The sequence below is a fragment of the Crotalus tigris genome, unplaced genomic scaffold (genome assembly GCF_016545835.1).
Source record: "Crotalus tigris isolate CLP2741 ecotype Arizona unplaced genomic scaffold, ASM1654583v1 scf7180000024338.4412243, whole genome shotgun sequence".
Taxonomy (NCBI): Eukaryota; Metazoa; Chordata; class Lepidosauria; order Squamata; family Viperidae; genus Crotalus; species Crotalus tigris.
The window spans coordinates 1864251-2008234 of record NW_024100508.1 but is presented as its reverse complement, the minus strand read 5'-3'; the positions used below and the strand labels follow the sequence as shown (position 1 = coordinate 2008234).

The 143984-nt window shown below is 42.4% G+C and overlaps 3 protein-coding genes across 7 annotated transcripts; 2 read left to right on the top strand and 1 right to left on the bottom strand.

Moving 5' to 3' along the window:
- Positions 1-4244: 4244 nt before the first annotated feature.
- LOC120300150 (transmembrane immune signaling adaptor TYROBP) lies at positions 4245-12331 on the top strand. Of its 2 annotated transcripts, none has more exons than XM_039325767.1 (5): positions 4245-4492; positions 6691-6711; positions 9000-9137; positions 10417-10448; positions 11213-12331. In XM_039325767.1, the coding sequence occupies exons 1-5, from the start codon at positions 4432-4434 to the stop codon at positions 11282-11284; spliced, it is 324 nt and encodes a 107-aa protein (XP_039181701.1). In that variant the 5' UTR covers positions 4245-4431; the 3' UTR covers positions 11285-12331. The 2 variants fall into 2 exon arrangements, with proteins under 2 accessions (XP_039181701.1, XP_039181702.1); XM_039325768.1 differs by having other exon boundaries at positions 4246-4492; positions 10420-10448.
- Positions 12332-64598: 52267 nt separating this feature from the next.
- NFKBID (NFKB inhibitor delta) lies at positions 64599-91317 on the top strand. Of its 2 annotated transcripts, none has more exons than XM_039325664.1 (12): positions 64599-64747; positions 78282-78373; positions 79028-79061; positions 82126-82424; positions 84158-84360; positions 85605-85710; positions 86481-86627; positions 87619-87670; positions 88451-88596; positions 88887-89003; positions 90247-90411; positions 90501-91317. In XM_039325664.1, the coding sequence occupies exons 1-12, from the start codon at positions 64726-64728 to the stop codon at positions 90564-90566; spliced, it is 1449 nt and encodes a 482-aa protein (XP_039181598.1). In that variant the 5' UTR covers positions 64599-64725; the 3' UTR covers positions 90567-91317. The 2 variants fall into 2 exon arrangements, with proteins under 2 accessions (XP_039181598.1, XP_039181597.1); XM_039325663.1 differs by having other exon boundaries at positions 84155-84360.
- Positions 91318-93642: 2325 nt separating this feature from the next.
- Positions 93643-136145, bottom strand: NPHS1 (NPHS1 adhesion molecule, nephrin). Of its 3 annotated transcripts, none has more exons than XM_039325776.1 (31): positions 135948-136145; positions 133928-134044; positions 133097-133300; positions 130843-130965; positions 128719-128850; positions 119133-119214; positions 118429-118532; positions 117763-117881; positions 115773-115944; positions 114825-114982; positions 114464-114605; positions 114231-114355; positions 112755-112841; positions 112020-112191; positions 111470-111599; positions 110120-110292; positions 109514-109654; positions 108071-108211; positions 107314-107429; positions 105121-105292; positions 104756-104912; positions 102341-102492; positions 102134-102245; positions 100443-100624; positions 98409-98465; positions 97629-97751; positions 97422-97446; positions 96722-96812; positions 94751-94811; positions 94520-94662; positions 93643-93989 (listed from the first exon to the last, which is right to left on the bottom strand). In XM_039325776.1, exons 2-31 carry the CDS (start codon positions 133986-133988, stop codon positions 93861-93863), a joined length of 3786 nt encoding a protein of 1261 aa, XP_039181710.1. In that variant the 5' UTR covers positions 133989-134044; positions 135948-136145; the 3' UTR covers positions 93643-93860. The 3 variants fall into 3 exon arrangements, with proteins under 3 accessions (XP_039181710.1, XP_039181709.1, XP_039181711.1); XM_039325775.1 differs by having other exon boundaries at positions 133928-134005; XM_039325777.1 differs by lacking the exon at positions 133928-134044.
- Positions 136146-143984: the final 7839 nt, after the last annotated feature.

Here is a 143984-nt window from a genome sequence, read left to right as displayed (position 1 = left end):
GTTTATGCAATGAGGCAGGATCCATAGTCTGTTTTGAAACAAATCCCTGGGGAAAAAAATTATAACCACACCACTTATGCATACAACTTCATCCTACCCATGGAGCTTTTGTGCAATCTTCTCCATGTTCATAACTACTTGTGTAAATGACTCAGGGCCCTTTTCTTTATGCATATTTTTACAGCATCACTTTGTATGAATATCCCTAAGGCAGTTTTTTAAACATTCATGTTCCTGATGTAAACTGTTTTTTTTAATGTATTGGTTTATTGGTTGCTGTTGTTTGCAGGCACACAACTTCCAAAAGCATTTTCAGATGTGTTTTTAATGGACCTTTGGCCCAAACAGCATTTAAAGTAAGCCAAATGAGACCCCACTTCCTTCTAGCCTTGAAAATGTTACTTAATCTGGTAACGAAATGTCTCCAAGCAGACAACCAAGTTTAGAGAGCACCAAGGTTTCCATCAAAGTCAGATGAGACTCAACATTGCAGCCTTAGACAAATATGTTGGTGCACACAATCCTCCTGTCTTTTCTGTCTCTAATACCCAGTGAGCTCTCGCAGAACCATCTATTCCAGCGGTTCCCAACCTTTTCTATACCCCGCACTCCTAGAACGCTTCTGATATATTCTCGCACCCCTTACAAAAGTTCGAAATAACAGCAGCGAATTATGCATATACACTATAATTTTGAAACTGCTAAACCCAAGTTTTTGCACTCCCTGGAATATTATCTTGCACCCCTAGGGGGTGCAAGCATCCCCGGTTGGGAACCCCTGATCTATTCAAATCCCTTTGCTTAGCTTCTATAAGACTCTCCTTGACCACTAGAGAGCACATTAAGCAAAATCCTACTGCAAAGTGAGACACTGCAATAAAACTCACATTTGATTATCTATTCTAAACTGTCTGGGGAATCCTGGGAGTTGAAGCCCACACCTCTTCAAGTTGCCAAGCAATATGGTTTATTTCATTCATTCATTCATTCATTCATCAATGTCATATAGCCACCCATCCTCCCTAAAGGGAACTCTTTGATGGCACTGCCTAAGGACCCAGCTGACTTCACATGTTACTACATCTGGGTTATAATAATTGGGAGGTCCACTAAATGGCAACAAAGAGATAAAGAAAAGGCCAACTGGTCATCTGGCAGGAGTCTGGATGTTTAAATCTCAGGTTACTACAGTAGTATCATCTTTATGTCCACTTTAGTTCAGGAGTGGCATGCTAAACTCAACTTTAACTGCTAAACTCCTTTAAACTCAACTTCACCACCTCATTCAAAACAATTCCACTGGATAAGACAAAGGGGTTATAAAATCCAAAAGAGACATTTAATCTAGTAGTTAAGGCATCAGGCTACAAACCAGGAAGGCATGAGTTTTAGGCACAAAGCCAGCTGGGTGACCTTGGGCCAGTCATTCTCTCTGAGCCTGAGGAAGAAGGCAATGGCAAACCACTTCTGAAAATCCTTGCCAAGAAAAGTCCAGGCTGTTGTCAGGAGTCAAGAGTGACTCAAGGGCACCAAAATATACAATATAATCCAGGAAAAATGGATTATTGACTTGACAAAAGTCTACGAGTGCATTTGAATGATTTTCTACAGGGTCACTTTGCAGGTTATCGCAACCCTTAAGGGGCAAAATGCCATCTGTGGCTTAAAGCAACTGGTTTCCACCTCTGAAACCAGTTTGGCTAGCTAATAAATCTCCTTGATTATTGAGCAAGGAAGTAAGAAAATCAGGGACTTCCCCAAATTGAGAAGACCACTCAAACATCTAGAGAATGGCTGCCTTGGCAATAGCAGAAGTGCACGCTGGGATCTGGATCTATGAAATAAAGCCTGGCAACACTTCTTGCTTCATAGTTTGAAGACGAGAGGCTTCTTTTAATTTTATCCACCTCCCAGCGATGAATGTTAGCAATGAGTAAACTTGTCCATTTGAATTTATTTCATTTTTTTCATTACTGCAAAGATGTCTGTATGTCATTGTAACTTCGAGAATGTCTTAACTTGTTTCTGTTGGGTTTTATGAATATTGAAGTAGAAAAGCAATATAGGAAATTAATATTATATGTAGGAACTGCAGCAAGATCACCGTATGTACAAAGACAGGAGAATAATGAAATACCCACAGTGGAAGATTAGATTATAAACTTTACAGAACTTGCAGAAATGGTGAAGCTAACCAGTTTAGTCAGGGGGAAAAACGATAAACACTTTTTCTGACAGACTAGAAACCTTATACACACTTTTTGCTGAAACAAGAAAAGACTGAATTGATGGTTTATAGATTTGGGGATTAAAAAGAATTAAACGGGGGGAATTTATAAAGTAAGATGAAGAAGTCCAGAGTCTCTTTGCAGAGTGAGATGAGCGGCATATAAATTTAATTGATTAATTGATAAATGAAAAGAGAAGGAGAGGAAAGAGTAAGATGGTCACTATTCAGTGGAAAGAAGGACAAAAATCATTTACTTTTTCTTATGTTTCCTTTGATTCTTCATATTTGCATTGTGTTTAAACATTCTAATAAATAAATAGAATGTTTGTCTTAACATTCACACTTCCCACATGTGAAGTTTTGCATGAATTCTGCCCAAGGTGCAGAGCTTTTGAAAACATCTTTCCCTAGTTTCATGTTTTAGGGTACATTAATTTTAGGCAGAATAGGAAGCATTCTTTTTTTTTTCATTCATACTTTCCAGACTCAAGTCCTTTAGTCCCACCGAGAAAACCTTTTCATATAAAAAGTGAATATGCATTTGCAACAGTAGCTCTTACCTTTTGAATGCACTTTTAATTGCTTGTTGTCTTGATGTTCTTAATTTGCCTAGGAACAACAAAAGTGGACAGAAGCTTTAATAAGTTATTTATTGAGCTGTTTTCCTGCTGCCTACCTTCCAACCCACCTTTAAAATACTTGTCTTCTTAATACTTTCCATAGCCCTTCCTTCCTTCCTTCCTTCCTTCCTTCCTTCCTTCCTTCCTTCCTTCCTTCCTTCTCCAGTTCTAATTCTAAACTAATCAAGGAGAGAGGCAACCTAGAACTAAGAAGAAATTTCCTGACAGAAAAATTAATCAGTGGAACAGCTTGCCTCCAGAAGTTGTGAATGCTGTAACACTGGAAGTTTTAAAGAAGAGATTGGACAACCATTTGTCTGAAATTGTACAGGGTTTTCTACCCTAGAAGAGGGTTGGACTAGAAGACCTCTAAGGTCCCTTCCAACTCTTCTATTCTATTCTATTCTATTCTATTCTATTCTATTCTATTCTATTCTATTCTATTCTATTCTATTCTACTATACTCTACTCTACTCCACTCCACTCCATTCGCTATTCTATTCTATTCTATTCTATTCTATTCTATTCTATTCTATTCTATTCTATTCTTATTAAGCAAGATTACTAATTCTTGCATTCTACCTTTGGCAACTGTGGTTATCAACTGGACCTCAATATACTATACTCTCCTTTCTATGTCCCCTTGGTTTGAAGAGCTTTTGTGCTAGGAACTCCAGGCATAATCCTTACAGAGGTTCCAACTATTAAGATTATGAGTCAAGCAAACCGATTCCTGCCTACTATATTGGACATCATTTCCTTCCAGCTTGGTTGGACTAGAAGACCTTCAAGGTCCTTTCCATCTCTGTTATTCTTAGTTCTATGTTCAAAGTGATCATTGGCAAGGGTTGTAGAAAATCAGAAATCAAAACACTGGGAAGGGGTGCTACGCTTATATCCGTCCTTTCATATCCATCTCTTTCCATTTCTGAGGTGAAAAATCGTCTAGGTTGCCCAACGGTAGGATAGGCAGCATATAAATGAGAGAGGGGGGGATAGATAGATAGATAGATAGATAGATAGATAGATAGATAGATAGATAGACAGACAGACAGACAGACAGACAGACAGCAGACAGACAGACAGACATCAGGGCATACTTTTATATTTCTATTATTTCTATGCCACTCAATTCCCAAAAGAGTCTGGGTGGCATACAATAACTCAGAAATGAAATCTGAAGAATTAAAAAGGAAAAACAAAAAAAAACAGAACTAAGCAAAAATCCCAAAGGGCAAAGGAGAAGAGGAAAAAACAAGGATAAACATACAGGCAACGTGACTGAAGCTGCTTCAAGTCAGAAGCAATGCTGTGATCTCGGCCTCTTCTTTTTAAGTTGGAGTTACTTCCGGAGGAGGGAGGGTGAGCAGGAGGGTTCGCGCTGACTTGATCCCACCGCAATGACAGCCTCTTCCCTTTTTTGAGGTTTCCTGCCTAGAGCTACTTCTTTTCCTGTTCTCTCACTCTTCAGACAGATGTCACCACTGCCCCTCTAGTCCCAACGCCTTGAGTCTTGGACCTTGATTCCCAACCAGAAAGTCTTCAGTGTCAACGGCATCCCCCAACTTGGGAACATCTAATATGGCTCAGTTAGGATTCCCAATCCTCCCCATTCTCCTGGGTTTGACCTGGCCTCAGTTGGGTGAGTTGGATCAACCATTTTTAGTCTCCTTCTCTATCTTGGCCTCCTTTGGATCTTGGGGTCCCATTTTTATCTCCTTTGACTTTCTGGTTTAAAAAGAATTCACCTTTTATTGACTACCCCTTGATGAATATAACATCTAGACATTTTCTCAGACTGTATTTTAAGAGGAAAAATGTGTTAAAGCACAAGGTCCTTCTCACTAGTCTTCTGGGGATGGTGGTGGCCTCCCAAAGCCACATCAGGAGATGGATTTAGGAATTCTTTCTTCCTCCTCCTCCTCCTCCTCCTCTTCTTCTTCTTCTTCTTCTTCTTCTTCTTCTTCTTCTTCTTCTTCTTCTTCTTCTTCTTCTTCTTCTTCTTCTTCTGTTGGCCCTTTTCTAGCTACAGCCTCTCAGATCATCTTTTTAAACCACAGTTTGTTATATCTCTGAAGGACTGATGGCTTCTCTAAAACCTATAATCTTATAGAACACTTTAAAAAACATTTTCAGGAAAAAGAAATATCTGAAAATGTTTTGGATGTCAAGACCAAGGAAATGCAACATGAGAATATGAATATAAAATGGTTTCTTGGGTCTGCTATTCTGTTCCGCTCTCAGTAGTGGACTTTGTATTCCTGTTCTATTATGTCAAAAATGTACAATCCTTCATATCTATTGCAAAGAATCTGATCTGGGGGAAAGGAGGGAAGGGCCAGCCCAGAAGTTGAGGCTTCTGCATGATATAATAGTCCTGTGATACATTCTCGGAGGAAATGCGTTATGGCTTATTTTGTATAACACTGCAGCTACAATCAGCTCAGCAAGTATAAATCCACCTCCCCTACATCTTTTATTTTAAACATTTAAAACACCATGTTTTTCTCTTACCCTTTCTCTTCTAAAACACGAGAGAACTGGGGGGAAGAGACATAAAATGGGAGATGGATACCCCCACCCCCAAGACATTCTACCCAGCGTCTTTGGGCCTGAAATATCACTGATGGCAGGGTGTTCCCTCACAAAATACCCGATTAAGCAATACCTGTATTTATACAACTGGCAAAGGTTGCATAATTTTAATCTTGGTTAAGTTTTTGCAGCCTAGTGTGCCATCCACTCACTTGGTCAATATATAACTCAACACATTGCGCAATCACAGAAAAGGTATTGATTTGGTAAGTGAGTTAATTATGCCGAGTGAAATGGAAGGTTTATACTAACAAGAGCAGCCAGCTCCAATGCTGATTGATGCAGCACAATCGACTCTCAACACTTCCAAAGGGAGTATTTCTTTTTCCCCTTCTTGAAAAAAAAACCTTGGAAAAATTAAACAATGTGGTCCTGCTCATTTTCACTAATGTAGAATCTTTACTTGGTTGACGTCTGTAGATTAAAGCAATGGGTAAAAGAAACAAAAATGAGCCAATTGTTTTTTGCCTCTCTGATGGCTTTACAAACCTAAAATTCACCCATAAATATTAACCCTCCATTATAGTCCCTCTCTGGATAATTGATGGTAGCAAAAAAATAATAATAATAGGCGGAGTGTGGCAGAATCTTTACTGACTAATAAATGGCAGATGCTTTCATGAGCTACAGTTCACGTCATCCAAGTAGCTAGATTGACGTAGGATTCAATTGGGGCGAAGTGGGAGCCATTGCTGAACTCACATAACATCCAAAAAATGAGACAATCTCAGAAGGCCTCCAACCCAATGATGTTTTAGCACATTACATTTGTTAATTGATTAGGTACTTGTAATTTATCTCACATGTAACTTCCATCTGCATAACCAGTGTGTCTCCCTTTCCTTTCTCCCAGCCTCACCACTGAAATCCTATATTGATCTAACTCACTGTTTTTCAGCCTTTAAGATGTGTGAACCTCAATTTCCAGAATTCCCCAGCTTGCTATATGTATAACATGCTGGCTGGGGAGTCCTGAGAGTTGAAACCCACACATCTTAAAGTTGCCGAGGTTGAGAAACACTAATCTAGTTTATGCATCAGATGAAGTGAGCTGCAACTCACAAAAACCGATGCCTTTGAATAAAATTTGCTTTCTGGTAGAAAAGGTGCTACAAGATGGCTGGAAGATCTGGAATCTTTTCCTATCAAAGTTGTCTCTGAGAGAAATGAATTGGGGAGGGGGCTTTTTAAAATGGTGCTGCAAACTAAATAACAGACATAGCCTCCACTTTATTTTTTCCACAGGAGCTGCTCAAGTTGCAAATGGTAAGAGCCATTTCACATCTCTGTTCATAAATAGTTGCCTAGCCTGTCAATGACGCAGAGTGAAAACAGGGAAGTGCCACAAAAATAAATGTGTCTTGGGAACACACTTTGCAAGTCTGGTGCCGTACAAAGGTTTTGAACTACGTGTCCCCTCCAAATGTTTGCTGCCTGGGAGTTTATTTATCAGACTTCTTTTTCATGGAGAAAAATCTATGTGGTCACTAGAAGTCAAACACTGACTTGATAGCACATAATAAATCAATCAGATTTATATCATACTGTTGTTTCAACAGCTGAAGATGGCATTGGCTGCTCTCATTTTTGACCCACAAGAGCAAATTTTGTGAAGTGGGTTGAGAGAGACAGAGGGAGGGAGGGAGGGAGGGAGGGAGGGAGGGAGAGAGAGGGGGGGTGCAAATCCTTGTGTAGCATTTGTCACGGCTTTACCATACTAGATCTGGAATTAAAATCCAGTCATATCCGTAAAGAATTATTTTGCAGAAAGATGATTTAGACAATGCAACTTGTCCTCTGGTATACAAATGCTGTTTAAAATTTTAGTGCTGCACCAATTTTTTCTCCACTTCTCTGCTGGAAAACTACTGATTTGTAATTAATATAGTCCGTAGGTATGCATTTCTTAAGTGTACACCCTATTCTCATGTAGATTTCTCTATAGCAGGGATGGCAAACCTTTTGGACTTAGCGTGTCAAAAAATTTGAAAATGCCTAACTTGATTCTGCTTGCATGTCACATACACACACACATACACTGTACAAAATAGAAACAATTCTCAACTCCGCAGACCTCAACTTCAACCCTAGTGCCAACATTGTCCCTCAGAAAGGCCACCTTGTGTCATTCTTCAAGGCATGTGAAATTTGGGGAATTGTATCTCCCTAATCTTCTTGAAGCAGCTCCAAAGAATGCTCTTCCACAGCCTCCAAAAACTGCACAAAAGCACACCCCATTCTCACGAGAGTTTTATAACTCTGGAAGGCTCAGAAGCTGCATGAGAACACACCTCATTCTCATACGGCCTTTGAAAATGGTGTGAGAAAGGGGTTGTGCTTTCAAGAAAAATTGTAGTCGAGGGTTGATGAATACCGGTGTGTCCCCCAAAACATTTTGGTGTGTCACCTTTGATATGCATATCATATCACTGTTCTAGTGACTTCTCCAGATTGTTGAACAAACCCAACATCTGCTTACTGTCAGCAATGGCATAGCATCTGGTGTTTTCCATCTAGTCTCCAAGTTCTGCATTCTATTGTAGTTATTTATAGATTCAGTCTGGTCCTTATTAAAGGCAGAATATGCAATTTGCAATTTCTTCATTCCTTGCTCTTAAACTGATAGGCCAATTGAAATGTATGGGTACAATGAAATTCACTCATTTTTGAATTTTTGCTGTGCTGCTGTCCTATTAATGGGGAAGCGTCCCTAATGATGAAACTCACATAGAAGAAAAATGCATTGTGTAGGGGAAAATAGCTTGCTGAAATGAAAACCTGAAAACCTGAAAAAGATAGCAAGATGTGGAGAATTGTGTACAAAGGTGCTTGTTTAACATGCAGCCAGTGTTATACTTTACCGATGCTTTATAATTCTATAAAAATGAAAGAATGCTCTCTCCTACATCCAATCTCTGGAATTATAAATAAAAATTACAAGCTGAAGGAAACAAGCTGAACTTTTAAAACTCCAATTTACCAATAGGCAAAGCAGCCGCAACTCGCTTTTCCTGTTTTTTGATTCCTGATCTTTGATTATAATAAATTAAAACTGAAAACTGTTTGTTCCCTGATCCAATTGTCTGTCCCTTTCCCCAAACCTGCTCCAACTATTCCAGGCTGCAAATGCAGGCAAAAAACAGAGTGAGTAGCAGGGCCTAACAGAAAATAGAAAATGTGAATATTGCTGCTAACTTTGCATCTGCCCTAAATTGGGGATGCTTCTGCAGAGAAAGTTACTTTGGCTTAATGGGAGGACCAGCCCAATGGAAGAGAATATCTGTAGCTGAGGAATGAACTATGGAATCCTTGGTGATTTCTGAGCTTGGTTGTTTGGCTGCAGACATTTCATTACCTGATTAGGTAACATCATCAGTGCACTAACAATGTTACCTGATCAGATAATAAAACATCTGCAAGCAAACAACTAAGCTCAGAGAACACTTAGGACTCCATGGTAGGACCAGATTCTAATTGCCAAGAAATTAGGACATGTGAAGCCCCATAAAGTATATCTCTATGCTTCTCACAATTCTATCCTTTTTAATCCCCAGATTGTGGTCATTGCTACAAGATTGATCCCGGCACCATTGCAGGAGTTGTGCTGGGAGATTTGTTCCTGACTTTGCTCATTGCTCTGGGAGTCTACTATGTGGTCAGCTGTATCTATAAACAGCAAGCCACCAGCAAAGGTGAGGAGGCAGATCCCATGTCCCCGGTGCACACTTTCCCCTTGGAAGAAATGTCAGTGCTTGATGGTGCATGGATCTAAGTGAAAGAGACGGGATGCCTGTGTGCCCACAGCAAATGGCTGTGTTGCTGAATGTGCACTTGGCAGAATAGATGGCATTTGATGGACTTGACCCTGACTGTTTAGCATACCATCTGTGCCAAGTACAATCTGCACACCCTCTCTAAGACAAGGTCATAGAACTGGCATTTTTCAAACTTGGCAACTTTAAGATGGGTGGACTTCAACTTCCAAAATTCCCCAGCTAGAGTGGCTGGGGGGGACTTCTAGGAGTCAGCTCACTCACCTTAAAGTTGCCAAGTTTGAAAAACACTATTCTAGATTGTAATGCAAGCCTGGTGCATTTGAAAAAAATGAAGAGCCTATGCTTTCTTTTTCTGATTTTTAGCAGACAAAAAGGAAGATAACAGGTTAAAAATCTTCTATATAGAGCAGTGGTTCTCAACCTTTTTAATGCCGTGACCCCCCACCGGTTGTAAGTTGAGGACTACTCAACTGGTGCAGCACCGTTTGCAGAATGGGACTTTTGGCGGGCTCAGCAGGGCAGAGACAGCCTGGACAATTCCTATTGGCTTTTGAAAGCTAATAGAATTAGACTCTATTCAAGAGAGTCTATTCTATTGGCTTTCAAAAGCCAATAGAATAAAAAGGAGTAGCACAGCTAAGGAAAAGGGGAAAAAAATGGCGGACTGCGTTGTTTGGCAACCCCCGTGAAATGGTCGTTCGACCCCAAATGGGGTCCCGACCCACAGGTTGAGAACCACTGATATAGAGAGGGCTATATCTGTAATCTATATTTGTATCTATATTTATTTATCTGTACTTCTCTCTCTCTCTGTGTCTATCTATCTATCTATCTATCTAACTATCTATCTAAAATATTATAAAAGAAGCATTAAAATGGAGGAAGGTAGTACAGGAACAAGCTAGAATTCTTCAGAAAATCACCTTTGTAAGGAAGTAAGTATATACAGAAATATGTGGTCATAAGAACCTCTTTTTATTTTTAAGCTCAAAGAAGGTCAGGTAACTTGGTCTGAAGATTCAAGTTGGGCAATCCTAGCTTGCAGCCGCAGCCTTTCAGTAAACCATTAACCACAGTTTCTGTGTCACATCCTTTCAGCATGAGAGAAAACAACCTCACTCCCTCCTCCTAACTCTCTTCAGATGGAATCTAAAAAATATCTTTCATATACTGATAGTCTTCTCTTTCTTCTTAGCAGACAAGGCTCAGCATGAATCTCCCTATGAGGTAAGTATAACATATAAGTACTATATTTACTTTTCTTCCTGAGGTCTTTCCTGTTGGGTGTAGAGTGACAGTTGCAGCTTTAGTACTAGTCTGGTAGGGGAAACAAGGAGAGGTTGACATCTAACATTGTATGCACACACACAATGTTGGCTTTACTATAAGAGGCCAGCTGCATTCACCCAGTTTGTGGGATAGCTTGTTGTGATACACCATCCATAATTTTGATAGGTTATTTTGAACAGAGCAGTTGTGCTTTGTCAAGCCAGGTTTAGAATTTAGTTGTGGGAACTGAGTCAGAGAGAGTACTATGTGATTTGTTGGGTTTTGACTTGACGTGAACCCAATCATGATGGTTTGTTAAATGTGTATCATTGATTCTCTGCTATCAAGTTGGTGTCAAGCAGGCATTCCCAATAAATAGGAATTTTATCATAAATTTGCTGGAAACTCTGAGAATTTAGTTCCGGTACCTGTCAATGTTACTAAGAAGGGGAATGCAGCTAATTCGTAAATAGGTCTTTTATCATCTCTTGGCTAAATAGAACTTTTATACATTCTCAAATAATCTATATTCTGAAGAGTATAGATTTTGGAGCAATATAACAGGAAAGTAAGTGGTTGAAGTTATACCTGATTTGCAGATTTCCTGAAGACATTTGGTCAGACTCAAAAGAAAATTTTGGACTAGTTACTAATTTATCAGAGCTTAAGGTTCTTTGGGAAAAGCCAATGATAATATATATATATATCCTCTTTCCCTGCAGGAACTTCAAGGGCAGCGAATGGATATATACAGTGACTTGAAAAATCCAGGTCCCCGAATTTCTTACAGATAACCTTCCTCCACTTCCTTGACCTTCCAACATTAAATAAGAAATTCCGAGATTGAAGTCATTTTCAGCAGATCAGCTCCACTACTGTGTGCAAGCTTTCCACTGTGAACTTCTACCTGATGACTTTCCCTATATAGTATCTTGCATTTCAATCAACATTTAGTCTATTTTCAAAGCTATTGTTGTCTCCCACTACCCCCCTATTTGCTATTGTTTTAATACATGGGTATCTAGGGTCGCTTGGGCAATGAAAGTGGCTTAGAAATTGAACAGATAAGTAAATTAAAATAGACACATTCAGGACAATATTACCTGAATCACCATCCGTTCTACTCATTGGTGGTCATACTGTTGAAAGAGTTCTTCAGGAAGTGTGAACTCACTGTTCTCCAAACAGAGACATTATTTCTGCCCAGAGTCGCCTTAAAGGGGAGATGAACGGCATAAAAAATTAATAAATAAATAATAAAAAAATTTCAAAGTAGACAGATTCTGGTATAGCAATCCAGGTCATGTGTCATCAGACGCACAGACCTAACTGAATCTGTGTTGCCCCCATAACCATATATACAAAAAAGGCTGCCTAGAAGATTATGGATATCTATTTATTAGATTTTTTTTTCATGGAGGTCCTCTCGGTACCCCCCCCCCTTTTTTTGTGCTCAAAAATAAAAGGTTCGAATTCAGACGCAGCTGCCTTTAAATCAATGGACATTACATGAATTGAAATTAATAGGGTCTTAAAACCTGATGAATTTGATTTCAATGAAGTTCATTCAATTCACTTCCAATCCAATAATTTGCACTATTTTTCAAGGTGTGGTCCTCTGGAAAGCCCATCTCAACCTTAAATGCATGGTAGTTATGGAAGATGTGTAAATTGCTTTTACTAGAGCTATTTGTTTATTAACTTCTTCTAGTAGACACTGAGTTTCAGGGAGAGGCATTTCCCATAACCTTCTTTTAATCAGAAAGCGCAGTGTTTCTCAACCTTGACAATTTTAAGGCATGTGGACTTCAACTCCCAGAATTCCACAGCCAGCATTGGAATTCTGAGAGTTGAAGTCCACATGCCTTAAAATTGTCAAGGTTGAGAAACACTGGGCTAAAGAGTCAACCTTGGACTGCCAGCATTGCAAGCAGTTGTTCTATCACTGTCTTCCAACTGGGGAAAGAGAACATCACTCTAAAACAACCTTTCCCACTTAGAGGACTGGCAGAGGGGGAGAGAGGGGGTTCCATGCGAGTGGTGGGCAAACACACACACACACACACACACACACACATACACACACACACACACAGAGAGAGAGAGAGAGAGAGAGAGAGATCCATTGCAGATCCATTGCAGCTAATCCAAAGCCTTAAAAAATATCTAAAGTGTGGATAGCAAATGGCATTTCAGAGTTTCTGCTGTAATACAGGCCATTCAGACTGTGATGAATTGGATCTGCAATCTGCCTGTCTTTAAGAATAACCTGCTTGGTCAGGATTTATATAATCCTTTATGAAAGAGTTTTTAGTCTTCTTACCAAACAAGCTGGGCAACCAGACAATACGATTCTACTAGTGCTGAGTTTAAGAAGCATGGTTGATCTCAAGGTGAAATCCATGACTCTTACTCTTAAGACAGAGTTTAAAAGAATCACTGATTTAAGAAAGTAGTAAGCCTCTGAATTTCTTGGCTGTGCAGCCACCTGGATGGCGTGTGTGTGCATGTGTGTGTGTGTGTGTGAATGTGATTTATGACTTTTTAAATTTGAGATAACTTTTTACAGTATACTTCATCTTTCATAAAGGAAGAGTTTAATTAATCTGGAGGCTGCTGTCTCCAATAATTTCACCCACCCAGTATGTTCCAGCAGAGTGGGTTTATTCTTTTTTCTCTCTGTTAAATGTTGTCGTTTTGTGAGATCAAGGAAGCATGACTTTTTTGTTGTGCCCCCCATTCATACCCCCCATTAAGACATGGCTGTCTCCTAGGCATGGATCTGAAATTTATTAATTGTCCAAGGCACCTGTTTTGTTTTGTTGATTTTGCTGTTTATTAGTTCATTTTAGTCTGGATTGTTCATCTGATTTAATGCTTTTGCTGCTTTTATGTTTATTTCTAGAGTCCATAGGAGTTGGGTGGGCAATACATTTAAATCAGAGTTTCTTAACCTTGGCAGCTTTCAGACATGTGGACTTCAACTTCCAGAATTCCTCAGGTAATTGCTGTCTGGGAAATTCTGGATGCTGATGTCCACATGTCTTAAGGTTGAGGACTGAGAAATCCTGATTTAAATTAATGAAAGAAGGAATAGATTTGTAATGAATATATAAATTTATAATAAGCAATTTTATTCTCTGTGTTGGAGAAAGTATAATGATTGTAAAGGTGAAATATCAGAACAATATAAATGATGTCTAATTTCTTAAATATTCAAAGTATGGGATATATAAGGCAGAAGAAAACCAACAAAAGTGTTACAGAATTCTTGTCGCTAAATTATTCTAATACCATTAGCATCTTTACCTACATACATGGCTCTCTGTTTACTTTTTTTTAAAAAATCCATTTGCTATTGTCTTGAGCTTTTATTCCCATGCTCATAATAATGTCTGCTTTGTATAAATTAAATTGGTGGGCTGTCTTCAAGATTTTTCTTTTCTTTTGTATCCATTTTTATATTTTACCCTTGATCCAGATTCTTTATAAATTGATTTTAATACTTTTTCTTTTTAAAGAGTTCTTGAATAAATACAGTACTCTTTTCAAAGTGGCTTTTATAGCATCCATTAATGGGATGATATTAAGAAGCATCTCAAATGTTCTGTTTTAGGTACTTGACGTTTCCATATATGCTCCCTGTATTTTTGTGTGCACATGATGCACTGCACCACAGACTAGCCAATTGCACGTGTGTGGTCTGCGCTCCGTCAATGGTTCAGTGATTTCCCAAATTTAAAACCTTTCCTTAAGTTTGTATACCTGTGTTCTGCAACACAGAAGGAACAAAAAAAAAGTTCTGTCTTCAGATACCCATCTCTCTGCAGCAAGCCAGGAGGAAGTAGCTTGCGGCTTTGCACTGTGTGTGGGGGGCTATGTTGCAAGGCCACTAATAAAAAAAAATGTGAGGATGTACCCAATCATTGCCCAATGCTGTAGTACAGATTGGTCCATTTTGTAATTAACTAGTTGGCTAAGGTCATGCAGATGGCACGTGGATTTCACTATGCTTTGCATTGCCATGCCCAGTTTTTGCCCGGGCCTGGTTGATGAATGACTGGATAACTGGACAGTGCAGATGTGAGAGCTGCTGTCCTTCACTCACACTTACCATATGCGTCGCTAAATGCCAGCCTGCCATAAGCCATGTGGGAAGATGAGGGGGAAACCAAAAGTGATCTTCGTACCATCTGGAGACATCCCATGGCAGCAGACCTGGAAATGGAATGTAACATCTATCCATCTACCCAACCATTGCAAGGATAGCTTCTTTGAATGTCACTGGACAATAGGAAGATAAGGGGGGGTGGAACAGAGAAGGGGAAGTTAATTAGGATTCCTAGATTCTTTGTGTGCAAACCTGTAGATCGGGTTTCACTACTCTAACCACTTGGCTTTTAGTAAAAGTAACCTTTTCGCTACAAATAGAGTCCAGACCCAATCTGGTCTTTCCTAGGAACCAGGCTGAACCCCTGATGGGGGAACTGATCTCGGATCTCTGGGGAGGGGCAAAGTTAATGCCAATAACCTAAGTGATTGTGATTAATAGTTCTCCCACTGCTACAGTGGCCTTGATTGAGCTCATGAAGGCTAGAAGAGATTTTAAGTTTGTACCCCAATTGAACTAGGGTTTTGAAGGTTGATTCCACAAGCCTATGGTGGGGTGAAATGCTGAAGTGAAAAAAATAACAGAATAACAGAGTTGGAAGGGACCTTGGAGGTCTTCTAGTCTAACCCCCTGCTCAGGCAGAAAACCCTATACCATTTCAGACAAATGGCTGTCCAATCTCTTCTTAAAGACTTCCAGTGTTGGAGCATTCACAGCTTTTGGAGGCAGGTTGTTCTACTGGTTAATTGTTCTGTCAGGAAATTTTCTCCTTAGTTCTAGGTTGCTTCTCTCATTGATTAGTTTCCATCCGTTGCTTCTTGTCCTGCCTTCAGGCGCTTTGGAGAATAGCTTGACTCCCTCTTCTTTGGGGCAGCCCCTTTGATGTGGAAGACTGCTATCATGTCACCCCTTGTCCTTCTCTTTGTTAGACTAGACATGCCCAATTCCTTCCAGCAGTCTTCATTTGTTTTAGCATCTAGTCTGCTGGTGATTGTCCCAAAGTCACCCAGCCAGCCTTCATCTCATCGTCTAAAACTCATCATCTCCTGGTAATTGTTGCAAAGTCACCCAGCTGGCTGTCATGCCTACGTTGGGACCAGTCACCAGGCCCAAAGTCATAATGTCCATTTGAAATCCAGCCAATCCACAGGTGGCACATTGAGCGGGTAACTGGCACAGTTGGTGCACATCTCAAGGTCTTCTCCGGCTTTCGTTTTTCTGATAAGGGAGACATATTCCTTTCTCAAGTGGATAGAGGTGGAAGAAGGAAAGCAGAAAGCAAAAGTTATCCCAGGCAAAAGCAAACATCTCCTCCTCCCCCCAGCAAAATGGCAGGCCCCCCAAAGCAAAGCACAAGAATATATACATAGAAGGGAGACAATAAGGGTTTGGGGACCTGACAATGGCGATGGTGAAAAGCAGCTAATTAGAAAGAATACAAGCACATAGCAAACAGCTGCCTAACTCCTGAATGCAGATTGGTCCGTTTTGTAATTAACAAGGTGGCTAAAATCATGCAGACGGCACATGAATTTCACTGCGGTTTGCATGCCCTGCCCATTTTTTATTTTTATTTTTTTTGTCCCTGCACAGTTGATGAATCTGATCTTTGCAAGGGAGGGGCAAAGTTATAGCCAATACCTTGAAGTGATCTTGATTAATAGTTTTTCCACTGCTGCATTGATCTTGATGGAGTTCACTAAGGCTAAAAGAAATGTCAAGCTTGTACCCAAAATGAACCGGGGTTCCAATAAAGGAAAATATTTATAGCTCAGGATTGAAATGGGGGGCCCTTGGTGCTCTCTGAGCTTGGTTGTTTTCCTGAAGACATTTCGTTACCCAAACTAGGTAACACCATCAGTGCTTGCACTGGGGTTTTGAGATGGATTAATTCCAGAAATGATGAAGAAATCTCTTCTGCAGACATAGTCCTGGGCACAATAGAGCCTGGTCACCAGTAAACCTGCTTAGAGTTTCTTAACTTTTTAATGTTTTTCCACACTGAAGGTCATTAGGAACCTGGCAATTAAATCACTGAATGTAGCCATGGTGCAAAATATCTGCATAATTGTTGAATGATCTCACAAGATCAGAGAGCTCCTGAAATGTCAGCTATTTCTTTACTTTTATTTTTCATTTTTCATTTAAGAAATCAAGCTGTGCCCTCTAGGAGACTCTCACAGGTGGAGTGGTCCTGTGTGGTAATCCTTAGTTTAGCATGAGATGGGAATCCAGCCATTCTCTTTACAGCAATCAGAGACATGGAGTTTTCTCTGTATTATAGCAAAGCAAATTTTATTGAATGAAAAAAAAACCCAGTGAAAAAATATACACAAATTATATCCAACAAAGGTAATAAAACTGTTATATCAAATTATAAATAGGAAACAAAGAAAATGAGGATCTCTTACATCAGGGACATCCAACCTTGGCAATTTTAAGACTTGTGGACTTTATCTTCCAGAATTCCTCAGCCAGCCATCTGGCTGGGGAATTCTGGGAGTTGAAGTCCACAAGTCCTAAAGTTGCCAAGGTTGAACACCCTTGTTTTAGATCAGCGGTTCTCAACCTGTGGGTCGCGACCCTTTTGGGGGTCGCACGAGCCTTTCACAGGGGTCACTTAAGACCATCGGAAAACACATATTTCCGATGGTTTTAGGCAGGGCTTGTCAACCGCCTTCTCTCCCTCCCCCCCCTCCGCTCCACCTCACTTGTTTGTGGAAAATATGCTGCTTGGCAGCAGTCTGCACGAACTCTACCAAATGAGCCCTGCAGGGGGCGCATGAAGAGCACAGGTGCAGAGCAAGGCCCCGCCCTCCCCAGAGACTCATTGTGCAGCAACCGGATTGACTTCTTCTCGTGCACGCAGGTCAGCGAAGGGGAGGCCGCTGCAGCACCCAACTCCGGCGCCCGTCAGTTGGCAACCCCCGAACTTGCACTTGTCAGACGGGAGGTCTGGCAATGGCTGCTGGTCTCCTTTGCCACCCCGCCCGTCCTCGACTCCTCCTCCGCCCGTTCATGTTGAGCCCGCCGGGGCTTGACAGGGAGAGAGAGAGGGAAGGAGGAAGGGACTCCTCCTCCTCGCCTAAGCTTCAAAGCACGATCGGCTTCCCAAGGGTGCCACAATACTCATGAAAGCAGGGGGGAGAAGCAAAGGGGGCGAGAACGCTCGTGGCGGGCTCGAAGGAGCACCTGTCAGCATTGGTGATGAGAAATTCCCCACAAACCCAGAGAAGGGGTGGAGAAAAGGAGCCCCCTTTGGGAGGAAACTGCCACCTTCTTCTCCTTGGCTTTACACTCTTCTGCTCCTTGGCAGCCGGGCTGTCAAGCCTCTGCTGGCTGGAACTTCCTTTCCTTCCCTCCCTTTTGGTCTCTTCTTCCTTCTTTCCCTCTCCCATTGTCCCTTCCTTCCTTCCTTCCTTCCTTCCTTCCTTCCTTTGCCTCCCTTTTTGTCCCTCCTTCCCTCCCTCTTTCCCCTTGTCCCTTCTGTCCTTCCTTCCTTCCCTCTTGTCCAGGATCGGGGTGAACCTCTACAGCTGATCTGCACTTCTGCAGAGCAGCCAAGAAGCAGGTCAGCTGTAGCAGCTCTCCTTGGCTCCTGCCCAGCAAACTTGCTCGAGCTTTGCTAGAAAACATGCTGCTTGCTAATTTAGCAGAAGCGCAAATCAGCTGTAGCCCTGCGCTAATCCTGGGGCTTCTGCTAATTAGCAAGCGGCATGTTTTCTGGTGAAGCTGAGCAAGTGAGCTGGACGGAGCTCTACTCTGCCTCTGGCAGCCTGTCCCCATCCCCTTGTCCCTTCCTGGGCATGGAGGGGGGGGAGAAAGGAAGGGACGAAGATGGAGGGAAGTAAGGGACAATGAGAGAGGGAAGGAAGGAAGAAACAATGGAAGGGAGGGAAGGAAGGAAGGGACAAAGAAGGAAGGAAGGAAGGAAGGAAGGAAGGAAGGAAGGAAGGAAGGAAGGAAGGAAGGAAGGAAGGAACTAAGAGGGAAGGGAAGGAAAGGAAAGAAAGAAGGAAGGGACAATGGGAAAGAGGAAGGGAAGGAGGAAGAAACTAAGGGAAGTGAAGGAAAGGAAGGAAAGAAGGAAGGAAGGGACAATGGGAGAGAGGGAGGGAAGGAGGAAGAGACTAAGAAGGAGGTGAAGGAAAGGAAGGAAAGAAGGAAGGGACAATGGGAGAGAGGGAGGGAAGGAGGAAGAGACTAAGGGAGGTGAAGGAAAGGAAGGAAAGAAGGAAGAAATGGACAATGGGAGAGGGAGGGAAGGAGGAAGAGACTAAGAGGGAGGTGAAAGAAAGTGAGAAAAGAAGGAAGGAAGGGACAAGGGGAAAGAAGGGAGGGAAGGAAGGCAGGCACCCACCCTAGTCCCATCCCAGAGACCCACAGATTCCCCCCCACAGGCACTCTGCAACCTGAGTGATCAGCTGGCCACTCCCCCTGGCCATTGATCACGTCACCCTGGGACACTGTGAACGTCATAAGAATGAATCAGTTGTCAAGCATCCGAATGTAAATCACATGACCCTGGGGATGCTGCAACAATCATAAGTGTGAAAAATGATCATAATTCACTTTTTCAGTGCTGTTTTAACTTCAAACAGTCACTAAGCGAATTTTTGTAAGTCGAGGACTACCTATAATTTCCCATTTTTTTCCCTTTTTTTTTGCTGGGGTGTCAAGTTTTTGATATCCCCCGGCCAGCATTAGAAAGGTTGAGAACCACTGTTTTAGACTTAGGGCAGGGGTCCCCAATCCCCAGTCCGTGGACCGGTACCAGTCCATAGCACGGCAGCATCCGGTCCACACAAACAAGCAAAGCCCCATCCATGGGATGCAGGCAGCACAGAAAAACACGCCTCTCTCCGTGGAACCAGTCCCTGGTGCCCAAACGGTTGGGGGCCTCTGGCTTAGAGGACCCGTTCTAAGTTCCCTTCTATGCTAAAATGCAGCAAGGGATTACTCAGAAATAGATGTCTATGGAGATTCTCAGTCATCCAAATCATGGTTGTCCCAAAGGTGCTTTTCCAAACGGCAACTTGACTTTCTTGATTTTTTTTCTTTGAAAACTCGCTTCTCACCCAAGAAGGAGGGGCTGCCACCAGGAAGACGAGGTCAGGTTGTTCACCAGTGCACCAGAGGGAAGGACAAGAAACAATGGTTGGAAACTGATCAAAGATAGAAGCAACCTGGAATTAAGGAGAAACCTCCTGACAGTGAGGACAATCAACCAGTGGAAGAGCTTGCCACCAGAAATCATGGGCGCTCCATCACTGGAGATTTTCAAGAAGAGACTGGACAATCACCTGTCTGAGATGGTATAGGTTCTCCTGCTTGAGCAGGGGGCTGGACTAGAAGACCTCCAAGGTCCCTTCCTGCTCCATTCTGTTCTATTCTCTATTCTATTCTAAGGATTCCCCACTAGTCAGTTAGAACTAAATCTTGGATGAGAAGTTAAATGTTTGCAAAGAAAAAAGAAGAAATTGCAGTTGCCTTTTAGAAAAGCACCTTTTGGATGACTCAGAAGTAGGCTTTTTCAGTGGTAACTCCCTGATTTAGAAATTATATCCCAACTGATATGCCACTAGCATCCTTACTGTCTGCCCTGTGCCAAATAAAGACGGGCATTGGAGCTGGGGGGGGGTAATAAATTTAAATCAGGGTTTCTCAGCTTTGGAACTTTAAGACACCAGGGCTTAAAGACTTTATTTCTCCCAATGGGCTCATTCCTCTGTGCTTTTTTTGTTTTTACGGGGTTCTTTCTTATGTATTTTGTTGCTCATTGTATTTTGCATATTTTAAACAATGGAATAATGAATGCTTTGATCCACTTTTTAAAGCAACCCTTTGCGGGGGGGGGGGTCTGAATCAGGTGTAAACCGCTTCAGAAAGAAAATGCATTTCAAAAAGAAGGCAAAGCAATTAAGACGGAATCTTCCAGAGGCTTGCTAACATCAGCTGTTCCTTGGCTGACCGTGTTCCATTCTGCGGTTGAACATGCACACCAGTGGCCAAGGACATATGCCATAAGACCGATGTCTTTCACAAGATGGGTCAATGGATTTCTAGCTCAGCAGCTGCACTAAAAAACTGGAGGGCATTTGTGCAAGATTTCACCTGGGACTGGGTGGTGAACAGTTTCTCCTTCATGAAAATGCTTGCCTCATCCTACCACTGTGTTCTCTGGGGTTCCTTCCTTCCTTCCTCTTGAAATCAGATACCGTGGGCCTTGCAACTAGTTTTTTTGCAATTTTGGACAGTTCTGAGAAATGGTTTTTGCCAATTGAGTGGCTATTTGTTTTGGGTTTTTTTCTCTGCAAAAAGCATACAAGACAAGGAAATAGTCAGGAGCTCCTGACCACCATCTTTGTTTTCTTCTGCCTCTGCCCATTGCCCAGAGGAGAATGGGAAAGATCAAAGGGAACATGGTGCATGGAGTGAATCACACCAGTGAGGACAGTCACACTAACTTATAAAAATCCTGAAGGGTTGTGGGGCTGCACCAAAGCCAATGATCGTGTGAAAAGGTCTTAGAGTAAATTTCCCTGATTTGCTAAATGAGGCTTCAATATTTCATGCAACTGCAGCAAACTCCTTTAACTGTATAAACCATAGTTAAATTGGCAAATCTATAAGCAGAGCTATAGACAACTTTAGAATACAGTAACAGAGTTGGAAGGGACCTTGGAGGTCTTCTAGTCTAATCCCCTGCTTAGGCAGGAAACCCTACACCATTTCAGACAAATGGTTGTCCAGTCTCTTCTTAAAACTTCCAGTGTTGGAGCATCCACAATTTCTGGAGGCAGGTTGTTCCACTGATTAATTGTTCTTACTGTCAGGAAATTTCTCTTTAGTTCTAGGTTGCTTCTCTCCTTGATTAGTTTTCATCCATTGCTTCTGGTCCTGCCTTCAGGTGCTTTGGAGAATAGCTTGACTTCCTCTTCTTTGTGGCAGCCCGAGATATTGGAAGACTGCTGTAAGGACCCACCCCACTTTGCATCTTAAGAAGACAGAACTCTTGGAATAATTCTTCCAACAGGAATCCTTTATTAAGAAGAAGTGGTTGCAGGCGTGCTAGACAGGACTTGGGGTCCAAGCCCTCCCATTCAAGGTTTTAAGGGGTTCCCCAGTAGTCCCACCCAATCAACCCCCCTTCCAGTGATAGTTTCAGGTATCACAATTCCACCCCCTTTTTTCTTTCTTCCGTCTGGATGGAGACTTCAGATAAACTACATGAAAGGCAAATACCCTTCTTTGTTATGGTAAGGTTCTTTGGTGCTAACGCTTTGAGGTTACAATAAACACACATTCAGCATTCAGCTCCTTAGAAGTGTACTGAAGGAAGTGAGGGCCATAAAGCCCCTTTGTTCTCCCCCTTCTCTCCCTCTTATGGCAGAATCCAGAGAAGGCAGAATTGGGAGTTTCTATATTTGATAATTAAAGATGAAATATAATTGGATTCTGACATCCGGCCCCTCTTAAAAATAAGAGAGATCCACCTGAAAGAAAACAAAACAAGTATAAAATTTAGTCAGGCTTGTTAGGATACTCTGTGTGAAACTTCTTCAATAGCTTCGGGGCTCTGACATGACGTTTATGGACCCACTCGTTTTGTGAGGGAGGGAGGTGTTTCCAGGCAACTAGGTACTGAGTTGCTCCATGATATCTCCTAGAATCAAGGATTTCCTTTATTTCGAAGTGTTGTTCACCCTCCACCATGAGTGGAGGTGGTGGGGGGGGATTTTTGGCCGTAGAGGTGACTGATGCTCTCTTTTCAGCAAGCTGCAATGAAAAATTGGGTGTATTTGCCTGAGATTTTTGGGTAATTCTAATTCTACTGTTACTGGATTTATGATTCTTTTAATTGGAAAAGGTCCTATATATTTTGGTCCAAGTTTTTTACAGGGCTGTAGGGACTTTAGGTATTTTGTAGATAAGTACACCATTTCTCCTATAATGAATGGTGTAGGCTCAACCTTTTTTTTATCGGCTTGTGCTTTGTATGCCTGCCTAGCTTCATCTAGTGCTTTTCTAACTATTGGCCAGGTGTTTTGTAAATTTTTCATCCATTCTTTCAGTGAAGGGATCGTTGGTTCGTTTGGGGTTAACTCTGGCATGGGGTTGAAACTTTGACCGGTGGCTACTTGAAAAGGAGTGTAACCTGTGCTGGAGTGGACTGCATTATTGTAGGCAACTTCTGCAAAAGGGAGTAAGTCTGCATACTCGGTTGGCTGGAAACTAAGAAAACATCTTAAATATTGCTTAAGTACGGAGTTCATTTTTTCAGCCCCCCCCCCATTTCCTTGTGGGTGGTGGCTAGATGTCAGTCCCTGAGTGGTTCCTAAGAGGGACAAAAATTCCTTCCAAAATGCAGACGTAAATTGCACCCCCCGTCAGAGATGATGCGTTGGGGTGCCCCATGCAATCTGTAAATGTGCTGGATGAAAAGTTTTGCTAAGGCTTTTGCAGTGGGAATCTTTTGGCAAGGGATAAAGTGCACCTGTTTGGAAAACAAGTCCGTGACCGTCCAGACCACAGTATTCCCATTGCTTTCTGGCAATTCCACTATAAAATCCATGGCTATTTCTCTCCAGGGGGCTGAGGGACTTGCCACTGTTTGCAATAGTCCTGGCAATTTCCCTTGCAACCTCTTTGCCGTGGCACATTTTGGACAACTGGCTACATAACTTTCTATGTCCTTTTTCATGGATGGCCACCAAAATTGTCGTTTAATTAAATGTAAAGTTTTTACAAATCCAAAATGCCCTGCTGATTTTGTGTCATGGCAAAGCTGCATGAAAGTGACTCTTTGAGTTGTTGGTATATATAATTTTTCCCCTACCCAAGGCAACCCGTCTTTCATTGTGCACACATTTTTGTTTTTCTGGAACCATTCATCTATTTCCAAACTTTTTCTGAATTCAATTCCAGTTTGGCTGTCCAGTTGTGGTTTAATTTGGCTTGGGTTCTTGTGGTTACTGGTGCTGCCAGTTGTGACTCTGCCATTATTGGTCTAGAGTCTGTGGTTCGTGCACTGTTATATTGGGGCATGCGAGATAGTGCATCTGCCAGGAAGTTCTTTCTTCCTGGTAAATGTTTGAGCTTAAATTGGAACGGGTGAAAATGCTGGGACCAGCGGGCTTGTTTGGGATTGAGTTTCCTGGAAGTTTTCAGGGCTTCTAAATTTTTGTGATCATCCACACCTGGAAGGGGATTTTGTTGCCTTCCAGGAACTGTCGCCACGTGAGTAATGCCCAATGTATCCCATAAGCCTCCTTCTCCCATACGGGCCAGCGCTGTTCTGTTTCCGTGAGTTTCTTGGATGTATATGCACAGGGTTGCAATACTGCATCATCATTTTCTTGTAATAGCACAGCCCCCACTGCCACATCACTTGCATCTGCCTGTATTACGAAGGGCTTGTCCATGTCTGGGTGTCTTAGTACTGGTTCGGCAGAAAAAAGTCTCTTTAGTCTCTCAAACGCTGCTTGGCACTCCATTGTCCATGTTAGTGGCTGGCTAGGTTTTACTGAGGATGCTCCCTTCGTTTTTAGCAAGTTAGTGAGGGGCAAGGCTATCTGGGCAAATGAGGGGATGAATTGGCGGTAAAAGTTTGCAAAACCCAGGAAGCTTTGTAGTTGCTTTCTTGTGCGGGGTGGTGCCCAATTTAATACTGCTTTGACTTTCTCTGGGTCCATTTCAATGCCCTGGGGGGATATGCGATAACCTAGGTAGTCTATCCTTTCCTGGTGGAATTCGCATTTTGAGAGTTTGGCATATAGGTGGGCGGCTCGCAGCTTCTTTAAAACCGCTCTGACAAGGTTGACGTGTTCATCTTTTGTTTCAGTAAAGATAAGAATGTCGTCCAAGTAAACAAGGACCCCCTTAAACAGGTGCTCCCTTAGAACGTCATTGATTAATTGCATAAAGACTGCAGGGCCCCCTTGTAATCCAAATGGCAAGACTTTGAATTGATAGCACCCCATGGGCAGTTAAATGCAGTCTTCCATTCGTCCCCTTCCTTAATTCTCACGCGATAGTAAGCTTCCCTTAGTTCTAGTTTAGAAAAAATTTTCCCTTTCGATAGGTGTGACAGCATGTCTTTCATGAGGGGCAGAGGGTATAGGTTGCTTTCACTGATTGTATTCAGGGCCCTATAATCCACGCATCAGCGTAAAGAGCCATCCTTCTTCTCTCTAAAAAGGACCGGGGCAGCCACTTTAGGCTTGGCTGGCTCAATGAAACCTCTCTCTAGGTTTTTTTTTATAAATCTTTCCATTTCCTCCTTCTCCTTTGGGCTCATGGAGTATAATCTGGGCTTCGGGAGTTTTGCCCCAGGCTTGAATTCAATGGCACAGTCTGTGGGTCGGGGGGGGGAGCTCATTCGCCCTCTCCTCACTGAAACTTCAGCAAGGTCTCTATATTCCTCTGGTATTTCTGTTAATCTTTTTTCCTCTCCTATGGATGCTTTTTCTATTCTTGATTCTGGTAGCCTCCCTTGGGGTTTTAAGTCCATAGGGTCCCCCTTCGGGAATTTGATTTCTGTCGTCCTCCAATTTACCCAGGGGTTCCATTTTTTCAACCATTCCATCCCTAGAATCATTGGGCATTCCATACCTGGGGTCACCACAAACATTATGTCCTCTTCATGTTTGCCCAGGGAGAGGTGTATTGGTAGAGTGGCTAGGGTAGCTGGCACCCCCCCTGCTATGGATCCATCTAACTGGCCAAATGAGATTGGTTGTTCCAGTCTCCTCGATGGGATGCCCAGATGACCCACTAGTGTTGGGCTAATGAGGCAGCGGGTGCAGCCAGAGTCTATTAAGGCTTTCACCTTCACAGCTTCGGGCATGGGGGGGATTAATATAGTCACTGTTTTGAAGATGGGTGTGATGTGTCCACTTACCAGGGGTTCGCCCTCCGAGCTGTCATCTGAGGCATCCACCGGCCCTGTGGTGTAGGCTGGAGTTCTTTCCCCTTGGTGAGCAGAGGTGGGGGGTTCTGCAATTTCCATCATTCTCATGGCCGTTTCTTTTGGCTTAGCTGAAGACTTTCCGGGTTTGTTGATTGGGGATCTGTCTGGGTTGTGCTGGGGGGCCTTTGAGCGGCATTCTACAGCTCGATGCCCTTCTCTTCCGCACTTGAAACACCCCATTTGCTTCTTGGCTGTAGCCGATGATTTCACCGGTTCGTGCGTCAGCTCAGGTGGGGGGCAGCTCCATTGTTTTCCTCGGCGGTGCCTCTTCAATATGTCGATCTCTGCTTCCTCTGCCAAGATGTACCATTCCTCAAGTCGATGTGGGTCCCCTCGGGGCAGGCAAGCGTCATATAGATCATAGTTTAGTCCGTCTTTGAAACGGCTAAGGAGGATGTCTTCTGGCCAATTCAGTTTGCTGGCAATGGCCCGGAATTTTTGTGTATATTCAGCCACCAGGCATTTGCCTTGCCTCATCGTTTTTATCCTTTCACGGGCTTTGCGATCAGCCAGGGGGTCTTCAAATCGTCTTCTCAAAGAGGACATGAAACGGTTGAAGTTACTGAGTTCTGGGGCATTGGAGTCATGCAAGTTCACCACCCAATCTGCAGCCGGTCCATCCAGGGCAGATTGCACGATCCGGATGCGGGCTTTGTCGCTGGGAATGTCCTGCCCGTATTCCTCCATGTAGCTGAGGACTTGGGTTAGGAAAAACCCCAAGCGTGTTGGCTCCCCTTTGAATTTCACCTCCAACAGTGGACGTCTTGGAATGGATTGTCCAATAATGGACGATTATAATTATAATTATAATTATAATGAAATATAATTGGATTCTGACAACTGCTATCATGTCCCCCCTCGTCCTTCTCTTCATTAAACTAGACATCCCCAATTCCTGCAACTGTTCTTCATATGTTTTAACCTCCAGTCCCCTAATCATCTGTGTTGCTCTTTTTTGCACTTTTTTTTCTCTCAATTGCATACAAAAACCAGACCATTTCATCTCTTATTACAGCCAGCCCAAAATTTGCTCAGCAAGATGTTAAGTGAATTTTGGCCAATTTTACGTCCTTTCCAACCATAGTTTTTCAGTGAATCACTGCAGTTGCCAAGTTAGTAAGACAGTTTATTGACTTATTATACAGTTTATTAAAGACACTTTATTGTGTCCTGAAGCTGCAATATTGCCACATTTCCGGTGTCATTTTGAAATGCAGTGTCATTGGTTCTGCCCTACTTGCAAAAAGCTCAGCCTGCAATAGGCACATGAGATGAGTCAGGAAGACCAACTGATTTTCAATTTTCTTCTTTTTCTAAAGTTGCCATTCTTTCTCTTACAACAACATCAACCTCTGATAAGAATAAAAGAAAGGCAGTTATCCAGTTCAACTGTTGAGAGAGAGAGAGAGAGAGAGAGAGAGAGAGAGAGAGAGAGAGAGAGAGAGAGAGAGGGAGAGAGGGAGAGAGGGAGAGAGAGAGAGAGAGAGAGATGTAAATGTCTACTGGCTACGTTCTATAGCTAATCTTCCTTTTATTTTTCTGCTGAACTCAGCAGTCAGTTAAACGAATTCCATTACTTAATATTCAGTCTGTTTTAAGATCATGTTTGATTCAAAATTTGCTTTATATTTCCCACTGAAAACTGAAGGGGAGGCTGGACCATTTTAGATAAAATGGGTCAGAGCAGTGGGTTCTGCTTTCTTAAGCATTCATGAGCACACCACAATTTTTGTTATGAAAGCAGGATGTCGGTGGCTCATAGAAACTCAAGGCTACTCAGAAATATTTGGGGATCTCAAACAAGTCAGAACTTTTCCTCCATCTGACCTTCTTCCATTAGGTAGATGCATCTATCACTCCTATGAAGAAGCAACATCATTTCCCCCTGCAGTTTGAATGTCATAGAAAGAATGTCACGTGACTGTAAAGTTATAAATCTAGCAACTATATTCACAAATTGGCACAGCCAACTGCAAAGAACTTTAACTGAACATTGATTATTCATTTATTACTTGTATCCTGCCTTTATGATTTTTGCAAATAATTGAAGGCGCAATTAATGTATCCAAAGGTGCTTTTTTTTTTCAAAGGGCAACTGGACTTTGCTTTTCTCTTAAGACGTTTCACTTCTCATCCAAGAAGCTTCTTCAGTTACTGAAAAAAAGCACCTTTGGGACAATCATGACCTGGATAACTGAGAATCCCCATAGACAATTGATATCCAAACATATCCAGCACACTTTCTGCCTCCTATTGTCCCTACAACACCAAAACTGTGAGGTGAGTTGGACTAAGCGGTTCTCAACCTGTGGATCGCAACCCTTTTGGGGTCGCACAAGCCTTTCACAGGGGTCGCCTAAGACCATCGGAAAACACATATTTCTGATGGTCTTAGGCAGGGCTTGTCAACCGCCTTCTCTCCTTCCCCACCCTCCGCTCCACCTCACTTGTTTGTGGAAAATATGCTGCTTGGCAGCAGTCTGCACGAACTCTACCAAATGTGCCCTGCAAGGGGCGCATGAAGAGCGCAGGCGCAGAGCAAGGCCCCGCCCTCCCCAGAGACTCATTGTGCAGCAACCGGATTGACTTCTTCTCATGCACGCAGGTCAGCGAAGGGGAGGCCGCCTCAGCATCCAACTCCTGCACCGTCAGCTGGCAACCACTGAACTTGCGCTTGTCAGCCAGGAGGCCTGGCGATGGCTGCCAGTCTCCTTTGCCACCCTGCCCATCCTCGACTCCTCCTCCGCCCATTCATGTCGAGCCTGCTGGGGCTTGACAGTGAGAGAGGGAGGGAAGGAGTAAGGGACTCCTCCTATCCTAAGCTTCAAAGCACGATCGGCTTCCCAAGGGCGCCACAATCCTCACGAAAGTGGGGGGGGAAGCCAAGGGGGTGAGAAAGCTCGTGGCGGGCTTGAAGGATCAACTGTTAGCGTTGGTGATGAGAAATTCCCCACAAACCCAGAGAAGGGGTAGAGAAAAGGAGCCCCCTTTGGGAGGAAACCGCCACCTTCTTCTCCTTGGCTTTGCACTCTTCTGTTCCTCAGCAGCCGGGCCGCCAAGCCTCTGCTGGCTGGAACTTCCTTTCCTTCCCTCCCTCTTGGTCTCTTCCTCCTTCCCTCCCTCTCCCATTGTCCTTCCTTCCTTCCTTCCATCCTTCCTTCGCCTCCCTCTTTGTTCCTCCTTCCCTCCCTCTTTCCCCTTGTCCCTTCCATCTTTCCTTCCTTCTCTCTTGTCCAGGATCAAGGTGAACCTCTACAGCTGATCCGTGCTTCTGCAGAGCAGCCAAGAAGCAGGTCAGCTATAGCAGCTCTCCTTGGCTCCTGCCCAGCAAACTTGCTCGAGCTTTATTAGAAAACATGCCGCTTGCTAATTTAGCAGAAGCGCGAAGCAGCTGTAGCCCGGCGCTGATCCTGGGGCTTCTGCTAACTTAGCAAAGGGCATGTTTGCTGGTGAAGCTGAGCAAGTGAGCTGGGCAGAGCTCTCCTCTGCCTCTGGCAGCCTGTCCCCCTCCCCTTGTCCCTTCCTGGGCACAGGGGGTGGGGAGAAGGAAGGGACGAAGAATGAGGGAAGTAAGGGACAATGAGAGAGGGAAGGAAGGAAGGAACGAACAATGGAAGGGAGGGAAGGAAGGAAGGAAGGAAGGAAGGAAGGAAGGAAGGAAGGAAGGAAGGAAGGGACTAAGAGGGAGGGGGAGGAAAGAAAAGAAAGAAGGAAGGGACAATGGGAAAGAGGAAGAGAAGAAGGAAGAGACTAAGGGAGGTGAAGGAAAGGAAGGAAAGAAGGAAGGAAGGGACAATGGGAGAGAGGGAGGGAAGGAGGAAGAGACTAAGAAGGAGATGAAGGAAAGGAAGGAAAGAAGGAAGGAGGGGACAATGGGAAAGAGGAAGGGAAGGAGGAAGAGACTAAGAAGGAGGTGAAGGAAAGGAAGGAAAGAAGGGACAATGGGAAAGAGGGAGGGAAGGAGGAAGACACAAAGAAGGAGATGAAGGAAAGGAAGGAAAGAAGGAAGGGACTGTGGGAAACAGGGAGGGAAGGCAGAAGAGACTAAGGGAGGTGAAGGAAAGGAAGAAAAAAGGAAAGAAGGGACAATGGGAGAGGGAGGGAAGGAGAAAGAGACTAAGAGGGAAGTGAAGGAAAGGGAGAAAAGAAGGAAGTAAGGGACAAGGGGAGAGAAGGGAGGGAAGGAAGGCAGGCACCCACCCTAGTCCCATCCCAGAGACCCACAGATTCCCCCCCCCACAGGCACTCTGCAACCTGAGTGATCAGCTGGCCACGCCCTCTGGCCATTGATCACGTGACCCTGGGACACTGTGAACGTCATAAGTATGAATCAGTTGTCAAGCATCCGAATGTAAATCACATGACCCTAGGGGTGCTGCAACAATCATAAGTGTGAAAACTGATCATAATACACTTTTTCAGTGCTGTTGTAACTTCAGACAGTCACTAAGCGAATTGTTGTAAGTCGAGGACTACCTATACTTTCCCATTTTTTTCCTCTTTTTTTTTTGGTCAAGTTTTTGATACCCCCCCGGCCAGCTGGATGGGGGGTTGGGGGTCACCACAACACGAGGAACTGTATTAAAGGGTCACGGCATTATGAAGGTTGAGAACCACTGGACTAAGTGATCAGGACTGGCCCAAAGCCACCCAGCTGGGTTCATGCCTAAACTGGCTCTCCGGTTATTTCTCTGGAACCACACTAATAGAGTCTATCAGTATTAGAACAATATAATCTGCAATTTAGCTGCATTGCTGCAAAAGGTTTAGCATAAGTGTGATTATGAATTGGTTAATAATGAACATGCATGCAAGCACTAGGGTGGATTATAAATTGTTGCTGTTGTTGTTGTTGTTAGTTGCGAAGTCATGTCCACCCCATCGCGACCCCATGGACAACGTTCCTCCAGGCCTTCCTGTCCTCTACCATCTTCTGTAGTCCATTTAAGCTCACGCCTCCTGCTTCAGGGACTCCATCCAGCCACCTCATTCTCTGTCGTCCCCTTCTTCTCTTGCCCTCAATCTTTCCCAGCATTAGGCCCTTCTCCAGTGAGTCCTTCCTTCTCATTAGGTGGCCAAAGTACTTGAGTTTCAATTTCAGGATTTGGCCTTCTAAAGAGTAGTCAGGGTTTATCTCCTCTGGGACTGATTGGTTAATAATGAACATGCATGCAAGCACTAGGGTGGGTTATAAATTAGAGCCTCTTTATGATTTGCTGCATTATGCAATCTCATAAAACGGGATTGTATGAGAAAAGAAACAGTAAAGCTAAAGATTAAAAAGCCTAGCTGGGCCCCTGGGGGGAGAGAGATTCAGTGACTCTCTAAGGTATAGACAAGCAATGTGCAACCTTAGATGCCATGTGCAACTTTAATGAGGCCTTAATCTCATTTAAAAAGTTCATTGTGAATGATCAATACTCACTACTAAAAGCAATACACGTTTTTCCTGGAAATCTGACCTATAGGGAGGAAGAAGAAGATAGAAAATCAGGTAGAGAGAGTCTGGATGGGTGGATCTATCTCCACCAAGGATATCTGTAAGTGGATCAAAAAAAAAAAAAATCAAGATGGCTGCTGCAATGGCACCACTGAAGCTCTGCTTTTTTTTAACATAGGTCAACGTAGGTCAGAACTAAAGAAGCTTCTTGATTGAGAAGCTAAATGTTTTCAAAGAAACAAAAAAAAAATCCAGTTGCCTTTTGAAAAAAGCATCTTTGGGACATAGGTCGACCCCCTTTAAAAAGCAGTGATGTGGTGGATCAGTGTTTCTCAACCTTGACAATTTTAAGGCATGTGGACTTCAACTCCCAGAATTCCACAGCCAGCATTGCTGGCTATGGAATTCTGGGAGTTGAAGTCCACATGCCTTAAAATTGTCAAGGTTGAGAAACACTGTGGTGGATGATATTCTGGAGTCCCAGGAGGGAGGGGCTGCTTGCCAGAAGGCAAAGAAGCAGAGGAACCTGGAATGCCTGGTAGGTGGGATGAAGGCAAAGATGGACCCTCCCTCACAGAGTATATCTATAGTTATGCAGATCATTGTTTAGTCTGGCAAGGCTCTGTCTGTAGGTGAAGAACAAAAAAATAAAGAAACTAAACAGAAGTAATTCCACATATCATGTCGTTCTCAGTTTATGGGGTACGACACATAGGTTTTTCATCACATGCTTGAGGAAAGTATCCTGACTATTTGTTTCCCCACTGCAGATGCCCCAGACACCTCTCTTCCTCTGGCCCTATTGAAAGGGTATAGGGCAGGGGTAGACAACCTTGGCCCTTTTATGACTCGTGACTTCAACTCCCAGAATTCCTGAGCCAGCGTGGCTCAGTTTGGAAACCTCTCCCTTTCCCCTCAGCATGGCTGGCTCAGGAATTCTGGGAGTTGAAGTCCACGAGTCATAAAAGAGCCAAGGTTGCCTACCCCTGGTATAGCGGATGGCCTTGGAGGACAGGAGGAATAACTATTTCCAAGAGCCGATTTGGTCTAGTAGTGAAGGCACCAGCCTAGAAAACGGGAAACTGTGAGTCCCATCCTAGCCATGAAAGCCAACTGGATGACATTGGGCCAGTCAATCTCTCTCAACCCAACCCACCTCACAGGATTGTTGTAGCAGGAGGAAGGTGTCCTGAAAATATTTGCCAGCTTGAGTTATTTATAAAAAATAATAAAGTGGGGTACAAATAAATAAAATTTTAAAAAACCAGCTGCTATCATTGCAGTGATCAGATAAGAAGGGCCTAAGCCCAGACCAAGAAAGCAACTTGAGAAAATACCTGATATAAGCCCCTCCCTAGTTCACACAAAGAGAGGGAGAAGGGAAGCACATTCAGCCTTGCAAAGTTCTGCTACTAGAGCCATTCCAGTAAAAATAGTCCTGACCTCTATGGCATTCCTTTCTTAGTCTGGACTACCATTTAGGACTGACCTTTTTTCAGCCCTTCCCATCAAGCACAGGACTCGCCCCAGATTATCCTCGACAGAACATTGACTTTGGAAAGTAAAGGAAACCCTTCTAACATTCCCATATGGAAAAAAACTTTTAATTATAATTCACTGGTTGTCATCTGTGCAAAGACCCAAGGCAACAAAATCATAGGCTGCGGATTTAGAACTGAATGATTGCGATGCGAAAGGTGGGGGGAAAGGAGGAGGGACAAAAAAAAATGCACGGATCATTCATGATTGCACAAGTAATTGGAATGGATACCCAAAAGACAACTTAAGAGAGGAAGTCAAGTCCTACACAGATGTGGCAATGGTACCTACCCTTAGCTCCAAGGTTCTTCTAACTCAATTCTCCCCCTGCTGGAGTTAAAGGGAAGGGCAAATGCGGTTGGTTCTTTCCTCTTAAATATTTCTGCACTACTCCTCCATTAGAAAAAAGTCATGGAAACGTTATCACAGATCCAATAAAAGAGAGCCTTTTGTTTAAACAGCCTGCCTTAACAAAATGTGACCATCTTTAATACAGCTTTTTTTCCGTTGGGGTTAGAGCAGGGATAGATAGCCTTGACAATGAGGGGCATAAACAATAATGTATACTGTTATCATGTATATTATTCAGTGATAAGAGCAACAAAGATGATTAGGGGGCTGGAGGAGAAACATATAAAGAACGGTTGCAGGAACTGAGCATGTCCAGTCTTATGTAGAGAAGGACTAGGGGTAACATGGTAGCAATCTGCCAATATCTGAGGGGCTGCCACAGAGAAGAGGGGGTCAACCTATTTTCCGAAGCACTGAGGGCGGGATAAGAAGCAATGGATGGAAATTAATCAAGGAGAGAACCAACCTGGAACTAAGAGATTTCCTGACAGTGAGAGATTTATTCAGTGAACAGCTTCTCTCCAGAAGTTGTGGATGCTCCATCATTGGAGATTTTAAAGAAGAGATTAGATTTGTCTGAAATTGTATAGGATCTCCTGCTTGAGCAGGAATAGAAGAGGTCCCTTCCAACTCTGTTACTCTAACTATAACTCAACCTTCCAGTCTTTTGGCTGGGCACACGATCAGGAGAGAACTAATTTTTTTCCATCTCCCTTTTATTTTTTAGGCTTCTAAGAAGAACAACAAGGGAGGGCATTTGGCCATTATGCAACCAAATTTTGAAAGTGTTATCAACCTGCATGCAGGGTGATGCTTTAGATATTTTAATGGGAGGTGGGGTTGTGGGTTGTCTGCCCTGGGACTATCTGTATCCAAAGTTCTGCTTTCGTTGCAAAACAAGAGTGTCACTATTCACACATGACTTACAACAATCTGGCCTTTGTATGGGCTACCCGTGCTTTGCCCTGAAAGTAGCTTTTATTTTATTACAGATAATTAACATTTCCATGGCCCTCTATTCTCAATGTTCAGAGCAGTATATGCAGGGGGGGAAAAACCAGGCTATTAAAATCAGGATGCTAATAATATATAATGGCACTGATCAACAGGGATAGAAATCAAATTTTAATACCTCCCCAAAACCAGAGCTTTACCAGAGATCACCTTTTTCTTGCTAGTGAAAAGAGATTGGAGAAGAGTGAGTACTTATCGACAAAGGCAATGTGCTTCAAATAAAAGTCCGGGAGACATCAGTGAGACAATGTGCTATGGCATCTCTGTGCATAGAGCTCTTCCAGAGATGGAAGCGTGAGGACCTGTTGTGAATCACTTTTTTTTAGTGCCATTGTAGCATTGAACAGTTGCTAAACAAATCGTTGTAAGTTGAGGGCTAATTGTAAGCAGTCTTGAAGATACCAGGCCCTTGGCTTTAAAGGTGATAACCAACACACTGAATTGCCCCACAGTTGGTACTTACTGTACATTGTGAACCTAACTGCACCCTTATTGTTGATTGGGCTGAGCAATACAGTTATATTCTATACAGAGAGCTAGGCTAGGAGATCTGAAAAGCCAGTGAACTTCAACTGATTTAGAGAAGCATTTTTTTATTAACCAAATTGATACAGGTCAGGCTTCTCTTCTCACAGGCTAGACAGGACCCTATGAAACAAGTATACAGTATACAAATATCCAGGAACTTCTGATGAGTAATTTTTACTGTAGAAAGTCTAAGATGCCATTACAGCAAACATCCATCTATTCCTATGTATTTAATTCAAGATACAGAGTTCAGAGTTCAGATCTATATGCCATATGGAGGATGCAGCAAGCCATATGGTCCTTTCTTTGGGGCAGAATTTCCATCTGTTGCTTGATTTGATATACACATATTTAGCAATAAAGTAAGAATTCCCACAGCCCATTTTCCCAGAATCCTCCCTTAGACCTTTTCTGTCTAACCCAGTGGTTCTCAACCTGTGGGTCGGGACCCCATTTGGGGTCGAACGGCCATTTCACGGGGGTCGCCAAACAAGGCTGTCCACCATTTTTTCCCCCTGTTCTTTGGCCATGCCCCTGGCACCCAGTGATGTATAAGTGGTTGGGGGTCACCACAACATGGGGAACTGTATTATGGGGTCGCGGCATTAGAAAAGTTGAGAACCACTGGTCTAACCTAAAACTAAGGATAAATTTCCTAACAGTTAGAACAATCAGTGAAACAACTTGCCTCCAGAAGTTGTGAGTGCTCCAACACTGGAGGTTTTTAAGAAGACATTGGACAAACATTTGTCGGAAATGGTATTAGGGTTTCCTGCCTCGTTGGAAGGGACCTGCTTGGACTAGAAGACCTCCCAAGGTCCCTTCCAACTCTATCAATTATGTTTCCCTCCCAAGCAACATCCAGGGGCCCCATTTTAAAATGGAAATCACACTTTCTAACTACCCAGATCCTTCAATCCTCTCCAGTTCAGAAACAGAGATGAAAATGTCCCATTGTTCAGATCTCAAAATAGCCAATTCCAAATCTTCCAGAAGTGATTTATAGATATAGATTTTGTGTGGACAAGTATAATGAAATATAGAACTCGTTTATACAAAGTACAGCAAGTTAAAAAGAATGATATCTTTCTTATCTAAGAAATTAACATATAAGTACTTGAATAATATTTACATTAGATACATATATAGATATACAATTTTAACAGTTCATTATTGTAACAGTATATTATACTTTTTCTTTTTTCCTCTTCTATATTTTTTTCATTTTTAAGACACTTCTTATGTTTTGTCTTGTTTTCCTTTGTTTGTACATATAGGAAGTATTTGCAATAGTTCATTTAGTGACCGTTCAAAATTACAGCAGCACTGAAAAAAGTGATTTATGATTGTTTTTCACACTGATGACCATTGCAGCATCCCCAGGGCTACGCGATCAAAATTCAGACGCTTGGCAACTGGCTCATATTTATGATGGTCACAGCCTCCCAGGGTCACGTGATCCCCTTTTGCGGCCTTCTGATAAGCAAAGTCAGTGGGGAAACCAGATTCACTTTACAACCGTGTTACCAGCTTAAAACCTGCAGTGATTTACTGAACACCTGTGGCAAGAAAGTTCATAAAACTCACTTAACAAATGTCTGGCTTTGAGCTCAGTTGCGACGGTAAGTTGAGGGCTACCTGTATTTGTATTACAATTATCTTTGTGTTTTGCTTCGTTGTTTCTCCTTTTTCTGCTATTATTTTAATAAAGGCAATAAAAAAAATAAATTAAAAAGAAAGAAAAAAAGAAGCAATGCTGTTCCAAAGGCCAAATCAGTATTGAAGGTTTAATGGCCAGCCGGATCTGTAATCTAATGAGAGGTCACCTCCTCTCTGGCTTTGGAATTCCCTGATGGGCGGTTCTGTCAAGAGAAAAGAAGGCAAAAAGGGGAAGAAAATGTCCTGCTAGAGAATTTGCAAACTATTTCCGAGGGGCAAGGCGAGCCAGAGATTTAGAAGACTCAGAGACTTTGCTGTAGAGGCAATTGCAGATTTCATCCTCGATCCTGGGGACCGGTTTCGGATTTCCTGATATTTAATTCTGCAGAAGCACAGATCTGATCGTATCCGATGCAGCTCCAACCGGAAGGGTTATTATTTCTGTACTCCAATCATGTTCACATAATTCCTTGGTTCATCTGTCGAGAGAAGGAAGGGTGGTTAATTAGGTTTGATAGGGCTTTTTTATTTTTAATATTCTGCCTTTAATTAGAAAAAAACACCTCGATGCAAAGGACAGTGTCGTAATGGCCTGCACTTAAATGAATTGAAAATAATTTTGAACAAAACAACAGGGTTGGCATTTTCTCACCAAAGAACACGTAACTGTATGATAGGCAGGGGTTAGAGTTTAGGAGAGGAATTATAATAAAAACTTGCAAGCTCGTTCATATTTGCGGTAAAAGCAATAGCTGCTAGGCCAATTTCACAGATAGAGAGTTAAGGTCAGGGGTTCTGGAAATGCCCACATATGCTCCCTGAATATGCAATGAAAGGAAGAACATTTTCAATGGGACAAAATAATGTTCACATAGTGGCTACAATGCCACCGAAGGATCGCCCTTTTCCCCATGTACCTAAAAAGAGGTGGGGCTTCTATCAGGTGACCACAGCCAACATCTTGATCTCCCTTGAACACTCCTGACTTTAGACCTGCTGTTAGTAACTGGGATAATTAGGATATGACTTGCCGTATCACACTTTATGTGAATTAAGTTAGAATTAAGAATTTATGTGCCACTAGAACAGGGGTAGGCAACCTTGGCTCTTTTATGACTCGTGGACTTCAACTCCCAGAGCATGGCTGGCTCAGGAATTCTGGGAGATGAAGTCCACGAGTCATAAAAGAGCCAAGATTGCCTACCCCTGCACTAGAATATAAACTGAGAGAAATCCCACTCCTTACTAGCACTGAGGACGTTACCTAGTTTGAGTAATGAAACATCTGCAAGAAAACAACGAAGCTCAGAGGACACCAAGGACCCCTCATTTATGTGACTTATCAAATAATGGGTGTTCTTTAAGATCACTGAGAAGAGGAGATGTTGTGACTTATAACCTTACATATTGGGTGGGCACCAGGTTGAGGAAGGCTGGGTTAGGCAGACAGAAATAGTACTTGAGTCCAGTTGGCCATTCTCCCCAGTCCTTCTTCTTCATTTCCCTTTTTGATGGCCCCATAAGATTCTAAAGTATGGTTCACTTACCCTTTTTCTTCTTCTTCTTCTCCAACCCCTTTCGGTGGATGCAGCAATAAACAGGGAGGAGGAGGAGGAGGGTAAGAAGAAGATCTCCAGCTGCAATCCCAATCATGATGCCTGTATTAATATGGTAACAGCCTCCATAATTCCCTGAATAAGAGAAGTAAGGGCAGTTGGTCTCCTCAGTTTGATACAAGTATGAAATATAGAGAGGGCACCTTTCTATCATTACTTGTCAAAGGGACGGGGGCAGTGGTGGGATTCAAATAGGTGAACAACCGGTTCTCTGTGTGGATGCCGCTTCCGGAAGTCCATTCTGGGTCTGGGCAGAATAATAAATAATAATAAATTAGCTACTGGTTCTGCCGAAGTGGTATGAACTGGCTGAATCCCACCACTGGACAGGGCCCTTCAGTACGGGATGTGCAACCTAGGGCAGTGATGGTGAACCTTTTAGAGACCGAGTGCCCAAACTGCAATCCAAAACCCACTTATGTATCATTGGGTGCTGGGTGGGCGTGGCCATTGGGTAGGTGTGGCTGTGGTGGTCATGGCAGACTGGGTGGGTGTGGCCAAGGTGGGCGTGGTCACCTCGATGTTGCTTATGGGGAGGGACACCTGTGGGGGCCAGGCAGGGTTGGGGGAGATCCAGGAGGTCTCTGGCAGGTGGGGTGGTGGGCAGGAGGCTCGTTCTGCTGGATGAGGCGAGGCAGGGTGGTGGTACCATTGTCACAGGGCAAGGTGAGGCCGGGGCAGCTACTGCCTGACACCATCGGCCCCTGCACACAGAGGCTAGAGAGCGCATGGGTGCTGGGATGCATCCGGCCATATGGGACCTCAGTGAGTTAGTGGGCGGCTGGCTGAAGAAGGATAGTTGCCATCTCCAGGGCATGGCGCGCGTGCCATAGGTTTGCCACCACTGACCTAGGGCTAATTCCACGTGACCTGCCATTATTACAACACAATTTTGCAGAATATCAGTCCAGGTCTCTATTCCTTTCCTGCGTCACTCTGCTTGGAACAGAGAGTAGAATGCATCTAAAGAAAATCCATACCCTGATCCATATTCAGTTTTAGTTCAGATAGCAGCTTGGTTCATCCCTCAGAATACATTCAATTGCTGAATTGATCTGAATCCCTGATGTGATCCTATCTGACAATATGAATCAGTTTCCAAAATTTTGCAAACCTGAAAAAGTTCTTCCAATTTGGAGGCTTCTGATCTGATCACTGGGTTCAGAAAGTGAAACTGATTAAATTTGAAACTCTAAACTGAAGCTTTACACTGCCTCTCGCGGATGGGTTTTTAAATGTATATCCCCACACTTCTAGTAGATCAGCTTTCTCCCTCTAGAGGCCTCTACATTGTAATTCCAGAATTTCTAACTAACTGGATAGATAAATGCTGACTTAGATTAGGATCTCTTAAGAGTAGCAATGAGAAAAAAAGTTTGCTTACTCCTGGGCCGATATATTACCTAAGAATAATTTTTAAAGGCTTTTTTTCTGTAGAAAGGAACCTGCAGATATTCATATTTCAACTTCCTCCACCCTGAAAAAAGCCATTTTGTCAAACATACTATAAATATTTTCTAACCTTTGTTTTGATGACTACCAAGCCTGAAAGAAATGTAAAACACACTGGCTATCAGCAAAGCAATAGAAAGAGCTATGAGAAAAAGATGGGAGAAAGTTGAGGAGATCTTAAAGCTAGAGAGCATAATGCAGTCTTCCAAAGATAAAACTGAGATTAAGGAGGCATACATCAACAGGTGTGTAAACAACTAGAAGAAAATAACAAAATGGAAAGAACAAGACATTTATTTAGGACAATTAGAGAAATCATAGGAATGTTTCAACCTCCTATCAATGTCACAAGGAGCAAGCTTGCAAAGAATTTATTTTGTCTAAGGCAGGGCTTTTCAACCAGTGGTACCGGTACCACCTGTGGTACATTGGCAGCTGGCAGGTGGTACGCAACCATCCTCGAAAAGTGGTAGCGGGGGAGGGGAATGAGCTGAACCAGTGGCAGCACCGCACAAGCCTGAGCGAGTGATGGCTGGAGCTGCAGGGCTGTCAGGGCTCAGCGGAAGCACCAGGATCAGCGCTTCTTCAGGACTGTCAGAGCTCAGTGGAAGCACCAGGATCAGCGCCAGGTTCCAGCTGGAGCTCGGTGCTGATCCTGGTGCTTCTGCTGAGCCCTGAAGAAGCACCAATCAGCTGGAAATCAGCACTGATCCTGGTGCTTCTGCTGAGCTGAGCCCAGAAGAAGCGCCGATCAGCTGGAATGTTGCAGCATCTCCTGGGTCCTGTGATTTACATTCAGATGCTTGGCAACTGATTCATATTTATGATGGTCACAGTGTCCCAGGGTCATGTGAAGTGACCAAAACCTGCTGCAACCACTCATCCGACGGGGGGAATAAAAACCAAACACCCCCCCACCCCGTTACCAATCCTCAACAGAAATGCTCACAACAATGAAAACCTCGGACAGGAGGAAGAGCACCGCCGGGCAGGCAGGCAGGTGTCTTGCTAGACTGAGGCTTGGGAGCACTTTTTTCAGTGCCATTGTAACTTCTAAGAGTCACTAAGCGAACTGTTCTAAGTCGAGGACTACCTCTACTTTATAATTTTTTTCCTTTTTTTGTCATCAAGTTTTTGACCCCTTGCTAGGCGACTGGTGGTACTCGGATATTGCCATATCCTAAAAGTGGTACAATGGATGAAAAGGTTAAAAAGCTCTGGTCTAAGGCATTGTGAGAACTACAAAATAAGAGCTGGGCTCCCAGCTCAGAATCTCTTCCGTTGCACTGTGAATCAATATACACACACACGGACCATGTCAACAAAGAATAAAACAACAAAATACCTCAGAAAAGAAGTGGGAAAGTGCAGCCCCCACTGCTAACGGTTTTGTCCATTTCACCTCCCCCTGAAGAATATTCAGTAAAAGGTCCTGCTCCCAATTTCACCAACCATTAACAAGTCCGAGACTTCCGGAGTTTAGTTTAGCTCAAACAAAAGGAACGCTTGGGAATGCAGCATTTACGTTTAGAGCAGGCTACACAGAAGCTTCCCTTGAAGTTGACTATTCATTTTATAGGAAACTTCAGATGTTGCTTAGGCATCCAGTGGGAGTAACATTTCTACAACTGCTGCAGTTACAGCTACAGTCCTGAGATGTGGATCCCAATATCTGGTCACACCCTATATATCATAGTCTAAGGTTCTCCTTTTTAACCTCACAAACTTCTCTGGGCTACTCGGGAACTTTAGAAAGCCAAAGAAACTCCTGAGCTGAGGTTTCAGCAAGCAAGCAACTTTTATTTTGATCAAAATAAAGGGGTGTCCTCCTCCCCTTTCGTGGCTGCTTAAAAGGGATGAAGGCACACACAAAAAAGATTTCTTCCACTTCCTATAACCCTTCAGAACAAAGAGGCTCAAGTCTCAATATCAGGAGCAAGAAGGTACAGAAAAACAAATTCCAAGGCTACATCACTCCAGGCTAGCTCACCTTCCCCCTCCCTATTTCCTGGATTATTGAATTTCATTTTGCTCCTTTTATGTAAGCAATCACCTGTATTTAGAGTTTGAGACATTTGTTTTTATGTAAATAATTTCCCAGTATAAGACACCTACAAAGCTGCTTACACATGAACAAAGTTATATATAAAATGATTACAAAGTATCACTACCAACATCAATATAAAGTGGTTATAAAATAATACTACTAATATCAAGCTGAAGCATAATAAAACCATAAACACAATAAAATCCCTTCAATAGCTATGTGAAGGTGGCCAATGTACTAATCCATTCACCTTTAGCAGCGAACATGTGGCCGGGTTCATTCATGGTGGTAAGCGGGAGCGTTCTCAGGTTATGCAATGCCAGGACCCTCTAAAGTCATTAATGGATTTGTGTGGGTCCGCGCCTCCAAATAGATAAAATTATCAGGCTGCCCTGAGACAGGATTTCTGTTCTGCCTGGACAAACAACCACAGCTTATCCAGGCAAACCGGAGTGTGCTTTGGCACCAAACTTAGTCATGCAAGCCAGGTCCCCATGCTCAATACTGGATCCACATCATCACTTGCTTCCATGGAGGCTACAGAAGATGTGGTGTGGAGCACTTTTGTCAGCTTGCTTTCTATAACTGGGCATTTCCAATAGCCAAGCCTATCCTGGCAAATATTTTCCATATGTACCCATCAGGCCCAAAAGCTTATAAATCCTTGACATGAGGCTTAGCCTGCCATGCAAAGCCATCCAATTGAAGATAATTCAACAAAATACAGTTGAAATAACATTTAATTTTTAACTGAAAAGGGGTCCCATCCAGAACTGGAATGAGCCATTTCATTGGTTTTATATATCTCTATCTCTATCTCATCTTTATCTTTATCAGCTATCTATCTATCTATCTAATCTCTCTCTCTCTCTCTCTCTCTCTCTCTATATATATATATATATATATATATATATATATATATATGTATGTATGTATGTATGTATGTATGTATGTATGTATGTATGTATTGTTTTGCTCGCAAGCTTGACTGAATCTTGCTGCGAATTTAAATATTTGAAAATGAAAACGAAAGCTGGCACACTTGTAAAATCCAAAGACTCATTGTGCAGAGTGATAAATGACCCTGGAATATTTGCTTAAATGCAAATCAGAATGACTCTTCCCAATTCTGAAGTGTAGACACAAATACGTATTTGCCTTACGTGTTACTGAGTGGAAAAATACATAGGTTTTGGAGAGTAAATTCAGAAATAAATGGGGCTGTTTCGTATGCATGGTTAAACAGGCAGATATTTCAATACTCATGAATCATTTGCTAAAAAAAATCATTTTTAAAAAAACAATCAGTGCAATTTGCATGCCTCACCTGGTCCCTCAGCAACAGTGAATCCTGCAAAGAAAGGAAACAACAGCTCAGTTACAAACAGGCTCTAAAAGTCTGCATAAAAAAATCCGTTTTCTTCTATCTGGTTCCCTTGCAATATTTCCGGCTGCATGACTGGAGAGGCTACGAGTGATGAGAATTGTAGTCCAACCTACCATAGTTGGAGGGGAAAGGTTAGAGGGTTGAAATCTCTGAAGTTAGTAAGTTTGCATTTGGGGAAGTGGTATCATGGGGGACCCCCCCCAAGTTGAAGTCAACTAATTGAATCAGCACACTCTCTGCTGTTGGGTGTTAACTCTAGACTTCCCGCTGCGCTGCATTTTGTAATATATAACGTAAGTGATGATTAGAAAATAGAAAAAAACAAACTTTTTCAAAAGCAAAAATAATTTTAGGAGTGCATATTTTAGAAGAGTCATTATTGGAGAGCAACTTCACTTAAAAAATGATATTATAATTTTGGTTTAAAGATGCCCAAAAATATTGAAGTGCTTCTTTTTTAAAAAAAACAAACAAACCATAAAGTGAATATAGGAACTGAATGAAATAGAGTTATAAATGGACACATGCCAAGGTGTTAAGCAATGCTCTGAAACACACACGTGGTTTTACAACAAAAATCATTTAGAAATTCACATTTATTACAAATTGCGATATAATCTCTAGGAGTCCGAATTCTCATGATGGATTCTCCCCCTCTCAAAAAAAGCCACTATTGTGCAACCCTCCCAATGTGTTGGGCAGACTTCTCAAGCTATGTAAAATTTTGCCCTGAGAATTCTGGGAGAATTCTGTGAATTGCTAAAAGTGTGAGGTCGGTGCCATATTGTAAGTGACTATCAGTTTTTTTAATGCTTTCAATAAAAGGACAACTGAGCATCAGGGTGGCCTAGTGGAGAAAACACTCGCCTCCCGTTTGGAAGGTTGAGAGTTCAATCCTAAGCAGATATTTCTCTCCTAGGAGGCAAAGAAAAAAACATCTGCTGCAAACTCCATGTGGCATCAGGAAAAGCATCCAGCCGGTAAATGCTCAGTTCCATCCAGTCATCCCCAACTCTACCTGGAATTAAGGGATAAAGGTCATAAAAAAACAGAGGACAAACTAAGATAGTCCAGACGGTGCCATGTAATAAAACAGCATATCTATTTCTCAAAAGATGGCAGCATTTGGACAACATTATGTCCAAAATCTAAGCAAAGTACATCTTTGTACTTGGAAAGGAGACTACCAGGAGATCTAAGGGCTATAAAAGGATAGAGGGCAGATGGAATGGCCTCGTAGAACAGGAGGAAAAGCTGCTATCAGGGCAATGGTCAGATATGAATGGTCTGAGCCAAAGGTCAAGAAAGTAACTTTAGAAAGCACCTCAGATAGGTCCCTCCTTAATTTACACAAGGACAGAGTAGAAGCAAAACATTTAAATTTGCAAGATTCTGTTACTAATGTTGTTCCAATAAAAGTAAGGCTGACTTTTAGGGCATTACTTTCTTAGTCTGATCAACCTGGCAAAACTAACAAAACTGGGTAGGCAGTGGTAAATCATGTCCATATTACGAGCAAAACACAACAACTCTACATGGATTAACTATGAAGTCTTAACAACCAGCTAAATGGCGGCACCTCAACACATTTGGCTGACCTTGAAAATAGCTAAGTGAAGGCTGAGTGGTTAGTCCTTGGGTGGAAACCTGTTAGCTCTTCAAGGTAGTCCAGACAGAAAGCACAACCATGAATATTAGCACTACCTTTATTGTAAAGGTAAAGTAATCCCTGAGGATTTTACTCCAATAGTTGTTGCTGACTACAGGGGGCAGTACTCATCTCCATTTCACTGACCATTAAGCCAGTGGTGTCTGAAGAGATTTCCATGGTCATGTGGCTAGTATGACCTCATGGAGCGCTGTTACCTTCCCACTGAAGTGGTACCTATTTATCTACTCACATTCGCGTGCTTTCAAAATGCTAAGTTGGCAGGAGCTGGAGCGAAGATGGGAGCTCACTCTGTGATGCTCGGTTCTCAAACCTGGGCTGCCAGCTTTTCCAGATGACACGCCCTGCGTCTTAACCACTGAGCCACCACACCATCCCCATCTTTATTGTAAAGATACATTAATGAAATCTTGCTAGCCTTTTTACTCTCTGGAAAACTAGGGAGGGTCCCTTCTGAAAAGCTCTCACACCCTCCCTCCATCTGTGGGCTGAGACATCTTTTGCAGGACAGTAATCTAATCTGCAGACTTCCATCTTGTCCCCCAAGGCTATTCCCACCTACCATCACTTAGTCAGGCTTAAGTTAGATTGGAAAATTAAAAAAATAAATCCCAGAAAAGGTTATTCCGAACCCAATTTCATGCAGTATTTAAGAGAAACAAATGGATGCATCCATGCAGTCACCAAGAGTTCAGCTTGACTTGCCCATTTTTATTGCCATTTGATGAACGGGAAAGCTTTAATGTGAATTACGGAGATGAGGGCTTACGGCTGAAAAGGCATGAAATAAGAGAAGGAGTTACCTGTGTCTCTATTGAACTTTGTTAAGACTTGGGGGGGTTGTGGTTATAGTATACACCCCTGCAGATACGTTCATACTACTAGTTCCTCTTGCACGCCTCCCACAGCTTTTCCTGCCCCTTAACACATGCACTTGGCTGCCAGCATTTTCGGTTCCTCTGAGCCTCATTCAAGCCCTCTCATGTTCTGGAGAAAACAGAAAACTTTCTGTCCTCTGAAATAACAGAAGACTCCCTCCCCTCCCTTCTCCCTCTTCTTTCAAGCTACATCAGGGGTTTGCACAAGTTGTGCCCACAATCACATCAATAATCACTGCCATATAGAATAGCATGCCAGAGAGTTCAGAGGGTGTTTGCATTCATTGGCTGGAGAAAATTAGCAGTAATTAGGAGCAAAGGAATTAAGAGTAAGTGAAATACTCAGAAAAGGGCCAATCAGGTTTTGAATACCCACTTACTCCCTCATGTAAAGCCCATCTGGGCACCATGATCTGGCCAGGCTTCCTCTGCTGAGCCTCCCACACTAGGTTGGCACTTGGATAAATGAGGAAGCATTATGGGGGTCCCCGAAGACCACACAAAATGCAATTATCAATAATACTTCCAGATTACAGAGAGCTAAAGGGGAGAAAGAGACATGAAGAAAGCTGAAAGAACAACAAATTGGTTGGGGTCAGCTCAGAAGATAATGGTCCACCTGGGATTTGCTAACCCAGATGATGTGTGAACTTGAAGTCCCAGGATTCCCCAGCTAGTGTGGCTATTACTACAAATTTTGCAAGGTGATATCTACACATCTGGGGAGCGCCAAGTGGAAAGCTGACTTAGGCAATTATAAAATTGATCATTCGAGATCTTAGAATGCATGACTTTGTTCAGAATGGAATGGAATGGAACAGAACAGAACAGAACAGAACAGAACAGAACAGAACAGAACAGAACAGAATAGAATAGAATAGAATAGAATAGAATAGAATAGAATAGAATAGAGCTGGAAGGGACCTTGGAGGTCTTCTAGTCCAACTCCCTGCTCAGGCAGGAAACCCTATACCATTTCAGACAAATGGCTATCCAATCTCTTCTTAAAAATCTCCAGTGTTGGAGCACCCACAACTTCTGGAGGCAAGCTGTTCCACTGATTAATTGTTCTAACTGTCAGGAAATTTCTCCTTACTTCTAGGTTGCTTTTCTCCTTGACTGGTTTCCATCCATTGTTTCTTGTCCTGCCTTCAGGTGCTTTGGAGAACACGTTGACCTCTTCTTGTTTGTGGCAGCCCCTTAGATATTGGAACAAATCTCCTATTTTCCTTTACTGAATTGTGATCCTCCGCCTAGAAACACTTTCCTGATGGTGCCACATCACAAGCAATACAAGGGAGGGTTGAGATTTAAGCAAGTGGATTTTCTTATGCTTTCAGCTACCTCACCTCTGAGATCCCAGGTAAACGTACTGATTAAGCAACTTCTCCTTCATCTCACCAATATCCTAAATAGATGGGAAGCAGCCCTTTGCTCAACATCAGAGCTAATTCTTTTGCTGAATATTGATATATTACATTAAATACACAAGAATTAACAGCTCAGAATTATATTGAGAAGTTAATAACGTACATAAATAGAAGCATGCATACATTTATTAGGTTGACCATATCCCAGGCATCTGCAGTAATGTTTCAAAGGAGCATATGGCTGAAGATTATTCTGTCTTTTATCATTCCAGATTATAACAAAAATGCTCATTTTGAAGACAGGTTGGTTATACTAGCATCAAAAGCAGCTCTCTTACGTTACACCAAACCAGATTGTACTCATTACTCAAAGGGGTCCTATTGAAAAGATATAAATTGTTCTATGATTAGCAGCAGGAAGACATAAAATAATATCAGTAATTCTGGGTGATTGCTGGAAGCTCAGCATTTATAATCATGGCCACCACAATGGATACACTGAATTGATAATTCCTCAATGTTGTGGTGTTCAGGCCACCATATGAAGCCAAGTGTTCTGAAATTATGGGTGAAGACCCCTCAAATGGTCATGACCAAATTCAAGGGGGGAGACAATTTTATTATTATTATTATTCAAAAAAGAATGGATCAGTTTCGCACAGGCAGAATGAGAACACTATCAAAACTGCCTCCTCCCTTTGTCTTTCAAAGTCCCAGCGGACATTTGTGATAGTGAAACATTTCTGATACAGATAAAAAATATGATTAATAGGCAGTGGTTATATTTAGCTTTTGCCTGAACAGAATCCAAGGGAAAGGATTTGTTTTATTTATGAAGGGTCACACAAATTCATTTATCATTTTAGGGGACTGATGTTCTGCATGGAAACATACAATGGTTGGGTTATTTTGTAGGTACATAGTCTGTGATGATGTGAACATGGCCATTATCTGGAAGAAGCATTAACAATTCTGTATCAGTGAAGACATATATACCCAGGGAATTACACAACTAATCACAACATGTGATCTTCATATGGAGATCAACATATGACTTGGACTAACCTCATTATAGCACTCTAAATAGATTTCCACTGAATCTTCTTTGGCATAAAAGTTAGCTTCACAACCACACACTTCAGCTAGTTACTACTGAGCCCATGCGTTGGGTTTGCACAAATCATAGCCCTTATACATTCAACACAATCCCACATAAGAGCTAACCAAGCTTGGTATATTATGTTTGCAACTGATCTGGTTCAGCACTTTGTGTAAATACAGGGACTGTAACCAACAAAGGGTTGGAAAGGAACTGACCAAAGGAAACAGCATTACTACAGCAAGTAGAATTTAGCCTCCATCGACTAGACAGACCAATCTCTAAAGCACTAATTAAACTCTTTTCAGATTTTATTCCCCCAGAGCCTCCTAATTCATTGGATGTGATTCCCAGAATTTGCTAGACTACATTCTATGATCGACAACTGGTTTCAATATTAGGCATAAGTGATGAGATTTATAGTCCACCATTTGGAGACTCAATGTGGAGAGCCAGTGCAGAGCAGCTTGTGATCCAGTATGAAAGATTTGAAATAAAAAGATACAGCTAAACGAAGAGCTGCTACCCCAGTTAAATGAGTCCCTCAATTTCACATTATGTGCTAGAGGCTGACACTGGGGAACCAATCCTTCCACCCCACCCCTCAAATAAAGTCCATGAAAGAGGATTCTATAATACCTTCCCTCCAATCTGGAGGGAGAGACATTGGAAATACAAGTCCACCATTGTCTGGAAAGGGTGAAAGTGGTTCCAACTCATCTAGAAGACCCCTCTTCTATAGTCATGTGGGTGGCACCCTAGACCAAAGAGAAAGCCATTTGGTCTGGTGGAAAAGACACCAGGCTAGAAACCAGGAGTTTGTGCGTTTTAGTCCCACCTTAGGCATGAAAGCCAGTTGGGTGACCTTGGGCCAATCACATGAGACTGTGAGTTTTAATCCCACCTTAGGCATGAAAGCCAGTTGGGTGATCTTGGGCCAATCACCAGGAGACTGTGAGTTGTAGTCCCACCTTAGGCATGAAAGCCAGTTGGGTGATTTTGGACCAGTCATTCTCTCTGAGCTAAAACTACCTAACGAGTTATTGTCATAGAGACAATAGAAGGAGGAAGGAATATTAGCTGTTTGCTGCCTTGAGGTATCTATAAAAATAATAAATCTAAAAATCTAAATCTAGAACATCAGAATCCCCAGATTTATTCACCAGCTCTTGAGAAAACCTCTAAAAAATACACTTACCAGTTAAGAGGCAGAATATGGACACAGCAAAACTCCACATGGTTTTTCCCTAGCCAGGCTTCTCAACTAAGAACTTTCAAAAGCCTGCTTCCTCCGACTCCCTCAGCAGGATGTGAGGTGGTATCTGGAGTCATATGTCGTAGTCTCTGGACCAAATTGAGAAGGTTAGACTCTGAAGCATATCCCGTTGACTTCCCCAAAACCCTGAAACTTTAGTTCCTCCTAGTTTCCATGAATTTGAACGGTAGTGCCCAAAGATGAGTGTCTACTCTACAATAAACTTAGAAAACATTGCAAAGAGGGCGGTGCTCCCACTGGGGCCCACCATCTCAGGGCCTGTGTTTTTCACTGCAGCTAGATTTGCACACATCAGCAAGTTGTGGTATTTTTTCTGTGCTGCAAAGCAGTTTGCCTTCTGCTTTGTGAGTTTTTTAAGTTGGTGGAGAAGGCAAAGAAGCAAGGCAAGCTGATTTTATTTCTGCTCAACTGGCAGCTCTTCCTGTGAATAAAGAAGATGTATTAGTAGTCCAGGATTGTCTTGGATAACTGCACCATCTTATGCTATAGGGCAGAACTAAAGTTTTGGTCCAGAGATTCTAAACTAAGGATTTCTTTTTCAAAGTATCTGTAATGAGATCTGGAGCTGGTATAATTAAGAGCAGCCACTCCCGGGCCAGATACGACATGTAGTTCACTGGTTAGAAAAAAAACAAACCAGAAATTCAAACAGTCCAGTAACATAAACTGTAAAAGAGTCACAATCAATAAGCATGCAAAAGAGGGTGAACAAATTTATCTCAGCAGACCCTCTGGAGTGCTGCTCACACATTACCCATGAAATGGTTCACAGAAGTTGGAGTAAACAGGCAAAGTTTATTGTTCATGCCAACTTGAAACTTCAATTAAACTGACCAGCTCCAGACAGATAGACCACACTTAGAATACAGCATCCAATTTTGGCCACCATATTTTAAAATAGATGTTGAGACTCTGGAAAGAATGCAGAAAAGAGTCTAGTGCAGCGGTTCTCAACCTGTGGGTTGTGACCCTTTTGGGGGTCGCATGAGCCTTTCACAGGGGTCGCCTAAGACCATCGGAAAACACATATTTCCGATGGTTTTAGGCAGGGCTTGTCAACCGCCTTCTCTCCCTCCCCCCCCTCCACTCCACCTCACTTGTTTATGGAAAATATGCTGCTTGGCAGCAGTCTGCACGAACTCTACCAAAGGTGCCCTGCATGGGGTGCATGAAGAGCGCAGGCGCAGAGCAAGGCCCCGCCCTCCCCAGAGACTCATTGTGCAGCAACCGGATTGACTTCTTCTCCTGCATGCAGGTCAGCGAAGGGGAGGCCGCCGCAGCACCTAACTCCTACGCCCATCAGCTGACAACCCCTGAACTTGCGCTTGTCAGCCGGGAGGTCTGGCGACGGCCGCCGATCTCCTTTGCCACCCCGCCCGTCCTCGACTCCTCCTCCACCATTCAGGTTGAGCCCGCTGGGGCTTGACAGGGAGAGAGGGAGGGAAGGAGGAAGGGACTCCTCCTCCTCTCCTAAGCTTCAAAGCACGATCGGCTTCCCAAGGGCGCCACAATCTTCACGAAAGTGGGGGTAAGAAGCAAAGGGGGCAAGAAAGCTCGCAGCGGACTCGAAGGAGCACCTGTCAGCGTTGGTGATGAGAAATTCCCCACAAACCCAGGGAAGGGATGGAGAAAAGGAGCCCCCTTTGGGAAGAAACCACCACCTTCTTCTCCTTGGCTTTGCGCTCTTCTGTTCCTTGGCAGCTGAGCTGCCAAGCCTCTGCTGGCTGGAACTTCCTTTCCTTCCCTCCCTATTGGTCTCTTCCTCCTTCCCTCCCTCTCCCATTGTCCCTTCCTTCCTTCCTTCCTTTGCCTCCCTCTTTGTCCCTCCTTCCCTCCCTCTCTCCCCTTGTCCCTTCCTTCCTTCCTTCGCCTCCCTCTTTGTCCCTCCTTCCCTCCCTCTCTCCCCTTGTCCCTTCCTTCCTTTCTTCCTTCGCCTCCCTCTTTGTCCCTCCTTCCCTCCCTCTTTCCCCTTGTCCCTTCCATCCTTCCTTCCTTCCCTCTTGTCCAGGATTGGGGCGAACCTCTACAGCTGATCCGCACTTCTGCAGAGCAGCCAAGAAGCAGGTCAGCTGTAGCAGCTCTCCTTGGCTCCTACCCAGCAAACTTGCTCGAGCTTTGCTAGAAAACATGCTGCTTGCTAATTTAGCAGAAGCACGAATCAGCTGTAGCCCGGCGCTGATCCTGGGGCTTCTGCTAACTTAGCAAGTGGCATGTTTTCTGGTGAAGCTGAGCAAGTGAGCTGGGCGGAGCTCTCCTCTGCCTCTGGCAGCCTGTCCCCCTCCCCTTGTCCCTTCCTGGGCATGGAGGGGGGGAGGAAGGAAGAGACAAAGAGGGAGGGAAGTAAGGGACAATGAGAGAGGGAAGGAAGGAAGGAACAATAGAAGGGAGGAAAGGAAGGAAGGGACAAAGAGGGAAGGAAGGAAGGAAGGAAGGAAGGAAGGAAGGAAGGAAGGAAGGAAGGAAGGAACGGAGGGAGGGAGGGAGTGAGGGAGGGACTAAGAGGAAGAAGGAAAGGAACGAAAGAAGGAAGGGACAATGGGAAAGAGGAAGGGAAGGAGGAAGAGACTAAGGGAGGTGAAGGAAAGGAAGGAAAGAAGGAAGGGACAATGGGAAAGAGGGAGGGAAGGAGGAAGAGACTAAGGGAGGTGAAAGAAAGGGAGAAAAGAAGGAAGGAAGGGACAAGGGGAGAGAAGGGAGGGAAGGCAGACAGGCACCCACCCCAGTCCCATCCCAGAGATCCACAGATTTCCCCCCCACACACACACACAGGCACTCTGCAACCTGAGTGATCAGCTGGCCACACCCCCATTCATCACGTGACCCTGGGACACTGTGAATGTCATAAGTATGAATCAGTTGTCAAGCATCTGAATGTAAATCACATGACCCTGGGGATGCTGTAACAATCATAAGTGTGAAAAATGATCATAATTCACTTTTTCAGTTCTGTTGTAACTTAAACAGTCACTAAGTGAATTGTTGTAAGTCGAGGACTACCTATACGTTCCCTTTTTTTCTTCTTTCTTTTGGTCAAGTTTTTGATACCCCAGCCAGCTGGATGGGGGGTTGGGGGTCACCACAACATGAGGAACTGTATTAAAGGGTCACGGCATTAGGAAGGTTGAGAACCACTGGTCTAATGAAGAGAAGGACAAGGGGGGGACATGAGAGCAGTGTTCCAATGTCTGAGGGGCTGCCACAAAGATGAGGGGGTCAAGCTATTCTCCAAAGCACCAGAAGGCAGGACAAGAAGCAATGGGTGGAAACTAATCAAGAAGAGAAGCAACCTTAAGGAGAAATTAAGGAGAAATTTCCTGATGAGAACAATTAACCAGTGGAATGGCTTGCCCCATCACTGGAGGCTTTCAAGAAGAGACTGGGCAGCCATTTATCTGAAATGGTATAGGGTTTCCTGCTTAAGCAGGGGGTTGGACTAGAAGACCTCCATGGTCCCTTCCAACTCTGCTATTCTGTTATTCATCTCATTTTAAACCCAAGCAAGCTACCTTAGAGTAGATACAAACTAAAGGAGCTTTCTGGGCCAATTTACAACGTGGAAGTTATGTCCATTGGATTGTAGCTCTTTTGGTTCAAGGCACCAGTGAGAAGGATTTGTTCATTTCTCTGCTTCAAAGAATCTGGAGGCCAGGAAAGTCCACTCTGATGATCCATTCTACACCCAGACCAAGATTCACTGGAAAAAAAAGAAGAATCATTTCTTCTCCGAATTTGGGAGGTCAGTGAAAGAAAAAAATGACTAGCAAGTTTCTGTTTCCAAATTGAATAGCCCGTTCCTGCTTTCATGTTCCCTCTGCCCAACCTCTTTGCAACACTTCGGTGACTGTGCAACCCTTCCTACATTTGACATTGCGTCATTCCCCTCCACCCCCACCTCCTGCTCTGTGCCCCCACAATCACAATGTGAGAGACCACCAGATGCACTCACCACTCCCATTTCCTATTCATCTCACCACTGACACATCACTTCCCTCTGTTTTCGGCACGCACTATAATTATCCTTCGTATAAAATTTGGCTGATCTAGTTAGGGGCCAGTCACTCCATCCAAATCTGTTTGCACAGCAGGCAATGACAATCCAGGGCACTTTGCTGTGTGAGGCAGAGACAAACTCTACCGCTGTTCCTCCTTACAAAAAGGCTTGCTCTTCTAAGGCTAATCACATTTTCTCAGAACTAAGTTAAGCAATCTCACCCTTATCTGGCCTATAAAAATGCATCACTGGAATAATGAAATACTTCCCATTCGCTGTGCTCTCATCATATTCATCCTTCACTGCATGAGATAACATCTCATCCTGCCTCACAGTATGGACAGCCATTAAAAAGGCTGAGTCTGTCCAATTGGCCATTGTTAAAACCACCATATAGAGGAGAATCAGAGCCAGTGTGAACAGTCAGAGCCACACAGCCCAGATGGAACCAGTAGCCAACTCAGATTTCCAAAACTGTGTAGAAGTTAGCACTACTCTCTGTTTGGGTTTTCTGCAAATACCTCAGGGCATACATATGCAGAGACAATTATGGTTAATTAAAATGGCATGAAGCTCACAATTCCCCGGCATATATATTCAGTGCTGTTTTCCACCCTTGCCAAGAGAGAACGCTGTGGCAGGAGTCTTCTTCAACCAACGGTGGTCCTCAATATTTTGAACGTGGCCACCAGAGATCTCCCACAGTTGTTACCAAATTGAAATGTCGAATGTGACAGTGGAGAAAAATTCTTCAGGGCACGACCAGAGAAGGATCAGGTTTATATATTTAATTTCAATTAACTGCCAACATTATTAAAATGAAACTGATCCAAGTCTAGCGTTTGTCCTTGTCTCGCTCACTACTTTTTTGGAGGGCAGGTTTTCTCTGGCCCTCTTTGCCAAGGCCAAACATGGCTCTCAGCCCAGAAAAAAAAAAATTGTGCATCCATGTTCTAGAGAAATCCATCAGGAATCCAAGAATATTGTTTGGAAGAGCTGTGCAGGCTGTCTACCATCTGTCTCAATGAGGTATTTTGCTCTGGCAGACGTGTCTTCTCCCTCTCACCAAGAAATGAATCTAATCTACTTCAACTGGATGCTCAACTTTTCACTAGCACAGGATTTCCCAACCTTGGCCACTAGAAGATATGTGGACTTCAACTCCCAGAATTACCAGACAGTCCTGGGGAACTGAGTTGCAGTCCACATATCTTCCAGTGGCCAAGGTTGGGAAATCCTGTGCTATCAGAAATTTCTGGGAGTTGAAGTCCACATATTTTCCAGTTGCCAAAGTTGGGAAATTCTGTACTATCAGAAGCGTCTGGGAGTTAAAGTCCACATATCTTCCAGTGGCCAACGTTGGGAAATCCTGTGCTATCAAAAAGCTTCTGTGCAGGCTTTGTTTGATCCAAAAGCCATTATTCACAAGTGAAGAGGCTACTTCCGTTCACAAAGAGCCTTTCCCCCTCTGAACCTCACCATAACACAGACAGGCCTTGGCAACCACTTACCTCAGTTATGTTTCCAGATTGCCTCCATCTCACCCCTCATCTTTAATTGTGTCATGAGATCTCGTTGGATGATGAAGGTGCTGACCTAAAAACCTGGAGATTATGAATTCTAATCTTCACATAGGTATGAAAGTTGGCTGGGGGACTTTGGACCAGCCAGTTTCCCTCAGCCCAATCCACTGCACAGGGGAAAAAACAGGGAGCTGGAGCACTATGTACAATGCTTTGAGTTGTACAAAATAAATCTTATAATAAAGAAGCTCAGATACGGTCCTTTAACAGCAACCCATGTCCTGTTTGCAAGGCCTACTATGTCAGTGATGATTTTTAGAATACTGCCCCTAGTCCTTGCTAGGCAGCTGGACTGAGTCAACAACTAAGGGATCCTTACTAGCAGATATTTCCATAGAAGCTTCTAAAGAAATTCACTAGATTCTACTTCATTGCAATCAGAGACAATTAAGGCAGTGGGGAGTCTATAATAAATCAAGAGGGTGAGTCAACCCAAAGTTCCATTTCATTTTTTGCATGTGACACAGAATATATGCTTTTCTTCATATGGGATTAGGACAATTTCTAGAGGGAAATTTTCTAATTAAAGACATGGGGCTTTTATTGTAAAAAAAAAAAAAAAGAAGAAGAAGAAGAAGAAAAGAAATAGAAAAGCAACCAGTCATGTTAAAATTGGAGCCGGAGATTTAGGAGATGGGGAAATTAGGGGGAAGGGAAGAAAACAATTTAGGAGAAAGGAAGAAAAACTCTGGAATAGAGCAGAGAAAAATATAAAAAGACAACCTCAAACTCTTTATGTATTACAAGTTTCATGGCATGTTTTTCATGATCAGAATCTTTTGGTGACAAACTGCACATGTGTTCATACGTGCCTCTATGCATGGGAAAGATGGCACAGTATTTACATCTCCTTGGGACCTAAAGGTTTGTACGTGTGGTAGTTCTAAAGAATATTTTCATTTAAAGGTCATGAAAGACAGTGGTAAACTCGCAGATGGTTATGTAGAATCCAAAATGGTTCAAGAAAACAAGAGTGATTAATTCACCACAGCTGTCACAGGGGATTGTTCTGTCTTTCTTGATATGATAATGCAACACTTCAGAAGTTACTTTCCCTCGTGCAAAATAACGGGTAGGAAAAGTCCCAGCTTTCCAAGAAATGGAGAAGGCAAGTCCTTTTTTCTTTAGCACACGCTCAACAGCATGATGAATTCTTAATACATTAATCGCAAGTTTTAGAAATGGTGTGAGTAGCACTTTCTAGTCTCTAAGGCAGACTTTCTTAACCTCAGCAATGATAAGCTGTGTGGACCAACTCCCAGAATTCCCCAGCCGCTATGGCTGGAGAATTCTGGGAATTGAAGTCCACATACTTTAAAGTTGCTGAGGTCAACAAACACTGCCCCAAGAGGTTTCAATCTACATGTTTACATAGAAAAGCTAATTGTGTTTGGGGATAAGGATACTCACTGGAGGATCAAACATTTTCCCTGTCCTTGAATGTTAGATGTAACAAACCACACCTAACCATAAGTTGTTGTTGTTTTTTTAAGACTGGCTTGGATCTACAGACCAAAATATTTCCCCTTTGTTTGAGTCCTATATTTCCCTGGTTCTAAAGAAACTTTGTACATTTGTGACATTTTGCTCAGCTTTAATATAGGCATCTACCTTGCAGAGATGAGACAAAGGAAAGGAACTAAAAAAGGGAAATTAATGAGCGTGAAACACAATGGCTTAGGTCACTGGTTTCTTAGTAAACGCGGATGCCCACTTGTAAATTTGAATATATACCTTCACCCAGCCCAGTTGTTATTGCCAGGCAGGGGGAAAAAAGTCCAAATGATATTGTTTATTAGAAATTAAAAGCAGAGCATGCTTTCACTGTAGCATTGAATGTGTCATCACTTTAATCAATTCTATATGTATTCATAGGAATACCACAAAGACAAATCCTTCATTTTCCTCCTCTACAAGTCCTCAGTTCATTTGCTGAAAGCATTTCCTTTATTTCAAAGGAGCAAAGAGCCCTAGAGAAACAACCAGTGCTTTTTTTTTCTAAAAAAAAAAAAAAAAAGGTGCCAGAACTCACACATGTCATACAACCCGCTTTGCCTACCCTACAAGGTTCCATCCCAAAAAGATGCCGGAACTCCGTTCTGGGCATTCTATGAGAAAAAAAACCCTGGAAACAACTGTATGCAGACAGAGTGTGTTCTTTTGTACACTACATAGTGAGTGAGGAGGTGGATACATGGTATGGCTAGGTGAAAGCTCATTACAGCAGCGTTGGTCACAAACTGCAAGGATCTGCATTGGGACCACCAAAGCAAGCATATGTCATATTGGGATTGAACTGCCTTCCCTCAACAGAAGGGGAAGGAATACAACACCACCTATCTCCTGTCTACAACGCAATTCTTTCATCATCTCCTGTAGGAGATGACCAAGCTGAGTCTAAGGGAGGGGTCAAATGCATCATCAGTCATGAGTCCCTTCGCGCCCACAAGAGATCCATGTCCAGCCCACCTTGAATTCCTTCTACTCTTACCTACTGCCAATTTGCTTGGCCATTAGTAGTTCAGATTCTTTTGTACAATGCTTAAGTTTGCCATAAATCTTTATGCCCATTTGAACTGCCTGGATCTCTTGATTTCCCTGGTGCTTGACAATTCCAGATCCATTTGCACTCTGATTCAGGTGGCCCTGCGGGCACAGATACAACCCCAAGTGGCCTCCACCATTCCAGTCAAAACTGATGAAGCTTCTTGGATGTGAAGCAACATGCTTTCTTCCTCAAGGAAAAAAACATTGTCCAGTTGCCTTTTGAAAAAGCACCTTCGAGACATATAAGCTGTAGTATTTGCAGGAGTATGTTAACATGCATGTATCACTACATACACACACACACACACACACACACACACACACACCAGATACCCGTGGCCTGTTTTTCAATGTAAATCCTCCCTCTACTCGTCAGTAGCCTTCGAGGCTTCTCAGGGCAGCTTCGGAAGACTAGACCAGCCTTTCTCCATCCTTTGAGCCTGGAGCAACCCTTTAAATGTTTTTCAGGCCCTGGGGAACCCCTGCATAGTCACATTCAAATATAGGTCAGAAGTTACAAGATTATTATATTCGCTTCACCTGTAGACCTGTAAACATGCATTAACAACAGTGTTCTTAAACTAAAAGTAAAGAATGAGACTTTCTCTTTTCTCCTGCCTCCTTTCCCCAATAAACCCTTGTGTGGGTGGTTCCTGCTGCCACTGGTACCCGGGCCAGGCCAGCCTTGTATCTCCTGAGATGGAGTCCCCCAGGCTGCTACTTCTGCAGAAAGGTGGGCAGTGCCAGCAAGGAAAGGCTTGGCACAAGGATCCCAGCAGCTTCTTTCTCTCTCTCATGCCTGCTCCCTCACCATCTGCTACTCCTCCTTCCTCTCCGCCTCACTCTTCAGCTCGTGCTTCGGCCACTCCCTGCTTGCACATGCTTGACAGTGAGATGGCAGCATGCATTGTCTTCCTTTTATCTATAAGAAAAGATACTATCTTCTTCTGTATCTAGAATAGAATAATATTCTATATTATTATCTTCTATATTCTATAATTGGAAGGGACCTTGGGGGTCTTCTAGTCCAACCCCCTGTTCAAACAGGAAACCCTACACCATTTCAGACAAATGATTATCCAATCTCTTGTTAAAAACTTCCAGTTGTTGGAGCACCCACAACTTCTGGAGGCAAGTTGTTCCACTGTTGCTTTGCACATACACTGAGAGCTTCTGCACTGGAGGCCTATTCCTTATGTGTCTAATCACACTTGGCCAAATAAAGTATTCTGAACCTGATATAAATTTGATAAATAGTAATAATGCACACACACAATCTTCACTCCCGCCCAGGGTCTGTGCATGTTCCAGCAGGCCAACCCATCGCTGGAGTTTGGAGGGCTTTTGTTTGATCTCTGAGCTTCCAAAAACAAATCATGGTCTCCCAGATAACTCCTCGTGATCTCTCATGAAACTGTAATTGAGAAACCCTGGTACAAGTAGTCCTCAGTTTACAACAGTTCATTTAGTGACCGTTCCAGGTTACAACAGCCCTGAAAAAGGGGGAATGATGACCCTTTTTCACACTTATGGCCATTGCAGCACCCCCATGGTCACGTGATTAAAATTCGGACGCTGGGCAACTGGTTCATATTTATGACGGTTGTAATCTCCCGGGGGTCATGTGATCACATTTTATGTCCTTCTGACAAACAAAGTCGATGGGGAAGTCAGATGCATTTAGTTAGCTGTTGTAACGCAACAACTGCAGTGCTTCATTTAACAACTGTGGCAAAAAAGGTTGTAAAATGGGGCAAAACTCTCTCAACAATGTCTTGCTGAACAACAGAAATTTTGGGCTCAGTTGTGGCCGTACGTTGAGGACTACGTGTGCTATCGTACAGGGTAACGGAAGGCAGCCATGCCAGCATCCATAACATCTTTCCACGCCTTCCAGCAGTGATGCTCAGAAGCACCCCCAAGAGAAATCCCAAAGAAACTTTCAAACACGCTGAGAGTAAAGCAGAAAAACAGAAGCCTCTTTGAAATACTGCAGAGAAGAATCTGGCAGAACATTAATATCTACTGATTTGGAACTGTGTTAGAAGTTCACATCCATGTCCACAGGGTGGCAGTATTGAGCATTGCTTTATTCTTTGGGGGTTTTGGTTTTGGCTTTTTTTCTTAAAGTCAAGCAGGTCCTTGCTATTTTTTGTGGCCTAAGCTAAGCAGGGTCAGGCCCAGTTAAAACTTAGATGGGAGACTGAGGAAATTACTAATGTGATGTAAATTCATTTCCACACTGAGAGCTGGTAGCGGGGAAAGTGCTGCGCTAGAAACTGGGAGATTCCAAGTTCTAGTCCTCCCATAAGCACAGATACTTTGAGCCAACCTCTCTCTCTCTCTCTCTTCCTCTCTCTCTCTTTTTCTCTCTCTCTTTCTCTCTCTCTTTCTCTCTCTCCTCTCTCTCTCTCTCTCTCTCTCTCTTTCTTTCTTTCTCTTTTTCTCTCTCTCCCCCCTTCTGCCTCTCCCCCTTCCTCCCCAACCCACCTCATAGGGTTATCATTGTGGGGAAAATAGGAGGAGAAAAGAGTATTAGATACATTTGCTGCCTTGAGTTATTTATAAACAATAAAGGCAGGATTTAAAAAAAAACAAATACTGTAAATAAACGTTTTTGCCCCCTTATGGGCATGGGTCTGTCAGCTCCCGCTAACTTCACTGAGTGCCAACTTCAAGACTGTGCTTTGTAGAATTTATTCATTGTGACTGCCCCCAGAATATTCCTGCAGTCTTTTTTGTTTTTTTTAATGACTGCTTTTTTCAGTCTCCAGTTGTGACATTTGCTAAGCTGTTCTCTAGGGCAGATAAAAGAGAACGCTGTTCCTTGTGAGAAGCAACGCATTAGAAAGCCTTAAAAACATTTTTGGTGGACCTTCATATGTTGCAAAGGTGAATGCTGGATTAAGCAAAGCTTTCATTTCCACAGAAGCCATTAATACAACGATGGCAGCTTTTATCTCCACCCGGTTGACCTTAAAATGCTAACTGGATTTCAAGATCTGCCAGATTTCAAGATTTGCCATTTAGTTTTCCAATCACTTGGGAAAATATTCAATGCAAGGGGAAAAAATATACATACAGGTAGTCCTCAACTTATGACCACAATTAAGCCCAAAATTTCTGTTGCTAAGTGAGACAGTTGCTAAGCAAATTTTACCCCATTTTATGACCTTTCTTGCCACAGTTGTTAAGTGAATCACTGAAGTTGTTAAGTTAGTCACATGCTTCTTAAGTGAATCTGGCTTCCCATTGACTTTGCTTGTCAGAAGGTCACAAAAGGGGATCACTTGACCCCGGGACATTGAAACCGTCATAAATATGAGTCAGTTGCCAAGTGTCAGAATTTGGATCACGTGACCAGGGGGATGCTGCATCGGTCATAAGGGTGAGAAAAGGACATCAGTCATTTTTTTCAGTGCTGTTGCAACTTTGAACAGTCACTAAATGCGCTGTTGTAAGACATGGACGGCCTGTACACTGCCAATTTGATGTTTTTATTGTTGGAAGAAATATTTCCCATTCAACACAATTTTACCTACCAGGTATATTTCTGAGTGAGAGGGATCCCAAAATCTTTCTTAGTAGGATCCAGGCTATATCTGTGGGCAGGAAGTCTCTGAGAAAAAAGTTCTTCAAAACCTGCCCACATCTTCAAACAAAGATCTTCAGAAAAAAGCCCCCCACCATCAGTATTTAATCTTCATGCACCACACAATGGTAGTGCTCACCACGGTAGAAATGTTTAGGTATTCTTCAAAAAGAATAGGTTAAAGATAGGTTAATAAACAAACCGATCCACAGAGAAATAAGAATATGAAATATTCGCTAATCAAAAGAACACCGACAATTATTACTGAATTATTACATCTGCAATTTACTGATGTACCATGAACTGTAAACACATTTTTTGCAAGGGTTCCCTAAGATTTGAAAACTATTTCAAGGGTTCCTTCAGGATAAAAATAATGAGAAAAGTTGGAAGATTTTGCACATTGCAATGAACAAGGATATACATTCAATTTGCAGCTACTAAGATTGTTGGCCGAGCAGGTACAAAGATAGCCATGGAAATGATTGAAGCCTGGGAAACAGGCCCCTTGTCAGTCAACAGGATTTGACTGATTTGCCACCAGCTTATCAGGTGCTTAGGAGCTGAGGGCTTGGGAGCACAAGGAAACACCAGCCAATCACCGGCCATCAACACACCAGTCAACCAATAGGAAGACACACATAAGTACAATTCACAGAACAGCCCAAAGCACATATTCCAGTAGAGAGAAGTTCCCTGAGACGGGCTCCAGCATGAGTCCAAAAGCTCGGAAGACTAAATCTCTGGTCCCGGTAACCGACTCAGATTCTTGCAAAGTTGGAAGATCTCAGCTCAAACTGCTAATGGAATTCTGCTCCTGCTAACTCTTTCATTGGGCCATTTGCTGTGATGTAGTTCTTTGAGCCTTATAGCTATCTTTTCTTAAGCCCAGAGAGGCTCAGATCCTGTTCTTCTCCACTTGCTTTTACCTCCAGATCATCCACAACAGGTGGCTGAGATTCTTTAGCCTCCCTTAGGTCCTCATCTTGGAGTCACAATTTCTTCCTCCCTTCTCTTCCTCCTCATTAGAGGACTTTGGGAGGCTTTCCTAATATTGTCCAGTCATAAGCATCCATTCAGCGGAAGTTGAATATTCCCAAGGATGTTGGCCACCCTCCCAGTGAGGTCTTTGTCAGGTCCAGAGGTGCTCCCACAAATAAATAAGGGTACCAAAATTTTGTCAGGGCTACAAAGCCCCAGGTAGATTGGCAGAGGACAGCAAATATCACTTAACCTTCCCCAATGCACATCTAAACTTTTACAGCTCAGCTCTTGCAGCCTAAAATAAGATTAGAGTGGTTCGAACTGTAATTCATCGGTTCCATTAGGAGTAACATTAAATGGTACGGAATAGTTGGAAACGTCTGTGTTTCATTTGTTCTTGATGTTCTGTTTCCTGAGAAGAAAAGCCATTTCATAAAAACAGCTCTAGGTTTCTAGCTGATATCTCTGCTCAAGAGGAGGAAATAAATATTATTAAAATGAAATACATTAGGCTGGGTTTCTACCACATGCCAGGCTAGGCTAAAACGGGGTTGAGGGATTTATTATTCGAGTGTGTTCTGATATTTCAGCCATCATCAAAGCATGACTAAACTAAGACCTTCTGATAAGCCATCACAGGTTCTCTTTGTTGAGATTACATGCTGTACGAGCTCAACAAATGTCTTTTGTCAACCCTTTCATGAATCCATCTATAGACTTTACACTTAGTCAAAATATCTGCCAACCGATTTAGTCCCAGACTATTAAGGAATACAGACGTTCAAAAAGAGAGCCTAGAGTTAATTTAGCAAGAGTTGCTTTGTGTCCTATAACTTTGCTCGGGTTTGTTCTCCTTGTTGCCCCAAAGGCAGCTTCACATCCAGGAGCAGAAAGTTTGCTAAAAGGTCACGGGTTAATTTGTTAGATCTCTTTTCCTCCAGGAGATCAGAGAAATGTACACAATACCCCCTTGTCTACTTTTTCCCCAGGGTAATCACTTCAGGAGCTATGAGAGATAAACAGCCAACTTTCATAGCTGAGGTTGGACTTGAACCTTAGTCTCCCCAGTCATAATCTAACAAATTAACCAGGATCCCATATGCTGCGTGGGAAGTAACACCCCCCCCCCGAGAAAGAAATATTATTGGGAATATTAAAAGGCAGAATATTATATTTCCCCAAAGGATCTTAAAGGCAGAACCCTCTCCCCAAGTCTCTCTGCCCCAAACAAAAACCAGGTCTGCAGAAATGCAGATGTGATAATCTTGTCAGAAAGATTAGAGTCAGAAGGCTGGGATTAGAAAGACAAAGATCCCTAGAATCAACAATCCCTCACACCAAAAAAAATCCAACAGTCATCAGCCACAACCCCAGGGAAGCAGGATATGATTTTTGGGACATAATAGGATTAACCCACCACCATCAGAATACCAGAAAGGCACACTCAGACTCAGGTCAAAGTTCATGTCACAGGAACAACTCCCAAAAAAAGTCCAAGAAGGTATAAAAAACCACTCTGCTCCATCTGGTCAGTCTTTTCCAGAGCCATTTTTCTGTCTGGCTCTCTTCAATAAACTGCAACCTTCTTTCTAAAGCAGTCTCCGTGTTTGTTTATTCCCAGCTTGGACTGGACCCCGATGAAGATTTTTCTTTCAACTGCTGTTTTTGAATTGCTTCTCCATAGGCATTCTTTTTATAAGCACAGGTAGTCCTCAACGTATGACCACAACTGAGCCCAAAATTTCCATTGTTGAGTTGTTAAGTGAGTTTTGCCCCATTTTACGACCTTTCTTGCCATAATTATTAAGTCAGTTGCTGCAGTTGCTAAGTTAGTTGTTAAGTGAATCTGGGTTCCCCATTGATGTGGCTTGCCAGAAGGTTGCAAAAGTTGATCCTATGCAACTGTCATAAATATGAGCCAGTTGCCAAGCATCTGAATTTTGATCATGTGACCAGTGAGATACTGCAATGGTCATAAGTATGAAAAATGAGCATAGGTCACTTTTTACAGTGCTGTTGTAACTTTGAATGATTACTAAAGTTGAGGATTACCTGTACTCTAACCATAAAGAATTAGGTCTAGACTCTAGTGAGTCTCCCAGCCATTCTTAATATAAGAAAAGGCTGTAGGACCCAGCCATTGTTTTAGCATAAGGTATTATTCCCACCATTCTTTTTTTACTCATTTATGGAACAGCAAAGAAGCTGACTGAATACTCCAAGACAACCTTTGGTTTATTTTCCCCACTGTGGAAGAAAGTTTCACAGCTGTTGAAGTAGAACAAGGCTCAGAACGGCTTGTCCATGCAAACAAAATATCCAACTGGACCATTTGGAAAGGAGTCTAAAGCGACTCCCCAGTTTATTTCCTCCCAGGAGGAAAAAGATGGGAAAGCTGTTGAGCGGGAAAATGGTTTAAAATCTCCTGTGCTTGTGAACAAAATATCCAACAAAGACATTTGGAAGAGAAGAATCCCATGAGACCCTAAGTTTATTTTCCCCACAGGAGAAAAAAAAGTTTGAAAACTGTTAAGTTAGAAGATGGTTGAAGATCTCTGTGCATTGGGAAATATTTAATAGAGCAATTTGGAAGCAAGAGAGACACTCTGGCATAGCATCCTTACAAGGAGAAGCAGATCTCCTGCTTTAATCATGATTTATCACTGCTACTACTTCTGCCTCCACCCAGTGTCCTCCAGTTACGTTATGACTAATCGCATCACCTCCAACCAGTAGAATCCATACCGGTGAGATTCTTCTCAGAATACAAACCTTGACTTTACTCACCTCAAAACTACAAACTGAAATGAAGCAACTTGTTTTGAAATTCTGGAAGCTGGACTTTTAATTCCCCACCGACCCATGCACAGTATTGCATCTGTGCCAAAGATGCTTTGGTGATTCACCTGCTCTGCAGTCTACGGTTCCAAGTAGCTGATTAGTAGTGGGAGGGGCATGGGTCTTCCCAAAGGGTTGTACAAGTACTTCCTCTCTCTGGTATAAACGACCGCTCGGCTTCCTCCTGATAAAATTCAAGCGTGCTTTTGTCAGAACAGCACACTGACTTAAGACGCCGTGGAGGAAGGTGGCGGAGAACAGCAACAACTCTGGTGCCCCACGAGGGCTAGAGATGGGAATGAGATTTCAGAAAGGTAGGCAAAAGATGTTGGTTTTCCCCAAAATGCCTTGCTGGATTCGTATGCAACTGTTGGCTGTCCTAAGAGATGGAAATGTCTGGTTCTCCATTAGAATGGAGCAGAGAAAGAATTCAGTCTCTTTCTGAGCTGCAGCTAAAGTTCTCTCTGTAGTTATGTAGTTGTTTTGTTTTATTTCCTGGTGGTGTTTCTGTCTGGGTGCAGCTGCAATACAAACAGATTTGTCTAGCATCAGCCAAGAGTCCTTTTAGCTCAACTTTAGGCCTGTTTGTAGAAGAAAAAGTCATTATCATGAGCATTTGGTTTGAATCACTAGTGCAGTGTTTTTCAAACTTGGCAACTTTAAGATGTGCAGACTTCGATTCCCAAAATTCCCCAAGCAATATGCTGGCTGGAGAATTCTGGGAGTTGAAGTCCTCTCTAAAGTTGCCAGGTTTGAAAAACATTGCACTAGTGGATCCTGGTCTACAGGCAGATTACAAGAAGTCTCCCACGGAATGCTTTCACAAAATTGTGATGGAGAGCAGAGAAGAGAGTTGCTAAACATACATCTTGGTCAAATGCCTTTGGGGTTTTATATGATATTCCAATTTTATTTTTCCTAAAGCAACTCCTGGCCTCCAAAGACAGGTCTAAAGGAATTTCATCCAAGGCTGAAATATCTTTTTAATGGATTCAGTCCTCTGCCTTTAATATCAGCCTATCAAATATTAATCATCTGGTGAAAAGGGGTTTTTTTCCACTCTCTCTGACCTGGAGATAGTGAAATTCTACCGCACAGTGTCAAACATATATAATAATCTGGAGCCAAGCCCATTCTGTTCCAGTTGGATTTACTTATCCATAAGTGCATTGAACGTTGCAGTTTGAATAGGCTAACCTCCTGCAAATGAGAATTTTGTTTAAGATCAAAACAGCGGGCCAAAAAATATACGCTGGCAATAGAGTTCTCCAATCTGCAGAGAGGTTCATTGATTTTTGCTTTGGGCAACAGGAACGTGGATTTTTTTTTTCTCCACTGCCAGCTGTTGCTTAGCTTGGATTCTAGTCATCTGCACGCCTCCCAACCTGCACTCATCCCAATGCCCATCATTAATTGCTGTGCCCAGTGCACTTGTCAGCCCCAAAGGAACAAAGAAATAATTTTGGAACCACAGCCCACTGCTCTCCAGAAATCAGAAGGAGAAATTGTTATTTAGATCCAGGCTCTTTTTTTTTTAATGTCATGCTGCTACAGAATTTTTTTAAATGCCCTGAGAGAACACTTCTATGCTCAAAAATGTAAATGCTCTCATAAGTGCACAATCTAAGTGATCATTGCCTAAAATGATTAGTTGGTCATAGCTGCCCAGTTTTTGATTGGAACCTGAAGCAAAGCAATTGTCCTGCCAGGCTCAGATTAGGATGAATCATATTTATGTGCTTATTGTTGTTTCCCGTCCATCTTAAAACAGAAATTATTAATTTATCCCCTTCTTTTCCTAGTGCCTCTGCAGAGCTCATGTAGGGAGGGGGACACTTCATTTGTCTCAGTAGAAGTCAGGAAATTGAGCAAATTGACTTTTCTTTTGGTTAGTAATAACCGGTCTCCATATCTCACCCCTTGGTTCCTAACGCTAGAATTAAACTATGTGCTGTTGGCAGACTGGAAAACACTGCCTCGCCTCGCCTCCGGGAATCTGCGTATAAGTGTTGCTAGTAGGGTCAGAAAAGACCCTCGCTGCCACAGGAGCATTTCCCCTTTTATTTCTTGATCAGTTGGCAACTGTTAGGACAGGACGAGATACAGAAAAAGGACCCGCGAACCTGGAGGGGGGGGGAGAGAGAAAAGGGGAGGTGAAAGCAGAGGTGGTCCCGAGGTTCATTCAAAGGTGCTTTTTCAAAGACAACTGGACTATTTTTCCCCCCTTGGAAAAAGAAAAAAACTTTTTGAAACCTTTTTTTTTTTTTTTCCCTTTTGAAAAAGTACCTCTGAGACAACCGCGATCTGGATGACTGAGAACCTCCATAGACCTAGGGGGAACCAGTGATCGGGAAGGGCTGGGGGGCAGAGGGAGAGAGTTATCCTTATCCCACCCCCATCCCTCCCCACCTACCCCCCAAGATCCTAACTCTGGCGAGGTCCAAAGTTTGGCAACCGCCGGGCTGCTGCCTCTACCCTCAAGCAAGGAAATATCCGAGGGGGTTTCCCACTGACGCGTCGCTGGGGATTCCATGCTACGCGCGGCGTGGGCGGGCCACGCTTGGTCTGGCTCGCGTCTCAGAGGGCTGTCGGGGGTGGAGGGGGAGCGCATGTGCACCCTCCGTGTCGGACGAGAGGCCAAGGCACCGGGCCAACCGGCGTTTCCCTGGCGGTCGTGCTTTGCTGGCTAAGCGGAATCCCCATCAACCCCACCCCACGGCTTGCCCAGGAATGCCCCGAGTTGCTCTTAGGGGCAACCCTGCATCTCCGGGGACTCTTGTCGCGGCCCACGCGAGGGGCTTTGCAGTGCGGCTTGCGGACAGCCGGCCGGTGATTTCCGTGGGATTCCTGAATTGGGGGGTTGGGAGGGGAAGGGGGGGAAGCACCAGGCGCTTACTGCAAACTACGGTTGGTTTTATAAGACTCGGCTAACTTACCCCCTCCGCCAGCTGGGATTTTACGTCCTGAGCTCAGCTTTTCTTATCCTTCTTAAGTAACTGAATCCTCTTTTAGGAGATCTAATGTGATGTGCTGCGGTTCGCAGTCTGCCTTCTCCTCTCCACCATCCCCAGGAAGATGAATACACTTGCGGGGCTCTTTTGTGAAATCTGCTCAAGGGCGGAGACGCTTCTCCACTTCTACTTCCAGAAGCGTTCATAAAATACTGGAAGTAGCGCATCTCTGATGGGATGGTCCCTATGACAGCTGTGATTTCTATTGATACAGTGTCTTAGGACAGGGGTCCCCAACCCCTGGTCTGTGGACCGGTACCGGGCTGTGGCATGCCAGCAACCGGGCCACACATCCGCGGGATGCAGGCAGCACACAAAACCACCACCACCCTCCGATCTATGGAAAAACCTCTCTCCATGGAACCAGTCCCTGGTGTCCAAAAAGTTGGGGACCTCTATCTTAGGAGATCCGCTTTGATCTCCTCCAGAAGTATGAAACTGGAGAAAGGTTCATTCTTGGCTGATAAAGCCAAGGGCCTGTCGAGCTGAGCAAAAGAGGTTCTTCTTGATTCAATCAAGTGGATTGTCGATTACTGCACAGAACCAGATAGTCCTCGGCTTATGACCATAATTGGGAGCAGAAGATCCCTTGTCAAGCATGGCGGTTGCTAAGTGAGTCGTGCCCCATTTTGCAACCTGTCTTGCCATGGTTGTTAAGTGAACCACACAGTTGTTAAGTGAAACCAGCTTCCCCCATTGACTTTGCTTGTCGGAAGCCGGCTGAGAAGGTCACAAATGGTGATCACATAACCCTGAGATACCACAACCGTTGTAAATACATTCCTTTGGCCAAGTGCCTGGATTTGGATCACCTGGTGGTGTGGATGCTGCAGAGGTCATAAGTACAAAGAGCAGCCATAAGTCACTTTTTTCAGTTCTGTTGTAACTTCAAATGGCCACTAAACAAATGGTTGTAAGTCAAGAACTATCTATAGCTCACTTAGCTACTGTGTCTCTGAACAAGGAGCCATCCCTGTTATTTAGGAAAAATGTTCTAACCTGTCTTTCCACGGGCATCAAAGCACCCTCTGTAAAATTATAAGTGAGCCTTTTTTTAAATAAAATATATATCTATAATTGACTGATTATCTAGAGTGCCTTAGAGGATAATGCCTCAGGCTCTACCCATGGAAAGTGTGGTCCAGCACTTGAAAAGATCACAGAGATGGCTGCTTTTCATCCCAGGCAGCAAAGCTCATCAGTTAAATTAGTGTCCCAAGAGGGATGAAAAAAATTGTGATTTTGTAACCCTTTATTTGTCCCTTGACTTTACTAAGCAAAAAAAAAATGCAAAGAAAATTAAAGGACATTGGAAATAAGCCTTTAGGCTATGTTCTCAACCTTGGCAGTTCAAATATGTGTGGACTTCAGCTCCCAAAATTCCCCAGCCAGCATATGCGGGATGTCCTTTAATATGCTGCTGGGGAATTCTGGGACTTGAAGTCCATACCTCTTCAAGTGGCCACGGTTGAAAAGCACTGCTTTAAGGAGTCTTAAAATGATCTGGTCTTTTAGGAGCCGCAGGACTGCTTTATTTTTACTTACCATCATGACATTTACAGCGCTAAAAAGTCCCTCTGGCTTCTGCAGCTGAGCTCTTTCAGTCAGAAAGGCTTTAACCCCCTGCTGAAAACAGAACCAAATAAATGTCTTTCGGATGCAGCCGTCTCCCTCCAGGTGTCTTCCTGGTGAATTGGACTACCATCCCCATCATTCTCAGCTAGCAGGGCCAGGGGTCCCCCCTCCCCTCCCCTTCCCAATTTAGAATTCCAACAGACCAGATTCCTAAGATCCCTGAGGAACACTTAGCTTTTGCACAGAGTCAGACATTGGAGCCTGGGCACGGCTTGAAGGATGCCTTGTAAGAATGATAAAAATCATTGAATTGTGGTTGAAATTTTCCCCTCGCAAGAAAAAAAAGGGGGTGAAACAAATCCAATGATGCAAGAAAGGGCAGGTAGTCCTCGACTTAACGGCCACAATGGAGACCAACATTTCTGTTGCTAAGCGAAACGTTTGTTAAGTAAATTTTCCCCCATTTTACGATCTTTCTTGCCACAGTTGTTAAGTGAATCCCTGCAATTGTTAAGTGAGTAACATGGTTGTTAAGTGAATCTGGCTTCCCCATTGACTTGGCTTGCCAGAAGGTCATAAAAGGGGATCACATAACTCTGGGATCCTGCAACCGTCATAAATGTGAGTCAGTTGCCAAACGTCTGAATTTTGACCATATGACCATGGGGATGCTGTGGAAAATGATCATAACTTTAAACAGTCACTAAATGAATTGGTGTAAGTCGAGGACTACCTGTAAAGCACCAACTAAGGCTTTCCTAGAACCCTGGATCCATAAGGCTGGGTCTGCAGAACACTTGCCGTTCCTTCCATGTTCATCCTCACCTGTATGAAATATTCCTGAGCATCTGTCCCCACCTTTCCAATCCATCTCCTTCATGACTCCAAATTCCAGTATCACAGCAGAACACGTTAGCGAAAAAGAATGATGGCCCTCCACACCCAGCATGATTTACAGCAAGTTATTACCGGGAATGTAACTCTAGCTCAGATGTCACTTTGATTTCTTGCCATTTGGCTATTTGTTTATCCCTCAACGGCTCCCAGCTTGCAGCCATCTCCAGAAAGGGGTAAGATGCAGCCTAGGATGTAGGAAGGATGGGGCCTTGCAAAAAAAAAAAAAAAACATGGATTAAAGAAATGTGGGGGGGTAAACATGTTGATCTGCAGGTTGGAGGACCCTAATGCTGAAATCCTTCTGCAAGGATGATTTTCTGCTTGCAAGGAGGATAAAATGTTCTCCTTGCCCAACAGTTTGTTTTATACAGACAAGAGAAAATCCCAAAGGGCAGCGCTTCTCAACCTTGACAACTTGATGAGGTGATGGACTTCAATTCCCAGAAGCAAAGCTGGCTGAGGAATTCTGGGAGTTGAAGTCCACACGTCCTCAAGTTTCCAAGGTTGAGAAATACTACAAAAGGGTATTCCTTCAACTGCAGTTTGAAGCGGTTTTAACATTTGTTTCTATATTATGCCTATGTTTGTGAGTACAAGTAATCCTTGACTTGCAACCACAATTGAGCCCAAAATGTACATTGCTAAGTGAGACATTTAAGTAAATTTGCCCCATTTTATGACCTTTCTTGCCAGACTTGTTAAGCAAATTGCTGTAGTTGTTAAGTTAGTAACACGGTTGTTAAATGAATCTGGCTTCCCCATGGACTTTTGCCTATCAGAAAGTCGCAAAAGGGGATCACATGACCCTGCTGGATGCTGCTACTGTCATAAATATGAGTCAATTGCCAAGCATCTGAATTTTGATTGCATGACCCTGGGGATGCTGCTGTGATTGTTACGTGTGAAAAACAGTCATATCGCTTTTTTCAATGCCGTTGTAATTTTGAGAGGTTGTAAAACAAGAACGGTTGTAAAACAAGGACTACCTGTAATGTCATTTTCTAGGTAATAGTTCTGGGTTGTATGCCAGCTTCTTGGCTTTTTAAGGGAACTAGGAGCATACCAAAGAAATGAAACGCCTAATGAAACCTGTTGCATTCTTCTGTGTTGGTAGGTTAGGGGTGTGTGTGTGTGTGTGTGTGTGTGTAGGGGAGATATACTGTGTCTTCTCTGTGTGAAATTTGCAGACAGGTTTAGTGAAAAGGGAGACACTGTCAAGGATGTGAAAGTTACAGCTGTGTAGAGAGGCACATGTCTTAAGACGCTGATGGCTAAGTGATTATTAGATGCCTGTTCATCCAGGCTTGCTTTCACACTAATAATGATCAAGGGGGATTTTACTGCAAGTTGCTCCCTCCCCAAGGTCATATGGTGTATACCGTCTTATGAGCAAATCTAATTATGATCAAAGTTTGTTGGCTTGCAAACACCAGGAGTGGCTCTCTAAGATTTCAAGCAAACATTGCAGAAACTGTGCCTGAAAATATTGCCCATTCTGATAGGTGAAGCCTCAGTGCCCCAGGAAGATGCCAAGGGGAGGGGGATGTTATTCTAAGGATTTTTTTTTTGTAGACCTGGTCAGGAAACAGACATCACAAGGACTCCAGGAATTCTGGGAAATAATAGGAGAACCTTGAAAGCCTGTCAGTGTTTCTTCATCTTATACCAAAGAACATCAAAGCAAGACTATTTTGAGTGTCTTTCTCATGCTTTCCACTTTCCCAGAACCAGGTTCTTGTTTCACTTCCCTTAGGAATTCTTCTCTTCCAAAGTTATCTCTACATTCCCTTCTCCTTCTCCTTCTCCTTCTCCTCCTCCTCCTCCTCCTCCTCCTCCTTCTCCTGTCAAAGCATGGGGGAATATAGCAGCACTGCCTCTTTTTATTGCCACTTCATCCTTTTCTGCTTGTCTGTCTATTCATTTATAACATTTACAGTTGTTGTTTCTCTTGCTCCCCCCTTCTCTCTCCCTGCTATCCCAACCAATTTCTTCTTCCCTGCCCTTTGAGCAGCTAAGGATGGAAAGATCCCAGTTGCCATTGGGCCTGGCTTTGCATTTAAACCAAAGGACGCATGCGCTGTTGAGGCCACAGGTCGTCATGGGATGGATATAAGAGTCAGACCTCCAATATAGATTAAACCTGGAAAGCAAAGACATGCAAGCTAATACTTTTATTGGAAGGCTATAGTAATAGAATATCACACGTCTGAATGTCTTTCCCCCCCCTCCCTTTAATTTCTAAAGTTGGTCATATCTGAGACACTTTTTAACAGAATAACAGAGTTGGAAGGGACCTTAGAGGTCTTCTAGTCCAACCCCCTGCTCAAGCAGGAAATCCTATACCATTTCAGACAAATGGTTATCCAATCACTTCTTAAAAACCTCCAGTGTTGGAGCACTCACAACTTCTGGAGGCAAGTCGTTCCACTGATAGATTGTTCTAACAGTCAGGAAATTTTCCATAATTCTAGGTCTTTTTTATATTGTGATCAAAACTGAATGCAAGTTGGGGGTCAGCTACTACCCTGGCTTCCTTCTCATTTTTGCTTTTTGAAATGAAGGAAACAAAACAAAGAGCCTTAGTTCCTTAGTTCTAGGTTGTTTCTCTCCTTGATTAGTTTCCATCTTGTCCTGCCTTCAGGCACCTTGGAAAATAGATTGACCCCCTCATCTTTGTGGCAGCCCCTTAAACATTTCTGCTCTGGACTCCTATTTCTTTGATCTGACCATTGTCTTGCTTGGGGCACTACTTTCTGCTCCTCAAGGTTATTCCTTCTGCCCATTACATCAAGCCCCTTGCTAGTATGGGGACCTGGCTGAGTAGGTGCTACTCTTTCCTTCTGCTTGACACCCGCTTGGCTCTTGAAATGACTTACATAACACATGCAGTCGGAAATAACCTGAACTTGTGGCTTCGGAAATGTTTGTTTTAGTGGAGAGATAAGCCTGACGGCTGAACGTCTCTCTTCCACCTCACTTCCTCCAGACGCTGTCATGTCTTCCATCACGGAAGCAATGCCCTGGCTGCCGGGTTATTTAGCTAAGGCAGCCAGGCAACCACAGCATTGCCCTGTGAGCTGGTTCGCTATTCTTGATCTGCCCTCCTTTCCCTATTCGTGCCCCGGTCTGCTTTTAGGAAAAATAAAGAGGGAGGGGGGATTGTTATCACCTGCTTTGGAAAGCATCTTTTTTTTGTGCTGAGATGGAACATTACAGAGGATGAGACTAAAGGCAACCATGATTCATGAGCAGAACGAAGAGTAAGGTGATTTTTCTTCTCTGCCAACAGAATTGAACTCTGACAAAGGCAGGGAAAAATCTGAACTGGGGGTGGGGGTGGGAGGATAAATGCTGGTTCAAGACTTTTCGTGGCTTTTACGACTTGATCCAAGATGTCTTCTGAAGGGTGCTGCTCTACCCATTCTTAGCCTGGCCATTTGCATGATGGATCCAGGGCTCTTCAGAAAGACCTGATAAGATCATGTTTAGAGGAGATACCTAGGGGCTTTTGGAGAAGGTGAACCTTCCAGATGCAGAATCAGGTGCGGGTCTGAGAAACTGAAACCAGCTGTTTTTGTCAGTGTGTGCAAGGGCCTCAAAGAGGCATCCATCAACAGTTTCGAGGGGGAATGGATTGCTTGGGGCTGAGATACCCAGCCTGTTCTTGTAGATATGTCTTGGAGTTCCCCACCATTTCTTTTCTGCTGCTTTAATTGTCATTAAAGCTCACATTTTAAAGATACCATCAATTGCCATAAACAGGCAGACAAACTCCCAAGACAAGTCAAACCCTAATCTTGGGACAGTAGGAAACGATGAAGTGAAGAAACTGGATGTAGAAGGATCTCCTCTTGAAATAGTAAAAGAGGTTTACAACTCCTATCAGCTCAAAGGCCACACCAGGCTTTGCACATCAAATAAAGGGCCACCCCCCCTCCCCAAAGTGGGTGGTACCAGGGTTTCAGGGTTTCTGGGAGTGTTGAAGGTGTTTCAAATTATGCTGTAAGGCATTGCAAGAACGCAAGATCGAAAGCAACTGCTTGACCGCTTAAGAATCTCAAAACTCCAGAAATGCAAACGAAAGGACTGTAAGGTTTGTGCCTGTCTACATTTTGGGAGGAGGCTTTGAGAATTGCTAGAAAGCGCACCTGCAGGTGATCCATTGTGGCCTGTAAGCCATGGACTTTGCACCCTACACTAAAATCTATTATTCACTCCCTTCAAAATATGGTAAGTCAGTCCTGCTCATTCAGAAGTACTCCTCCTGTTGACTTGTCACCCTAAATCAGTGTTTTTCAAACGTGGCAGCTTTAAAATGTGTGGACTTCAACTCCCAGAATTCCCCAGCCAGCAGTGTTTCAAAAGCACTATCCTAAATCTTTTCCCTCTATCCGAAGTACACATTTTGAGGTCCTGCATCTCTGGTAAACCTAAGAGATGCCCCCAGCTGCCAGACTGCAGTTTATCATGGGACACCAGAGGGCAATGATAAAATCATAAAGATGGAATTAATAATGGAGAAATTAGGATTTAATATGGAATGAACAGTTAAGCGCACAGAGATAAATTTAATATCATCATTACTAGATCCGATTCATTTAATATACTTTCAAATTAGTTGTGCATAAAATCCCACTGTCTTTTTTCTTTCTTTCTTTCTTTGCCCTGGTTCTGTCCACTACTCTGAATGCAATTCCAAGATTGGCACCCAAATACCAAATACAAGGAGTCCTCAACCTGCAACAATTCGTTTAGTGACCGTTCAAAGTTACAATGGCACTGAAAAAAAGGGACTTATCCCTGTTTTTCATATTTATCACCATTGCAGCATCCCACTGCTCATGTGATCAAAATTAGGATGTTTAGCAACTGGCATGTACTCGTGACGGTTTCACATGATCCCCTTTTGCACCCTTCTGACAAGCCAAGTCAATGGAGAGGCCAGATTCACTGAGCAACCATTGTGTTTCTAACTTAACAACTACAACAATTCACTTAACAATTGTGGCAACAAAAGTCGTAAAATGGGGGAAAATTCACTTAACAACTATGTTGCTTAGGAATGAAAATTTTGTGGCCTCGATGGTGGTCATAAGTCATCCAAAAAGAATAAAAAATAAACATAAATAAAAATAATAAATACCTAAATTAAAAGGAAAACTGACAGCAGAAAAGAAAAACTGAAAGGGCAAATTCGATGGACCACTAGGTCTTTTTCGGCTGTCAGTTTTCTCTGCTTGTATGACTACAAGCTAAGCTAAGAGATTGCTTAGCTTGACCAAAATAGCCACACTTGGAATACAGCATCCGGTTTTGGTCACCACAGTATAAAAAAGTTGTTGAGACTCTAGAAAGAGTGAAGAGAAGAGTAATAAAGATAATTCGGGGACTGGAGGCTAAAACATACAAAGAACGGTTGCAAGAATTGGGTATGTCTAGTTTAATGAAAAGAAGGAGTAGGGGTGACATAATAGCAATGTTCCAATATCTAAGTGACTGCCACAAAGAAAGGGGGGGTCAACCTGTTTTCCAAAGCACCGGAAGGCAGTAGAAGAAGCAAGGGATGAAAACTAATCAAGAAGAGAGCCAACCTAAGAACTAAGGAGAAATTTCCTGACTGTTAGAACAATCTATCAGTGGAACAACTTGCCTCCAGAAGTTGTGGATGCTCCAACACTGGAGGCTTTTAAGAAGAGATTGGACAGCCATTTGTCTGAAATGGTGTAGGGTTTCCTGCCTGGGTAGGGGGTTGGACTAGAAGACCTCCAAGGTCCCTTCCAACTTTGTTATTCTGTTAGCTAAAGCCCATCCTTGATGCTGCCTCTGACAGAAGAGAGTGAAGAAGCCAAATAACCATTACCTCTTTTCCTGTTAACTGTATCTTCTCTCCATATGGATCCAAACTCCCTCTAGAAAGTGCTGTTTGCAAAGTGAGACATAGGAAAAATGTTCTTTGCACAGCAAAGAAGCACCCAAGAGCACCAGTATCAACTTTCTTGAAACGCAATTAGCAGTTCAGACAAGCCAAGAAGGAATTAAACTTCTAATATCTCAGGTTCTGCCTGGGCAAACAAACACATCTATGTTAATTCCCTTAATGTCATTAACCTCAAATGGAGCTGAGTTCTATATCCGGTAGGATTGCCCCTTCGTGTTCTCTCCTTTTGGAGAAACATGGTGTGCATGGCAATATTAAGTGGGGTGTAAGAAATGGGCAGCATATGAAACATTCAAACACTATTTGGAAGGAGAATCACCGGCTATACATATGGATTACAAAGTGGTTGGGGCAATTAAAATCATATTGCTATCATTTGATGGCTAATGGAAAAGACAAAAAAAATCCCAAAATTATTTTCATGCTTCATTGACTATATTAAGACTTTTGATTGTGTACAACACCACAGTGAATGGTGTATAGCCCTGGAAAACATGGGAGTATCAGGCTATCTAATCTGTCTATTGAAGAATTGGTACGATGAACCAGGAAGGAATAGTTAGAACAGAATATTGGAACAATTAAATGGTTCTAAATTGGGAATGGAGCACATCTAACATTGTACATGGTCACGCTGCTTGTTTTTACTAATCTGCAGAATATATCATGAGAAAGGTTGGAATAAAAGCAATCGGAACAGAATTAAAATTGCTAGGAGCGACCTCGGCAGCCTCAAACCTGCTGATGATACCATTTTTCAAGGGCTGGAAGCACGGAAGTCTTAAAGCATCTTTTGCTGAAGGCTTAAACACATAGAATGATTCAGACGATTTTAAAGATTAACATTCAATTGAAACCATAACTTTTCCTCCTGGGATCAAAACAGCTAGAAAAGAGATGTGGAATACTGTTTTTAAATGTGATACCTGCAAGCAAGATTATGGCACGCACAAAGATGGAAACAATTTGGCAATAGCTGCAAGAGAGGAATGGTTGGCGAGGATGACAGAACTTGCTGAAATGGCTACATTGACTGGTTTGATTAGCGAAAAGATAACTTTTATCAGCGATTGAAAACCCCTTATGGGCAGTTTGTGTAAGAAAGAAAAAATGTGATCTCGCAATTTATAATTTTGATGATTAGACAGGATACATTATAGATGAGATTATAGATTATAGAAAGAAGAACGCTATGATGTAACTTTAGAGAGAGGTTAAAACATGATTCTACCTATAACTACTGTGAAGAAGATTGCAAGCCTCTTTTTTATATTTTTTTACTTTTTCTCAAATTTTCTTCTACATTTTTCTCTCTGTAACCTTAGCTTTTCTTTTATTTCACCCTTTCTCTTTATTCTTTTTCATTCTATTTCAGTTCGTATTAGTTCTTATAGGGTTGTTAAAATTTTCAATAAAAGTAATGGTTAAGGCGCTACAACTGAGTCACTACAGTTGTTAAGTTAGTAACAAGGTTATTAAGTGAATCTGGCTTCCCCTTTGACTTGGCTTGTCAAAAGGTGATCGCATGGCCCCCCGGGACACGGCAACCGTCATAAGCATGAGTCAGTTGCCAAGCTTCCGAATGGAGATGCTGCAACGATCATAAGTGTGAAAAAATGGTCATAAGCCACTTTTTCAGTGCCATTGTAACTTCAAACAGTCACTAAATGAATAGTTGTAAGTCGAGTTGTACCACTGTGAAGAGAAGCTTCTTTTCCAAACTTCTTGAAGAGCGAAGAAGAGTATCAAGCCTTTCCACGTGTTCGTTTGTAGGTCTGAGCTGAAGAAGCTTCTTGGATGAGAAGCGAAATGTCTTCAAAGAAAAAACAAGAAAGTCCAGTTGCCTCTTGAAAAGGCATCTTTGGGACAGTGACCGGGATGACTGAGAATCTCCACAGACGTTTGTTTGTAGGAAAACTTCACCCTAAGACAGCGGTTCTCAACGTTTGTGTGACGGCGTCCCCCATCACACAAACGTTATGCGCATCCGTGGCGTGGCACACATGCGCGGTGCCCCCCATGCGCGGCGCGCATGCGCGGCGCCGCCCCTGGAGGGGAGAAAATGGCGGATCGCCGCCTTTGGCGACCCCTGAAAAATGGTCGATCGACCCCAAATGGGGTCGCGACCCATAGGTTGAGAACCGCTGCCCTAAGATTACTCCCAAACAGATAGACTCAATGGTGGGATTCAAATATGCGAACAACCGGCTCTCTGTGTGGATGCTGCTTCTAGAAGTCCATTCTGGGCCTAGGTAACAAAAAATCAGCTACCGGTTCTGCCAAAGTGGTACAAACCGGCTGAATCCCACCACTAGATAGACTGATATTGGAGCAGTTGCCCAGAAGACTATATATCTCAAGGGAAGATTATGGATGATCCCCACCCACACCCCACTTCTAATACCCCGATTCTCTGTCTACTTACAGGCTGCAAAGGGCCACCACCTCAGACTGTGCGGAAGTTACTGGAGCAACGACGACAACAACAAGCTGCCCTAAACCACAGCACTGGACCCCTGGTGAGTCACCTGCTGAATAGAGCTGAACACCCTTATACATGTAGAGAGCCAAACACTTCTCTGCAGCACAACGTGGTTTGAAGGTTGAATCATGGCAGCTGGTTGGATTTTGATTCAGCCTTCAGACAACCTTGCCTGCCAACTCATCTTGGCCAACTCACCACAGGACAAGAGTAACATTAATATCGAAGAAATAGTGGAATAGAATCATTAAAGAAAGGATGCCAAGGGAGGGACAAAATGAAATATGAATGACAAAAATTAAAATAATGTTTAATTCTTTTAAATAATTCAATTGAATTGTTGAATTGTCCCACAGCAAGTTGTCCTATGGCAAATTGTCCCATGGGGAGTTGGCTGTGGCAAGTTGGTTGTAGTAAATTGTCCATGGCAAGTTGGCCATGGCAAGTTGGCCATGGAAGTTGGCCACGGTGAGTTGTCCCATTCCTCCTTCAGACACCTTTGCCTGAGAGTCTTCACCGACACAACTCAAGTTTCTTTCCAGGTTCTTGGTGGAATCAGTGAACTATCTGGGCCTTCCTTCTTCTTGTTCCTCCAATGCATTTGATCAGAGATGGTTGATCCAACCTGGTCTTATTGCCTTTCTCAGATTCATTACTTTCTCTCTCTTTCTTTTTTCTATTCCCATTTCAGATCCCTCCAGGAGCTTTAGAAGCCAGCTGGCCAGGTGAGTAGACTCAGACATCTGGGAATGTAATTGCTTTATCTCTGTCACAAATGCTCTTGTGAATTTAGCTTTCCATCAGCTTTTCTAAAGATGGTACCCTCCAGCTGGCATCTTACAACTCCAGCAATTCTAATGGAGCAGAGATTTTCCAGTGCATCTGGAGGTGAACAGATTATGGAAAGCATTTGAGGTACTTAAGGCTTTCCACTTAAATTGCAGCAAGAATCATTTGTTTTGGGCTTAGGTCACTTAATAAACTTCCAAGCAGTTTCAGATTTAATTCATTATCCATCTCTTATCTCTCAGTCTCAATCTATTTAATCTATCTAATCAATTTCCTGGTTCTTAACTGTTACAGAATTATTGCCCAATTCTCAAAATTGCATTGTCGCTACAGGTAATCCTCAGCTTACAGCCATTTGTTCAGTGACCATTCAAAGTTACAGTGGCACTAAAAAAAAGTGACTTATGACTGGTTTTTCACACTTATGACTGTTGCAGCATCCCCATGGTCAGGGGTAGGCAACCTTGGCTCTTTTATGATTCGTAGACTTCAACTCCCAAAATTCCTGAGCCAGCTTCGACTTCAATTCCCAGAATTCGAGGAGTTGAAGTCCACTAGTCATAAAAGAGCCAAGGTTGCCTACCCCTGACCATGGTCATTTGATCTAAATAGGGGAGCTTGGCAACTAGCAAGGATTTATGACAGTTGCACTGTCCCAGGGCCTTATGATCCCTTTTTGTGACCTTCCCAGCTAGCTTTCTACAAGCAAAGTCAATGAGGGAAGCCAGATTCGCATAATAACTGCACGATTCACTTAACAACGGCAGTGATTTGCTTAACAATTGTGGCAGAAAGGCCATAAAATGGGGCAAAACCCACTTAGCCACAGAAATTGGGGGGCTCAATTGTGGTTTGAGTCAAGGACTACCTGTTCTTTCCCCTGTTTAAAAAAATACATTCTTGAAATATATTCCAAGTCAGTCTTGTTTTTTTGTCCACTTTAGGACAATATGGTAAGGTTAGGATATTCTTTCAGCAAGGCTTGCTGGACTTGGACACTTTCCAGCTTGGGTGTCCTTCAACTACCCGAATTTTCAGTAATCCAATGCTACCTAGTTTGGTAGAGTGTTTAAGGTGTCTATGGAATTCTCAGTCATCCAGGTCATGCTTGCCCCAAATGCCTCTTGAAAAAGCATGGGACAACCATGACCTGGATGACGGAGAATCTCCATAGACATTTAGCTATGCACTGGGATGAACACCCTTCGAATGGTGCAGGAGTATGAATGGATTTCCAGAAAACATTTAAGGAACCATTTGTGCTTCTGAGATGCAGACAACACAAACTCATCCCCAACAGCCTGCACCTATCTTCAGTGAAGGGACACAGGGCAGAAAACATCCTGCAGCCAAGAAGGCTCCACACACAGCACTGCTCAGGTGACCCCAGGACACAGATAAACCTCCAGGTGGCCTCAACAACTTTCTAAAAATGCAAATGACCAGCTGTCTGCAAGTAATATAAATCCTTCCATTTCCCACCATCCAGTCAGAGCAGAAGAAGCTTCTTGGCTGAGAAGTGAAACGTCTTCAAAGAAAAACAAGAAAGTCCAGTTGCCTCCTAAAAAAGGACCTTTGGGAGTGGTTAAGTTGCTGGGCTAAAAACCAGGGGAATTCTAACTCTACTTTAGGCATAAAAGATTCGCAGGGATCATGGGCAGAGGTAGAGAATGGAGGATAAAAGAAGAATATTTGTAGCTCACGGTTGAAATGAGGGGTCCTTGATCCTCTCTGAGTTTGGCTGTTTTTGTGTTGCTAGCCCTGATAATGTTATCTTGTTTGGGTAATGAAACACCTGCAAGAAAACAACCAAACTCAGAGAGGACTGAGGACCAAGTTCTGCCCTCTTAAGATCTGGTTAGACTGTTAAGGGCCCTAGGCAGATGTAGCCACGTCTAACTTCAAAAGTGAAGATGGAAGCTTTGCTAGGGGGGATTTTTTCAGTTGGAAGACAATACCAAGATTGTCTCTGGTGGTTACCACACTTCTGAATGTTAAACTAATTATCCTTTATTGGAGAAAGCTATCTCAGCCTCATGTTTGTGAATCCTGCGCTGTCTATCACATGCACTAAGGTCATTGGCCAAACTGACATCTTCGATCAAAGAAAAAACATTAAGTCTAATGCTGACTGGAAAACCCTTATAGACCTTGTGCATGAAACAGAACAAAAATGCACTTTTGATATATGGTTTTGATGATTAAAAAATAGATTATAGAAAAAGTGAAAGCCGTGCTATAACCATCAAGTAAGAAGTTAATTTCTACTTATAACTGCTGTAAAAGAAAATCAGAAGTTATACTTTTTTTCTTGCACTTCTGGCTTTGTTTTTCCTTCCTTCTTTTCTTCCTTCTAAATATTAGTTTCTATTAGTTTTTATATTTTTATAAATAGGGATTAAATAAAATACATACATACATACATACATACATACATACATACATACATACATACATACATATAAAAATACAGGGATTATCCTGTATTACTCATTTACAGGGCAAGATTTATTATTCAAATAGGTTTATTATTCAAAATTTCGTTAGGTCTTTACTTGAGATTATTGATTAACTATCATGTATTTACTAGCATTTCCTTCAAGGGTACAAATTGACTCAAAGAGGTTTTTCTCTATCGCATTTTTACCTTGCCACAGCCCTGTAAGGTAGACTTAGGACTTTATCTATGTAGGTATGTATTTAAATTCTATAGCTGCCCATCTTAGTCAAAGACTCTGGGCGGCTAACAATTCAAAAAATATATTACAATTAAAAATACTGAAAACAACAATGACACTAAAAATGTCCAGATTAAATATACACAGGAGAAAGATACTTAGCCAGCTAGCCAAGTATGATCATTTTTCACACTGAGACAGTTGCAGCAGGTTACTGATGTCATAAATGTAGACCTGAGTACAGTGCTCTGAGCATTTTCTGCTTCTCGGAAGAAATCAACTTTATTCACTGATTGGAACGTTCCCAAATCTCTTTTTTTAGAGCCCCATGGAACAATAGAAAAGGGGGTTCCTGCTCTAGGACAGACTGCAGCTCCTCAGTATCCAGTTGCTGCCTTTGCTGCCTGGCAAACCGATGCCTCCAGCCATGGAGCTTTCTCTTCAGATTTTCACTACCCATGTGTGGACCCTGGCAACGATTTCCATCTCCAGCCTCAGGGGAGCCAGTATGATGTGATGAGCCCCTGCCCTCCCTTGGAAACCAATATTTATGGAACAGTGGGCCCTGGAGGTCCCGAGGAAGGGTATACTTCCAAGATAACATCAGCAGTAAATTATGAGGTGAGATGAGCAGAGATGGAAGTGGGATAGAATGAACTCCCTGGGGTATTTAGCAGTGGATCCATACTACTGTCTCAAGCTGGCTGATAAAAGCCACTTGCTTCTCAAAAGGGAATCCTGAGAATTGCATGCAGATCTTCAAAGCATGCCAGGAGCCTCTCCAAAGTGCAATTCACATCTTTTCTTTGGAAAAGACAATGAGAAAGCAGTATGTTATTTTAAAAAAAATGCCTAGATGTATTTTCAAAGTAGATGAGTCTGGGCTCACTTTCCCTATCCAGGTGCTATCCAGATGAGTTGAACTACTGTACGTAGGAAAAAGTATGGTGCTGGTTTGGACAAGTAAAATCGAGCAAATCATCCATTCCTTTTCCTCAATACCTACCCGGGAACTTGAGAGAGAAAAAAATAAACTCTATGGAATCAGTCATAAAATATTTAGAAGGCAAAGGCAGGCTGATAAGACTAGAAGATACATTGAGAGAACAAAGAGGCATTCCATGAAGATAGCAGTTCCAGAAAATACTAGCAGCAGGCATAGGATCTGGTATCTAAGGCCAGTTTAAGACAAGACCCATGATGGTAACTGGGTGTAGGACAACTCACTGCAGCCGACTTGCCCTGGCCAACTCAATTTGCCATGGCCAACTTGGGACTTGTCACAGGACAATTCAATGCAGGATAACTCAAGAGAGGGACAAATAATTGGAGAGGGCCTTGGTCTTGCTTTAGGTTCAAGGTTCAAATCTAAAACAAGACAAAACCCACTGTAATTCACTTGTCCCTGTCTTGAGTTATCCCACGTTGAATTATACCATAGCGAGTTGGCTGCAGCAAATTGTCCCATTCCGACTGTAACTCTACAGAAAGCAACTTCATGGAACCCTTTCTCAATATACCACTGCTCTGGTGGCTCCACCCCATCATTCCATAGAAACCACCCCATTGCCTAACCCCACTGGCATAGAGGATGTTGCTATAGTAGTCATAGCTCAATGATGTCCAGTTACTTTGCTGTATCCAAGCAGAGACGTACTCTAATTTGCATTACTATATAGAAGAGTTGCATCTTCACCCACTTTAGCCTCAGATGCTTTCAGTACCATAATAAACAATTTGTGCTTCCATACAAGATAGTGCCTGGGTCACATTACTGAAGAGCTCTTTGGAGAAATTTCACCTATAGCTACAACTATAAGCACAATTGTTTCTTACAATGAGCATGAGTGATGGGAGATTGCATCCTTATTACATGTATTACATGTAGCTATTTTGTGTGGAGGATCTCAATAACCTTGGTGCATCATTTGATAAAGACGGAACGGTTATCAGAGATCATGGGCAGAAGAAGAGAAGGGAGAACCACCCATCTGAAGAGCCAGTTTGGCATCGTAGTTAAGGTGCTGGCCTACAAACCAGGGGCCTGTGAGTTCTAATCCTGCAGGATCCAATCTGCAGAATCCAATCTAGGTCTAATCTAGAGAGATAGGCTCCAGCACGAGTCCAAAAGCTTGGAAGACCAAACCTCTGGTCCTGGTGACTAACCCAGATTGGATCCTGCAACATTATCCTGGGACATATATATTTGCCCTCGTTTGTGAGTTATAATCCTGCCTTAGGCATAAAAGGTTAGAGAGGATCATGGGCAGAGATAGAGAAGGGAGAACCACCGATCTTTAGATCAGCTTCACTCCAATACCTGTTTACCTTTTTTTTTAATTTCCACCCAGAAGGTTGCCACTGAAGCTGTCCATCTTTATCCAAGCTCAGCGAACTCCTGGCTGGGACAGGAACAAAACAATGCTTCTTTCCTCCTCCCTGGGAGTTATGCAGACTTATCTGTGGATGTAGATCCAGGGGAACTGACTCAAGCTCGGGCACAGATCCAGAATATAGATCTATCTCACCTTTTACAGCAGGATGAAGATGGCGACACGTAAGTGTACAACTGGGGCACCATCCCACTGAGAAAGTCATTCCGTGTTTTTGTTTGGGATGGTCATGGGAAAAGATGAAAAAAAGGAAAGATTTTGGAAAGCAGATAACAAGCAGGCTACATAGGAACCAACTGGGAAAGGGACTGGGATCTGTTGCCAGCCTGGTGCTTTTCAGTTAGGTGAGGCCTGTAATTTCCAGCTTGGAAAAAACAAAGACCATACCAGCTAGAAATGCCAAGTGTTACACAGTTGTATCACATCTGGAATGCATCACACTGGGAAAATATCCATGGTTGCAGCATAAAACAGGATTAAACGGTGGCAGCTGTGTCATTTTCTTGCCACTTAGAGTGAATCAGATAGGAAAAATACATGGCAATTGGGTGGTCAATAAAGTATTGGCAAAAAAACAAAAGCAACCAGTAGGTTTACAGTTTGTATAGTTACATGTTAAATCTTTGTAGATGTCTTTGTGATAATTCCTTTGCATAGGTATGCATACCTCTTAGCTAATCCCTAACAGTGGATCATCATATCCCTCACGCTATTCCATTCCATGTACACGATGTTATACTCACACAGAAAAGACAAAAGTCAGTATTTCTCAATCATGACAACTTCAAGATGGGTAGACGTCATGCTCTGTGGGGAATTCTGGGAGTTGAAGGCCGCCCATCTTCAAGTTGTCACGGTTAAGAAACACTGGCATAAGGAGCAGCAAAACTGTGTCAGTTAATGACATGAGAGAACAAAGAAAAAGTTAGATAGCTAAATCTAATTATTCCATTCATTATAATCTATAGCTTTCTATCTTTGCAAATCATCCTTGCTTCCCTTACCTTTGGATACTGCTATATATGTTGCACAAGGAACTGATTATGATACTATAAATAAAAATGTAGTAGATAACTTACTGTACCTGAGAAAGCTATGATAAGGTAAGCAATGTCCTCGCCTGCAGAGTTGGCTTTATGAATTCAAGAGTGATCTTGTTTTTCCTTTCTACGATTCTTTATCTGGAAAGAGACTGAAACTTGGCAACCTTTCAAAATTCAAATGATAAAATAAGAGATGCAGCCAGAGAGTTTGCAAATGAGAGAATACAAGATGCTAGTTGTAAACTCACAAAACTTTCTGAAGTCAGAATACTTTAAAAAAAAAATGAGATGAGGATATTGGCATGGGAAGTGGCTATCCAAAAAGTATGGTAGACATTTGATCATTCTGCCCCTTTCTTTTCCAGGTTGCTCCATCTCTTTGTTGCTCAAGGACTCCGCCCATTGTCCTATGCTGCAGCTGAAATGCTCCGAGATTGTGGACAGTTGGATGTCAAAGAACACAGGGGGAAGGTAAGTTCACTCTATGACAAGGGTCTCCAAACATAGCAACTTTAAGACTTGTGGACTTCAACTTCCATGGCTGGCTGGGTAATCTGGCAGTTGAAGTCCACAAATCTTAAAGTTGCCAAGTTTAGAAACCTCTGGTCCATGAATTAGCTGGAAGTTCTCTCTCTGCACAGATATTGCTAAAGGTATCTTGGGCTGTTGTTTCTTGAAAGAAGTCTCTTCCCATCATCCCTGTGGCTTATCTTGCATGATCTGCTGTTCCATGTTAGACTGGAATGGGAAAGCATCAGCAACTGTCCTTCAAGAATCTGAGATTGCAATGTAAAAAAAATGCCACTGGGAAGCTACATGCAAACATTAGAGTTGTATATATATATATTCTTACAATATTCATAGTTTTGGATCTAGGATAGGCAGATCAGGCAGATCTAGGATAGGCAGATGGGGGGAGTTGATTTGATGGGGATCTAGGGGGAACTGAATTTGGGGAGTTGAAAACACTGAGATAGACTGATACTGGGGCTACGAAAACTTATGTTGGCGCATCATTCCTTCCATCCATTTCTACCCCTATAATGAGCTGCCATTTGGGTGACTGCCTTATATGGATCACCTGTTTAGGCCGTGCCCTCAAGTTTAGTTTCAGTTCAATTGTTTATGGAGATTCTCAGCCATCCAGGTCATGGTTGCCCCAAAGGTGCTTTTTCTTTGAAAATGTTTCACTTCTCATCCAAGAAGCTTCTTCAGTTCAATTTTTTTTTCTTTCTGCCCAGACTCCATTATTAGTGGCGGCTGCAGCCAATCAATCTAAGATCGTGAAGGACCTGGTTTTGCTGGGAGCAGATGTCAATGCCATGGACCAAAAGGGGCAGACAGTGCTGCATCTTGGCGCCACCTATGGGCTGCCCAGTGTCATTGAGGTGAGACTGGCCTATTTTCTCCATTAAAATAGCCTTGTGCAAAGTAGGCACAATACCTCTTTAGTGGGGACAAAACTACCTGTCTCAATGCTCCAAGCAAAGCATCAGAGAAGCACTGAAGAGGTATTAATCTGCTAATCCACCTGCTTCACTTTGAGACATGTAGTTTGGGGATATGCCTGGAAAGGCACTGATAAGCCAGCAAAAGAGATGCAGTAGCCTTCAAATTATGACAATTTCCATTGTTAAGCAAGGTGGTTGTTAAGTGGGTCATGCCCAGTTGTACAACCTTTTTTACCATGGTTGTTAAGCAAATCCATTGCCATTGTTAAGTGAATGATTGGCCGTTAAGCTAATCCAGCCTCCTCTGTTGAGTTTGCTTGTTGGAAACCAGCTGGGAAAGCCACAATGGCAATCACATGATCCTGGGGCATTGCAACCATAAATATATGTTGATTACCAAGCTCTTAAATTTGGATCATGTGACTCTGTGGATGCTGCAATGGTCATAAGTGCGAGGACTGGTCATAAGTCATTTTTTTCAGCGCTGTTATGACTTCTGCTCGCTATACAAATAGCTATAAGTCAAGGACTACCTGTAAACTGGCAGGGTGGTTCTAATCTGGATAGTAAAACTACCACCCTGCTTGACTTTGTGTATCTGTTTTGACACGGTGATTGGGTTGAATCTCTTTCCAAGTAAGTCATCCCATCAAAGCTTTGCCTAGCAGTGTTTCTCAAACTTGACAATTTTAAGGCATGTGGACTTCAACTCCCAGAATTCCACAGCCAGCATTGGCTGTCCACATGCCTTAAAATTGTCAAGGTTGAGAAACACTGGCCCTAGCACAACCTCCAGGACCTCCTGATATACTGGACCTATATTTCCTAGATATCCTGAGCCAGCATGGAAAATCTCATGACTCAAACGAATCTTTTCCAAAACACACATCGGCTTTATTATTTCCCCCACCTCCGGCTTCTTTTCCAGGCTGTCATGATGACTGGTGCTCTTGTCAATGTGGAAGCCAGAAATTTTGAAGGTAAGTGTCAGGTTCTTTGGCAACTGCCTGAACCAAAAGTGATTTTTTTTCCAAGTATGATTCATACTATTTTTTTCCTTTAGCAAGATTCATTGAGAAGAAGTCAGGGTTACAAAACTTCCAGCCACTGAACCACTTCATGTTTAGAGCCATTTTTTCCTCCTTGGATGGTAGGGCAGAGAGCTTTCTGATTTTCCTTCTAACAGTCTTCTTCTGATCTAGTGAGGATGCAGCTCTCTTCACTGATAATATAGAAGCTTGCAGTTGGCTGTCTACATAATGGCTTCCGGAATTCGTAGCTCTCTGGGAACCAACCATTACATCAAGATGATAAAAGCTTCTGATTTTTCTCAAAACATATTTCTCAAAAAGTATGTTTAAGAGCCATGTTTGTGTAGTGGTTAAGAAAACAGGATACAAACCAGCAGAACATGCATTCTAGTTCCACCTTAGGTATGAAAGCCAGCTGGGTGACCTTGGGCCAATAATCAGGAGATTGTGAGTTCTAGTGCCCTCTTAGGCATGGAAACTAGCTAGGGGACTTTAGGCCAATGACCCAGGAGACTGTGAGTTGTAGTTCTGCCTTAGTTACATGACCTTGAGCCAGAGCCCCTCTCCCAGCACTAGGAAGAAGACAGTGGCAAACCTCTTCCAAAATCTTGCCAAGAAAACTGCAGGGACTAGGTGTCAATCAACATATCAGGAGTCAACACTCACTCAAAGACACACACACAAAATGCAGGAGTGCTGTCTGATTCCTTTTCTGCGGTATTTGTACAGGTCTCACTCCTTTGCACTGTGCCGTCGTTGCTCACAATGCTGCCTTCCAGATACAAAACATGGAGCCCTCATCCCAACATCACTTGCAGAACTTACTGCTCTGTATTCAGCGGCTTTTGCAACTTGGAGCTGATTACAAGAGCCAGGTAAGTGGGCAGGCTGTATCAAGGGTTCATGTCATGTCGAGGTAGGATTCCTGACTCTCCAGGAAGAGTGTCTTGTCTGGCTGTATTAGCACCACCAGGGAGGTGGGAAGGCAAAACATCCAGGCTCTCCATCAGAAGGTGGACATCAGTGCAACAGATTTGACTTTTCCCATTTGGAAGTAATACACAGTGCCATCTAAACAAAGAACCCACTTAGACCACACTGGAGAATTACCTAAACTCACCACTGCCTGGATGTCTGATCTTTGTTTTCCCTTTACTTTGGTTAGGAGTTGAAGAGCAGTAAAACCATCCTGCATTTGGCTGTTCAGGCTGCAAACCTGCCTTTGGTCCAGTTCCTCCTCAAACTACCTGGACAAGAACGTCAGAACTTTGTAAACATTAAGGTATGCGACTAGGAGTTCCCCATTCCCCCATGAGCTGTGGTGGCACAGTGGCTAGAATGCAGTACTGCAGGCTAATTCTGCCAGCTGCCAGCAGTTCGGCAGTTTGATCCTGATGGGGCTCAAGGTTGGCTCAGCCTTCCATCCTTCCGAGGTCAGTAAAATGAGGACCCAGATTGTTGGGGACAATGTGTTGACTGCGTAAACCATTTAGAGAGGGCTGCAAAGCACTGTGAAGCGGTATATAAGTCTAAGGGCTATTGCTATTCACAAGCATTGCCCCCGGGGCTGGGCACAGAGAAAGTGGTGTGCATTTTCTGACAGCTTCCAACCTGTGCCTTGGACTACAGGAAGCCCTCAATTTACAGCCACAACCGGGGCCAGAATTTCTGCCACTGAGCAAGGCAGTGTGTTCAGTGAGTTGCATCCAACTTTATAACCTTTTCTGCCATGGTTGTTAAATAAATCATGTAGTTATTAAACAAATCTGGCTTCTCTCATTAACTTTTCTTGTTGGAAGCTGGCTGGGGAGGTCACAAATGGCGATCATGCATGACCCCGGGATACTGTAACCCTTGTAAACACATGCCGGTTGCAAAGCAGCCGAACGTTCATCATGGGACCATCGGGATGCTGTGACAATCATAAGTGCAAGGACCAGTTGCAAATCCCTTTTTTTCAGTGCCCTTGTAACTTTGAATGGATGCTAAACTTTGCACATTGAGGACTGCCCTTGCTTACCGTTAGCACATGTCAATGCTGCAGATCTTGGAAGCAGCAAGTAAAGAATATCTGGAAGGCATTTGATTTGGGGGGGAAATCCACAGAGGAAGAGGGAGCGAAGGAGAGAGAGTGCATGACTGCTGAGGCATGGTGTCTGGGACAAGGTACTTCTCCTTTTAAAACCATTTGCCTGCTCAGCTGCAAGGGGGAGGAAAGCCTGTAACAACATGTGGTGCAGAAGTCAAACAGATGAGAACTGTGTGGGTGGCTTGGCAATCATATTGGAGATGCATGAATGAATTTCTCATCTTGCTGTACCTTAAGAGCCATAATTTTGTATATGGAATTGAGACCGGGATGGGAGTCTTTCCACCTAAAGAAGGTGTGGTATGCAGGTTCAGCATCATCACCCAAGCCTCTTGGCATATGCCTTTCCAGTGTTTGCCTTGCCTGATCTGCCTCTCTTGATCAGGAGATGATAAGCTGAGTACTGCCTTAGGATCAAGGGCTTTTCTATCCTCAGGCCCATGGCAACACAGCTCTGCACATGGCTGCAGGTCTACATGACCATCCTTATCAAGAGCAGATTGTCCGCCTCTTACTAGACCACTGGGCCGATCCCAGTGCCCGGAACCCAGAGAACGAGCAGCCAGTTCACCTATTGACTTCAGGACCAGCAGCCGAGCAGGTGAGTTGGGCTTTTGAATGATCCAGGTAGGGCAAAAGTTCGAAGAGCAATGTGCAGCTTTGACAAACTCTTTTGTCTTTACTCTCTAGCTGCGTCTTTTGCTACGAAGCCGTCGCTCAGGCCCTGGGTTGGTCTATCCTCCATCCTTCACCTGACAGCCATCCTGGATAGACCAGCCTTTCTCTTTCTCCACCTTGAAGAGTGAGGAAGCATGAACGTCTTTGTTTCTTTCTTCTCCTTTCTATTCTCCCCACCCCAATGGAATCTGTTGTCTTCTGCTTGCTATATTTAATTAAGTTATTGGATAAGGATTAGGACACCAAACTGAACCTTGAAGCTTTACACAAAAAAGCATCTTCACTTAGTAGATGCTGGTGCCATGGGTCAGTTGCAGAGATGACCCACTGTAACCATGAACCATTGATGGAGAAGCTGAGTTTATCTCTGCCATCATCATCGCTTCTACCACAGGCTGGTGGCATCCCAGATGCAAACCCACACCACATAATCCCACGAGGTTCCATATCATCAGTGAGAGTGATGATCTGAGCATGAGTCCATCTTCTCCAACCTGGCATCCTCTAGGTCATTCCAGGTTGGAATCCATCACTGAAGGAAAAGTTGATTTGAATTTTTGCATCCAGCTACCTCCCTCATTTGGTCCTCTTGACATTCCGTATAATTAGGAACCCTCCATATTCCTTATCCACTCCACTTTAATCATTTCTGTGAAATGGATTTTAACTTGAACCATATTGGTTCGTAGAACACTTGAATCTTTATTATTGTTATTATTCCTGAATCATATTGGTTTGTTGAACCTCTGAAGTTTTTTTTTTTTTACTTGAACCACATTGGTTCATTGATTACTTGGATCATATAGCAGGGGCCCAGCTTCAACCATCACTTAAGGCAGGGGTCTTCAAACTTGGCCCTTTTATGACTTGTGGACTTCAACTCCCAGAATTCCTCAGCCAGGCACGCTGGCTGAGGAATTCTGGGAGTTGAAGTCCACAAGTCGTAAAAGGGCCAAGTTTGTAGACCCCTGGCTTAAGGCAAAACCAACAATGCAATTCTATATACGAGTACTCGAAGGGGGGGGGGAATCCCCATTGTGTTCAACTGGCCTTACCCCTGAATAGTAGATGTAAGATAGAATCTATTTTAGACTAACCCCATTGAATCCTGTCAACAACGGACCCCTAAGAGGGGTTTCGTGGGGTTTCTTAAGAATTACTCAAACATGTCACCCTCTAAATGACTACTGCGAAAAGTCTTTTCACCACATCGGTGTTTGCAGAATGTGCTACCAAATGCATTTCATTCAAAATGAAATTGGGATTCAGTCCAGAGTCATGTAACGTGGAGAATCCAAGGAAGCATTATTTGGTGAGCAGGTTTGGGACTTCTAATAGAAAGTCTTGGCAAGCCCAGCAAATTGAAATTCCCAGGATTTCTCCCAGGATGGGGATATCATCGTTATTAAGTTGGTGTTAATGACAAGTTAGCCTTTTAAGGCAAAAAATTCCTCTTAGAGAGGAAAGTGCTGGCCCTGCTATTAATTATGCCTCAAATTAGCCAGAGGCGAGCAAAGGCAGTTTGCACTACCATCCTTGGTAAAGAGCATCCTAAGGCAGGGGTCCCCAACCTTGGCAACTTTAAGACCTGTGGACTTCAGCCATGCTGGCTGGGGAATTCTGGGAGTTGAAGTCCACAGGTCTTAAAGTTGCCACGGTTGGGGACCCCTGTCCTAAGGTCTCTCAAGGAAGATGGGTGTGTTCAGAACTGCCAGGATATCTTTCCATGTTATTTTTTATTGTGATTATGATTTAGGCTTTGGCCTGCATTGCACCCTCTCACAGCATCTGTGTCCAGACAGCTGTAGCCAGATCTCTGGCTTGCTTTAAAACCCTACATGGGCCAAAGAAGCAGTCTTGAGCTCTTCTCCGAGACTACGTTAACTTCCTTCCATTTCGGAAAGCTGTACCTCCACAAAGTGGGAGAACCATTCCCCTTTTTCCTTTGTACCCTTCTCCAAGCCCCAGCTCCCTTCCTGTTCTCCAAGTATCTGGTAGGAATTACAAGTATGTCCTCGACTTATCATCATTCACTTAGCGACCATTTAAGGTTACAACGGCACTGAAGAAGCATCTGAATTTTGATCACAGGATCATGGGGATGCTGCAGAGGTCGTAACTATGAAAACGTTGTAACTTGGCCGTTGTAACTTGGAACGGTCACTAAACGAACTGCTATAAGTCAACAACTACCTGTGTTTGGAAACATACAATGCTTGGTTAGTTTTTACCTAGGGTTAGTTCTTTATACCTAAAATGTACCGTAGAAACCCGGCTCAATGCAAACCCACAATGTGGGTCCATTTAGTAGCCAGCTTAAGTCTGCTGTGTGACCATCATCCACAAACGCAAATGAGACCAGGGATTTTCACCCATAGGCCTCCGACAGAGGGGGAGGGCAAGGGATGAAATGCTGTTGTATTGCCAACTCTGCCCTTAGAGGGGATCCCACGAGGCAGGTTTCAAGATGCCTGCTTCATCATTTTAACCATGGTTAGGAACAGATGAGTCAATGCTTTCCCCCTGGTCTGTTTGGGGTCTGCTATGCTCACATGCATCCCTCTGCGTTCGACATGATGAAACCTTGCAAGGATAGATGACCAGAGGAAAGATGGAGCAGGCTTTACAACAGAGCATATACTATTGGAGCAGAAGTGTAATAAACCTTTTTTTTTAACACTCTTCATGTGACTCTGGTTCCTGGTATCCTTTCCATCCCCAGTGAGCCATGTGTGGTCTGCCTTCGGCTTATTTATATTTTATGGATTTCTTGCATTTTGAACCTAGCTTTTTAGCCAAAAGACACTCCCAAGCAGCTGAGTGGTAGAAAACTCCTTGCTCGGAGGTTTAGCTACAAAAGACAACACACACAAGCGAAGCAAGAGGAAGGTTGGGGAGGGTTGGGGAGTGGAGGGGGGGACCGCAAGCCTAGGTAGCAATTCTTAAAGTTACGTTTTTATTAAACCCAACTGAGATTAAAACAGTTCAATTAGCCAGGCAAAATAACAGCTGGGGAGAGCCGAAGGCATCGGATTCCGATAGGGAAAAAGGAGAATGCTTACTCTTGGCTGTTTTGCCAAACATTCCACACTTGATTTGTAAGGATCCGACCACTGGGTCAGCAGTCAAAACAAAGCTGTCACATTATCCTTTGTAGGTTGAGTACACCATTTTTTTTATTTTTTGCACCCTCAGCAATTGTGTGTTGCTAATCCAGGCTTACTTATATTGTGTGAGCCCATCCAAAGACTGCACACCTGGATTTGGTTTCTCCACAATGTTATGGAATATAGCATAAAATGAAGTTGCTGAGAGTTACCAGGAGACAACACAATCTTAGATGGTGGGTCAGAGAAATACAAAGCAGGTTACTTAGACTAGTTCCCCTTGTTGCTCAAAAGGCAGCTCTGTATCCAGGGGCAGATAGTTTGCCACAGAGTCATAGATCTGTGCTGTCTTTGTGGAGGCAGCTGGCCATCTTCCAATCCCTTGGTAGACATGCTAAACACAAGGAATAAGATCTGGTAAGACTTCATGTCATTTTTAAAGTATTAAGATAGAGCAGGGGTCTTCAAACTTGGCCCTTTTATGACTTGTGGACTTCAACTCCCAGAATTCCTCAGCCAGGCATGCTGGCTGAGGAATTCTGGGAGTTGACGTCCACAAGTCATAAAAGGGTCAAGTCTGAAGACCTCTGAGATAGAGAATGGGATGGGATGGGATGGAATAAATAGAATAGAACAACAGAACAGAACAGAATAGTTGGAAGGGACCTTGGAGGTCTTCTAGTCCAACTTCCTGCTCAGGCAGGAAACCTTATACCATTTCAGACAGACTGGTTGTCCAGTCTCTTCTTAAAAACTTCCAGTGTTGGAGCATTCACAATTTCTGGAGGCAGGTTGTTCCACTGATTAAATACTTCCATTAAAGTATCCATCAACAAAACTTCCTTGATAAAGCAACCTACTGTACTTTTGATCGGCAACACCACAGGACTGTCTGAGAAATCACCTCCCTCTCCAGCTACTCACTGCATATTCATTGATCCATGGTTCATAGTTGGCATTCCATTCATCATAGAGTGGTCCCATTTCCTCCAATCTCCTAGGACCTCCTACCTCCTCATATTCATGGAGTTCTTGAGAGCCAATCCAAGGAAGTGAGATGTTGGGATCTGCAAAGAAAACCAACGTTCTCCTTCAGGCCACAGGAATTAGGACTGCAACGGAGAGGAGGGGGGAAATATATCAGCTCCTACATACCTGTAACACTAGTATCTGTGGTGGCTGTGGAGAGAGTGGCTGATTTCTTGGTAGAACTACCCTGGAGAGAGAGCCAACCAACTATGTCAGGAGCAAGGAAAACAAATTTGGTCTTGAAGACCATTCAAAAACTACCCCAGTCCAGAATGTGGCAATATGAGCAGTAATGGAGAAGTGTCCCTATGCCTATGTAATATCGTATATGATCTACACTGATTACCAGTCAGCTTCTGGATGCAATTTAATACACTAGTTATTATTTATAAAGTCTTATATAGCACCGGGATTAGCTTTTTGAGGACCAGTCATCTCTTTTAGTACTAGCATACTGCATGCATTCTGACAGTTTGTTCTGGATCCTGTTGATTAAGCAGTATTATCTAAGGACCCAGGAGGTGAGCCTTCTCCATCACTGCTTCTACTCTTTGGAACAGCATTCCCTCCCAGGGACATTTACAACCCCCATCTTTAAGCAATCTTTTAAAAACATTTTTCCCCAGGCCTTGCATGGGCCTCCTATTCATGGTATCCATCCATCCATCCATCCATCGTGTGTACATCTAAGTCTGCCCACCATCTCTTCCAGGAGAGTTTAATTACAATTTCCAGCCCTTCACCTTCTGCTGGAGAAGCTTTTTTTTTTCTAACATGGATTGACAAATAAAATCCTTTCAAATAGGCTGATTCCCTCAAAATGTCAGGATTATGCTTTCTGTTTTTGAAAAAGGACTTCTCATTAGGCCAAACCCTCATACCCTTTTCTGTTAATAAGAAACAGAAGCAGAGCTGCATAAAGTTTTCCAGACAGAGGCAGAAAGATTCTCTAAAGTGCTCCTGGGGACTTCCCTATACTTTCCCCAAGTTTCCTTGCTCCCTAGCAACCTCCAATCCCACCCACTCTCCAAAACTGTAACAATACATTCTTAAGTTGCATTATGATGGAGTCTAAGTGAGTCAGTTTGACTAATCTTCTCCAGCTGACATAATTTCTCTCTATTGCTGAAATTGGATTGACTGATACTGTAGAGAACGGTGGGTCTCTCTGAGATGGACTGAATCCAGAGGCACTGCAAAATGTACCCTTATTTCCAAAGGATGCAATCTTGACATTGAATGGAGGAAGCAGTGAGTGAAACCAGCTGCTTTGACTTAAGTTTCCTTGGGAGGAAACAGCAAGTTTCAAAAAACTTTGGGGAATAAAAAAAGAGAGAGGGATTTTTTTTCTCTCTCTACCAAGTACGTTTTATGCTTCCACGACCACCATCCCACACACTACAGGTAGTTCTCAACTTAGGACCACACTTGGGACCAAAATTTACATTGCTAAGCAAGGCTGAATGAATCGTGCCCAATTTTACAATTTTTTTTGCTACCTTGTTAAGCAAATCACTGCAGTTATTAAGTGAATCACCTAGTCATTAAGCAAATCAGGCTTCCTCCATTGATCTTGCTTGTTGGAAGCTGGCTGAGAAGGTTGCAAATGGCGATCGTGCCAGATGCCTAGCATCCAAATTTTGATCGTATGACCAGATGGATGCTGTGTTGGTTGTAAGTGCAAGGACTGATCATAAGTCCCTTTTTTCAGTGCTGTGGTAATTTCAAATGATCACTAAACAAATAGTTGTACATTGAGGACTATCTGTATCCAATTCCTGTGCATTCTGAAAATAGTATTACATTCTCTGCTGCTTAATATACAAACCAGTTATTCCTCTAACTCAGGGGTAGGCAACCTTGGCTCTTTTATGACTCGAGGACTTCAACTCCCAGAATTCCTGAGGCAGCCATGCTGAGGGGAAAGGGAGAGGTTTCCAAGCTGAGCCATGCTGACTCAGGAATTCTGGGAGTTGAAGTCCATGAGTCCTAAAAGAGCCAAGGTTGCCTACCTCTGTGCCTATCTCCTTGCTTGGCAACCATTGTGTCACTCAGATGTTGCACCCACAGTCCCCATGACCAGATAGATGCACTTACCTCTGAACTGCACCCCTCCAGCTGTGCTGGTTGCCCACCAACTTTCAGCCATTTGCTCACCGTGTAGCTGTTCCCAAATCTCACTTTCCCCCTGCAATTAACCGCCACACTGGGTTATAGTACAGTGATGAATTTACCAAGTGTTTACCAAGTGTTTCTCAGTGACCAAGGAAATTGCCCCCATCTCTCCCTGACTGACAATGTCAGCTTCTCAAATTATTCAACTCCGTCAAAATGTTAGACCAGTGGTTCTCAACCTTTTTAATGCCGTGACCCCAACCGGTCATAAGTCAAGGACTACTCAACCGGTTGTAAGTCGAGGACTACTCAACTGGTGCAGCACCATTTGCAGAATGGGACTTTTGGCAGGCTCAGTAGGGCAGAGACAGCCTGGACAATTCCTATTGGCTTTGGAAAGCCAATAGAATTAGACTCTATTCAAGAGAGTCTATTCTATTGGCTTTCAAAAGCCAATAGAAGAAAAGGGAGTAGCACAGCTAAGGAAAAGGGGAAAAAATGGCGGACTGCGTTGTTTGGCGACCCCTGTGAAATGGTCATTCGACCCCAAATGGGGTCCCAACCCACAGGTTGAGAACCACTGCGTTAGATGCATCAATACGAAAAAGAAAGAGAAAAGAAAGCATGCCCAAGTTATAAACTTTACCACACGGGTCTTGCCCTCTCGCCCAGTTAGGCTCACCTGGTTGGTCTTTCAATCCCATCTCCTGTTAGGAGAAAAACAAGCAAAATAAATTATATCGAACAGAAGAGACAAAAGGATTTCTTTATCTATGTAGAATGATCGCTTTTATGGTGAGACAGTTATGGCAAGACAGAAAAAGCAGAGCAGTGTATTGGAATTTCCCCCCGACCAGTGACCCATTTATAAGTTACGATCTATGCTTACCTTTGGGATCCAGAGCTCTCTTTCTGAAGATTAAGCAGCCAAGCAAAAACAAGTTGGAAACCAGCAGAAACCCTCCTAGACCACCGAGGAGCACAACAAGGGGAAGTGGCAACATGGAGCTTTCTAGGGGAAGAAAGATTTAAAAAGTGAAACTCGATAAAATGAACTTTCTCCCCCTTATCATTTTTGCCACAAATCAGAAAAGAACCCAGTATCAGCTCCTTATTGTCATAGAATTGCAATGTGTCACCATGGGAAGAGACCTTGGAGATCATCTAATCCAGGGGTAGGCAACCTTGGCTCTTTTATGACTCGTGGACTTCAACTCCCAGAATTCCTGAGCCAGCGTGGCTCAGCATGGAAACCTCTCCCTTTCCCCTCAGCATGGCTGGCTCAGGAATTCTGGGAGTTGAAGTCCACGAGTCATAAAAGAGCTAAGGTTGCCTACCCCTGATCTAGTCCAACTTCCTGCTCCCAGGGCAAGATTCCACTTGTGTAGAGCCTGTACACAAATTTTACAAATTTAAACCTCAGTTCCTCATTATATCACTCACAAATATTGTGGGCATCCATAAGTAATGTCCCCAGCTGATCAGATGGAGTAGCATGGACAGCTTGGGCCTTTATTTATTTTTTTGACAATATAAAACCAAGTATTCACAGCATTGAAAGAAGCATCAATGGCTCCTAAGTCTCCCTAATACAAATAGTGGCTAGCTTAACCAAGGTACCATGGCCATATTTATCATAACAAAGCAGGGTTTAACTAGGATAGATCACCTGGTTCAGATGAGAAGGGAATCTCCGGCTCCTTCTCAACTGGTGTTTCTATTCTCTCTGGAAAGAAATATGGAAAATTACAACAGCATATTATTCCAATTCTAACAGCAACAGATAGCAGACAAGTTGCCTGATAAAGGGATCGGGCTAAAAGTGCCGTTTTTCTTGGTGCATTTTTTTTTTTTTTTAGTTTTGCTTCCCTTTTTTTACTTCCTTATAAGAAGGCTCAGAAAGCATAAGCAGAATCCTGTGCCTTTAGGGGAAATGAACAGAAAGTGCCAGGAACGTTCACCAATTACTTGAACAATGTGGATTTTTTTTTTCCATGAAATTTTCAGTATTGTGAAAACATGCATAACCATCTCCTCAGTGTGACTGTGTGGTGCTCCCTCCTGCTTTTCCCTACAGGAATAACCCCAAGAAGTAAGTTGAGCCAAGAAGAGTGATTGGCCCACGGATCATGACTGAGTGTAAAACTAGAGCTACGTTTCCCCACTCCTAATCCAGATTTCACCTTGACACCACATGGGATCTTGGTTTTTTTAAATTAATTTATTTATATCCCACTTTTATTTATTTTTTTATAAACTCAAGGCAGCGAACGTATCTGTTTTTTTGTTTGTAACCCACAACACATAATCCTCCTATTTTTCCCAAAACAACAATCCTATGAGGTGAAATGAACTGAGATTGAAAGAGAGGGACTTGCCCAGCTGGCTTTCATGGTTAAGATGGGACTAGAACTCACCGTCTCCTGCTTTCTAACTTGGATCCTTAACCGCTAGATCAAACTGGCTCTTTCTTTCTCCTATTTTCCCCACAACAACCACCCTGTGAGGAAAATTGGGCTGAGAGGGACAAACGGGTTCCAAGTCATCCAGGGAGCTTATGTGGGATAAGAATGGACTAGAAACTGGGCCTCTCTATTGCCAGTTCAACAACACTTCCCTCATTCCACCTCAGTGGTCGTGTTTAATCCAGATGTGATTCCACTGATGGTTTTTCTACTTGATTGATTCTACTCTTCACGTATTCCTTCCTTCTTCTAAAAATATGAGTAGTATATTTACTTGCCTCTATCTTTATTATTTTTACAACCAGCCCATCAGTTATGTTAAACTAAGAGACTAGCTAGCTCAAAATCACTTTTGGAGTTTAGGAACTGTGGTGGCGCAGTGGTTAGAATGCAGTATTGCAAGCAAACTCTACCCACAGCCAGGAGTTCAATCCTCACCAGCTCAAGATTTAGCCAGCTTTCCAAGGTTGGTACACTGAGGACCCAGATTACTGGAAGTAATATATTGACATTTTACAGCACTCAGTGTTGTAAAGCCCTATGTAGCAGTATACAAGTCTAAGTACTATCACTATTTTGTGAAAATCAGGGCTGACAGAACTTGAATGCCCAGACAACAAGACACAGGAACAGTTTTTTATCCTCATGCCATCACTCTGCTGAACATCTAATTCTCAGAAGTTCTAATGTGAATGACTATCAACCCATAGAGTGTGGCTGTAGTATTATTATTTATTCCTTGTATTATTTTCTTTACTTCTCTCTTTTATGGGTATTACTTTTTTCTCTGTTCTCTTGCAAGTACACCGAGTGCTTCTTTACTGGAGGCAAATTCCTTGTGTGTCTAAATGACACTAGATCAAATAAAGTATTCAATCCAATTCAACTTCAGAACTGGATCTCTATAGTCCATGTCCAGCACTATGTCTACTCTACAATTACTGCCTTTTTGCTCCTTAAAATACAGCTATGCCCTCATTCTCCTCTGCTGCGCCCTGCTCTTGTTCCTGTAACGGTATGTGTGGATGACCTTGGAAGTCAGGAAGATCATCTACAGACTACACATCATGCAAAAGATGTCGAAACCTGTGGGAGGAGGGAGGATGTGGGAAGCATTTCAAAAGGGACCATCCCTCGTTTTTCAGATTTGCAAGATTCTGTCAATATAACCTTGCAATCAAGATAGAACTAATATTCATTGTTGTGCTTCTTCTCTGGATTACCTTGAAATCCCTTACCTTCTGTGGTGATGCTCAGCCCTGCACCTTCATCTGCAAAATCACTCTCTCCAAGAGCATTGCGTGCATTGACAGAGACATTATAGGGGGTGTTTGGCTGCAGGCCAGTCAGTGTAAAAGTTGGAGATTGTGGTGGAAAGACATCCACGTACAGAAAGCTGGGAGCCCCGGGCCAATGATATCTGAATGAAAGGAAGTGGAGATAAAAGCTACTGAGAAGAACAAATTCATTAAACACATAATGTGTGACATGAAGGGGCATCAGGCCCACACTGCCTAATCCATGTATATCTTGGAAGCATGGATAATTTCTGAATGTGGATCATTCAAATTAATAAATTCCATCTGTTTCTGCACTGACATTGTCTCTTTTTCTAACTGCTTTTCCCTGGTGGTTTCGCCTAAATGTCTAGTCTACGTGCGTCACTTGAAGGCAAGGACATTTCAGTATTTCTTTATATATTTAACATCTGGGCCATCCAATGCAGAAGCAACACTGGGTAGCATTACAGCTAAAAAATATGCATGCGATGGACAAGAAGACCCAAGTTAAACCAGAACAGATCAACACAAGATAGAACAAAACATAAAGGGGTTTCACGGTCATCCTGACCCTAAGGGCCTGAGGAAACAACCAGACCTTCAGTGACTTCTGGAATGGTACAAGGGTGGGATCACACAAATCTCGGGGGAGGGGAGGATCATTCCAGAGTTATTATATGAATATACTTATTTCACAGAGCAAAGCTTGTGCACTAGGACAGTGTTTCTCAACCTTAGCATCTTTAAGGTATATGGTCTTCAATTCCCAGAATTCTGAAAATTCAAGTCTATACTTCTTAAAGTTGATGAGTGTAATGGAATATAGTAGACTGGATTCCCAGGGGGGAGGGGATGCATTGCAGAGGAATAAGAGACCATTCAGTCCAATGTTTTGTGTGTGAGAAAGAGAGTGAAGACAACCCCTCCCTAACAGTTCACAGAGTAGGTAGATGCAGATAGCAGAGTGCTTAGTCTGGCAAGATTCTGTCTATAGGTGTGGAAACAATAAAGAATTCAGTTTGGAATACCGAGCCGTGGTAGTGCAGTTAGAATGCAGTATTACAGGCGAACGCTGCCCACAGACAGGAGTTCAATCCTGATCAGCTCAAGGTTGACTCGGCCTTCCATCCTTCCAAGCCAGCTTCCGACAAGCAGAGAATCGGGGGAAGCCAGATTTGCTAATGATTGTATGATTCACTCAACAACTGCAGTGAATCATTTAACAATCATAGCAACAAAAAAAAAAAGATCATACAATTGGGCGTGTCTCACTTAACAACCACTTGCACCATGGTGGCACAGTGATTAGAGTGCAGTACTGCAGGTTACTTCTGCTGACTGCTGGCTCAAGGTTGACTCCATCCTTCCGAGGTCGGTAAAATGAGGACCCAGATTGTTGTGGGCAATATGTTGACTTTGTAAACCGCTTGGAAAGCCCTGTAAAGCACTATGAAGTATATAAGTCTAAGCGCTATTGCTATTGCTGTCATGTGTCATTCTTGTTTTTGGGCCTGACACTTTTCAGAGTTCCTAAGAACAGCAATTCAACCAAGTGATAGCAGTTCATATATGGGACCATGAGAGTTACACTGATTTAAAGCATCTTTCCCTGTGTTGATAGATGGGACTTTTATCTCCATGAGCCCTACCTGACACGAAAGCTTTGCTGGAGCCCTCCATCAAAACCTGGGGTCCATTCCAAAGCCAACCAATTATGAGCTACACTGATAACCTTGAATCCCGTTGGTGGGTCAGGACGACCTGGCAAGAAATAATCAAAGTTAATTCAAAAGGTACAAGGACTTTTTGACTTTCAACTTCATTGGATAGACATCCAGGTTCCAGCTGTTCCTTACTGGTGCTAAGTAGCTGTATGTCAAGAGCATCTGTGCCCAGATCATTGTTGGCTGTGCAGGTGAAGATGGCATAGTCAAGCATTGCGCTGACATTGGCAATGGTTAAAGTGCTGGTGTGTAAAGAATCCTCATAGCTTGTGACCACACTATACCTGGGGAAAGATAATACCATGAATTATGTCATAAGGGCTACAGCTCAGTCTTCCTTAAATATTTGACAAATGAAATTGCAGAGACAAACTGAGAAACAAGAGAAAGCAGGGGAAGGGAGGGGAGGGGAGGGGAGGGGGGAGAGAAGAGGAGAGGAAAGGAGAGGAAGATTGGGAGAAAGCAAACAAATCTTTTCAGTATCATAACTATTCTTATGTGTGATTTCTGAGATTTAAATATAGCAAATTCTTTCCTTTCCCCATTCTTCCCTTGCAGATAAAAATGCATTTGTAACATTTCCCCAATTCAACTGGAACTAAACTGAATCCATATGAATGTCAAACTGATTATCAAACTTCGGCTTTCAACTTTCAACTTACAAATTTAATTCAAAATAGAACTGAAAAGAATACTGTAAGCATTCAACTCCTGTGAGATGCTTAATCCACCCCCACTCCATTTGCCCAAAAAGGAGTTAAGCCTTTGCAAGCTGAGTGCAAATCTTTGGGAATGTCCGTAAGCAACAGCGAACTTCCACTGCCCTTTTTCCAAGGCAGGGAAACTTAATTTGATGGAGAGAGACCGGAGATTCAGCAAAGATTTACAGGGTTGCTTACTTATGTATAAATTCCTGCCCTTGTAGCCTAACTGAAATCAAACCATATTTGACTTGTGGAAACTTAATTAAAAATGAATTGGATCATAACACAGATATTGGATACAAACCATCATAACCCCAAAAAATGATAAGACATGCATCACAACAGGCTTTCATAGTTGTGTCCCAATGTCAGATACAAGTACATAAGTTAAGTGGTTTGCATTGTGATATTGCAATATATTTGATCTTCCGTGTTCTGTCCCCTGCAGAGCCTTACAACCGGTTCCCTGTATGGATGCCACTTCCGGAAGTCCATTCTGGGCCTGGACAACAAAAAATTAGCTACCGGTTCTGCCGAAGTGGTGCGAACCAGCTGAATCCAACCACAGGAAGGAAGGAAGGAAGGAAGGAAGGAAGGAAGGAAGGAAGGAAGGAAGGAAGGAAGGAAGGAAGGAAGGAAGGAAGGAGGGAGGGAGGGAGGGAGGGAGGGAGGAGGGAGGGAGGGAGGAAGGAAGGAAGGAAGGAAGGAAGGAAGGAAGGAAGGAAGGAAGGAAGGAAGGAAGGAAGGAAGGAAGGAAGGAGTGTTGGGATTCAAATATGTGAACAACCTGTTCTCTGTGTAGATGCTGCTTCTGGAAGTCCATTCTGGGCCTGGGCAACAAAAAATTAGCTACCAGTTGTGCCAAACTAGTACGAACTGGCTGAATCCCACCACTGCTTATAGGTAGTAACGAGAATGAAGCTGGTAAGAGACCAGGAGATAAGACTTCAGAATCCAAGTGCTACAGGTTGACCGCAATAAAATTCACTGCTTAGAGGCTAATGATCTCAACAGGTAGTAGCACTTGGGCAACGTTGCTCAGGCTCGGAAATTAAGCAGGGTCAGGCTTGCGTAGGACTTGGAGGAAAAGCAGAGCACCATGCCTGAACTGGAAGAACTGTTTGCATAGAGGCAGTGTTCAATTTATAACCATTCATTTAGCAACCGTTCAAGGCTAAAATGCAACTGAAAAAAAGTGACTTGCATCCGGTCCTCACATTTACAACCATGGCAGTATGCCCATGGTCACATGATTAAAATTCAGACACTTGGCAACCAAATGTACTCACAATGGTTGCAATGTCCTGGGCTCATGTGATTGCTATTTGCGGCCTTCCAAGCCAGTTTCCGACAAGCGGAGAATCGGGGGAAGCCAGATTCGCTAATGATTGTATGATTCACTCAACCACCACAGTGAATCATTTAACAATCATAGCAACAACAAAAAAGATCATACAATTGGGTATGTCTCGCTTAACAACCACTTGCGCCGTGACGGCACAGTGATTAGAGTGTAGTACTGCAGGTTACTTCTGCTGACTGCCGGCTGACTGCAGATTGGCAGTTGGGTTCTCACCGGCTCAAGGTTGACTCCATCCTTCCAAGGTCAGTAAAATAAGGACCCAGATTGTTGGGGGCAATAGGCTGACTCTGTAAACCGCTTAGAGAGGGCTGTAAAGCACAGTGAAGCGGTATATTGCTAGTGCTTAGCAATGGAAATCCTAGTCCCAACTGTGGTCATAAGCAACCTGTAGGGTTGTGTTCATGAAGTCATTAAGAGTCAAACTCAACTGAAGGACATCTTTATTATTTTACTACTTCACATCCTAATGGGGAATCTCACCTGGGGCTTTGGAGATCGAGGGAGACCCCGTTCTTGGCCCAGCTGAAGAGCACCCTGGGCACGCCCTGAGCACTGCACTGAAGCACAGCGTGGCTTCTTCCATCACCCGGAGCTGCCACTTTCCTCTGCCCCGGGCCCTTGATGATTTCTGGTGGGTCTAGAGCAGAAGAGACATGTGTGGTTAAAAGTTGTGTTGCATTTGTAAGCTACTGGCTGAAAAGCAAAGCAAAGAAAAGGATGACATCAAGAAGCTCAGAGAAACACTCCAGGGGTGGGTGACAAGCAATTATGACAAGTAAAACATCAGATTTTAAAGGAGTCTTTAAGTCTAGGACATATTAAAGGTTGACTAGTGTAATACTTACATCGCACAATCAAACGAGCACTGCTCTTGGCTGCTGGGGAGATACCATTATCTACTTGACACTCATACAGTCCAGCATGTGTTCGTTGGGCTCCCTGGATTCGCAGGGTGCCCACCAATCCTTCAGACAATAGTTCAAGGCCCAAATCCTCCAGGCTGCGCTCCAGATCACCCTGCATAAGATGCCAGAATAACAGGAAGATTGTCATTAAGCCAGACAACCAGCAGCTGGAGACTCTTTGCATAGGCATTATTTACCTACTACAATGTCTCTGGAGATTCTCAGTCATTCAGGTCATAGTTATCCCAAAGATGCTTTTTTCATGAGGCAACTGGACTTTCTTTTTTTTTCTCTGAAGACGTTTCATTTCTCATCCAAGAAGCTTCGTGAAAAGTTGCCTCAGGAAAAAAGCACCTTTGGGATACCTGCTACAATCCACCAAACACAAGCATGGTGTTCGCACAGCATACCTAACCACCAATGCAACATATAATAGTACAGGGGTCTTCAAACTTGGCCCTTTTATGACTTGTGGACTTCAACTCCCAGTATTCCTCAGCCAGCGTGCCTGGCTGAGGAATTCTGGGATTTGAAGTCCACAAAAGGGCCAAGTTTGAAGACCCCTGTAGTAGTAGCTGCATTCACATAAGGCACTATGTCCAAAGCAGTAAAGCAGGTGAGACTTAAAGTGATGGCCTGTTTCAAAAAACATCTAGTGTACAGGTAGTCCTTGACTTAGGACCACAATTGGGACCAGAATGTCCATTGCTAAGCAAAGTGGTTAGACACACCCAATTTTATGATCTTTTTCACCATGGTTGTTAAGCAACTCATTGCAGTGGTTAAGGGAATTCAGCTTCCCCTGTTGACTTTGCTTATCAGAAGCCGATTGGGAAGATCACCTATGGTGATCACATGACCCTGGGATGCTGCGACCCATCATCAATACATGCCGGTTAACAAGTGTCAAATCTTGATCAAGTAACCATGGGCTACTGCGACCATCTAAGTTTGAGGACTGGTCAGTGCTGTTTTTTCAGTGCCATTGTAACTTTGAATGGTTGCTAAACAAATGGTTGTAGATAAAGGATTACCTGAGAATAGAATAGAATAGAATAGAATAGAATAGAATAGAATAGAATAGAATAGAATAGAATAGAATAGAATAGAATAGAATAGAATAGAATTATAGAATAGAAATATAGAATAGAATAGAACAGAACAGAATTATAAAATAGAAAAACAGAATAGAATAGAATAGAATAGAGTAGAGTAGAGTAGAGTAGAGTAGAGTAGAGTAGGGTAGGGTAGGGTAGGGTAGGGTAGGGTAGGGTAGGGTAGGGTAGGGTAGGATAGGATAGGATAGGATACCTTGGAGGTCTTCTAGTCCAGCCCACTGCTCAAGCAGGAGAACCTATACCATCTCAGACAAGTGACTGCCCAATCTCTTCTTAAAAATCTCCAGTGATGGAGCAGCCACGATTTATGAAGGCAAGCTGTTCCACTGGTTAATTGTCCTCATTGTTAGGAAGTTTGTCCTTAATTCCAGGTTGAATTAAGAACTCTTTCTCGCAATTTCCTCCCTTCCCATCCTTCGGTCCAGCCCACCAGCTTCTGCACAGAGCATGTCTCATGTTTGCCTGTATATGTGTGCCTTTTGTCTTGCAATATGCCTGTCTTTGGCACCACTGGCACATAGCCCTGGAAGATTATCCCAAGAACCCCTTGGGCTGACAAAAAAAGAAATCCCCAACTCTTATTTATTGTTATGTATCAAGTAAAGTGGAGCAAACCACATAATGTCCGTCTCTAAAGAAGAAGAAGCTCCTGTAAAACAGCCTCATAATCTTGGAGTAATGCAAGATTCCTGCCAGCCAGTTAAACACAAAACTCATTCTTACGCTTTCTTTAATGTCTGGCTCACCCAGTCCATGCAATATGGCTAATAGTTAGGAGCTACATTACAAAAGCCTTTAAAGGAAGCATTTTTTAGTTGTCAGTGGCCATTAAAGAACCTTTATTAGCCATCAAGTTGTAAAGGAGGTTGGAAAAAAAAGGTCATCTCACTTGGTATGGCCACATCACATCCGTTTAATTGGAGTAAGGAAAATTCTCCTGCTGGCTCCACTATAGAGTTAGCATACAAAATCAATGCCACGTCTTCCCCTGCTTTCTCCTGACTTATAACTTTACCAGCCACCTCCACTGGAAATTTGGTATGGGGTTGGCATCAGCCTGGCACACAATTTCAGCTGTGTCCCCCAGGTCCACGTAAGTTGGATCTGCAATGCTGCGGATGGATGGTGAATCTGTTTGAAGAAAAAAGCATAACTATGTTCATACTGTTGTCTATTCGAGCTGCGTTAACGATTTGACAGCTGCATTTCTACAACCTGCTAAGCTCTCCATTAATTTTAGCTTTGGCTGGAGGTGTCTGTTTGCGTATAATGCTTAATGTATTATGCAGATAAAGTAAACACATTTAGTTGTGTTAACTTAGCAAAGTCACACATATCGAGAAATCTGTAGGGAGGAAGAGGGTGAGCTAGCATTGGCCTCAAAATGGGATGTTGCTAAATCATAGCTTCCTGGGGTTGGAAGGAACAAGGATACTTCTAGTCCAACCCCCTGCCCAGTGCACAAATCCTCATAACACAATAATATAAGCCAATGGATTACACAGAACAGCTTTGGAGAAACTATAAAAAATAAAATTGAGTAGGACATGCAAAAAGAATGCCATTCTTCTTCAATCTGAGTCCTTCAAGAAATGTTGGGGCAAAATTCCCATAATCCATGGCCACTAGCCATGGCTGGCCTGATGTAAGTTGGCCTGACACATCTGGATGAAACCAGCTTGGGAAAGGATGGATTAAACCAAACCTTTCTTTGTTGAGTCTATATAGATGTGTGAAGTCAGGGCATATATTCCTCCAAATCTGTTACTTACAGTGCACGTCTAGAGTGATGATTGTTTCATTTTGTCCTTCTGCATTCTCACAGTGGATCCTGTACTTGCCAGCATCAGCTCGAGTCACATTCCAGATCTCCAGAGATCCACCATCCCGCAAGTGGTACCGTGGGGAACCCTCTACAACAGAGACAATCCATCACAAGTCAAGCTCCCCAAAGAAACAAGCACTTGGAGCACCAGGGCGAAGAGGGGGGAGGGATTTCATGGGCCAAGCCAACCGTGATCAATGATTCAATGTTCAAATGTTCCTTCTGCATCAGGTTTGCTCCCATCCTAATTCTTAATTCCATCCTGCAGTTAAGGAGAAACTTCCTAACAATGAGAACAAATAACCAATGGAACAGCTTGCCTACAGAAGTTGTAGGTGCTTCATCATTGGAGGTTTTTAAGAAAAGACTTGCCACTCACCTGTCTGAAATGATATGGGGTCTCCTACTTGAGCAGGGGCTGGACTAGAAGACCTCCAAGATCCCTTCCAGCTCTATTCTGATTCTGATCTCCAATGAGGGATTCCCCTACCATGGGTTCTAAAGTTCAGGGTCCTACATAGCTCGCATGCTACTAGTCTCCATTTTTTTGTTTCAGTAAATATGAAGAACTTTGACACATGGAGGGACAAGATAAAATAAAATAAAATCTAAGAGTAAGAAACCTGTCATTTGAAACATTTACAATACTTTATGGCAAAGATACACTAAATTGACACCTCAGGACCCCATCAGGTCTCCAAATGTTGCCACCAGAAAGAGCAAATATTAAATACAAGAACAGTACACTTGCATCAAATTAGTATAATATAATTGTGGTTCAGTTTACATACAAATTATATTAAATCAAATTTGGATTTTTCCCTATCCTATCTGGTTGTTTCCCCTAGCCCAGCCTGGTTTTTTTGAGTTGGAGCCCCCAAAGGCTACTATTAGTCCTATTCTATTATCTTAGTTCCTCCTGCATATTCTATCTTCATATCTTGATTTATCTCTGCAGATCCCTTTCCTTCTTCCTGTCCACCACTTATCTTGACTGTCTCAAGGCCCACTGGCTCTTTTTTAATGGCTCCACCCTTACACCTGATTCTTTTTCTTTTCCTTCCAATCCTTTCAAAATGCTTGACACAAACCTTTCATCTTCAGTCCCTGCTGGAACTAAATCAAGGCTGACATAAACAGAACTAAAAGCTTATTCTTCTCATTTTTTTCCTGTTCTCATTGTCTCCTTCTCCCTCCGTGGTCTCCCAGAAAGTCCAAGTAGACAGGATGTTAAATGCAGCTTGGCAATTAGCGTGCGTATTTTTAAAAAGCAAAGAGCTATAGGAAATGGGGGAGTAAATTATTTTATAGAGTGCAGGAAGTAGAAGACATACATCGACTCTTCCCTTACCCAAGTTCTTTGGGTTTCATCCTAAGGTGTGAGACCCACCTGTTAAGATCATCTCTCCAAGGAAACTCCAGCGATAGGTAATCTCAGGAGGACTGGCAGAAACCAAAAGGGGCAACTGGGAAGACCCATGCTCCACAGCTTTCACTAGGTGGGTCTGCTCAGGGGAGAACTCTGGAGGAACTGTATAAAAGAAATGAAGGCACCCTTTTGGAAGCCAACCCATGGATGCTTAAATGTCAAAAGGGATGGAGCTAACCTATTCTCGGAGGGGAAGAATGTTGCATAAGGCAGGCACTATGGCAGAGAAGACTCTGGCATAAGTCCCTAGCATGCAGCGTGCTTTGTCTGCCAGATCTAATGGAGTGGGCTGATGTAACCCTGGAGAGATACCCTCAGATAGCCCACTTCCATGCCATGAAGAGCTTTAAAGGTTAAAACCAGCACTTTGGATTGGACCCAGAAACAAACTGGCAACAGATGCAGGGGAGCAGAGGTGTAACATGTGCTGTTCTGGGAGCCCACATAACTGCCTGCACTGCTGTGTTCTGTTCCAGCTGAACAAATCAACTGAAAAATCAACTTCATTTTCAGAGCTGAACTTCCAACAAGAAATAAACAGTAGTTAAGGGATGTTTCCATACTTACATAGAACTGTAAGCTGGTAGAAGGTATTCACACCTTCCGAGAGAACGGAGCTGTAGGCATAGCATTCTACCCTTTCCCCATGATCTGCAGATGACACCACCAGAGTCACCCTTTCTGAAGTGGAGAAGCCTCCATATTCTGCTTTCCTTTGCCCTAAATTAATGCCATCCAGCCTGAAGGTGAGAACGCATGAAGATTATCACAGCCAAACTTAAAGTTTCTGACAGAGTCAAAAAATGAACCTCTATATTCAGAGACAATCTACTGACATAGCTCAGCTGCAGGGGATAAGCAAGAGACAAGACCTGATGCCTTTATAGCCTCGCTTGCAAGTTTTCTGACAGGCCTGTATCACGCTGCTGTCAGAAACAGAAAGCAGGAGTGGATGAAGTTTGGGACTGATTCAGCTGTCCAGTTCTTATGTTGACGTTACAGCCTAAGCTTGGGGAAGTCAGAAGCCTGATGGGTAAGGACTGAGGAATGATGGTGGAAATACAAAGTGACAGCTGAAGAATGTTTCCGTATTAGTTATTTATAGCAAAGACGATCTCCTTCTCCTTCTTGGATTTGTTGTTCTGATGACATTGTGGGAAGACACATGACCCAAATGGGTCCACAGTATGCAGCCAGCATCTGGCATATCTGAGGGGTCCTCAAATCTTAATCTGGAGGGGAGGCAAAAGCTTTCCCTCTAAAACCAACATTAATACGAGAGGACAGATTTTTGATTTGATGCAACCAAGGGTGTCCACAGGGTATGGTCAAGAAAGTCAAGAGGGCAACTGTGATAGTACAACTGAAGTTCCATCGACAACACACATAAAAAACAGGCACAGCTTCCATCACACCAACGCAGCTGCCATCCTGACCTTTCTTTCTGCCATATCCTGCGAACAACCCCAGATGCAAAATTAATCTTGGGGCTCCAAAGACTATCCAATAATTATATTGATTCAGAAAAGAGCCCCAAACCCAGTGAATTGATGTTACTGAAAGAACCCAAAAGGAATGACCTTTATCTGCTATGCCTGAGTGATTTAACAGCAGTGGTTAGAATGAGTATTGCAGGCTAACTCTGCCCACTGCCAGGAGTTTGATTCTCACTGGCTCAAGGTTGACTCAGCCTTCCATCCTTCCAAGGTCAGCAAAATGAGGACCCAGATCGTTGGGGGCAATAGGCTGACTCTGTAAACTGCTTAGAGAGGGCTATAAAGCATTGTGAAGCGGTATATAAGTCTAAATGTTATTGTTATTTAAGGCAGTCTTGGTAGAAAGAGGCAAAACCTACAAAGAAAATCAGAGAACCCTCCATGAAACTTGAAGAAGGTGGTCATCGGAAGAGTTACTCACCTTTTTCCATCTTTGAGCCAAGTGAGATGAGCAGGAGGGTTGCTGCTGCCCGATTTGCAGGTCAGTGTCACCGATTGGCCACGTCTCACCTTGTCAACTGTCACTGTAATGGTTGCATGCAGAGGCGGGACTATGGAAAGAAAGAGTATTTGCGTTGTCACTTCTCACCCATCAGTTTCACATTCAGCTCTTATTTTTCCACTTACAGTGCACTGCACAACTCTTGGGGACAAAACATTCGGGGGGGGGAGAAAATGCAATACTGCTTGCTTACCTTATTTCAATTGATTGATATTTTGTATGTGAAAAATTGCACGAATTCCCCAGCCAGAAAATCCTACATACCCTCACACTGATGATGTTACGGCAAACAGCCAATCTCAGAGAGCACTAAGAATTCTGTACCTATCTATCCATCCATCCATCCCTCCCTCCCTCTCTCTCTCTCTCTCTCTCCCCCTCCTTCCCTCCACTCACTCTCTTATCATTTCCCTTTCTGTATGTGTGTGTGTTTGTGCATGTGCACACTGTATGCTGAGTTTTAACTTACACTGGACCAGCAAACTAGTATATGCAGTGAGTGCAGGAGTCCTGGGAGGACCTGTGGCATTGCAACGGTAGGTTGCCATGTTGTCACTGGGAGTAGTAGTCAAGACCAACTCCTTGGAAATAATATTCCCGGATGAGGCTAAAGACGTTCCTTCCCTTACTAACTTGATATCCTGTGGAAACAATGCATTTTACAGTAAGCATAGTGGAAATGTAACAGTTAAGACACTCTTAACCTGACTCTTAGCAGGCTCAGATCAAATAAACCAACTCTGAAAAAAAGAAGGAAAAACTCTACTGCCTGGACAAGGATGAGAGGGATATTCCTCGACATATCCTGTATCATGTCACATCATTTCCCAGGAGCTGACTATTTAACAGCTCTGGTTCAGAATACATTTATTGAGGTTACTGTGCATAACCAAACTTATTTTGGACAGTGGAGATATGAGAATCTCAGTAATAGAACTGGAAGGCCGTCAATAGTCTGAGAGTGCTCAAATTCAAGTTTGGCATGATTGGAGGCAACAAAAGAAACTAAATGTATGGGGGGGGGGCTGTCACAAGAAACAATCAAAGGAGGTTTCTTAACAAGGAGGAGCACTAACACTCTCTCCCTTCCCCCTCACCCCTCCCCTCCCCACTACCAGACAACTGACCAGAATACAGGGGCCTCCTTCAAAGCCATATTTCGTCTCCAGCCCCAGCTATGTGTATCCCTGGATTTTTCACTCACTTGCTTGCCCTGACAAGGCTTCGAAAGTCCACTCTGATGAGATTGCTGCAGCTGTACTCGAATTCCTCCAGCAAGTGTGCATGTCACCTGCAAATTATAAGAATAAGGTTTTAGGAAAACTGAATATGTTTGTCTATGTTAATGCAAGCATTACCTCCAGAGAAAGTAGACCGGTGGATTCTACCTTTAACACTGATGCTAAGTCAAGCTATGAGTAAATGATGGATAAAACTTAGATCAGTGGTGGTTAATCTATGGCATGCATGCCAGAGGCGGCACTCAGAGCCCTCTCTGTGGGCACGCGCCATCGCCTCAGTCCCACCTTTCCCCCGTGGCCCCCTCCTCACCAGCAGCACTGCCGAAGGAGTGTCGCCCCCAAGTGTGGCCCGCGTGGAGCAGCGCAGCCAAGGACATGGCAGCCAGGCAGCGGGGACAAGACTCTGCCCTTAACACTTAACAAAGTTCCAGTTCCAATTGTGATTGTAAATTGAGGACTACCTGTATTTTCTTCTGCTAGAATTTTTTTTTAAATCTAAGTCTGTCTCAAAGAAAAATGCCTTCAGGAGGAGCTGATAATAGGAAATAAGCTCCAGGCAAAGGAAAGTTTGCAACTTTCACTCCTGGCCCTTTTTCAAATCGGGCACACCACTTTGCCTTAGACTGATTAGAGCTGACCTGAAATGTAAAAACTGGGTCAATAATTGTCATTCTAGGTCTGATCTGGAGTACTTTACAGGAGATGGATTACCCAATCAACTCTGGAATGGAACAGCGCACAAACATCACTTTAAGCCTTCGTTTGCTCCAAGCATGACTTGTTAAATGAGCCAGAGCGCCTCATTGCTCATTGGTCTAAACTGGTGTTTTTCAAACTTGGCAACTTTGATGTGTGGATCTCAGCTCCAGAATGCTGGCTGGGGAATTCTGGGAGTTGAAGTCCACATATCTTAAAGTTGCCAAGTCTGAAAAACACTGGCATAAACTATAAACCGTGGCTTACAAAAAGCAATGACTGCGTAGTCTGAGTAGAGTAGTAGGGTAGCAGCAGTTATCCTCTTTTTGTTATGTGAATTGTCATCAGAAGTGTTTACACTCAGGGATGTAAGCCAAAGGTTAGCCGTAGGAATATATCCGGTATTGCCTAAATGACATGTGTGGGATTTCACAACTTATTATGCATTTGATATATTCTATAACCAGACTGAAAGACTAGAATCTTGTAGATCAGACTAACCACATGAGATTCTGCTATCCTGAGTTGAAATCTTGGAAGGTTTTAAGTAAGAATGCCAAAATCTAGCAAGACCTGGTAGCTTGTCTGAAATTATAGAGAGGGGCTTATATATGCAAGGAATCCGTGGTGCAGATACCAAGAGGTTAAGATAGAGGAAAGGGAACTGGGGTATCTTCACTGAGGACCCTTACTGTGGTCTCATGGACCACCAAGGAGAAGAGGAGGTTAAAGTGCTTTTGTACCTTGTACCACTCAAGACGAGGCAAAGGTTTCCCACCACTGGCAAAACAAATGAGTTTGATTTCAGTGCCAGCTCGAAAATATGTCTCCGGTGGAGGCACATTAAGCCAGATGTTCTGAGGTGGGTCTGGAGTTAAAAAAAAAATAGAAAGAAAAAACAATTAGCAGGACAAAGGGAGGCTTAAAACACAACATAACCCTGCTGGTTCTTGTATATTCCCACCCTCATCCTTACATGTTACTCTGAGAGTAACAGAAGCACTCTTGGTATACATGATGGCTTCGTTGAAGGCCTCACAGATCAGGGGCAGATCATTGTCCTCTCGATATGCTATATACGTCAGATTGGACTCAGTGACCATTCCTCCAAACTCTGCCTGCAAGAAGAAGGCAAACTTTACTCAGTGATCATTATTTGCCAAGGAGAAAAAGGTATCTATGTAGCCATTCTGCTGTTTGAGGGCCTTATTTCAAGCCAACACTGTCCTTGAACCATCCCCAGTGTCTAGAAAAAAATGGGCCTCCAGGTGAGTCAGTTCTACCAAGGGAATCATTCCACCTGCCTCATGGTCCTTCATACTTTTGATATTGCCTACCTCTGAAATGGCAGTTTCGGTAGCATTGAGCTCCCTCCATCCCAGCCACCAACGTAGCATCACAGGCGGATTGCTTGTGGAAGTGGAACAGGTCAGAAAGATCTCTTGGTTTTCTTCAGTGCTGCTAGAACCTATGATTTTCACCTGCTCAGGAGGAACTATCATTCAGAAATAGGGGAGGGAGAAAAAGAAGAAAATAATCAGTTGTTATGAGACAGAAACCCCATGTTAAGAATGAAACTTTGGCAGCTGCCTGTCTCTTCATTTCAACTTGCCACTAGAGTAAGGGGGAAGGGGGAGGTGTTGCTTTAGAATGGGTTAGATGGAGAAATGAAACCTCTACAATTCCGCTGAAGACCGCGAGAACCTGGAACTTTTCCAAGGACACTGCAGAAGGTGTGGAGAGGAAGCAGACAGTTCCCATAAAAAAGTGAAATTGTTTACATGGACTACATGAGATAGTGGGAGTTTGGTTGGAGAAATTATTGTTTAATTCTATGAACTGGTGTCTGGGAACCTCAGAGTTAGTTTTGCTTCGACATTACCATGCCGTGTATTCAATAAGCAGTAAGATTTTCGGAAACAGAATGAACCTGGAGTTCCATTTGGATTCTTGAGCTGGATGTTGACACCCCAACTCTCTCCCACATCACAGGATGGACCTTTTCACAATGCCAAGTATATCTTTCTCCCCTACAAAAAGAACAAAGCTGTTGCTTTTAAAATGACTGCCGGGGCACATCTTTAGAGTGTATCTATCTCCTTGTTTGAACAATCACACTTATAAGACTGCCTAATGCATCTAGGAACCCCCTGATCTATGCAGAAACAAAACATTGAAGAAGAAAAGGAGACACCAGTTATAGAAATTAATTGGGGAAGAAGCCTTAGATATAGGCATAGGGAGAAGAAGGGACTGCATTGCTAAAGAAACTGGTTTATACTCACAGGTCACTTTCAGAACAATGCTGGATTGCAAGGGCAGAGATAAAACTTGGTTCAGGGCCTGACAGCTCACTACAGCCATGTTGTCATCCGGTGCGATTTTAAGGCTCAAGGAACTTTGGGATAATTGGTTGGCATCGTTTGTCTCCCAATTCCTAGAGATGACTTTATCATTCTGAAAGGCAGAAGACCATCAGCTTAGATGCCCAACAAGGAGTCTGAAGCCTCAAGACAGGGGCGGACCAATCAAAGAGCCTAAAAGTAAGACATTATGATTTGTCGGTCCTACTTTGCAAGGGCCCATTAATAGTATGAAAGCATCCTCTGTTTGAAGAACTATCCAGTCCAAGCTACCAAATGTAGCTTATACATGGTCAGCAAACTGAGACAGTCAGTAGGGTGTTTTTTTTCCCATGACAGGGAGCTACGTTGACTTCTATTTACATTCATTTATCTCTGTACATTTGCACATGTAAATGTTATGTAAAGTAGCATTCCTTCTTTCTTTAATGATATGTAAATGCAACACTCTACAGAAGGAGAAGGCAAGAAAAGTGGAAGTCATTATTCCTTCCCCTCCCTTGTAACTCTGCCTATGTACAGAGAAAAGGCAGATGAAGTAGCAAGACAGTGATGAAGCAAAGGAGGAATCAGCAATGATCCCCTGGCACAGGGTGGATCTTAGCTATTGGTCCATCCTACACCATCCACAATGTCCATTCAAAGCCATCAGTACCTTGCTTTCTTTGCTTGCCCTTCCTCCACAAGGATGTTTTCTCTCTCCTAAAAGATGCTCGCCTCTTTCCCTTTTAGAAGTATTACAGGTTGTCATCAACTTACTACTGGAACTGATCTGGCAATTTCAGCCATAAGTCATTGCAGGTCATCATGGGCCCATACCGATTTTACAGCCCTTTTTGCAGCAGTCTTTAACGGAATGCCGCAATCACCCTGGTCATTAAGTTGAACTCTTGTTCACTATGGGACATTTTTTTCCCCCAGAAAAATGTCAGTTTCCAGAAGAAACATCATCAATTGCAGTCATGGGATCACAGGACACTGCAAATGGCCATAAAGGCAGATCAGCTGTGGAGTGCCCAAAATAGGTGCCATGACTGCTGGAGTGGGGGTGGGCTGGATGTCAGAAATTTCAAATCTGGATCATAAATCCCTTTTGGGGGGTAGGGCATAAATGAACATTCACTAAGCAGCCAGTTAGGAGTAAAGGACTACCCATGCTCCATGCTGGCATTCAACAACTAAAGCAAGCTGCATACACCCCTCCCCTTGAATTATTCCCCCTTGGGTGAACTTCCCAACAGATGAAATGTGCCCCAAATAACTAGGTTTGTAAGACATATTTAAGTGAATCAATTAAAAACTTAGCTGCAGCTGCATTCTCACAATAGGCTAAGATTAGTTTTATTATTGGATAGTGTTTGGCACAATGGGAGAATCCAGAGAAATGTACGGTATGAACTTAGTAGGATTCAATATGCAAATACACAAAATGGACTAAGGCAATGAAACAAGTTAAACACATTTTATGCACTCAGTCCTCAAGTCAAAAAAACAGTAGATTGGAGGCCTTACAAAGGAAGCCTTATTAAAACGATGGGCAACAATTTAAACCATTTGTAGACTAGTTATATAAGTAGGTGATTAATCCTAGCTTTGAATGCCATTGCTGCAAGACAATAACCATATTGGTTAACTCAACAACCAGGTTAAGTATTTTATGCAAATCTAGCCACACACTAAGGAATTTAACTACATTTGATAAATTTAATTGCACCCATTAAATTAAAATATTCCAATTTTGATGTGAACACAACAAAGCAAAATTCTTGCAACAAGAAAAAAAAGGCATGTTTGTCATTATTATTCCCTCCTTTATTGGGTTCCAACCCAGAATTCCAAGCTGAGGGTTTTATTCACGTAGCACCCCATTAATCCAAAACTTAAAATACTTCATTAAACTGCTTCTGCTCACCTTCAGCCACTGCAGTGTAGCAAGAGGATTGCCACTTGGAGAAATGCAAGTCAGTTTCAGTTCCTCGTTTTTTACAACAGCTCCAGTGTAGCCCTTGATTACAGGCAGCTGAGGTGGGACTATCAAAAAAAGAGCTACTGTTGAAAACAGTTTAGACATGGGGAGGTTGCACTAAACTTCTGGAAGTTCTTAGCATCTTGCCTTGATGTGTGCTGCACCTTGTAATTTCCTCCCAAAACTTCATCTGTATTTCAAGGATGAGGAACCTTTCATCCATTAGAACAGTGTTTTTCAGCCTTGGCAAGTTTATGACATGTGAACTTCAACTCCCAGAATTCCCCAGCCAGTTTGTTTTAACAGAGGTCTCAAAAACCTATTCATTATCTCAGTGATGCCCTTGGTTGATCTTATCCATTTAGTTTCCTTAGATGGCATTCCTGGTTCCCGTCCTTTTCTTCATTACATATACTCTGGGTGATTTCTCTCCTTTCTGTCTCCTCCTCCTCCTCTCCTCCTCCTCCTTTTTCTCTCCCCAGCCCACTTCCTTTTGTGTTTGTTTTTTATTAACACTGTAATAAGAATTGCCTTGAGCACTTGTGCAGTTATTTTGATGACACTTCCTTAATCCTGGGTAAAATGCCTGACAAAGCATTCCAAACAACTTACACAGGATGTTCATCGTGAAGCTGACAATGACTGGTATTAAAGTCACTGAGTTAGCAGCTCTGCAGATCAGCAGTTCCTTGTTGTCTGAACTCTGAGGGGTGAACCTGGAAGAAAACATAAAAATAGTTGTGGGGTGTCAAGCCCATGAAGCTGGGAAAGATCAAAGACCTACACAGATTTCAGTAAATGATCTTTAGTGTTAGATTAGAGGCAAATACAGAATCTCAGGAACTGGTTTTGGAATTTCCCGGCCTCATTTGTAATGGGTAAATTAAACCAGAAACATTTTGAATGATTTGTAATGCTTCTTCCAAGGTTCCTCACTACCTGGACTGAGTTGAAATGAGCTAAACCGCCAATGGCCTCATCTTTTATCTCCTGATAGTTTATTTTTACAATCCTACAACTTTACAACTCTACAACTTCTCACAAGGGAGCCTTTCAACATTAGTACTGCAAGAGTAAATCTGAACTGGTGTGTTCTGACTAGGACTTTTCAGACAACCCTTTCTTTTAAACATCTTATTTTCATTTTGCAAAAGCTTCAATTGTGGATGAGGCATTGCCTTGATGAAGGCCTGTCATGAAATTCATGGAAAGCATGCAGTACAAGTTTATGTCTTCTGGCTCTTAAAAACCTGAAATATCACCAATCAGGTAAGAAAAGCTAAGAACTGTAATCTCCTAGTTCAGATCTTTGTTACCTCAGCATGGCCTCAGTGCTGAAGAGTTTGGCTGCAGAGCCAGGTTGGATAGTAGATGTCACATCTGCCAGTTCTTTGTCAGCTGTATTAAAAAGGGAAACAGATAAACAAGACTCCAGATTACACAAATTAATGGCTACAGATGTGTGACTACAGCTTCTATTAGCCTGGTGCCCTCCAGATGTTCTAGACCAGGGCTTTTCAACCTTTTCACCCATTGTACCACTTTTAGGATATGGCAACATCTGAGTACCACCAGTCGCCTAGCAAGGTGTCAAAAACTTGATGACCAAAAAAAAAAAAGGAAAAAAGTGATAAAGTACAGGTAGTCCTTGACTTATAACAGTTCGCTTAGTGACTGTTCGAAGTTACAATGGCACTGAAAAAAATGCCCCCTAAGCCACAGCCAAGCAAGACGCCTGCCTGCCCGCCCAGCGGCACTCTTCCTCCTGTCCGAGGTTTTCATTGTTGTGAGCATTTCTGTTGAGGATTGGCAGTGGGGGTGGGGTGGGGGGGTGTTTGGTTTTTATTCCCCCTATCTGCTAGGTGGCTGCAGCAGGTTTTGGTCACTTCACATGAACCTGGGACACTGTGATCGTAATAAATATGAATCAGTTGCCAAGCATCTGAATGTAAATCACAAGACCCTGCAGATGCTGCAACATTCCAGCTGATTGGCACTTCTTCTGGGCTCAGCAGAAGTGCCAGGATCAGTGCTGCTTTCCAGCTGATTGGTGCTTCTTCAGGACTCAGCAGAAGCAACAGGATCAGTGCCGAGCTCCAGCTGGAGCCTGATGCTAATCCTGGCGCTTCCACTGAGCCCTGACAGCCCTGCAGCTCCAGCCATCTCTCGCTCAGGCTTGTGCAGTGCTGCTGCCACCGGTTTAGTTCATTCCCCTCCCCCGCTACCACTTTTCTAGGATGGTCGCGTACCACCTGCCAGGTGCCAATGTACCACAGGTGGTACCCGTATCACTGGTTGAAAAGCCCTGTTCTAGACTCTAGAGTAACTCCTTTAATTCTTAAGAAGCTGATATGATGGACTTCCGGTGGTTAAAGCGGTGGAGATGGCGGCTACTTTGTAGCCGTCCTCCTGAGAAGGTGTCAGATCCGCGGAGCACAGCGTTTACCAGCTGGCCCGCGGCTCGCAATCCCCTTCCCGGGCGAAGGGAAGGGGTAGAGATCGCATGAATAGAGGTAGAACCTCTTAACTCTCCCTGGATTTTTATTTTTAGGGGGGTAGAAAGAGGGTTCCCTCGGAGTTCATTGCCTTCTCCGCCTCTCAGCTGTCTTTGTTTCTTCGGAAACAAAGCGAGACGCCGCTACCATCTCCGTACTTAAAGAAACCGTGAGTAATCTTAAACCGGACAGAACTGTTTAAAGGATTTTATTTATAGTTTAGCTTTATTTTATTTTTTTTTAGTTTATTTAGTTTATTTAGTATCTGCTGATTTTTTTTTATTTTTTTGAGCTTTCTCTTTTTTTTCGGGCGGAAAAGTGAGAGTGAAAGTAAAATGGCGTTTTGAAAGTTTTTTTTCCTTTAAAAGACGGATCGGCTGAATTGTTGTTTAATACTGCTTTTTTTTTACTTTTTTTACTTTTTTATTCTTGGGGACTTTTAGATTGATCTTATTTTATTTTATTTTATCTTATTTTTAATTTTTTTTTGGATTACTTATTTTTATCGGTATTTTTAAGAAGAAAGGAAGATAAATTAAAATGGCTTCAAAACGACAACCAGCTACTGCAGCTTCTAAAGTAACTTCTTCTCCTGCTACTTCTACTGTGCAACAACAACTTAAAATAATACCCTCAGTGCAGCAACCTAAATCCACTCCACCTTCACCTCCCCCATCTGGCACATCAGCACAAGACATTAAAGAAATAATGGTAAGTGCTGTCTCACAGTTTAGGGAGGAAATGAAACAACTTTTGGACCAGAATAAATCTGAAACTAAGGAGGAAATGAAGAAAGAGATGAAGGAGCTTTTAGAACAGAATAATGCTATTTTGAGGGATGATATACTTCTAGCTCTATCTGGAATGGCCTCAGTGGTTGTGAAGCTGGACTCCAGAGTAGAGGAAATTGAAGAAACAGTTGAACTTTTGGATTATAAATTTCAAGATATGGAGAAAAAAGTGGAGACTTCACAAGATGATATTCTTATGTTCCAGTATAGACAGATGGAATATGCTTTGAGAATAAGGGGTCTGAAAGAAGATAAAACTCAAGATTTGATGGAAATGGTGATTAATGACTTGGCTGTTATTTTGAATATTGATAAAGAAGAGTTACGTGGGGATGTGGAAAGAATTTATAGAGTTAATTCTTGGATTGCAAAACAGAGGAATTTGCCTAGAGATGTGGTGATATATTTTGCTAAGAAGTCTTTGCGAAATCAGATTCTACAAACTTTTTATAATAAAAGATTTCAGATTGCTGCCCAAGATATTATTATTTTAAAGGAAATTCCACCTAAAATTTTAAGAAGCAGAAAAGATTTTGCTTTTTTAGTAAATGAACTTAAAGCAAGACAAATGCCATTTAGATGGGAGATTCCGATGGGCATTGTTTTGAGCCATGCGGGGACACGTTATAGACTTAATACAGTTGCTAAAGCTAAGGAATTTTATAAAACGGTCCTGGGAGCAGGCTCTCCTTTGCCCATGATGCATAAAGTCTTGAGTGACAAAGAGATGGAACAGAAATCTGAAGGTACAGGGATGATGACTGCTGGACAGGTGGTATGGATGTCTCAACCAGAGGTTAAAGAACAGAGAATGACCCGTGCAGCACATAAACGTAAAGAAAAAGAACAACAGAAAAAAGAAAAAGAAAAAGAAATTGAAGAATCTACTCAGCAAATTGCTTCAGTGCCGGTGGGAGGAGCAAGACCCAAAAGCTCTGCTACATATTCATCAGCAGCAGAATTTGAGCGGATCTTCTCCAGGCTGAAGGCCAAGGGAGATGGCAAAGCTCCTGTCCTGGAATGTTAATGGATTAAACATTCCTCAAAAGAGAAAAAAAATTTACCACTATTTGAAACAACATAACAATGATATTATTTGCTTGCAAGAAACTCATATTACAGCTAAAGATCAAAAATATTTAAATAATCCTCGCTTGGGATCTCATTTTGTATCTCCCGCCCCTGGGAAGAAAGGGGGTGTGGTAATCTATGTTAAACAGAATTTATCTGCTACCTTGTTAGAATCAGATCCTTACGGAAGATATGTTATGCTTGAACTTGGTTTATATGGCAAGAAAATTCTTATTGTGGGGTTGTATGCACCAAACCAGCAACAGGAGCAATTTTATAGGTTACTACATCAGAAAATAACTTTGTTGGACTATAGATCTGTGATTTTAATGGGAGACTGGAATGGTGTCTTAGATATACAAATGGACAAAAAAGGCTCTTCTACCTTTTTTAAACAGGCTAAATTACCTAAAGCCTTTTTTGATATGAAAGAAGATTGGGAATTGAGAGACTATTGGCGTGAACGTAATCAAGAAGAAAAGGATTTTACGTTTTTCTCAGATAGACACCAATCTTTCTCAAGAATTGATTTCTTTTTGATCACAACAGATTTATACAACAGGGTGAAGAATGTAAAAATTTTTCCTAGGACATTGTCCGATCATAGTCCAGTTTGGATGGAACTGTTTGTAGAGAAGGAAGATAGGAGATCCTGGAGGGTGAATGAGAATTTATTTAAACAAGAAAAAAATGTTCATAAATTAAAGGAATGTTTAAAGGAATATTTTACTTTAAATATGAACAAGGGAACATCAATGTCAATGGTCTGGGATGCAAGTAAAGCTTTTATGCGTGGTATTTTGATAAAAATGAATAATTTGCATAGACAGAAACAGACTCAGAAACGGAAAGACTTGGAAGAGGAGATTAAATTAAAAGAGAAACTTTTAATTTCAAATCCCTTAGATGAAAAGGTTAAAGGAGCTTTAAAATTGTTAAAAACACAATTTAACATGCTGATGGCTGATCAAGCTGCAACTAATTTGCTATTTATGAAACAAAATACATTTTGTAATGCTAATAAACCAGGGAGATGGTTGGCTTATCAGTTAAGAAAAAAACAGAAACAGAGGAATATAGATAAAATAAATTATAATGGTAAATTGGTTTATCAGAAAGAATTGATTAAGAAATCTTTTTTAGAATACTATCAAAAATTATATAAGGGTACTAATATTCAAATTACAGATATAAATAATTATTTAGGCAAAGTTAACTTTCCTAAATTAACAGAAGATCAGGAAAAAAAGATTAACGGTTTAATTACTAAGGAAGAAATTGTTACAGCTATTAAACAATTGAAATTGGGCAAAGCGCCGGGTACGGATGGGTTGACATCTATTTATTATAAAGCTTTAGTAGAAGAGATGACTCAACCGTTGTGTGAACTGTTTAATAATTTATTACAGGGGTTAGAGATCCCTCCATCCTGGCGTAATGCATTTATATCATTGATTCCAAAAGATAGTCAAGATCTTACTTTGCCTAAAAATTATAGGCCTATATCTCTTTTAAATGTGGATTACAAAATTTTTGCAAAAATTTTAGCTAACAGGCTTATGGGGATCTTGCAGCAGTTTATACATAGGGATCAATCGGGTTTTATAACTGGAAGGTATATGAAGAATAACGTTAGACAAATTATTAATTTATTAGAGTATTTAGAAAAGAATAACCAAGTCTCTGCAGGCCTGATATTTTTGGATGCTGAAAAAGCCTTTGATCAAGTGAATTGGCAGTTTATGCTGTGTTTAATCAAGGAGATGAATTTTGGACAAAATATATTACAAGTATTATCCAATATATATCAAAAACAGACTGCTCAAATTATTGTAAATGGGGGTTTGTCAGAGGCTTTTGTAATAGAAAAAGGAACAAGACAGGGATGCCCGTTGTCTCCGTTATTGTTTGTTTTAACACTGGAAATTTTGTTGATTAAAATTCGGGAGTCTCAAGAAATAAAAGGAATAGAAATTAATAAAAAAGAATATAAATTAAGAGCCTTTGCAGATGACTTGGTTGTTACTTTGTCTCAACCTGTTTCTTCGGTGGTGAAATTATTACAATTGATTCAACAATATGGACGTGTTTCTGGCTTTAAAATTAATAATAATAAGACCAAAATATTAGCTAAAAACATGACTAATGGTGATAAACAGGCTTTAGTTAACTTAACAGACTTTGAAATCGTTGATAAGGTAAAATATTTGGGGGTTACATTATCTGCTTCTAATGTAAAATTGTATAAAAATAATTATGAAAAGCTGTGGATGGAGGTACAGAAGGATTTAAAAAACTGGAATAATTTACAGTTATCCCTTATGGGCAGAATTGCAGTTATTAAAATGAATGTCCTGCCAAAGTTTATTTTTTTGTTTCAAATGTTACCTATCTTAAAGAACGAACGTAATTTAGATGAATGGCAAAAAGGTATTAATAAATTTGTTTGGGCAGGGAAAAAACCAAGGGTGAAACTTAAAATAATGCAAGATTTTCGTGAGAGAGGTGGACTCAAGGTACCAAATATGAAATTGTATTATGATGCTGTAGTATTGACATTGATTAGCGACTGGGTGAATTTAACAAATACAGAAATACTTCATTTGGAAGGCTGGGACCTATTTTTTGGATGGCATGCCTATTTAATATTTAATAAAAAAGTGGATTGGGTTTTTAAGTCTCATATTATAAGAAACTCTTTGCTAAGAGTGTGGAGAAAGTATTATAAAAGTGACTTCAAAATACCATTATGGGCTATACCTCGGCATGCCATAGAAGGTATAAGGAAAGGGGTAAATGTGGACAAGGTCTCTTACGTACAGTTATTAAGATGGGATGGCCAAGACTGGCAGTTAAAATCTTTGGAAGAGTTAACACATGAAAACTTAACTTATTCATGGTTCCAATATAGACAAATAGTGGATAGATGGAAGATGGATTGTAAAATGGGCTGGCTTAGAGAAGATGAAATTTTTTTAAAACAAGTAAGAGATCAAAGGCCAACCCATATTAAGAGAGTTTATGGGGTTTTAGTGGAATTAGATTCAGAACTTGAACTAGTTAAAGATTGTATGATTAAATGGGCACAGAATATTGGTGAAACGATTTCAATGGATACTTGGGAACTTATTTGGATAAGAAATGTTAAATTCACACAAGCGCAAAACTTAAGAGAGAATTTTTATAAGATGTTTTATAGATGGCACCTTGACCCAAAGAAAATGTCCATTATGTACCCTAATCTACAGCCGAAATGCTGGAGATGTGGATATTTGGATGCTACCTATTACCATATTTGGTGGACGTGTAAGCATATAAAAGCTTTTTGGATTAAGATATGGTGGAATATTCAAAGAATTTTTAAAAGGAGGGTAAAATTTACTCCGCAATTATTTTTACTAGGTATTGTTATTGACTGTGATGCTAAGGAGGTTATATTGATGTTAAATTTGATTACAGCCGCTAGGTTGTTAATAGGACAATATTGGAAGAAGGAATCTTTGCCTACTTTACAAGAATGGTTTCATAAAGTTTCGTATTTGGCAGAAATGGCAAAGATTTCGGCTTTCTTAAAGGAGCAATCTCAAGAAAAATTTTTTGCGGTATGGGAAAAATGGATAAATTTTATACAACATAATTTGGATATGGAAAAATATTATTTAGCCTTTTTATAATTTGTAATGATTGTTTTTTTTTTCTTTCTTTCTTCTTTTTCTTTTTTTATATATATACATTTTTTATGTATTATTATTCATATATACATATTTTTTTTTTATATATATATATGCTTTATTCTTCGTTTACTTTCTTCTTTCTTCTTTCTCTCTCTCTCTTCTCTTTTTATTTTTTTTTTTTCTTTTTTAGTATATATTATTCATTTTAAGGTTTATGTTATGTATATTATTATTATATATATTATTACTGTGATTTTTATTATTATTATTAATTATTTTATAAATTGCAAATGTTATTTTTAAAATATTTGTTAAATAATCCTATATTCAGTTCTGGGAAGTCGGGGGGGGGTGGGGTGGTTGGGGAGGGGGGGTGGATTTTTATTTGTAAAACTTTTGAAAAATTTCAATAAAAAAAAAAAAAAAAGAAGCTGATATGATGGTCATTCAGGCCATTTCCTGATTGGTCATTTCATCTGTAAAGAAAAAATTCAAAAAGAAGGTTTGAACGTTCTACATAGAAACATCTATTGTCAATTTTAAATAAGGATAGAGAAACCAAGTAACATATTAAATATCAAACTTAGACTAAGAAAACAGAATTGTTACATTCATGTAATATTCAATGCCCAGTTAAATGTTTTGGCTTCACATGATGTTCAATGTTACTATAACTAAGACAATGATTATACACCTTGTTGTATAATCACCCAATCACTTCCAACTTTTTGTGATCTGATGGACATCATTTCTCCAGAATTGGCTATTTTCTTTGAGTCCTTGTAAGCACCTGCTTGCATCATCAGAAATACTCACCTTGTTTTTTTATTAATCTCTTTTATCAATAGCCTTTGATATTTCCAAGCGTCAGAGTCTTCCCCAATGACTCATTTGATGTCCAAAATATCTAAACTGTATCTTCATAATTAAGACATCTAGTGATACACTGGGTTTTACTTCACCTAGTATTCAATTATTTCTCTGAAGATGTTGAACCACAAGTAATCCAACCTCATTTTAATATAATCCACATATTAGATGAACTGAGCCATAGAATATGAGTGAAAGAGAAGGGGGTGGAAATATTTGTAGACGGAGTTAGCTAAAATTGGATAGACAGCCATGGGTAAATTGCCTGCATGGCTTTGTGAGATATCTTGTGCCTTGCAATCCTTCTTTGCCTCTGTTTATTTGGCCTGTATAAGACAGCTTTGATTCATCTTGATGCTAGCATTTTCCACGGTAAAGGCAATGCAAGTCTCTTCATAGGGGCACAAAGGCAATGCATTTGCCTCAATAAGATAATTTATGTCGTCTCAGAGCCTCAACAGGCAGTTCCAAATTGTTGGAACAGTTAGAGGTTTCTTTCAATGCTTCCAGTAGCTAACCTGGTCCTGCTGGCAGCAGCCAAAAAAGCTAATACAATCCTGGGTTGTATAAACAGAGGCATAGAATCAAAATCACGTGAAGTATTAGTACCACTTTATAAAACCTTAGTGAGATCACACCTGAAATACTGCAACCAATTTTGGTCATCACACTACAAAAAAGATGTTGAGGCTTTGGAAAAAGTTCAGAGAAGAACAATTAAGATGATCAAAGGCCTGGAGACCATATGAAGACCATATGAAGAATGGCTGCAGGATTTGGGTTTGGTTAGTCTTGAGAAACGAAGAACTAGGGGTGAATGATAGCAGTATTCCAGTATTTGAGGGGCTGCCATAAAGAAGAGGGGCTCAACTTATTTTCCAAAGCACCAGAAGGCAAGAGAAGAAAAAATGAATGGAAACTAATCAAGGAGAGAAGCAACCTGGAATTAATTAGAAACTTCCTGACAGTGAGGACAATTAACCAGTGCCTTCTTCAGAGGTTATGGGCACTTCATCACTGGAGATTTTAAAGGAGACTGGACAGCCACTTCTGAAATGGTATGGGTGTCAAACTCAATTTTATTGAGGGCCACATCAGCATTGCGGTTGCCCTTGGGGGGCCGGATGGGTGTGGCCAGGGTGAATGCGGCCTACTGGGTGGGCGTGGATGGAGTGGGTGTGGCCTACTGGGTGGGCATGGCCAGCTCTACATCATTCGCGTCAAGGGTGCCTGTGGGGGTCTGGGCAGAAGTGGGACAGATCTGAGGGTCTCTGGCAGAAGGGGGTGGGACCGGGGCAAGTGCCAAGGCATGGTCCACTGGAGCAAGTGCCAAGATGGCCACCACAAAATTGTACATTGGCTCTCGGCCGGCCTGGGCCAGGGCCAAGGTAGCGGGGGCCGTTCCCTCACTGTTTCCAAATGGCTTCGCAGGCCACATGAAACCACTTCGTGGGCCGCATCCGGCCCCCGGGCCTTGTGTTTGACATGTCTGGTATAGGGTCTCCTGCTTGAGGTTGGACTACAAAACCTCCGAGGTCCCTTCCAGCTTATTCTGTTCTGTTCTGTTTTGTTCTGTTCTGCTAATACGCACAAGGTACAGCGATATCTAAGGAAAACATTAAGAGGATCCCGTGTCAACATTCAGTGGAATTAGATCTCCAGTTTGTTCATTGGTAGCCTTTCCCACGGTGCAAATTGTTACCTCAGGCTTTGAATCTACAAATGATGGCTTGCAGCATGACTTTCCCCAGTAGCAGTTTCTGCCAAGTAACTATGAATTGCTGTATCTGTCTTGAACTTCTCACCCCACACCGACGCAGCAGGTTCTCTTGTGTTTTGCACAAAAAGCCCATGAAAAATTTACTGATGCTTGGTAACTTCTGCAAGATCTGCAATTCCTACTGGCTATGAAAGGATTTATATAGCTGCTGACATGAATTTAAAAAAAAGCAAGGCGAGGGAAGGGAAATGGTTGCTGGGATGCTCAAGCTATGGGCTCACCTTTGCAGAAAGTGATCTCAGCTGGTGGTCGAGCATCCTGCACTTGGCAGTGCAGGGTGTATTCAGTGCCAGCAATCCAAGTCACCATGCTGTTAGCCTCGTACTCTACAAAAAGTGGCCTTTTGGGGGGAACTGCAAGGAAAAGAAGCAAAGTGAAGGGTTGATTGTTTTAAAATTCTGTTTTTAATTTTTATTTTTTTATGGTACAAGTAGTTCTTGATTTATGGCCATAACTGGGACGGGAATTTCCATTGGTGGCAGTTATACCCAATTGCACCACCTTTTTGCCTTGGTTGTTAAATGAATCACTGTGCTTGTTAAGTAAATCATGCAGTCTAGTAAGCAAATATGGCTTCTCCCAATTGACTTTGCTTTGCTCGTCGGAAACTAGCCAGGAAGATTAGAAACAATGAACTTATGACCCTGGGATGCTGTATCTGTCATAAATACAGGCACTTAAAATTTGATCACATGACCATGGGGATGGTATGCCTCTTATAAGTGCAAACACAGCTCATAAGTCTTTTTTTTCCCCAGGGGGCATTGTAACTTTGAACAGTTGCTAAATGAACGGTTGCAAGCTGTAGACTCCCTGTATGGTATCTTTGAAACTAGAACTTTTCTTGCGTATCTTGTGAATTTCTAGCTGGATTGGATTGAAAGAAAAAAGCTTTTCTGCCCAATTTCTGTGGGCACTCCTACAAAATCACATTCATGTAGAAACACAGAAGAGTTAATAAAGGTTAAATTAGGTTAGGTTAGATTATATTAAAGCAGAGACACGCAATCTTTTGGCAGTTGCAATTGCACATTTTAAATCACTTCTTTTGGCAGCACAGGCAAAACAATGAGGCAATGTTTGGATTTGTTCCACCTAAAGGATAGGTGAGCGTAATGTGAATAGGTGTGTGAAGCCCAACAGAAATTTCAAGTCTACTTTATTTGTCTCCTACCCAAAACGGGTGTGTGATGTCATCCTACTTGACTCTAGGCAATTAAAAAAAAAAGTTTGCCTGCAGGCTATTGATTGCTCATTCTGAGTAGGGTTTCTCAGCTCCACGTCCTTTGCTCATCTAAAAATATCCTTCCAATTAATGATGCAGAAGATTTAAATATTTTCTAGAGGAGATTGAGAAGGAGAAGGTGATATATTGAACTGTCCATTGTACTGAACTGATTTCTGTTGAATCCTGGAAGAGGATACTGTAATGCTAATTGAAATAAGAGAGCAAAGACACTAAAGCTCCTTAGATGCCCTCTGAAGGTTGTGATTGCTGCACAGACATACCCACTCATTGAATTAACCAATATCTTGGCTTCTCATGACATTGAATGATTCATAAATTAGCCAAATGACTTGCACAACACACCAAATTACAAAAACTAATCTAAGTTAAAATGAACCAAGCATAGTATGTATCATGTTTCCCTGAAAATAAGGCCTACCCCGAAAATAAGCCCTAGTTTTGGAGTGAGGCACACTGTTAAAAATCAAGCTGGGGGTGGGGATGTGGATCTGCCATACATGCCCTGCACCCACTGGCCTTGCAGCCAGGCCTCTCCTCACCAGCCCCGCTCTTCTCCTGCAGCATCTTCTGCAGCCAGGCCTGCATTTCTCAGTCATGGGCCTTTCTTGAAGGTCTCTGCAGTCGAGAACCGAGCTATGGATTGAATCCATAGCTTGATTTTGCAAGATCTCTATAGCCGAGGACCGAGCTATAGATTGAATCCATAGCTCAGTACATGGCTGCAGAGGCCTTCTGGAAAGGCCTGATGGTGAAATTCAGGCTGGAACGCAGCTGCAGAATGAAGCTGCTCCTTCGGCCCCAGAAGGAGTGGACCTGCTGGGTGGGGCTGTCGGTGCAGGAGGTAAGTAAGGCATCCCCTGAAAATAAGACCTAGTGCATCTTTTGGAAGCAAAAAAAAATAAGACCCAGTCTTATTTTTGGAGAAACACGGTAGTGCAATGCACTCCACTAGATTTGTAACTGATCTGGTTAAGCACATTGTTCTGAGTAGAAGTTATTGTGGTTTCTCTTTATCTCTCATATTAACACTGATTCCTATAATCAAAGTTGAGTTCTAGAGATCTTTCTAATGCAGTGTGACTCCAGCTTTACTTACCAAGCACTGTGAGTTGCACTCTACGGGAAATTATGCCAGTGCTTTTCTCTGTGGGTCCAACCTGGCATTCATACAAGGCATCATCTTCCAATTGGCTGTTTATTACTTGCAGGTTATATATCCCTAAAGGAACAGGATGCAAGCAAAAAGGTAGGTGCATTTAGTTCTTATTAGTTCTACTCATGAGTTACACCATATCATAATTCTGTCCACTCAGGTTTGGGGCAGGTTCCTTTCCAACCACAACAGGGCATCATACTTCTAACTCATTTTACTATGAAGTAAATGTGCTAAAACATATCTAAAATGGGAGGTATGGAGCCTAAGAATATTAGTTATGTCTCTAAAATAATGGATTGCATTACTGGGACTCATTTTCTCAGCTCGAAAGCAAATCGACCAATTATTTTCCAGAGTTCATAACTTCCGAGTGAAGTTTAAGAAAGTCTTCCCAACTTTTTCTCACTCCCCCATCTGTCTTCTTTGAAATTCTTTTCACCAAAGTAATGTGTGACTGGGCAAAGATTGCGGTACAAAAACCTTCAAGTCAAGGCTCTCTACAGGGAAAGTCAAGAAAGTCAGGAGAATGGCTGTGACTGCTCGATCAAAGCCAGCCTAGTATGACTTGAGAACAGCACTTCTGAATGGCATTATCATTCTTGTCTAGTATAATCTGAGCATCCCCAAATGGTTTGCATGTTGCTTAGAGAAGAGCTTTCGGGTGGCCCATAAACACAAAGTCAGAATAGGATTCTTTTTTAGGTTGCCTTGATTAATGGCATTGGGTTGCCCCCCCCCCAGAACTTAGTTACTCATGACTGCTGCTGCAGTTGGTGGCCCAATTAAGCAATGATTAAGAGGACTCTGAGGAGTGCAGCAAAGCTTTTGATAGGTCACAAATGGCCTCCAGGATTAAGGTTGTGCACACTTGTCAAATAAAAATATCTCAAGTGTATGACCCATGCTCAAAGGTTCACAGGTTTAAAATAAATAAAAATGTATACTAAAGTGAACTTTAAAAAAAAGAAAACACAAAACACAAAATATAAAAAGATACAGCAGCCCCCACTAAAATCATAAAAGGTCATCAGCGTAGCTGGAAACAGGCTCTGTTGGTGATGGCATGTAGGAAAGATATTGGGAGACTGACTGCAAAAGGAATAGTCAGATAAGAGATAGCACAGCCCACCGCTGAGTATTGGGTGGGGCAAGAGTACTATTGTACATAGTAATGCTTTACCTGTAAATGACTTTTTTTACCTTTAATCATAATGTAACACATGCAAACAAACACTTTAATGTAAACGCTCTAAACTCAATTGTAACAGAGTTGTGAAAGTTTGGAATATCTGGTTCAGTTGTCTCAGCCATTAACTTTTAGTTTGAATTCTAACTTAACTTCTGTGGACTTGACTCCATATTTAAGAGATCCTTAAGGGAACGTGCATAGGTGCACTCACTCACCTATCATCCCTGTCACATTTTAATTTTGTTATTTTACTCATTCAAATTTGTAATTTTTGTTGGCGAATATAAAATAAAAAATAAAAATAAAAGAGACACAGAAAGAACTCTCCCTAGTGGTGATTATTTTATGCACAAAAATGGAAGGACACTTTGACTCCACAAAGGATGAATGGCTGCAAAAGTTGATGGAGTCAGCAGAAATGACCAAATTGACTGCTGAGACACAAGGACACAATTAACTTTGTTTCCACTTGGAAATCACTTTTGGACTTTGTGCTTGAGGTGGAAAAAAATGAAACCTTAATTTGGATTTTGCCAATTAGATAGGTTTGTTGTTATAGAAATGGCTAGTATATATTATTACATAAAAGTAAAAAGCTATTATCTTATTCTACTGCACCAAAAGGAGTTGGAAGTCATCGCCTTTTCTTTCTTTTTTCCCTTTGCCCTACACTTTTCCCTTTCCCTTCCTTTTCTTTCATATTTTTGTACTTTATATTAACTAATAATTTTAGAAATACAAAAAATAAAAATAAACAAAGGAACTCTTCCTAGTGGTAAAGGAGATGGGGGTGACCCGGGAGATTTGTAGTTTCAGACTTTCAAGATTCTCTCAATGTAGATTTAAAGTACAAGTAGCGCATCTGATTGTGATTCCAATCTGGTTTACCCTGCAAAATCAACATTGTCCCAATCTGGGCATCCAGGCTCCAGCACAGCACAGGAACTTTCCAGCTTAGCTGGAACTTTTCTTTGAAACCAGTTTGTATTTCTCCAAAGATCTCACCTCTGCTAGCCTCACCCATCATGCTGTAACGGGGGAACCGAGGGATGCTCCAGTTGGGGCCCAACAAAAGCCCGTCCTTCACCCATTGCACAATGCCAGAGGGGTTCTCCACCTCACACTTCAGCAGAGCTGTCTCCCCTTCGAGAATGGTGACGTTCTCTGGCTCCAGACGGAAAATCTGCTGAAGCATCTCTGCTTGGAAACCTACCAGGCCCAAAACGTGGATGAAACGGTTGCTCATTCCAAGATCAACACAAACTGCGTAAAAATGTTTAATTTGGAAAAGCTGACAGTCTGCTTAGAGAGAAAGAAGGAGAAAATTGGAAGAGAGGGGAAAACCTACAGTCAAAAATTATCCCTTTGGTCTGACAACTATGTCATACTTCTACCTGCTACTATCTGATCTGCGGGAGAAAGATTTTAAAAAAATTGCAGACAGGCAGACACACTTGCCCAATGCAGATTTACATTTTGCTCCTTTGCTTATCATTTTAAATAATATTATCTGCCATATGCACTCACGGTGATAGCCAGTTTGATGTTATGATTAAAGGAAATGGACTAGATTAAGTAGGACACTGTGAGTTCTAGTTCCACATTAGGCACAAAACCAGCTGGGTGACCTTGGGCCAGTCCCTCTCTCTCAGCCCTAGGAAGAAGGCGAAGCAAACTGCCTGAACATATTACAGAATAAACTAACTGCATGGATTTGCCACATCTGTACGTTTATATATAAGGGGGAATAAATGCTTCCTATATGTCTCTTATTGGGACCAAAACATAGAATAGTGTCACATCCTTCTGCTGAGTTCTTTTTGCTGATGTTCTCACCTTTGTTCACATCCAGGATAAAGTCGAGGATCAGGGGTACAAGCAAGCCACAGTATGCCATTCCTACTTGCTGATGCTCTGGAGGTTAAGAAACCAGGGGTGCTAGATGTTACAATCCTGCAAACAGTTGACCGAGCAAATGGTGGACACGAAAGCATTTAGCATCTTCTTTGTTCACAGAAGATACTTTTCAAGATATGTGCAATATATAGAAGAACCAATTAACTGGAATTCACTTGATACATGAGATACAGAAAAAGACCCAGAGATCCTCAAAGTTAACACCAATCTCAGTCTTTTCTGTGAGTGAAGCTGCCGAGTCTTTAAGTAACCTAGCTGAGTTTGTTGTATAAAAAAACACCTTCTGAGTGGGAGAAGTACCTCTGTGTTGTAATTATCCCACAGAAATCATTCAGAACAATGGCATTCTGCACCACTCTTACTTTTGATGTAATTGTTATTAATAATAAGATCAGGTACATCTGAGATTGCAAGCAAATAGGCTTCCCAGAGTGAGTCTGTCTGTCTGTCTGTCTGTCTTTCTCATTAAAAGCACCTGATTAAATCTAAATAAATTGACAGACACTTCTACTGCAGGTTTCTGGAGAGCAATGGGCTGTGATTCTCAAATTATTCCTTTGTTTCCTTCAGAAATGACAAGCGCATTGAGCAGTGGGAAGGATGTAAACCAGAAGGAATGCAGAAGGTTAGAATCTATTATAAGTTCACGTTGTCCAGAGTGAAGAGCAAATAAACCTTTACCCTGTTTTAAGAACTGTATTGTCAGCTTTTTCCCCCCACTCTGCCCTTGAGTCTTAAACAGCCATCTTATCCACAAAGACTTGGGGTAGTCAAGCTACAGTGTCAAAAACACTAAAAAAAAAAAAAAAAAAAAGCTGTACTGAACACAATGGAGCTAAGTTCAGGTTATTACATCGATTTAAAATTGTGCATTAGATTATTACTTATTTTTATTCTGGGAAGAGAGGTAAACACTTCATCTGCTAGTTTCCTCTGGATAATTCTTTACCAGAAGCAGAAGGCAAGCTGATGAGAGAGAAAAAACTGGGCTCTGTCTACAATTGCCCTTGAACTCTCCATATTTAAAACTGTGCAGTAGGCTTTCATTTAGCCCCAAGTTAGGGAGGAAAAGAATGCCTCTGCAAGGTCTGTAGCTGACCTGGTTAAGTGTGTTGCATGACAACACAGCCTCTGATTCAGTGGATAGAACCAGAGTTACAGTTCAGAGAAGACAGATTACACACAATTTAAAAAAGGAAAATATCAGCTGAAAATCATAATGTATAATACACTGTAGCCTTGCTCAAACTTGTGCCTTTCAAGGCCTTGCCCTACAGCCCCCAGAAATTTGGCCATGCCGGCTGAAAATTCTTCAAAACTAGGCAAACACATCTGGAGAGCAGGTAAAGTAGGAAAGAAATTGGGGCATTTTTTTTGTCTTTCTCCAATTTTCCAAGAATGGCCATCTGGAATCTTATGAACAGGGGAGATTTTTATACATACTGTCCTCCCACAATGGATATTTAAGCAGGAATCTGTTTTTTTTTTTTTTTTTTTTTTTTTAAGCATGGAACTGTCATGGACCTGAGTCCAACCTTCCTAATCCATCTTAGACCTCAACTTTGTTTCTTCTTAGTCTTTCCAGGTGAAGAAGACTCCATAGAAAGCATGGAAGAATGAAGCTACTGCAAAGCTGGGGTGCCTAAATTGTTACATCAAGGGGAGAACAAGACAGAGAGAGATTTATTTGCTGCAAGAAATGCAGAGGTAGAACACCCCATCCTGTCTTCTGCTTTAGCTTAAAGATCCCAGCAAGGGAGAGGTTGGTATCTCCCCCACCATTGAGAAGTTTCTCCAGCTCAAGTCAAATTCTGTTAACTTAGGCCCAATAAAACTAGCACTGGCTTTTTAGGTAGCTTTCTTCAGAGATTTGAAGAGAGTTCTGTTGATCCTTTTGAGGTTCTTTGGAAGCACAATCCCAACCTTCCCTCATTCTTACCTTCTTCAGTGTGTTATATGCTGCAAATGATCGTTCACAGTCTCTCCTCCAGAAGTGGGACTGCCAAGTCAGTGAGATGGCTGACATTCCACTCCTGTCCCTCCTCCACATAACTGTGATGTATGGTCTGCCCACTTCTAGGCCTCCCAAGGCTGTAAGGAAATTTAAAAAAATAAGAGATCCACCTACACCCTGATAGAAACTTTGTCTTGGCTGGAGCTGTTGAATTTATCACAGCTCTTCAGAATAGAATAACTGTCAACCAGTTATTTTTACTTGCATCTCCTCCTCTTTCTCTTGCATCATCACCCTCACCATTATTTTTATTTTGTTTTCTTTTGAATATCCTTGGACGTTTTCTTAAATTGGAATGGTCAGTTCTGCAAAACAAGCCTTATCCATTTGCTTTGTGTTATGTATTGAGGTTAATTCAGTGGTTCTCAACCTTTTTAATGCCGCGACCCCCAACTGGTCGTAAGTCGAGGACTACTCAACCGGTCGTAAGTCAAGGACTACTCAACTGGTGCAGCACTGTTTGCAGAATGGGAATTTTGGTGGGCTCAGCAGGGCAGAGACAGCCTGGACAATTCCTATTGGCTTTTGAAAGCCAATAGAATTAGACTCTATTCAAGAGAGTCTATTCCATTGGCTTTCAAAAGCCAATAGAAGAAAAGGGAGTAGCACAGCTAAGGAAAAAGGGGGGGGGGAATGGCAGTCTGCATTGTTTGGCAACCCCCGTGAAATGGTCATTCGACCCCAAATGGGGTCCCGACCCACAGGTTGAGAACCACTGGGTTAATTGTTTAGAAATTGTTCAAAACGGCCAACCGGTTGCACCTGTTTAAGTTCCAGACTGACTGTCTACATGCTAATTATCTTGTCTTTAAGAGGAAAATACGATGGGTCGGAGACGACTTCGCAATTAACAACAACAACTGCTTTAATTCTATTGGCTGCCGCCTAGTGGTGAGCTGTATAAATACTGGGTAAGCAGCAGTTTGGGCTGCTTCTGTTGTTAAACTGAATAAAAAGTTGTTGCTTGCACCTTCTGGCTCCTCAATGCCTCACCGATCCTGAAACACAACACTTTGTATTCAGAATTAAATCATCAAAATGTAAAGAGACAATTTCCCAGTTTTTCCATGCCCAAAAAAATGATAAAAGGGATATAAACAAATGAAAATCTCAGTAAATGATAAGATGCTCTATCTGGGTTTGACCAAGCCCAGTGATAAGCTCAGCATGATGCATAAAACTAGATAATAGTGAAGTAATTAGGAAGCCAAGGTCTAACAGATAATGACTAAGCATGATATATGTACTTAATCACATTGTTATTTTCCCACTAAGCAGTTGCTAGTTTTCTTTGGTGAACCTTTATTGTAATAAAAATTCCTGGTCATATATATACAAACTGCTCTTCTTATTGAGAGAGGAGAGAGAGATTTTGTGCATATATCTGTGTGTGTGTATAACTATTGTAAGGTTTTCCACTTTGCCTCACAATTGCCCCAGCATTACTCAGGAATTTAAAAGAGCCAAAGAAACTCCTGAGCCGAGGTTTCAGCAAGCAAACAACTTTTATTTTGATCAAAACAGAGTTGGGTGACCCCATCTCTCTTCGTGGCTGGTAGAGAGAGGAAGGCAACAACCAGAAAAGATGTCTTCCACCTTTTATACCTTTTCAGAACAAAGAGATCAGGTCTTGGTACTAGGCATAAGATGGCACAAAAAAATAATTCCTAGATGATGACTCATACACAGCAACCCAGGCTCCATCCGTAACTCCTTTCCCCCTCCCCTTACCGTGCTCTTTTCATATAAGCAATCACCTATACCTAAAGCATGAAGCCCTTACTTTTCCAGTATACATATATATATGATGCATAAACTACAAAATAATGATTACAAAATAACAAAACAATGATTACATGATAACACTATAAGTATCAATATAAAATGGTTACTATATATAAAATAAATGCTAATGTCAAACTTAAACATACTAAAATCATAAGCACAATAAAATCCCTTCACTATCTTTCTATATAATATATATTCAAGCTGTTTTTAAAAGGGAGATAGAAACTAATACAAACATATAAAGTAAGAAAAAAACCATATAAAGTAAGAAAATGAAATAAAAGAAAAAGCTAAAAGTTCAAGAAGAGAAAAAAGATAGAAAGTCATTTCCAATCTTCTACACAGTATTTATAAGTACAATTATATATTTTCCTCTTACTTTATGGTTATAACATAACTCTCTTCTTTCTATAATCCATCCTATCTAATCATCAACATCATAAATCATAAGTTCATTTCTTCTGTTTCACATTAAAAGTCCATAAGGGGTTTCCAGCCAGCAATAACAATGGATATTGTTTTTTCGGTAAATAAACAAGTCAATTTAGCCACTTCAGCAAATTCTATCACCTTCACATTCCTCCATTGTGGGTCATGCCAAATAGTTCCATCTTTATGCATACAGTACAATAACCTCACTGCAGATACTGGGTACAAAAACAAAGAACTGTGAATTTGTTTTTGTCTCTAGGGGGAAAAAAGGTCTCAATTGTATATTAATCTTTAAAACCTTCTGAATCAACCAAAACTCTTTTGTGGCTGTTTTTCAGCCTGATTGTTATCTCTGATAAGTAAGATTGAAAGGAATGTCCTCAGATTTGCAAAATGGGAGATGATAGTAGAACATGGAGAGAGTGTGTGTATGAGAGAGAGAGAGAGAGAGAGAGAGAGAGAGAGAGAGAGAGAGAGAGAGAGAGAGAGAGAGACCTTGTTGCATTAATTAATACTTACTGAAGCTGTCAGGAAACACACACACACACAGAGAGAGAGAGAGAGAGAGACCCCGCAAGGCAAGCAGGTTGTAGACAGCAGAGGGCAGCAACATCACACACACTGGGCATCAGGAAGGGGACTCTAGAAAAGTATCTCTCACTAGGGCAGGGGTAGGCAACCTTGGCTCTGCACTAGGGTCAAAGTGAAAACTGTGACTGCTTAGGGGCAAGGCCGGTTCTGCCAATGTTGTCAACACTGAAACGACAAAGGCAGCTATGAATCTCTTTCCAAGGTCTTCTCACCACTGATCTCAATGCAAAGTGAAAAAACACCAAGATGCTTTGATCTAGAATTTGCAATAATTAACCTACCAGCTGAGAACAAAACCATCCTCTTTTCTTCGGCGGAACCTGCAGCAACTTTTAAACAGTCATTTCACCCATGTCCGTTGCCGTCATTTGAGGCACACTGATGCAGACTGCCTGCACAATCAGTTTTTGTGCTACAGGATATGGGCCTGCTTCACAACCAGTGCAAGCGATCTGCATTGCAGCACAGACATAATCACAGGCATAATAGAGATCTGGATGGATTGCAGGAAACAGCAAGAGCACCAGGTCATCCTGCAGTGCATCTCATTAATATGGAGGGCCATCCTACCACTCTTCCTACCTTTCATTTCAGACCTGGAGGACACAAGTAGCAGAATGGCCTTTGGCTTGTCATCTTGGAGTACTCAGCCAAGTATCTCCAGATACAACCGATTTAGCACCCTGCTGAAGGTACATTAATCTTGGCAGGTGGCCTCCAGCAGTAGATTTAACCCCAGGACATGTTCTCAGCCAAACAAATACCGGTACCTGAGCTTCCCATAAGACGGTACAAATGGTGCATCTGTGAAGCATATCAAAATACTCTGGTCTGAAGCTTCTCTTTCTGTGTCTGAATACAGCTTGTGTGTCTCCCTGAAGTTTTCTTTCTTCCAGACTGAACATCTCCAGTTCTTTCGCTCTGTTCTCAGAGGATATGTCCTCAAGTGCCTGTGTCTCAGCCTCTTTATTGAGATTGGCTACACTGTATAACAGTGGTTCTCAGCCTGTGGGTCGGGACCCCATTTGGGGTCGAACGACCATTTCATGGGGGTCGCCAAACAACGCAGTCTGCCATTTTTTCCCCCTTTTCCTTAGCTGTGCTACTCCCTTTTCTTCTATTGGCTTTTGAAAGCCAATAGAATAGACTCTCTTGAATAGAGTCTAATTCTATTGGCTTTCAAAAGCCAATAGGAATTGTCCAGGCTGTCTCTGCCCTGCTGAGCCCGCCAAAAGTCCCATTCTGCAAACGGTGCTGCACCAGTTGAGTAGTCCTCGACTTACGACCGGTTGAGTAGTCCTCGACTTACGACCAGTTGGGGGTCGCGGCATTAAAAAGGTTGAGAACCACTGCTGTATAATAACAGAACTTTGCAAGTCTGAATGTGCTATATCTCCTCCCTCTTCTTTATAGTTTAGTGAATTAGGGAGGCATCTGCCTGTGATATTTCCAAACATTATCTCATTGCTCTACACTTTAGAGATGTTTCATCCCCTTTTGACTAGGCTAGAGATCTTGTGTATCTTCATCATGGTTATCAGCAGAATTTGTTAAGTGGTGCAATTATTAAGTGAGGCATCACGTGACCACTTCTGATTTTACAACCTTGTCTGTTTTTTTGTTGGGTTTTTTTTTCTTATTTTTGAATGGCTCATCTCTCTCAGCCATGGCTGTTAAACGAGACAGCACGTGACTGCAAGTTGTGATTTCTTGTCGGCTTCCCCATTAACTTTGCTTGATGGAAGCTGACTGTGAAGTATTGGTAAATACTAACTAGAGTGTCACCCCAAATGTAGTGTGTCATATTTGGCATGCGTGTCATAGGTTCACCATTGCTCGTGTAAACTCAGCCTCTCTCTTTACGTAGGGTGATATGTGTGCATGTGTGCGTGCGTGTGTGTGTGTATATACATGCACATGTCTGTGAAAATAGAATTTGGAAGGCCATTTTTCTCCCAGGCTGGCTGCTTGCCTGCTAGCTATTTATTGGTTTGTTGTTTAACCATATTTATAAGCCGCCCCTATTCATTTGGACTGTGGGTGGCATTCAATCGTTCAAAATACGATCAAAGAGAAAAGAATTAAAATAATCATGACACTCAAGGCTATCGTTCTGTTCGCAGAATGGCTCCCGCTGGTCTGAGACTTTATTTCAAGCCAAACCAGAGCATGGTTGCTGGGCAAGGTGGTTAATGGAGCCCCAACAGCCACAAAGAGGCTTGTGTGCTGCCAGTTCCCAACCCAAGCCTGTTGTAAAAAATGATCTAGTAATATATGTGAATCTTACACAGGAGAAGAGCTGGCTAGATGTCATGTTCTAATAGCCCTTAGAGTGCATCAGCCATTCCATTCTGTTCTAGCTGGCTTGCAAGCTAGATCTGTATTCAGCTCTGGCAAATTGTCCGTCATTGTGATGCGAAAGGACGGCAGGAGTGCTCCAAACTATTATTGCAAAAACCCAGAGGCATTCTCAGTGTCAAGCAAAGAGGAAAGCTTTATGCCCACTCCAGTCTCTCAAGCAAAGGGCCATGATTTACTCCACCCTCTGATATGTGCAATGAAACAACAGTCCTTCACAGGTCATATGGGAGAAATTGAAGGGGTGTACCCATGGATATTTAACAAATAGGAGCTAAACCGCTTTCTGGCTACTGATGGTTATCGTTTCAGAGAAAGAGGGCATTAAAAGAAAAAAAACCAGAACCCCATCCTGTCCTGAAATCCAGGGGGAAACAATGTCAGAAAATCCTGAGCTCTACTCAAGCACATAATTTAATCTCACCCACCATGGCTTTCCATGGTCTCACTGGCTTTCCCCAAAGTATGTGAGATCTGTGTGACCTCCCCCTACCAGTTTCCCAAATGTTACCTGCCTCTGCTTTGCACCAAAGTTGCACTTGCAATCAATGCACCAGCAGCTACATTCACCCCCCATGGCAAGCTCAATTTGTTTTCACCTTGATTGGGTTTATTGAGTGTGTTCTATGAACCAAATCCTTTGGCTAGTTTATGTTTCAAGGCATCATGCAAATCCAGACAATGGATTGGAGTCCTAGTGGATGATCACTTGTCTATGAGCCAGCAGTGTGCAGCAGCAACCAAAAAAACAGAGGCATAGAATCAAGATCGTGAGAAGTACTATTACCGCTTTATAAAGCCCTAGTAAGATCACACCTAAAATACTGCAGCCAATTTTGGTCACCATACCACAAAAAAGATGTTGAGAGTTTGGAAAAAATTCAAAGAGCAACTAAGATGATCAGAGACTAAAACATACAAAGAACGGCTACGGGATTTGGGTCTGGCTAGTCTAAGGAAAAGAAGAAATAGGGGAGACATGATAGCAGCGTTCCAGTATCTGAGGGGCTGCCACAAGGCAGAGGGGGCCAGGTTGTTCACCAAAGCACCAGATGGAAGGATGAGAAACAACGGTTGGAAATTGACCAAAGAGAGAAGCAACCTGGAACTAAGGAGAAACTTTCTGACAGTGAGGACAATCAACCAGTGGAAGAGTTTATCCCCAGAAATTGTGGGCGCTCCATCACTGGAGATTTTTAAGAAGAGACTGGACATCCACCTGTCTGAGATGATATAGGTTCTCCTGCTTGAGCAGGGGCTGGACTAGAAGACCTCCAAGGTCCGTTCCAGCTCTATTCTATTCTATTCTCTTCTATTCTCTTCTATTCTATTCTATTCTATTCTATTCAAATGCAGTCAGTAAACCCAGTTCTAAAAGTCACCCCTCCTTAAACCACATATTTCTTTTGCTACCCATGAGGGAAGCCCCTGCCATAAAAATAGTCTAAGTTAGCTTCTATCACATGATCTCAGAGGCCTTCTTGATTATTATTTTTGGGGGACACTCTGTCTGTCACAGATTAGCCTTTGATCAAATTTGCAATCCAGATTCCTAACTAGATAAGATTCTCCTTGGAAATTTTGGTTGGAACAGCTGAACAGGTAATCTCTGGAAGTGACTAGAAGTTGGAAGATGGGCTTGTCAATCCAAATAAGTAAAGGGCAGAGGGAATGACCTTGAGGGACAGGAAGAAGAGTCACTACTGAGGCAAGGGACAGATCAGAGGGCTCTGAGCCCAGGCCGAGAATGTAATGTGAGTACAGTGAACATCTCAGACAAGTTGCCCCCCTAGTTCTCACAAAGATCAAAGAAGGGAAGGGGAAACACATTCAGACTTGCAAGATTCTGTTACTAAAGCTTTACTTTAGCTTTACTAAGAGCCATGGTGGTTAGCATGCAGTACTGCAGGCTAACTTCTACTGACTGACTGCAGTTCGGCAGTTCAATCCTGACCAGCTCAAGGTTGACTCAGCATTCCATCCTTCCAAGGTCGGTAAAATGAGGACCCACATTGTTGAGGACAATATGCTGACTCTGTAAAACACTTAGAGAAGGCTGTAAAACCGAGCCGAGGTGGCGCAGCAGTTAGAGTGCAGTACTGCAGGCCACTTTAGCTGACTGTGTTCAGCAGGTCAGCGGTTCAAATCTCACCGGCTCAAGGTTGACTCAGCCTTCCATCCTTCCGGGGTAGGTAAAATGAGGACCCAGATTGCTGGGGGCAATGTAAATATATATATACATTGCTTACTGGTGTACACCGCTTAGAGAGTGCTTGCACTTAAAGCGGTATATAAGTCTCATAAATAAATAAATAAATAAATAAATAAATAAATAAAACACAGTGGAGTGGTATATAAGTTGAAGTGCTATTGCTATTTACAATAAAAAATAATCCTGACCTGCAGTGCATTGGTTTCCTAATCTGGTCTATTTTGAAGGGCTGATACACTATGGCTGCTAAGCACGTTTGGATTCCTGAGTGTATGTGGTGGACAGATCAAATGCCATCTGATGGACATGACAAGGCCTAGAAGGTTCCCATTTCTAAGAGGCCAAAAGGAAATTAGTTTAACAGAGAAACTGAAGCAGTATTCCCATCCTAAGAGAGGGATGAGTGTTTTTCGATTTCTTAGTCAGTGGTGGTAAATGAGGTCCACAGATGGACCCATGAACGTCATCTTGGTGATCCCAACATTCCACTATGCTGGTTTGTTCTTGGTTTTTTGGGGGTCAGAGTGGAACAGACCTGAAAGATTTCTGACCCAGCAAGGCACACCCAAGTTTTTAATTGT

What these genes read in the sequence shown, in the direction of transcription:
- LOC120300150 (XM_039325767.1), top strand. Translation starts at nt 4,432, where the DNA reads ATGGCTCAGTTAGGATTCCCAATCCTCCCCATTCTCCTGGGTTTGACC. An exon ending in AGCTGCTCAAGTTGCAAATG is followed by an intron (nt 6,712 to 8,999) that starts GTAAGAGCCATT and finishes TTTAATCCCCAG; the next exon opens with ATTGTGGTCATTGCTACAAG. An exon ending in ACAGCAAGCCACCAGCAAAG is followed by an intron (nt 9,138 to 10,416) that starts GTGAGGAGGCAG and finishes CTTTCTTCTTAG; the next exon opens with CAGACAAGGCTCAGCATGAA.
- NFKBID (XM_039325663.1), top strand. Translation starts at nt 64,726, where the DNA reads ATGGGAATGAGATTTCAGAAAG. An exon ending in ACCACAGCACTGGACCCCTG is followed by an intron (nt 78,374 to 79,027) that starts GTGAGTCACCTG and finishes TTCCCATTTCAG; the next exon opens with ATCCCTCCAGGAGCTTTAGA. An exon ending in GAGCTGATTACAAGAGCCAG is followed by an intron (nt 88,597 to 88,886) that starts GTAAGTGGGCAG and finishes TACTTTGGTTAG; the next exon opens with GAGTTGAAGAGCAGTAAAAC.
- NPHS1 (XM_039325776.1), bottom strand. Translation starts at nt 133,988, where the DNA reads ATGGCATACTGTGGCTTGCTTGTACCCCTGATCCTCGACTTTATCCTG. An exon ending in CTTCACGATGAACATCCTGT is followed by an intron (nt 117,882 to 118,428) that starts GTAAGTTGTTTG and finishes TTTTTTTGATAG; the next exon opens with TCCCACCTCAGCTGCCTGTA. An exon ending in TGCTCGTTTGATTGTGCGAT is followed by an intron (nt 104,913 to 105,120) that starts GTAAGTATTACA and finishes CTTCTGCTCTAG; the next exon opens with ACCCACCAGAAATCATCAAG.